At 41.7% G+C, this 143,702-nt stretch overlaps 2 protein-coding genes and 3 pseudogenes across 2 annotated transcripts; 4 read left to right on the forward strand and 1 right to left on the reverse strand.

Annotated features, from left to right (window-relative positions):
- Nucleotides 1–46: 46 nt before the first annotated feature.
- Nucleotides 47–716, forward strand: LOC118722996 (annotated as a pseudogene).
- Nucleotides 717–20,711: 19,995 nt separating this feature from the next.
- Nucleotides 20,712–22,186, forward strand: LOC118722997 (annotated as a pseudogene).
- Nucleotides 22,187–27,531: 5,345 nt separating this feature from the next.
- CLRN1 (clarin 1) lies at nt 27,532–60,037 on the forward strand. The gene is made up of 3 exons (XM_036445793.2): nt 27,532–27,852; nt 47,710–47,889; nt 59,718–60,037. The coding sequence occupies exons 1-3, from the start codon at nt 27,600–27,602 to the stop codon at nt 59,981–59,983; spliced, it is 699 nt and encodes a 232-aa protein (XP_036301686.1). The 5' UTR covers nt 27,532–27,599; the 3' UTR covers nt 59,984–60,037.
- A 28,374-nt stretch (nt 60,038–88,411) lies between these two features.
- On the forward strand, nt 88,412–123,978 carry MINDY4B (MINDY family member 4B). Its single transcript, XM_036445127.2, has 12 exons — nt 88,412–88,518; nt 88,760–88,787; nt 90,621–90,788; nt 95,894–96,013; nt 96,729–96,820; nt 102,511–102,676; nt 103,237–103,302; nt 106,904–106,974; nt 108,538–108,610; nt 109,377–109,535; nt 121,323–121,503; nt 123,209–123,978. Exons 1-12 carry the CDS (start codon nt 88,412–88,414, stop codon nt 123,349–123,351), a joined length of 1,374 nt encoding a protein of 457 aa, XP_036301020.1. The 3' UTR covers nt 123,352–123,978.
- Nucleotides 123,979–136,971: 12,993 nt separating this feature from the next.
- LOC118722999 lies at nt 136,972–137,735 on the reverse strand (annotated as a pseudogene).
- Between the last annotated feature and the right edge of the window lie 5,967 nt (nt 137,736–143,702).

Below are 143,702 nucleotides of genomic sequence, written 5' to 3' on the forward strand. Positions count from 1 at the left end.
CATGAGAAGAGATGAGCTAGTACAAGAAGAGTATGTAAAGAGCTTTCTGCTGGTGAACGCTGTGGAGTAAGCATCATTGGAATTCCCCCTGTTGCAGTCATCATGTCTAAGTCTGAGTCTCCCAAAGAGCCGGAGCAGTTGTGGAAGCTCTTTATTGGAGGTTTGAGCTTTGAAACAACCGATGAGAGTATGAAGAGCCATTTTGAGCAATGGGGAACGCTCACGGACTGTGTGGTGATGAGAGATCCAAACACCGAGCACTCCAGAGGCTTTGGGTATGTCACCTATGCCACGGTGGAGGAGGTGGATGCAGCCATGAATGCAAGGCCACACAAGGTGGATGGGAGGGTTTTAGAACCAAAGAAGGCTATCTCAAGAGAAGATTCTCAAAGACGTGGTGCCCACTTAACTGTGAAAAAGATTTTTGTTGGTGGTATCAAAGAAGACACTGAAGAACATCACCTAAGAAATTATTTTGAACAGTATGGGAAAATAGAAGTGATTGAAATCATGACTGACCGAGGCAGAGGCAAAAAGAGGGGCTTTGCTTTTGTAACCATGACTCTGTGGACAAAATTGTCATTCAGAAATACCATACTGTGAATGGCCACAACTATGAAGTAAGAAAAGCCCTATTTAAGCAAGAGATGGCTAGTGCTTTGTCCAGCCAAAAAGGTCAAAGTGGTTATGGAAACTTCAGAGGTGTCAAATATTAATTGAGCCTCCTTTGTCAAATATTAATTGAGCATAGTGGTTGGGTTAATATCTGCATTCTCTATTCTACACCATTGTTCTATATGTCTGTTCCTGTGGCAGTACCAGGCTGTTTTGAGAACAGTGGCTTTGTAATACAGCTTGAAATCTGGTATTGAGATCCCTCCTACTTTATTCTTCTTTCTCATGATTGCTGTGATTATTTGGGGTCTTTTTTTATTCCAGATGAATTTTTGGAGAATTCTTTCAAGGTGTGTGAAATATGCTGTTGGTATTTTAATGGGGAGTGTATTGAATCTATAGATTGCTTTGGGTAGTATGGACATTTTAATGATGTTGATTCTACCAATCCATGAACATGGTATGTTCTTCCATCTGTTTATGCCTTCCTTTATCACTTTTTTCAGTGTCTTGTAGTTTTCTGCGTATAGATCTTTTACCTCCTTTGTTAAGTTTATTCCTAAGTATCTTATTTTTTTGGTGTGATGCTAAATTGGATTGCTTTTTTAGTTTCTCATTCTGTAAATTCATTATTGGTGTAAATCAATGCCATATATTTCTTGGCATTAATTTTGTATCCTGTTACATTGCCGAATTCATTTATTAAGTCTAATAGTTTTTTGATGGAGTCTTTTGGTTTTTTTATGTACAATATCATGTCATCTGCAAAAAAGGACAGCTTTACTTCTTCTTTTCCAATTTGGATGCCTTTTATTTTTTCTTCTCATCTGATCGCAATGGCTAATACTTCCAGTACTAAGTCAAACAGATGTGGTGAGAGTGTACATCCCTGTCTTGTTACTGTTCTTTTGGGAAATGGTTTTAGTTTTTGTCCATGTTGGTTGTGAGTTTATCATATATTGCTTTTATTATGTTGAGGTATGATCCTTCTATTCCCACCTTGTTGAGTGTTTTTATCAAGAAAGGATGTTGGATTTTGTCAAATGCTTTGTCTGCATCAACTGATATGACTATGTGGATATTTTTCTTTCAATTTGTTTATGTGACGTACCACATTTATTGATTTGCAGATATTGTACCATCCTTGCATCCCTGGGATAAATCCTATTGGGTCATGGTGTATGATCTTTCTGATGTACTGCTGGAGCCGGTTTGCTAGAATTTTGTTGAGGATTTTGGCATCTATGTTCATGAGGGATATTGGCCTGTAATTCTCTTTCATTGTGTTGTCTTTATCTGGTTTTGGTATTAAGGGTGATGCTGACTTCATAGAAGGATCTTGTAAATGTTCCTTCCTCTTGAATTTTTTGGAATAGTCAAAGAAGGATAGGTTTCAGTTCTTCCTTGAATGTTTGGTACAATTCCCCTGTGAAGTTGTCTGGCCCCGGGCTTTTGTTTGCCATAAGCATTTTGATGACTGCTTCAATTTCTTCCAGTTATTGGCCTATTGAGCGCTTTAGATTCTCTCTGATTGAGTTTTGGAAGGTTATATTTTTCCAGGAATCTGTTCATTTCCTCCAGGTTGTCCAGTTTGTTGAAATAAAGTTGTTCGTAGTATTTTATAACAATCCTTTGTATTTCTGTGGGGTCTGTTTTTATTTCACCTCTTTCATTTCTGATTCTGTTTATTTGGGTCCTCTCTCTTTGCTTCTTGGTCAGCCTGGCTAGAGATTCATCAATCTTGTTTATCATTTCAAAGAACCAGCTCTTGGTTTTGTTGATCTCTTGTATTGTTTCTTTGGTCTCTATGTCGTTTACCTCCCCTCTGATTTTTATTATTTCCTTCCTTCTGCTTACACTGGGTCTTTTTTGTTGCTCTCTTTCTAACTCTTTGAGTTGTAGGGTTAGGTAATTTTATTATTGTTGTTTCTTGTTTTTTTGCAGTAGGCGTGTAAAGTTATGAACTTCCCTCTCAAGACTGCTTTTGCTGTGTCACATAGATTTTGGAATATTATGTTTTCATTGTTATTTCTTTCCATGATGTTTTTTGAGAGAGAGATCCATGATGTTTTTTTTTTTTTTTTTAATTTCTTCCTTGATCTCTCTGGTAACTCAGTCATTGTTTAATAGCATGCTGTTTAGTCTTCATGTGTTTGATTTTTTTGGATTGTTTTTATTGTAGTTGATTTCCAGTTTTATGCCACTGTGATCTGAGAAGATACTTGGTATGATTTCTATCTTCTTAAATTTGAGGAGTCTTTGCCTATATCCAAGCATATGGTCTAACTTTGAAAATGATCCATGTGCACTTGAATGTATATTCTGTGGCTTTGGGGTGAAATGTTCTGAAGATGTCAATTAATTCCATCTGGTCTAATGAGTCATTTAGGATTGATGTTTCTTTGGTGATTTTTTGTTTAGAAGATTTATCCAATGGTGAAGTGATAGTGGGGTATTAAAGTCTCCTACTATGAATGTATCACTGTCAATCTCTCCCTTGATATCCACAGGAGTTTTTTTTGTGTGTGTGTGTTTTTTTTAATGTATTTGGATGCTCCTGTATTGGATGCATATATGTTAATCAGAGCTATTTCTTTTGATGGATTGCTCCCTTTAGTAGTGTGAAGTGTTCTTCTTTATCTCTATTTATGTCCTTCACTTTGAGATCTAATTTATCAGATATAAGTATTGCTATCCCAGCTTTTTTTTTTCTTTTTCCATTTCCATTTGCCTAGAAAACCTTTTTCCATCCTATCACCCTCAATCTGTATATGTCTTTTTTTTCTGAGGTTGGTTTCTTGTAGACAGCAGATATATGGGTCTTGTTTTCTTATCTAATCTGTTACCTTGTGTCTTTTAATTGGGGCATTTAATCCATTTATATTTATAGTTATTATTGATAGCTACTTATTTGTTTCCATTCTTTTTTTTAAAATAAATCTTTATTGTTCATATTATTACAAATGTTCATTTCCCCCCCCTCCATTGCTCCCCTCCACCAGATTCCCACCCCACCCTCTGCCCTTTCCCCACCCCGCATTGTCCTCACCCATAGGTGGACAGTTTATGTTCAGTCTCTTCCTGCACCCCCCCATTCCCCTTTTCCCCAAGAATCGTCAGTTCACTCCCCTTCCATACCTCTGATTCTATTATATTCACTAGTTAATATTGTTCATTAGATTTTTTAATTACCTTGGTTTTTAGATTCACTTGTTCATAGTTACATATTTGTTGTTCATAATTTTTATTTTTATTTTCTTCCTCTTCCTAAGAACCCCATTCAGCAATTCATATAATTCTGGTTTGGAGACAATGAACTCCTTTAGTTTTTTTATTTGTGAAGTTCTTTATCTGGCCTTCAATTCTGAGTGATAGCTTTGCTGGGTAGAGTATTTTTGGCTGTAGATTCTTGCTATTCATCACCTTGAATATTTCTTGCCATTCCCATCTGGCCTGCATGGTTTCTGTTGAGAAATCAGCTGTCAGTCATATGGGTTCTCCTTTATAAGTAACTACCTGCTTTTCTCTTGCTGCTTTTAATATTCTCTCTTTGTCTTTTGCTCTTGGAATTTTAATTATGATGTGTCTTGGTGTGGTCCTCTTTGGATTCTTTTTGATTCTTCTTGTTTGTTTGGATTCTTTCTGTGCGCTTCCTGGACTTATAAGTCTAATTCTTTCACCAGGTGAGGGAAGTTTTCTGTCACTATTTCTTCCAGTATGTTTTCAGTATCTTGTTCTCTCTCTTCTTCTGGGACCCCCATAGTTCTGATGTTGGTTCACTTGAAGTCCCAGAGGTTTCTTACATTATCTTCAACTTTCTGGATTCTCTTGTCTTCTTGCTTCTGTGGAGGAGTGTCCTCTGGCTCTTCATGTTCCAAATCTTTGACTTGATTCTTGCCATCTTCTATTCTGTTTTTAGGACTCTGTATAATATATTTTATTTCAGACAATGTATTCTTTATTTCTAGTTGATCCCTTATTATTTTTAGTTGATCCCTTTTCATATCCTCATATGTCTCATTTATTTTACTGGCCTTTTCTAGGAAATTCTTGAAAAACCTTATAAGCGTGGTTTTGAACTCTATATCCATTTGCTTATTGTCCTCCATTTCTTCGTTTGTGATCTGTTTCCTTGTCTCGGCATTTTTGCTGCTTCCCTGAGTTGGTAGGGTGGTTTTGTGTGCTAAGGTGTACTATATGGTTCACTGGATCAATCTCCCAGTTACCTGAGGTGGACACTCTTGGTGCCCCTTTTGTGGACTGTGTGTACAGCCTTGTTGTAGTTAAGTCTTGATTGTTATTGGTATCACTGGGAGGAACTGACCTCCAGGCCAAATGGCTGTGAGGATCAGCTGTGTTTATGCCAAGAGACAGCCTTATTCGACCAGACTTGGAAAATTTCAAAAGCCTCTGTGCTCAGTTTGGATGGGGTAGAGTTTCAGGGTGGAGCCTACAGCCTTGGCTTCCTGTCAGCCCCGCCCTATGAGGTTCCTGAGTCTCAGTGTACCTCAGTGTCCTTCGGTACTCACTGCAGGTACCTCTGAGAGAAAGGTGCCCTCAAGTTTCGCCTGCTACCAAACAGTCTAGGCTCTCCCCCAATGAGCCTGGTTCAGTTCAGTTGGAAGTGGGGTTGGAAGTAGGGTTTGGAGCAGTCTGGCACTTTTTTCTCCTTCCTGCTAGGGCAATCCAGCATCAACAGTCCATTCTCTGAGCACATTGTGGGTGCCTCCAGGACTTCCTTTCCCCGCTCCCCTGAGTTTCCACCTTACAGCCCAGACTTCCTTCGTATGAGCCTGGATCCCCAGGGTATGGCCTAGAACTGGGGTTCAGTGCAGTCAGAACTGGGGCTCAGCACAGTCTGGAGCTTTTATCTCCTTCCCGCTATGGCAATCTAGCAGCAGAGTCAACAGTCCATCCTCTGCGGGCAATGTGCATGACTCCGGGACTGCCTTTCGTAGCATCCCTGAGTTTCTGTCTTATAGCTCAGACTCCCTCTGTATGAGCCTGGGTCCCCAGGGTCTTGCCCAGAACTGGGGTACAGTGCTGTAGGAACTGGGGTTCAGCACAGTCTGGAGCTTTTATCTCCTTCCCTCTAGGGAACGCCAGCCACGGACTCAGCCTCCCCCTCCTCTCCGGCTCCATCCTCTCCACGTGTGCACCATGTCTCTGTACCTTAGGCTTTTACAGCTCCTCTGATTTTCCTTCTGGTTTTCTCTTTCCTTCTAGTTGTAAAATTTCCAGTCAGTCAACTTTCCTGTAGTTCTGGATAATGTCTATTTTGTATTTTAGTTGTATTTTTTTTAAATTGTTGTGTGAGGCTGCAGTTAGGCACTTACCTATGCTGCCATCTTGGTTTCTTTCCCACCCATACTAGTTTTTGTCGCCATTCTTATTCTTTACCCCTGTGTTCCTTCTTCACTTCCTATATTCTTTTTTACAGCAAACTCTTTAGCATTTCTTACATTGCTGGTTTAGTGGTGATAAATTCTTATAGTCCTTTTTTGTCTTGAAGCTTCTTATTTCACCTTCAATTTTTATTGAAAGCCTTGATGGGTACAGTATTCTTGGATTCAGATCCTTCATTTGCATGGCTTATATATATATTTTTTCATTCCCTTCTGGCTTGATGAGAAATCAGTTACTTGTCTGATGGGGGTTCCTTTGTATGTAACTTTCTGTCTCTCTCTGGCCACTTTTCAGATTCTTACTTTGTCATTCATGTTTGCCAATTTAATTATAATGTGCCTTGTCGCCGTTTTTTTTGTTTGTTTGTTTTTTGTTTTTTTTGGGGGGGGTGTTCATTTTGCTTGGGATTCTGCAAGCTTCTTGGATTTGTGTGGGTTTTTTCTTCATTATTTCTTCAAACAGGTTTCTTTATTCCTTGCTTAGTTTCCTCTTTTTCTGGAACCCCTATTTTGCAGATATTGTTTTGTTTCGTGTTGTTCCAAATTTCCCTTAGGCTTTCCTCCTGCTTTTTAATTTTTTTTTTTTTTGAAGCTCCTCTAATTGGGTATTTTTCCCATCTTGTCTTCTAATTTACTGTTGCCATCCTCTGCTTCTTCTAGTCTACTCTTGATGCTTTCGATTGAGTTTTTTACAGCAGCGATGTCATTTTTCATTTCCTCTTGGTTCTTACTCATATTGTCGAATTTGTCTTCCATTCTTTTCAGACACCTTATGACCATTTCTCTGACTTATTTCTCTGACATGTTGCTAGCCTCTATTTCATTTATTTCCTTTTCTGATGATGCCTGCTTTTCTTTCGTATGCGGGCTGTTTCTTTGTCTCCCCAGGGTCTCTCTTTTCTGATGTCTGGTTATGTAGTTCTCTGTCTCCTTTCCGTGGTGGAGTGTAGGCCTCCTCTGAAACTGTGTGTTTGTGTCAGTTGGGGACTGGTGTTCTGCGGCTTGCAGCTGTTCAATGTTTGCCTCAGTTGTAACTTTTCAAGCTTCCGATAAGATCCACTCTGTCCTTCAAGATGGCCCAGTCTCCGAGTCCTAGCTGGTGGCTCTGAGAGGGAACCCAGCCACAGTGGGGGTGCCCAGTCAGGTGAACCCCATTCAGCAGTCCCCCACCTTCTTCTGGAGTTTAGCTGTCCCTTAACTCATCAACAAATCAGAATAAATATTTTAATATCATTATTTGCCCTTTTTATCTGTAATAGAAGTATCAACCAAATTCACAATAGACAATGACAGATTGAAACACATGCATGCAATTGGTGTCAGTGAGAGCTTTATATGTATTGTGCATGACAACTTAGTTATATATATATATATATATATATATATATATATAGAGAGAGAGAGAGAGAGAGAGAGAGAGAGAGAGAGAGAGAGAGAGTAAACTTGCTTAATCAGACCTGCTTTCTGATTTAGCTAAACTTTTTCTAGCCCAGTTAAGCACCCCAACTTCTCTTTCAGGTAATTGTCAGCAACATAGCAGTAAATATCAACACAAAGCAGATTATTATTGTAAATCACACAGAGAGAACAGAGTGTAAAATATTGAACTGCAGCAGTGTTTGACTATATTCTATGCAGTGAGGAAACCTGAAGCAATTTTCAAGCCACCATTTCTTACTTCTTTTCAGTCAGGTCAAGTTTCTAAGTTTTCTAAATCTCTATCTTCTGGCTAATGAAGAGGAAATAGGATTCCACTGACTCTCCTAACTACCTACACCAGGACTTCATCTCATTTTGGATCAAATGAGATGAAGCATGGGAAAATACTTCAAGACATTTGGTTAAAGTGTAACATGTTTGCACCTGGCTATAAAGCAAGTGGTGTTCCTGAGCAAAAGAAACTTCAAGGAGGCTAGAAGCTAGAGAGAGGAAGCCAGGCATTGCTATGTGATGTCATTACCTAGTGCCACAGCCACTGTTTCTGTGCTGTGCTGGACTGGGCTGGGCTGTAGCCTGCATTTTGAGCCATGGGGTCTCGGCAGTGTTGGCTGTCATTTAGTGGATTGTCATGCTAGGATGGTGGCGGAGCATGTGTCCCACTTGGAGGAAGCCAAGTGTTGATTTTTTGGCATCAGGTCCATGGTGCTGTTTCTCTGTAAATGGCCAGTGCATGTCACAGCAGAGCTTGCTGTCTGAAGAAGAAAACATACAATGCTCAGTATCTGCTTGTTCCTTTCCTCTTCTCTTACTACAGATAAACATGCTGCTAGTGAGTTCTTACTGTGTTCCTCCTGACTCTCAGAAGCATTTTTAATGTCCAGATTAATAATTTTCTAAGGGCAATATTAAAGCAATATTCATTTTGAGAAACCCTAAAGGACTTATGGAAGGGAGGGATCTTGGGACTGAGAATCAGTTTGCACTTTATGTCTTCTCCAGCTATTGCACTGACAGCTGAATGACGTCAGGTTTTCCTCTTATGCAATATGATGGGACAATTCAGCTTATGATAAGTGTAGCAAATTTCCCTAGAGCTGCATAGGAGAGAGCTACCAGTAAGTACATAAACACATATGGAGACTTGGAGACTTCAAAGAGAGCCTAAATACACTGAGGACATGTCATGCCCGGGGAAAATTAGATGGGTCAACATCTGCCTTGGGATACCCTTGCCTGCTGGTAAGGCCCTGGCATTGATCACAGATTTCTTCTCCAGGGATGGTCCAGCTCACCCCACTGTGGGAGAGGAACCCAGATTTCTTCTCCAGGGATGGTCCAGCTCACCCCACTGTGGGAGAGACATATCCATGGTACCAGCCACCATGATGCTTTAACCTCAGTATGAACTGAAAACTCAGGCAACAGCTATGGGCAACTGGACCACGAGAGGGGGGTCCCTTTTGGCCAAAAGGGTGAGAGGGGCCAATGTAGCCTGTTCAGGTGCCTTCCAGGGGGCCCTCTACACAGTGGAAGGAATTAAATTCTTTCATGTAGTTTTTAAATTGCTGCCAGACATTCAGAGAATTGGTTTGTAAGTTTGTTGGGGATAATTGTACATTATTCTGTTGTAATTCTAAAATATCAGAAGATGTGTTTCCTTTGTCTCTGAGCACCAAAGAAATGATTTTTTATTGATCCCCAAGGGTGTGAGGTATTATTATACTTCATGGGGTAACACAAATCTGGGGGAAATTATAATGACATTGTAAAATAATATCATGTAAGGATATTATTTGCTCTAGGCCATGGCACTTCCATTTCAAATTGGTTGTCAATTTCTTTAGTTACATTTTCTGCACCACTCCCAGGAGCAAGTAGTGATAGTCCCTTCCTTTGGTGTCCACACAAGCCAGAAACCTCTATTTAATTTTATACACAAAGGAGCAGTGGTTTGATTTTTGTGTTATAAAGAAGGGAAGCTGGGTGGTGACCCCTGTGTAATTATACTTCTTTGCCCCACCCGTGGTCCTCCTGGATGACCAAGGTGTTTGGTATCATTGGTGACTGCATTAATCAGGGGGATCAGCCCATGTAAGGGTTCCCATCCATGTAGGGTTAGAATCATAAGTCCAAAATACTTCTCCATTAGCCCCAGGTAATATTACCATACAGCTGATATCTGCTATCATGGCAGGAAAGATGTTCTCAAGTGTTCTTGGGGTTCTGGTTACCTCACACTTTTGTTTTTTGTTTTTTATTTTATTTTATTATTGTTATTATTATTATTTTAAATATGTGTCCTTATCTCCCCCCCCCCCCCATTACCTCCTATTCTTCATTCATGTCCCACGCCCCTGTGATCTGTGTCCATTGCTTAGGCTCATATGTATGCACTCGAGTCCATTGGTTGCTCTCTCCCCCTTACTCTCACCAACCCCCTCCGTCCCTGGGATTTGACGTTACTCGGTCTCTGGGCCTATTCTTGTTTATCAGTCTATGCCGTTCATTATATTCCACAGATGAGTGAGATCATGTGATGTTTATCTTTCTCTGCCTGGCTTATTTCACTTAGCATAATGCTCTCCATCTTCATCCATGTTGTTGCAAATGGTAGGAACTCCTTTTTTATTGCAGCGTAGTATTTCATTGTGTAGCTATACCACAATTTCTTAAAAATATTTTTTTATTGATTTTTTACAGAGAGGAAGGGAGAGGGATAGAGAGTTAGAAACATCAATGAGAGAGAAACATCCATCAGCTGCCTCCTGCACACCCCCCACCAGGGATGTGCCCGCAACCAAGGTACATGCCCTTGATCAGAATCTAACCTGGGACCCTTGAGTCCACAGGCCGACGCTCTATCCACTGAGTCAAACCAGCTAGGGCTATACCACAATTCTTTAATCTACTAATCTGCTGATGGGCATTTAGGCTGTTTCCAAATCTTAGCTATGGTGAATTGTGCTGCTATGAACATAGGGGTACATATATCCTTTTTGATTGTTATTTCTAGTTTCTTAGGATATATTCCTGGGAGTGGGATTACTGGGTCAAATGGGAGTTCCATTTTTAGTTTTTTAAGGAAACTCCATACTGTTCTCCACAGTGGTTGCACCAGTCTGCATTCACACCAGCAGGGTAAAAGAGTTCCTTTTTCTCTGCATCCTCGCCAACATTTGCCATTTGCTGATTTATTGATGATAGCCATTCTGACCAGTGTAAGATGAAACTGCATTGTGGTTTTGATTTGCATCTCTCTGATGATTAGTGAATTTGAGCAGGTTTTCATATGTCTCTTGGCCTTCCTTCTGTCTTCTTTCAAAAAGTGTCTATTTAGATCAGTTGCCCATTTTTTGATTGGGTTGTTTATCTTCTTTTTGTTAAGTTGCATGAGTTCTCTGTAAATGTTGGAGATTAAACCTTTATTGTTGATATTGTTGGCAAATATGTTTTCCCATGCTATGGGCTTTCTTGTTGTTTTATTGATGGTTTCCTTTTCTGTGAAAAAGCTTTTAATTTTGATGTAGTCCCATTTGTTTATTTTCTTTTCTTTCTTTTTTTAAAATATATTTTATTGATTTTCACAGAGAGGAAGGGAGAGAGACAGAGAGCTAGAAATGTCGATAAGAGAGAAACATCGACCAGCCGTCTCCTGCACACCCCCCACCGGGGATGTGCCCGCAACCAATGTACATGCCCCTGACCAGAATCGAACCCGGGACCCCTCAGTCCGCAGACCGACACTCCACCACTAAGCCAAACTGGTTTCGGCCCATTTGTTTATTTTCTATTTAGCTTCCATTGCCCTAGAAGCAGTATCAATGAAGAAGTTATTTTGGCATATGTATGAGATTTTTCTGCCTGTGAATTCCTCTAGTATTTTTATGTTTTCCTATCTTATGTTTAAGTCCTATATCCATTTTGAGTTTATTTTTGTGTAAGGTGTAAGTTGGTGGTCTAATTTCATTTTTTTGTTTTTGCATGTATCTGTCCAATTTAAGCAACATCTTTTATCTCAGCATATCAGAAGAAAGAAAAGGTATACAGACATATATGACAGGGCAGAGTATTTGGGGTCAGAACAATGAATCAGTTGTGAATCCAGCAGGAAATAACCCATTCAAAAGGATTGACTGAAAAGCTTTAATGGAGGGACTAGTGACAAAGGTGTGGACAGGTTAATGGAACTAACAAGAGATAGTGGGCACCCAGGGACTAACAACAGAAGGAGGCTTGTACTACTTTAGGCTTAATGAGAACAAAGTATAGAGGTGGTGCTGTTGGAATAGCAAGCTCAGTAGTCCTGGAAGAGGAGCCACCCATCAGGAGCTGGAACTTCTTGCAGTCTGGGTCAGAACCATCAGCAAACTGTGGGGAGGTAAGTGTCTCACCCTCTCTTTCCTTCTACTCTCCAGTCTCCTGCAGGTACCTCCCATGGACCAAAGGCAACAGGAAGCCAGGAGCAGGGGAGTGTGTGTAAGAACATAAAGGAAGGCTTCCTGCAACACAGAGCAAGCCAAAGGAGGGATGGGTGAGCTGGACAGGGCATGTGGACAAAAGCTAGCACACTTGGTACCCTCACTGCCACTCAGCTGCAGCAAAGGCTGACACTATATTCCTTCTGAAAAATAACCATCTGTGCAGCTTGGAGAAACACTAAAGGACTCACAGAGGGGAAAGGATCTCAGGACTGAGACTCAGTTCATACTTAATGTCTTCTCTAGCTATTGCACTGGCAGCTGAATGAGGTCAGGTTTCTTCTTATGCAATATGATGGGACAATTCAGCTTATGATGAGTGTAGCAAATTTCCCCAGAGCTCCATAGGACAGAGCTAGACACAGTCCTAGGTCCTTTACATGAACAATCCCACTTCATACTTGTGAAGTGATTTACCACAAAACTAACCAAATTGAAGCTTCAGGGCCATCTGCTTGTATTACATCTTTCAAGGTCCTTAGAAGAACCCAAAAATGACTTCACACAGTTACATTAAAAAAACATATATATTTTATTGATTTTTAACAGAGAGAAAGGGAGAGAGATAGAGAGCTAGAAACGCCAATGAGACAGAAATATCGACCAGTTGGCTCTTGCACACTCTCTACCGGGGATATGCCTACAATCAAGGTACATGCCCTTGACTGGAATCGAACCTGGGACCTTTCAGTCCGCAGACCAACTCTCTACCACTGAGCCAAACCGGCTTCAGCCCACAGTTACATTTTTGATGACATGTTAAATGTAAGATATGTTTACTGGTTAAGATGCTGTCTCTTTCCATTCAGGTTTCTCTACTGTCCTGTTTCCCTTTTGTCAGGTGCTACCCAGTATCTGTGGGAATTGTGGAGATCTGGCTAATGATAAGTTGTATTGGGATTATACATCCTTTGTTCTCCAGAATAGTGTTAGGTGTTTTACACTGGATGGCTTCCAGGAATGCTTCTCTGCCCGCTCTGCTGATTCATCGTGAAACAACACTCCAGAGCCGGCGACCACATCAGATGAAAGGATCTATAACACATTGGACTGGGTATGTGGCAGCGGATGAGAAACAAGACCTAAAAAAAAAAACAGAGTTAGAAGCCAATCTCTAAAAAATTTTCAAGTCACCAGATGTGTAAAATTGTAAGAGGAGGATTGAATTCTCACTGATGCTTAGAGAAAATGGAAGTTCTCCCTTAGCAAGAATATACTGTATAATTCAGAACATATCATTGTAATAGCATTATACATGACACCCCCCACACTTTTTAAATGAGATTTATGTGAAATAAAATAGTAGTATTCCTGTGAAAGTTGGGCATAACCTATTATCAGCCCAGCTTAAATGTAAGTTATTACAAATTCCTTATCTTATTATGTGTATTGTAAGTTACACAAGTAAAACAAGAAAAATGTACATTATTCTAAAATAAGGTAACAATAGACATGTACAGAGCCTGTCTCATGTGTTTGGCACTATGCTAAGCACTTTATAGATGATTCATTTAATCTTCACAACAACCTTTTGAGGTGGGTATTATTGTTATTATCTTCCTGCTTTAATTTTTAAAGTCTAAACCCATTTTGAGACCAAAATTTGAGCTGAGAGATGAGAACTTTTCTGAGAAGCATGGCCAAAAACAGACTTTTGTCAGAATAAAGCTCCAAGGGTTGGAGCAGCCCTCAGTGGCTGGGTCCCAGGCAGCAGCCACGATGTGCTGTCAGCTAGGCCAAAGCATGGTGTGGAAAGAGCTGAATGCAGACCTGAAGGAAGCATGTGGGCTGGGATAGTGAGCAAACATTTCAACAGGAATTAGGAAAATATTTATAAGGGTAGAGGCCCTCAGTTATGATTATGTTAATTTATACAAATTAAAGAAATAAATTTTTGGACCTCTGAACTTGAGGACTAATACAGGATGGGCAAAAGTAAATTTAGATTTGTAGGTATGTGATACACAGAATTTATTCCTGTATTAATTAATGGTATTTTTCATATGAGTAACTGTAAACCTACTTTTGTCCCACCCTTTATTTATATCATTTTTCTAGGTTTATCTCTGTGAAAATAAAATCAAAGGAATTATACTTCTTAGCTTCACTTCCTTCAAAATCTGGGTTAACTAACAAAAAGAACATTGATTTTAGAGCCAAAATTAACTATAATAGTTTCAAATCCCAGTTCTGCTATTTATTAGCTAAGTAACCTTGAAAATTTTATTAAAATCTCTCAGTTTCTTCAACTGTAAAATGGGTGTCATTGAGGGAATTTCTTTAGGCAGTACATTTAAAACTACTTAGTTGCTACAATATAGCAGGCACCTAAATATTGATTCAATTTTTAAATAAAAATAAAATATAAACACATTTGAAAGTGTTGCAGAAGCACAAATTACAGAGTTCCAAAATCATCTAGCTAACAGTACTGTTAAAAAATTTAGAATTCACCCAACACCCCCCCCCCCTGCTTTATAAACCTGGAAATAAGAAGGTAAGGGGTATCCATTGGCCACAGCCCTCTGAATATTAATTGACATGAAAGCCATAACTGTCTGTTTGCACAGGCCTACTTGGCTCTGAGCCAGGTAAATCTGCTTCAGTTAGAACCTAATCTTGCTCACCTTATATTCACAATGTTCTCCCTAAAACCAGAGAGAAAGAAAAACAATAGTCCATTTAAGTAAATGATGCTAAAGCCTGATTTCAACCATCCATGTATTAAGAAGTAAGATTTCAAATACTGATCACTGTCCCCTGTATAAACACTGTTGGGAGTACTACCTGCTCCCTGCTCTCTTCCTAATAAATGGTAATATATTCCCCCTACCACCTACTGGCAGTTCATATTTTATTTAAGATAAATTAAATAAGTCTAGGTCTAGATTATATATATATATATATATATAGTCCCCTTCCCCTTCTCTCAATTCTCTGTTTCTGGGATTTTCTGTCTTACCCCAACCATCCATCCAAAGTGATCACTTTTCTCCTGCTGCCCACTGTGATTTTCCATTCTTGGGCAGCATGCTGGGCTAGTAGTGTCTCTTTCCTCTCTGCCTTGTCTTCTATCTTCTGCTAACTAACCCTAAAGGTGTGCCTTTGCCTGAGTCCTCACCCTGGGCTACCCAAGCATTTTCTATTTTTGCCTGCCTATAAATTACACAAAAGGTTGTATATGGAAACCTGAGTTAACTGTTTGGTGGTCCATATAGAGTCTGAATCCCAGCTCAGCTCTGAATGAAGGGCTCAATAAACTTCTGACCCCATACTGCTCTGTGTGAAACGGTAAGGGCCTGCCTCTTGCAGTAACCCATTAAGGAGGAGCAATGGGTAGACAGATTTGATTCAGGATTAGAGATTAGAGCAATTACTTGTAAATCTGATTATTCCATAAAATAATCCATGGAGCTTTTAAATAATATTGAAGTCCTATCTCTAGCTGGTTTCGCTTGGTGGATAGAGTGTTGGCCTACAGACTAAAGAGTCCCAAATTCAATTCCAACTCAAGACAGACTCAGCCTCTGGGCTAAGGAGTCCTCGATAATTAGACAGCTGCCACAACAACATTGGGGTTGAACCTCACTGGCAGCAAGTCATAGGGGAGATCTCTTACACAAATGGGACATCAGTAATCAAGTCCCAATTACAACAGGAGAATCCAAACAATGCACATAAGGATCACTCTTAGAGCATCCAGCTCAGGTGAACAAAAAGACTACACTACTGGACCCCTCAAGATACCTTCAACATAAGGCCATCCCATAAATACTGGGATTCATAGAGGTTCTACCTGATACATAGAAGCAAATACAAAGAGACAGCTAAAATGGAGAGACAAAGAAGCAATCCCCAAACAAGAGAAATGAAGGAATCTCCAGAAAAAGAATTAAATGAGATGGAGGCAAGGAACATATCCGAAATAGAGTACAAAGCAATGGTAATAAAGGTGCTTAAGAAACTTAGTGCAAATTACAACAGAATGAGAAGGGAAATAGAAGCCATAAACAAGAGCAAAACAGAAATGAAGAATGACATATCTGACATGTAGAACACACTGGAAATGATTAAAAGTAGATTGGATGAAGCAGAGGACTGAATCAGCAATTTGGAAGACAAGATAGAAATAAATACAGTTAGATCAGGAAATAGAAAAAAAAAAGAATAAAAAGCAGAAAGATAGCTTAAGGGAATTATCTTCCCTTAAGATAGGGACAACAGAAAATGTAACAACTACATTACAAGAATACCGGAAGTGGAAGGGGAAGAGCAAGGAACAGAGAAGCTATTTAAAGAAATAATGACAGAAAACTTTCCCAATCTGGTAAAGGAAAACACCACACATATTCAGGAGGCACAGAAAGTCTTAATCAAGATGAACCAAAAGAGATCCACACCTAGAAACATCATAATTAAAATGGCAAATGTTAAAGGCAGCAAGAGAGAAAATTACTTACAAAGGAGTTCCCATTAGAATGTCAACTGACTTCTCAAGAAAAACGCTTGATGTCAGAAGGGAGTGGCATGAAGTACTTGAACTGACAGTGAAATAAAAAGCTTTCCAGAAAAAAAAGAGCTTAAAGGAATAAATTACCACCAAACCAGCAATGCAAAACATGTTAAAGGGATTGCTTTAAGAAGAAGAAAAGGAGGGAGAGAGGATAATGGACATAAAGAAAATAAAAATAAAAATAAATACCTATCAACAATAACCTTAAATTTAAATGGAATAAATACTCCAGTCAAAAGATATAGGGTGACTGCATGGATAAGAAAACATGACCCATATATATGTTGTCTACAAAAGACCCACCTCAGAACAAAAGATACAAAGATTGAAAGTGAAGAGTTGAAAAAATATATTCCATGCAAATGAAAGGAAAAAAAAGCTAGAATGTGGGAAGCCATGTTCCATGGGGCCCGAGGGCAAGGATGGAGCATAGGGTAGGGATGCCTACCTGCTCTCCCCTAAGCCTTCAGGGTCAACCAAGGACAGGGCAGACCATAGCCCCATTGTTAGAGAGTGCGCGTGTTGCACGACTTATCTGGATGTTCTCAGCTAGGCTGTTCTCAATGATATCTAATCAGACGCTTGCTCTATGTATCTTTTCCAAGAATGTCTTGAGGGGCTGACGGGAGGCCTTGTCCTGGGAAAGGGGCACTTGGAGAAATGCCCAGAAAAGCCTCATAAATGTACGCTTGCAACTAATAAAGACCTAATACATCATGATCAAATGGGATAAATGGGATTCATCCCAGCAACACCAGGTAGATACAATATTCACAAATCAATAAATGTGATAAACAAATTGAAAGATAAAAACCACATGATCATATCAGTAAATGCAGAAAAAGCATTGGACAAAATACAACCCCTTTTTTTGCCAGCCAGGGAGGGACCGCAAGAGGGCTCCAGAATATGTCCAGTCTGTCTCGTTCAGTCCTGATTGGCCAGACCCCAGCCACAAGCTAACCTACTCATTGGAGCATCTACCCCCTGGTGATCAGTACACATAATAATGACTGGTCCACCAGTCAACTGTCTGCCCCCTGGTAGTCAGTGCACATCATTGTGAACAGTTGAGCAGCCTTAGCATATCATTAGCATATTATACTTTGATTGGTTGAATGGATGAACAGACACATGGACACTTAGCTTATTAGGCTTTTGTTATATTGGGTTAAGAGAGCCTTGCTTCTCCATTTGGTCTTCTATTATTTTTAGCTGTCTGTTCATAGTGCTCAAATAAAGGTTTGATATGAAGCTAAAATTTTGGATGATATATAGTCTATGTTTATAAGCAAATAAAAATGATAAAAATGTATGGGGAATTAGTCTAAAGATCTCTGTAGCTTGCATTTCTCCATAAGTCAACACTTTTTGTTTCTGGAGATTTGACAAGCTATAAACCCACCTATTTAGACTACTATCCTGTTCTTGGCCATAAGATTATTTTAGGAGGCTTTGAGATTTGTCTGACTGAAAACTAAGCTATTCTACAACCTAGCACATCTTAAGAGAGGAGGGGTAGTATCTCCAGAAAGGGGCCAGGGCCCAAAGTGAGCCTGCTTGGATCAGCTTGTAGTATGTGAGTTCCTGAAGTCATGCAGGAAGATTTCACAACATGAATCCAGGTGATTGAAAGTAGGTTTATTAAAGCTGGACAGTGAAACAAGGAAGGGCTCAGGACAGAAGAAGCAATTTGAGAGAGCCTAGGCAGGACTGTTTTGGCTTTCTAGAAATCTTATAGGAAAGAAATAGAACCACACTGGGCTGTGTGAACTCACTGAAAGGTCAGAGAAAAGGGGGTCTTGGTAACAGGTTCAGGGGATTTGCCAGGGACCAACTGCCACTTCCCATTGCTCCTCTTGTTGCAAGTCTCATGGGGTCCCTTAGAGTTTAGGAGATGCATGCCTACGGGGAAAGAAGAGGGGAAATGGAAAGGTACAAGCACACATTGGGTTCTTTATCTTGAAGGTTTTAAAGGCTGGGTGTTTAGCAAGGTCTTAGGGAAGGATCTCAACAGAATTATTCATCAAATTTTCCAGGTGTGTCTTTTAAAGGCTGAGGTCTCCACTAATTGGTCAGTGCCAGGGCAGGGAATTATTAGTCATTGAAGCTGGTCCTGACTCCACCCACATGGTTTTGCTGCTTTTTTGGACCTGCAGCTGAAATTCAGCTGAGGCCTAGATATTATCTCTAGGGAGGAAAGGCTATCCTGGGGTGAGGTCCAGTACCAGTTTTGCCCATTGCTAGGCACCTGGGGCTTTCCACCCTGGTGACCTGTAACTGGCTGCAAATTGCTCAGCCCATTTGTTCAGTTATTTGCCTTAGTTTCCCCATCCCACCACAAGGACTTTTCCTAGTTTCTTATTAACCTTCCTCAGTAGGAAATCTAATAATTGCCCAGTCTGTCTGGAAAAAAAAAAAAGTGATACACAGGAAATGTTTAGAATAGAGCTGAGTCCCTGTATGTGTTACATTTTTGTTAATACTGCTACTATTATTTTGACACAAGTCATCAAGGAAATTATCAGTATTTTACGTGCCACACACCCACACAAAGGAAGACATATACACAACAATAACTGATAATGACAGAATCAAACTACTTCAAAGTTTGCAGTCTCAACACATCTATCACAGGTCATGACAATGAGGAAAATCATTATCTATTTCCTTGCACTAGGATAGGACTCTAGTCCATCTGTTATTGTTGATGTAGTTGTCTCAAATTATGCCTTCCCTCTTCACTTCTGTAGGTTAAGGAATTTTTTTTAATTTAATAGCTCAGACCTTCCTGTAATAGCTCAGACATTCTGATGTGTTGAGATTTAACTATCAGCATAGCCTTGGTATAAGATACCAACAAGAATACCAGATAAATTGGAGGGTGCCACACTTCTTATTTGATGGATCCACCAGCAGCCATTTTTCTCCAGTTCTGGCTCTCACTCTATAGCTGCTCTGTAAAAGAAGTCCAACTCCTGAATTAACTCTAAATATCCCAGTACTGTCACCTTCCCTGAAAACCCCTGCACTAAATTCTCCTCCCAGTCTAAATCTGCTATGGGCTCATCTGTATTCTAAGAAAACTTTGTTTTCTTTTCCCCCCTTCCCTCAACCCTTTTAATCCTCTAGTTTAAGCAATTAGCTCTACAAATAATAGCTGCAATCAAGGTCTAGCATACGTGATAATTTTACCCTAATAAATCAATCAATTCTTTCTGTAGAGTGTGTTTTTCCCCCTTAGAATCATTAGAGAATTACAATGCTACTTGAGTATCACCAGCAACTTGAATTAGTTAAGAAATGTCGATCAAATTTACCAGATTTTGCTTTAAAGATAAGAAAAATGGGTTATACTCACAAAAGCTTCTTGTCTTAGGATAGGAAGCTCGATGAACCCTTGTTGAATCTATCTTAGAGAGGCCTTAGTATAATGATCCATTTGGAAGAAAATCAAGGTCAGTATTACCAATAACAAATCAGACAAAACCCAGAAACTCCCACTAAGTAATCTAAAATTAATAATTGGGCCCAACCAGTGTTATTCAGTGGTTGAGCATTTACCTATGAATCAGGAAGTCACAGTTTGATTCCCAGTCATGGCACATAGGTGGGTTGTGGGCTCAATCCTTAGTAGGGAGCATGCAGGAGGCAGCCAATCAATGATTCTCTCTTACCATTGGTGTTTCTATCTCTCTCTCCCTCTTCCTTCCTCTCTGAAATCAACAAAAATATATTTCTTAAAAAATTAAAAAAATTAATAATTGAACTAATCAAGCGCCTAGTATCTCTAGGTAATATAATCTATATTATCTCTATAATAAAGAGATAATAGGTAGTAATGTAACACCATTACTACCATCCACCTGACTGGAAGTCAATGCTGAGTTGCTATTTGGACCTGGGGGCTGACTGCTTCCAAGGCAGGTGCATTGCTACAGCACTGATTGCTGAGGGGGCTTCTAATCAGGGCCAGAGAGAGGTCTGAAGAGAGAAGCAAGGACTGGTCCATTGCCTCTGTGGCAGCTTTTGATCAGCACTTGCATCTCTCTTTCTTTCCCAGTCTGGCAAGCAGCTGTGCCTCCATTTTTCTCCAGGACCCCACCAGGGCTTCTGATTAGCCCTGCCTTTCTGATAAGTCCCTGTTGAAAGGCCCAGAGATGCTGACTGGCATAGAAACTGACCAATCAGAACCAAATCTGGGGGTTTAGAGGTATTTCTGTTCAGAGAGAGCAGCCCATCCCAAGGCTGGCTCCAGCAATGGCCTTCACAAATCTATAGAAAGTGTTCATCAGTGACAGCCTTGATCCTTGCTGCTGGAAGATCCTGCAAGATGGAGGGCTGCAGGTAGTGGAGAAGCAGAACCTGAGCAAAGAGGAGCTGATAGCCGAGCTGCAGGACTGCGAAGGGCTTATCCTCCGCTTGGCCACCAAGGTGACTACGATGTCATCAGCGCAGCAGAGAAGCTCCAGATGGTGAGCAGGGCCAGCCCTGGCATGGACAACGTGGATCTGAAGGCCCCACGAGGAAGGGCATCCTGGTCATGAACACTCCCAGTGGGAACAGTATTAGTGCTGCGGAGCTCACCTATGGAATGATCACGTGTCTGACCAGGCAGATTCCCCAGGTGACGGCTTCTATGAAGAATGGCAAATGGGACCAAAAGAAGTTCATGGGAACCGAGTTGAATGAAAAGACCCTGGGAATTTTTGGCCTGGGGAGGATCGGGAGAGAGATGGCCATCTAGATGCAGTCCTTCGGGAAGAAGACAGAAGGGTACGACCCCATCATCTCACCAGAGGTATCAGCCTCCTTCAGCATTCAGGAGCTGCCCCTGGAGGAGATCTGGCCCTTCTGTGATTTCATCACTGTGTACACCCCTCTCCTGCCCTCTACGACAGGCCTGCTGAACGACAGCACCTTCACCCTGTGCAAGAAGGGAGTGCACATGGTGAACTGCACCCGAGGAGGGATCCTGGACGAGGGCACCCTGCTCTGGGCCCTGCAGTCAGGGCAGTGCACAGGCGCAACGCTGGACGTGTTCATGTAGGAGCTGCCTTGGGACCAAGTCTTGGTAGACCATGAGAACATCATCAGCTGCCAGCACCAAGGAGGTCCAGAGCCCTGTGGGGAGGAGATTGCTGTCCAGTTCGTGGACATGGTGAAGGGGAGAGTCCTCTTGGGAGTCATGAATGCTCAAGCCCTTACCAGCGCCTTCTCTCTGCACACCAAACCTTGGATGGTCTGGCAGAAGCTCTGATGAGAGCCTGGGCAGGGTCCCCTAAAGGAACCATCCAGGTGGTAACACAGGCTTATCCTTGAAGAATGCCAAGAACTGCCTGAGTTCCCCAGTCATTGTCGGCCTCCTCAAAGATGCTTCTAATCATGCGGATGTGAACTTGGTGAAGGCCAAGCTGCTGGTAAAGGCCTGTCTCAATATAACCACCTCCCATAACCCCACCGTGCAGGAGAGCAAGGATGTGAGGAAGGCCTCCTGAGCATGGCCTTGGCCGATGCCCCCTACCAGACTGTGGGCTTTGTCCAGGGCACCACACCTGTGCTGCAGGCACTCAACAAAGCTGCCTTCAGAGCAGAAGTGCCTCTCTGCAGGGGTCTACCCCTGCTCCTATCCCGGGCTCAGTCTTCCAACCCTGCCATGCTGCCTACCATGAAAAGGGCTCCTTGTAGAGGCAGGCATGCAGCTACCATCCTATCTAGACCTCAGTTGTATCTAATGGGGATGCCTGGATGCCTGGAAGCAGCATGTGACCAAGGCCTTTCAGTTTCATTTCTGACCTTGGGGCTCACCAGGACCAGCCTTGGGGGCTTTGTGATCAACATTGACAGTCACATTCCCGGGGCTGACACCACTTATGTGGTCTGACCCCTGTAATAACCACTTAATAAACAGCCCACCTTCCCCTCCCCTTAAAAAACAAAACAAAACAAACAAAAAACAAAAAACAACCAAAAAACAAAGAACCAAATCTGGGTCAACTGTGAAGAGCCAGTGGCTGTCTAGGAGGCAGAGCTTTTGATGCTGACTGGTGTAGAAACCAACCAATCAGAACCAAATTGGCTGGCAGGGAAGGGCCATTGGGGGTGAGATCAGGCCAGCAGGGGAGGGCCATTAGGGTGAGATCAGGCTGGCAGGGAAGGGCATTTAGGGGGCAGGACCAGGCCAGCAGGGGAGGGCAGTTAGGGGCAATCAGGCAGGCAGGCATGCAGAGGGGTTAAGGAATCAGGCAGGCAGGCAGAGGCAGTTAGGGGTGATCAGGCAGGCAGGTATGTGGGCAATTAGGAGCCAGCGGTCCCAGGTTGTGAGAGGGATGTTTCCCTAGGGGTCCCCAATTGGAGAGGGTGCAGGCTGGGCTGAGGGAACCCCCCTTCTGTGCATGAGTTTCGTGCCCCAGGCCACTAATCTATATTATAAAAGGCCAGTGGCTATAACACTGTAACACCATAATGACCAAACAACCGGTCACCAGAAGATGCATGGAGCACCTCTCAGTTCCTTCCCTGTGGCCCACAGGCTCTGATTGCAGCAAGGCTGGTGGCCGGTGGGCAGGGCATGCACAGAAGGGCCCGGGAAGGCGGTGTGGCAAGGCAGGTGCGGCAAGGCTGGTGCAGCAAGGCGAGTGTGGTGAGGCACACATGGGTGGGCGGGGCAAGAGCTCAGCGGGGTGACGGACTGGAGGGCAGAATACAAGTGGGTGGGCAGGGCCATGTGATTTCACATGCTGGGCCTCTAGTATCCTATAATATCTAACAGGTTAGAATAGCAAAGAAGAAAGGAAGATAAATAATTCAGCAAAAGCACAAATTTTAATTTTGTAACTTGCAAAGAAATTTTTAGTTAGAGGAGAACTAAAGGATCATCTGGCCTATGCTCATCATGGTGCTTCTCAGAGCTGACTTCAGGGTTGGAAGTGAGGGGTTCGGTGGCAGAACTCCTTGATCCCATTCCTTCCAGCATAGAAGCTCAATTTTTATCTCTTAATCCACCCAAGAGTTCAGTGGAGAAAATGGTTTCTCTGGTTAAAAGTAATTTGAAAATCACCTACGCAGCCAGAACCACTCTTTTCTTAAATGAGAAAAATAAATGCCTGAAAAATGAAGGAATTCTCAATTTAGTGATGGTCTTGGACCCATACCCTGGGTCACATCTTTCTCCCAGTGCTCTCCCCACACCACACCATGCTGTCTCTTGCACAGAGGGAGCAACTCAGGTGAGAATTTCCATGCCTTTGTAGTTGAGCATTTTTTTGGAAAGGTATCCAATGATGCTAACTCAGTGTGAGAAGAGGCATAAAGACACAGTCCTCAATTATATTCTTGTCCTGTATTCTTCCTAGGCACACTAAGGATTATGTCATCATCCAGAACCTGAAAGGGTCATTGGGGAGGATGGAAAGGCCTAGTTCCATTTTCTTATGTCACTAAATGTATTGTTATTAAGATTGTGAGAAGATTTCATGCTTGCTGAAAACTTGCTGACATTAATGACTCAAATTCTCAGAGCAACTGCAAGGAAAATGGTGTCATCACTGTCATTCAATACATTTAAGATGAAGTTTCACGGGAAGGCTGTCAGGCACAATGACTGCCAGGCTCTGTTATATCACTCCCAGGGGGTGGATCACACACTCTACTCTGCAGCTTGTGGGTGGGTGATATGGAATTTTGAAAAGGAGCTGCACAGAGGGGAGAAGAGGTGGGCGTAGGACCCAAGGGGGCCACCTCACAGTCAGAAGGCACTGCCGGTGACACTCATATGATGACTGAAAGAAAATCTATGATGCAGGGCTCGGTCTTGAATTTTGAATATGCTGGAACCTACCCCTCTCAAGACATTTCAGCAAAATCATATTCTTGGTGCTGAACAAAATTTTGAGCTACAAAGGATAGTGTAAATTTACTAATTTGCAATGAGAATATTGTTCCCTAATGATTAGACATTCATGTCTCCTTAGACCCCAACACCAAGATTGCTGCCAAGCCCAGTTAAGAGTCACAAGGCAGCCTGTGAGGAGGGGAAGTACTCCGGTTCTCAGCCCTGGCTGTACACTGCAAACTCCTGAGGCCACACTCTGAAATCAAACAAATCTAAGTCTCAGGGACTAGGACCCAGACATCAATAGTTTAAAATATCAAGTGACTTCAATGAACAGCCAGGTTAGAGCTGAGATGTCCTCAGGCCTCATCCTTTTCACACAGGGATCCATGCGCTTGTATGTTAAAGACCAATGAGGTTTTGTTTTGTATTTTTAAGTTGGGAACAGATGTTGGTTTGCCTTTTTTTTTTTTTTTTTTTTTTTTTTTAACTTGCAAAGCAAGGCAAATATTTTATTTTATTTTATTTTTTTAAATATTTTATATTGATTTTTTACAGAGAGGAAAAGAGAGGGATAGAGAGCTAGAAACATCGATGAGAGAGAAACATTGATGTGCCCGCAAGCAATGTACATGCCCTTGACTGGAATCGAACCTGAGACCTTTCAGTCCGCAGTCCGACGCTCTATCCACTGAGCCAACCGGTTTTGGCAAGGCAAGTATTTTAATTAAAAATTAAATTACCATTATTTTATGAAAGAAAAAAGTCTTAACAGAAAATACTAGGAAGGACACGATTTCACGATAAAAGAGTAACTCACTATGCTGTGTGTCTTTTTCTCACTTTAAACTGATGCAAACCTAATGGGTGTGATCTAATTGCTCTCTGCAGTCACAGGCAAGGCTTCTCTTCCTGCACAGCCTAGAGACGTTTGGCAAGGTTTTGATTCATTAAACCACTGCCCTGTGCTAACTACCCAACATCCCCCTTACCACTCTCGTTTTTGTAAAGGTGTTAATATTATTGATTAAGTTGTAGGTTATTTCTGCTTCCAGGCTTGGAAGTGTTATCTCTTCCCATTACAAAATATGTCGATTTAAATAGAACTCTCCTTGGATATTTTAAACTAAGATTACTGGACTGAATGTGGCATACACACCTCCAGATATCTGCTGGTGCTCCCTTGGTTTCAGTGTACAATGATGATAATTAGTCTAAATAAAGTGGATAATTAATTCGGAGGCAAAATAACCTGTGGTGAGTTGTTTATTCTGTATCAAGTTACATGCAATAAAGACTTACTTATATCCTAACCCTAATTTTGAGTTACCCTTTTGAATCTTGTGTATGCCACATTCTTTTGAGGCCATAGTTTGTGTTGTCCCCTCCTTCTCTGAAGGGACCTTGGCATTCTTGAATCAGTTCTACACTTAATTGTATATCTTTAACAAGACAGCTTGTAGCAAAAGAGGATTGCTGTGTCCCAAAGTCCAAGACTATATCTTTAAGTTCCCCTATAAGCACACACAACCTAGAGACCCATCTATGCTGCCAATGTGTGAAATAAATTTTCATGTATTGACTTCTTCTAAGCTGCGATGCTTCACAATGGATTAACCATGTGAAGCTAGCATAACCATGTTCTTTTGAGCAATTGGGAAAATTTTATTTGCAAACATTTCTGTTCTTCAAGCACCCAAGATGTATAACTAAGAGTGGGCTACTCTGTCTTTGTTAACTCCTAGTTCAACCCAACCCCAACTGAAGAGTTTGCATCTCCTCAAGGTCATGGGCTGCTTAGAATAGCACATACAATTCAGAATTAGATCTGAATTTGAATTTAGCTCCTTTACTCTCTTGGACAAGTTGCTTTATCTCTCTGAGCATCAATTTCTTTATCTTTAAAATGATATATCATCATCTTGACTACCACCACCATCATCTTCATTATTGCTTATATGGTAACTATGAGCATTAAAATTAGATAATTTAGGTAAAATAGTTAGCAAGGTGCCAAACATATGAAGTTTTACCAAAAGTTATGAACTTTCATCCTAAGAGTTAAGAACTCTTTGTAGGTCAGAGCCTAGCACAACAGTTATTCAGTAAACACCCCTCCCCACCCTCACATCTGTGCACAAAGACAGGAATTTTATTGGAAATGCAGAATTTAAAAGCTATCACTGAATTCTGAATTTTAGTCTTCAGATCTTGACAATTTAATTAAACTCACTTGCTACTTAATCTCACTCATGACTTTGTCTTTTTACTCCCTAGCGAATTACCTCTCCTAGGATCCTTGTTATTCTGTGGCAAATTTTTAGAACCTCCCATCTGACCAGAGTCTTTTCTTCTCATGACCATGCCCTTATCTTCTTTACAGATTCTGGTACTTCTCAGGCTCATAATAATATCCCCTTACTATTGTCCTGAAGCAGCCAAATATTTGAAAGAAAAGCATTTAGAAACCTAGGTATTTGTAACATCTCCATATTTTTAATTTTTTTAGTTTTTTGCTGGGAAAAACTTGAGTCAAATTCTCCATTGATACACTGGTTCTAGATCATAGATCTTGGAGGGAAAAAGCTAGGAGGACAAGCCCTGGTGGTTGGTGTAGGGCACTTCAAATCCATGCAGGACCCAATTCAAGCCTATATTTTGTCCTGCTACAGTTATCTTTTTTCAAAATCAGTTAACACCCACCAATAAATAGACACATGTCCTTTCCACCTCTGCAAAAATTCTCTTCAGTCACACACACATACAAACACACAAACAAACACACACACACACACACATACACACACAAAAAAACCCACGCAAACTCACAAAAATAAAAACACATCAATACACGAACTTCTCAAGTTGCTGAAAATTTACCTAGGAACTAAGACTGTTTCTTAAAGTTTCAACTCACCCAATCAGACAAAAGGCTGAAGAAAGGGAGGCATTTATCAAGTTACTCGGAGGACTCCCATCTGTTATCTTATACCTTTGTTACCAAGGGACACAGGAGGAGATACTCAAGGCAGTTTGAAAGAGTTTTATTTTACAGATTCTTAGTCCAAAGATTTTAAATTAGAGAGAATTAGAAGCAAAAAGGGAGAAAGGACAAGTGTGTGCTGATGAAGCCTTCTATGGCATTCTGCAGACATTTCACCTGGCCGCAGCCCCCTGCCACAAAGCTGCTCTTCGGCTGCGCTCCGACTGTTCAGTTTCTACAATCAATGCAGTCAGAAGGACAGGCCAGTAGCTTCTCATCACTCAAAAGGTCTTATTTTTGAACTTCACCCTCACAAAATCCACTTCTCATTATGCCAAGCCAACAGAAGAAAGTCATTTTTTGCATGGCGGGAGTATTAAGCTTCATGTGTGCCCTTGGAGTTGTGACAGCCCTGGGGACACCGCTGTGGATCAAAGCCACCTTCCTCTGCAAAACAGGGGCTCTGCTAGTCAATGCCTCAGGGCAGGAGCTGGACAAGTTCATGGGGGAGATGCAGTACGGGCTCTTCCACGGAGAGGGCACGAGGCAGTGTGGACTAGGAACACGGCCCTTCCGGTTCTCATGTGAGTAGCAAATGCATTTGTGTTTTTAACATCTTAGGCCCGCTCCTCCAAGGATTGCAGGAAATTACTTTTAAGAGCCTTGTCCTGTCTATTGCAGGACTTTTTATACAGGTATGAGCCACTTGAAATACCTAAGACTCTTCTGAGCAATCTCTTCTCCCTCGTTTTTATTTTGTGTTAATTTTATTGAGTATTTCACCCTTGCAATTTTTATTATGACAACATATAGTTAATGAGTGGCTATGGAGTTAAACTTTTTTGAAAAGAAAATTTTTTATTGAATATTAATATTTACATAAGAAATTATGGGGTCTTGTTAAAAAGGGAGGGACTTAGAAATGTTTTTCATTTTGTTGTTTAAAAAAGGGTCAGCCAGTGCTATGGGCTCCTTAACCAAGCCTCGCTGCTTTCTACCCCACTCATGACTTTGTTTCCTGTCCACTCACCTTTATCCTCCAAGTCCTCTCCTACTCATGAATACTTTTTTAAATCAACTTAGAACCACTTGGCTATAGAAATTTAAATCAATCAGTTGTACTAACTGGGAGAGAAATAGTTTCCTATTTAGTACATTATATAAAATTTTCACGTGATTGACTTTCAAATCACGTAGAGAAATATGAGAGATTTTCTGTCACGATTTTTGTGAAGTGGAAGTGTTATCCTCAATATTTATAACCTGTTTATCTTAAGAAGAGAACTTCTTAAAAATTACCATGTGAATAGGCAACTCATTAAATGAAAATTAATAAGAAATCATTAGTTATATCTTTCACAACACGCATGTAGAAATTATTATTTCAAAAGGGCTGGTTTGGAACAATCTTATGAAGACACAACCAGTAAATTAGTGCATAAATCACTCCTCAGGAAAGGAGGTTGCCAATGAGGCATTGAAAGTGAATTATTATTTTGTCTGGGTATTTTTTTTTCACTAGCATAGTTAGAAGGCTAAATTAATTGAATTTATTATTAACATATGCAGTATCTAATTAAATTTCAGAGCTGGTCTATTTATATTTCTGCAACACTGCTTATATCTTTTTAGCAGTCATTGGCTAACAACCTTCATCTCAAATAGTGAGTTCATAAGTGATAAGAATTTTCATAGGGTGCCAGTGATTCTCCAAGGATTAGTCATCAGCTTTTCAAGAAATGATTATACACTAGATTTTATGAAGTGGATACCAACTCTTTTTACTGAATGGCTTCAGCTTATTAAGGTAATGGAGCTGTTAGAGTTGCTTAGCTTTCATGGGGGAAGGAGGAAGGGCAGAGAACAAAGCAGAATGCCACATGATTTGCAACATATTACAAAATAAAAAGGGGAGGGGGAATGAGCGAGGTGATTAACCATGAGTCACTGGCAGCTTAAAGCAGGAGTAAAGCTTCTCACAGACAACTTTAGACAAAAGCAGGGAACATACAGTGAGGTTCCTTGAGTTCGCATTTTCTATAGAGAATTGTTTCAAAAACAATGTTTCCTGAATGCTTACTAGACACTAAGCATTATGCAGTTTGTCCCACTTAACCCTCACTCAGCCACATTTCTGTGAGGTTCAGTGGCAGGGTGTTTGTTATGGCTGTGTTCTGTGCTGATCTTGTCTCGGATGAAGTTAGTCCAATCAGGCTTTCCTCCCTTTGCTTTCTGTGAGGACTCAGAGCTGGTGGGCTTAAACAATACCCTCCCCTATCTCACAGAGTTGCATTAATCCCTTATTTTCCCCCAGTCTAGTGAAGTAATTTTTATATTTGCTTGTTTTTTTTATGGTGACAATCCTTTCCATATACTATCCCAGGCACATTAACATTCCATTATTTCTGAGGCCAAGGGAAGTGTACTTACAGTATGACATTTTCTATCTAAGCAGAAAAGTACCCTTTTCTTTTTTCTTTTTTTTTAATATATATTTTTTATTGATTTTTTACAGAGAGGAAGGGAGAGGGATAGAGAGCATAAGAGAGATACATCGACCAGCTGCCTCCTGCACACTCCCCACCGGGGATGTGCCCTCAACCAATGTACATGCCCTTGACCGGATCGAACCTGGGACCTTTCAGTCCCCAGACCGACGCTCTCTCCACTGAGCCCAAACCGGTTTCAGCAAAAGTACCCTTTTCAATGGAACATGAGATAAAGTTGGAAAAACTGTAGAATAAATAGATCCAATAGACTCCCTAAAAGGCATAAGGCTCATTTAAATAAACACTCCCTTTTAGTGTTAAAAATTTCCTAATCCATGTGCCTCAGGACACACCCAGCTGACACTCTCAATGCAATAGAGCTTCTTGGTCCCCAGCTTCCCATTCAAAATGCCAACACCCTGACTAGGCTGTTCCATTAACATTCCCTTGAAGGGACAGAGCTCTCTGACATTCTTCCTGATAGGAAAACATAGCCCTGTTCACAAAAAAGAACCAGAGCCCAGCTCTGTGTTCTTAATAATAGTTTCCTTTGAGCAAAATCCAGGGCCCCCAAAAAGTTAAGAGTGGATGATTCTTTTGTTTCTTCTAGTTGAACTTAAAATTAGAGTACACCTCATTTCCCAGAATTTTCCTCTTTCTCCTTTTCCCTTTAGAAAGTTATTAGGCAAACATCTGGATTTGCAGAAACTTTCCAGTGTGGGCAGAGTGGAAAAGATAACTCATCAAAGTATCAGTAACTTTATGGCTAAGTTTCTTCGTGATCATGTTATCACCAGTTAATATGCATGCATATTTCAGTTTTTGTTTTTGTTTTGGATTGCTAAATGCTACCTTGTTTATCAAACTTTTCATTTAGATCAGCATTGGCCAACAGAAATGTACTACAAGCCATAAATATAAGCCACATATGTAATTTCAAATGTTCTAGTAGCCATATTAGAAAAAGCAGTAAAAGGAAGCAAGTGAAATAAATTTTAATTACATATTTTCTGTAACACAAAATGTCCAGGATACTGTCAATTTAACTGTCAAAAGAGTAGTGAGCTATTTTTACTTTTGTTTGGAGATAAGTCTTAGAAGTGTGGTGTGCATGTTGTACTTAAACACATCTCAACTCAGACCAGCCATGGTTCAAGTGTTCACTAGTCATTTTGATGTGGCTAATAGCTGTCACGCTGGAGAATACAAATCTAGATGGAGATTTGCTGTCAATAAATTGGGCATTGATGGTGTCCATATTCTAAATTAATTTTTGCTTGTTTCTCTACAAGGTTATGTGTGTTATTTTTATGTGCAATGTATGTGTAACTTTTAAAACTGAGATATATGGTATAACATGAGGATGAAGACTAGGCCAGAAAAATAGTTAGGCAATGTTGTCATTTTTGTTTTTATTAAATGGTCCTATTGACTACTCTATCTCTTTTAATTATAACAAGAGTCTTCCCTGTCAGCATGCACAGCTATGCTGGGAAAACTTCTGCCTCATTTACTCTGGCCAGTTCTCATCCATTTAAGGGTCAGTGGTTCATTTTCTAGAGGTCACCAGCAGTCATGACTAACATGCAATTTCATTCATTATAATGAAGAACTGTTTTTCGTCCAAGGCAACACATTGTGGTGGGCTTAATTTTTCCTGATATGTCACCTGTAAACTTTTGGTGATGATTTTAAACTCTAAATATGCCATCAAGACAAAAACTGCCAGTTTTGTGTTCAGCGTGTATGGGGAGGTTTCTGCTTTGGTGATTTGAAACACTACAGAGCATCATCAAAATATGATACCCAAAAATCACATGGTATCAATCATTCCTAGATTTGCCAATCTGTTCATTGCCAAGAAAGTTCAATGAGCTGGTAAAACATATGGAATTTTTTTTTCCTTAATGTGAAAAATAAAATTTAACCAATCATATATCACAGCTTGCTATTTCAGTCATACAAAGTATTTTAATTTAATGATTGAAATTTTGTAGAAAGCTTAACAGAGGCTTCGATTTTGATATTTTAAGCAGTTTCTTTACCAAATAAGCATATGTTCCAGACTGCAGAGGGAATGTTGAGACTCCTATGAGCAAGCAGGTGGCTTCTCAAACATATCTGGGGTAGAAGAGTTGGGATTCTGGATCTCTGTCACCTGTGCCATTCTGTCGCCATGGTCTCCACAGTATAATGCTGTCTCCTGATAACCCACCTGCCTGCCCAGGTGATTGATTTCCTGGTCACCATCTTCACAACCTGCATCCTATCCTCCCCATTACCTTGCCAAACCACCCAGAGTTGCAAAGGTCTTTAATGCACCTGTCTCTCCTCCCTTCCTTAGTGCATGGCCTGTGCAGAAGCAGGCTGGTGTGCGTGGAATAAAAGCCTATGGAGTTCACGTGGTAAGACTACCTGGTGGGATGAATGGGGAAAGGAAGTGACTTGTATCATTTCACCTAGCCTGCATGGGCCCTCCTGCCTTTTACCTTCAGGCACTAATGTTTAGTTTTACTCACCCATCAAAACCGTCCAGCAGCCTCACAGCATGACTCAGTGGTTGAGAGTCTACCTAGGACCCAGGAGGTCACAGATCAATTCCTCAACAGGGGGCACATGCCCAGGTTGCAGGCTCAGTCCCCAGTGTGTGATGCCCAGGAGGCAGCTAATCAATGATTCTCTCTCATCATGGATGTTTCTATCTCTCTTTCCCTCTTCCTTCCTCTCTGAAATCAATAAAAATATATTTTAAAACACACACACACACAAAAAAAAATAAAACGAAACAAACAACAGTCCAGCAAATAGAGATTTTGTTTTTTTCCATTGGAAAAGAAGTGATTAGTGGAATAGAAGAGAGTAATATTTAAGAACACTAGTGTAAAGGAAAACCCTACAATTTCTCTCAGCCAAATAACTTTTTCCTCCTCTGTCCTTTCCAGATCTTGCTGTTTACTCTACTATTTCAAATCACTCTGTTTTATAAGCATTTGAGAACGTGTATTTCTCTGCACAGAGGTCCTGAGCCCCAGGAAGGCAGAGTTCATGCTGGTGCTCCCTCAAACAGGACCTGGCACAGTTCATGTCACAAAGAGATACTTAGTAAATACAGTGGAACCTGGGTTCTTGAACTTAATTAATTCTAGAAAGCTGTTTGAGAAGTGATTTGTTCAAAAAATAAATCATATTTCCTATTATAAATAATGTAAATTAAATTAATTCATTCCAGACCACACAAATGATTCCATTTTAAACTTTCTTATATACAGTACATATTAGAATCTAATCTATATATATAAAAGCCATAACACCCAATGACCAAACTCACCAGGAGGTGGGTCCTGAGGTGGGGCTGGTGGCACTGGTGGCCAGAGATCTGGGTTCTGTGGCACCAGCAGATCAGGCTCTGCTCTGGGTCCTGGGGCTCATGCAGTGCAGAAGGGCTCACGGCCGTGGGCTACTCACACATGATTTTGTGCATGCTGGGCCTCTAGTGTACTATAAACAAACATTTCTTTTCTTTAAATTTCAAACCACCCTTAAATGAATTGTTTTCAGCACTTAGCTCAGGGGTATCTTTTAGGAGGTCAATATATAGCATCTTAGCTTTTTCACATATCATTACCTTTGAAATGCTCTCATCAGCTAACTGTTTTTTGTCTTTCCAAATCAACACATTTTTCAATTGCCTGTGATCATTGTTTCTTTCCCACCCTTAATATCATTTGCACTTTTGATAGTCTCTATTTGTAATGCATTTTAAAACTGTTTTTCTTTTTATTTTATTTTCAGTAGGACTATTTATTTATTGGACAAAAGTATTGGATATAATTCAATTTAGAAATAGAAAGCAAATCAGTTAGTTCAATAAAGAGGACTTATTCATTAGGTATTTAAAAAACTGGAAACATGGAGGTAGCAACAGCAGAAAGCACCTGCCTCCCCTAGGCTGATTTGGTCCTCTGCTTCTTCTAGTCTACTGTTGAAACCTTACATGGTATTTTTTATTGTAGCTATATCACTTTTGATTACTTCCTAATTTTTGCATAGGTTGTTGATTTTCTTGTCCATCTAGTGGATAAACTGTACAACCATTACTCTGAATTCTTTTTCTGTCATATTGCATGCTTCCTTTTCACTTATTTCCTTTCTTGACAATTCCTCATTTTTTTCTCTGGGGATTGTTTTGTTGCCTCCCCAGTTTGACTATCACCAGAAGGTTCAAATGTTGAGTTTCAGGGGCCTGGGCAGTGTGCAGTGGGAGCTTCGCACCCCCCGAATGTCACTGAAGAGCTCCAACACCAAGATGTGTGGCTGCTGTGGGTTGGTGAGAGCCACGCTCTCCCAGGATCAGAGTCATAGTTGCTTAGTGTGGCCTCGTGGGTGCACCTAGAATCAGGGACCCCACCTGCACCACACTGAAACAAAGACCCCACTGGTGTGTGCTGAAAATCAGAGTCACCTCAGAGACCCTGTGTCCGTGCCGAGAATTGAGTGTTGCTTGGGGCAGTTTCGTGTTGAGAATCAGAGTTACTGATTCGTGTGTGCACATGCACCAAGAATCAGAGTTACTGATTCTAAGTTAAGGTGACATTGGTAAAGCGGGACACCATTGACGGGGATGGGGGAGGAGCAGAAAGGGTTCTTGATTAAAAATTAGTATTGTAATATATTTTTTTAAATTTCAACATAAATACAATTTACAAATATATAAATAAATAAAAATTATGTATAGTAGTGTCAAATTATGTATAGTCGTGTCACTTTCAAGACCGGCGCTAGACTTTTTGTTGCCACTTTAAAATATAAATAATACGAGTACTGTCTGATAAATTCAAGAAAGTTTATGTATTTATGAAATAAATAAATAAATTACTTACCTAAATTATCTGAATAGCTGATTTGTAATGACATTACTTGTTTAACTAGCTTAGTAGCATGCAGTACGATGTGTTTCGTCTGAGACAGTTACAAAATGTTTTCGTCGTTGTCAATCCCAAAAAATGCCATTGTTCATTAAGTCCAAACAATGGTGGTCGAATTCTAACAACTGATCAACAATGCGAACTTTGATAAGCAGTTCTCGATAATCAGTTCTCAACAATTATTTGTTATTATTAAAGTTTAACATTATAAAATTAACAAAAATAATATAAAACTCATATCCTGGCTAAATAGCCACATGGCTGCTGAAAACCTTATATTCCCTTCCCATTCTCCCGCTGTTCCCTAGCTTGTCGTGCATTCTTTGCAAAAATCAAGACTTTTTTTTAAAATGCCCTAGGACACAGGACAAAATGTTAAAAATTGGACTGTCCCACCAAAAGCGGGACGTCTGGTCACCTTATCTTTGGTCTTAAAGTATTCTAAATACCTATCACTTGTCAGGACCTAAATGGATTTCAGTGCCAGTGAATGTTTTTTCCCTTCTCCCCCCATCATAACCTTTTACTGTTTGTGTAGAAAACTGCAGATTAAAAAAGGAGAAAAGGGATGAGATGCTTTGGAAAACTAGGGAGATATGCTAGTTGGTTACAGAGAGCAGTAGCTCAGTTTAGATGGTGCTATTGAGAAAGCAAAAAAGGAAGGTAAAAAAACAGTGAAAGGCTGATCTCTTACTACCTCCATTTTTTTCTTCCTCCATTTTTTTCTAGAAATTCCCCTTCCATCCTCACTGAAAAACCTCTCTTTCCAGAATCTGATATGTTAAGCTGATAATGGCAAGACGTTAAGAATGACCATCTATAATAATAAAAGCTTAACAGGTTAATTAGACCAGACATCCTTCCAGACGAAGCCCGAGCTGCAAAGGAAGTCTGGGTCCAGGGTGCCAGAGAGAAGTTGGTGCTGGCAGCCAGGGGGAAGGAAGGCCTACTCTTGCACAAATTTCATTCATCGGGCCTCCAGTTGTGTATAATATTTCAAGAGTATTCTTTCCCCAAAGGAGGAATTAGAGCAGTAATTATCCTTGAATTGGTGAGGAATATGGATAAAGTGCTTTTGAGGAAAGAAACTTCTGGTCCTCCTTGTATAGTTCAAGAAGAGAACATTTGTTTTTTCCCTCCTCCCTAACAACTACCTCCAATATCCTTACCAGGAAAAAATTCAACAGAATTAGCCTTGAGCCGAAATCGGTTTGGCTCAATGGATAGAGCGTCAGCCTGTGGACTGAAGGGTCCCAGGTTCGATTCCAGTCAAGGGCATGTAACGTGGTTGTGGGCACATCCCCAGTAGGGGGTGTGCAAGAGGCAGCTGATCGATGATTCTCTCTCATCGATGTTTCTAACTCTCTATCCCTCTCTCTTCCTCTCTGTAAAAAATCAATAAAATATATTAAAAAATAATAATAAATAAATGAATGCTTAAAGGTAAAAAAAAGAATTAGCCTTGAGAATTATATGTGTGCATGTATGTGCACACACCTTCCTTCCTTTTAAATTATCCTCCATTTCAAAACATCAGATGGCAGAGAAAAAGATGGCAATAGAATGTCCTTGTGTATCAATAATCACTCTAAATATAAATGATTGAAGTCACCAATCAAAGGGCACAGAATGGCTGGATGGTTCGATTACCCTTCATCCTGACCGCTAGTAAAGTTGTGGGCCTGTGCTCACCTGAGAGATGAAGTAGAGGCTGAGGGAGCTGCCTCTGGAACTGCATAGCAGGTCCTAAGTGGGACCTCTGGGACTTGGCCCTGGGTGTGAACCTTACCTGTTGGAGGATGATTCCAAAATTCTTCTTACAATTTGCTGCTCTGCTTTCTCCTCTAATCTCTGAGGGTGACTCCTCTTTCCCAAGGACTTGCAGACAACCCCCCTTCCCCCCCCCCCCCAAAAAAAAAACAATCTTATTTCAGCTGTCCATTTATTGGGTACCTCACAGGTGCCAAGCATCTTGCATATATCATCTCTAGCCCTTGCATGGAGGTATTGTGATTTTACTCCTCTTAAACAAATGCAGACACTGGAAACTCAGAGAGATCACAAGAATTTCCCAGTCACAGAGCTATAGTAGGAGCAGACCTGGGACTGAAATTAGATGCATAGGATAGACTGTGCTAGTCTTCTGTCACATTGGCCTCCTTACAATGTGCAAAAGGGACACAGAGATGAAGAAAATGTAAGAATAGCCTTCGATCTCACCATCCTTTAAAAGATGCTGCTGCGACTTCACAAGCACTAGTTCTTATACAGCCACATGATGGCCCCTGGCCTTCAGATCTGGGTTCAGTCATCGCCTCTTCTACTCATATTTCCATGGCTCTGATGTCTAAGCTCCATCTCTGAACTTTCTTTGGGAGGTAAAATAGCCAAGCCAAGCCTGTTTAATAATCTAGGTTGAGCAGGTCACACTCTTATTCTTAATCTTTGGGTTTTATAAGCATATTACCATGATGTTGAATGTTAATGTTGATGGCAGAGGTATCTGACTACCTATGTGGTGAGCTGATTTAGAATCACTGTCAACCAAAATTTTCATGGTACGAATTTCAAACTGTTCTTTGACTACAGCAATTATTTCATCATAGCAATCCCAAGTGGTATAGTCTTTCCTGGGATGATAGAAACAGTTTTAAAACAAAGGCAGGGACAAAAAGAAAAGCAGACACATTGTATTCACTTTCAAAATTTCCAAAAACATTCATTAAGACCTACTGGAGAATTAGAGCATAAATTAAAATCTCATTTAAAAAACACACACCAAAAACTCATTATTACTCTCACATATATCAGGAATTTATAAAGTTGAAGGAACATATTTAAAAACAAAACTAATTTATATTAAACAATGACAAACTTGCCTTTCGTTTACTCATGCAGCTGAACACCCAGACTGGTTGTGATATGACACACCTTTATTGCTGGTGTGATAGACCTAACAGTGAACTGTGTCTGCAGACTAATTCATGCAGGATTCAGATTTTGCTCGTGCCCAGCAGTTATAACTACAGCAAAGCCATTCTTGGGTGTTATTTCCTCGACATAATCATACCCTGTGGATTAGGAGCAGTTAAATGGGTTCTGTTATCAGAGGTACCTATGTGCCAAAGCAGCCGCGTCCCAAAGCCACCATTGGTGATTAAGACTCACTGATGGGGCTGCCTCTGAAGAGGCTTGAGTCAGGTATTTGCCTTTCAGCTGAGAAGAATTCAGGGGAGGTACTGAGAAAATTGTATTTTAAATGCCACCAGGTCTCCCCCTTTTAAGTGCTGGGGTCATGAGTTTCATTCTCCCTGACCATGCAGACATCAGAAGCCTGGCTCCATACCTGGATGTAAAATTAAGGTGATAGTAAAGGAGATAAATGCATTGAGAGGGTGGCAGAGAATGGCTTTCACTGGATTTTCATAATGACTAGCTGCAGATGGACTGAGGGGAAAGTCACAATAAGAAGGAAGATTTCTTTCTGTAAAGAAGAAAGAAATCTTCCTTCTTATCTCATTTCAAGAAAATGAATAGCAGAGCACTAAGGGGCAAATGTGACTTCATTTTTATACGCCTTTTATGTGTAGAAGGGCAAGTTGAGAAAGAAAATGGTCTCAGAAGCTATATTATGGCTTTAATCTAGGAAGAGGCTGCTGCTCCATTGCTGACATTCTTATCAGAGATTGCCTTCATTCTGAGATGGCGCTACCTGCATTTTACATCTGACCAGATGGTGAAAAGGGTTCATGAGACCTAATGGTTAAATCAGTGGTCCACATCCTTGGCTGCACTTTGCAATCATCCACAGAGGTCAGGTGGTAGCAAGGTGAACCCTAAGGCCAGGCTTGATTATGTGCGTGGGCATGTGTGTGTGTGTGGGGTGTGTGTGTGTGTGTGTGTGTGTGTGTGTGTGTGTGTGTGTGTTTACAGTGGGGGACTTGAGCCTTGAGCATGATTCTATGCTGAGGGGATAGAGTGCTAGAGAAAAAGGCTGAAGATAGATAGGAGAGGTAGATAATAAGTCTAGAAAGCACCCTGTGAGTGTGGAAAAGAGTGGGTCTGAGAGTACAGGTAGAGGTCACACCTTGGACAGGAGGAAAAAAAATTCACTAAGAGTAGAGGAAAGGTTGGACATGGACCAAAGAGAAGGTGTGAGTGGATGGCAATGGGAACTGAAAGTTGAGGGAATTTCCCTGATAGCTTGTATTTGTTTTGTGAAATGGAAAAAAATATACATATTTTATTGATTTTTTAGGGAGAGGGATAGAGTTAGAAACATCAATGAGAAAGAAACATCAACCAGCTGCCTCCTGCACACCCACACTGGGGATGTGCCTACACACCAAGGTATATGCCTTTGACCCTTCATTCTGCAGGCTGATGCTCTACCCACTGAGCCAAACCAATTAGGGACACTAGAGATTTTTAAGCTTTGCATATGCCAGGCATATAAGACTAAGGGAAATGGAGATGGGGATGGGATATGTACTTAAGAGTGGGGGAAGTTTGGAATATTTGACAAGAGACAGAAAATGAAGACTGGAAAAGGCTTTTCAGAATTGGGGAACCATAGGTCAGAGGCTTGAGGAGGCACCCTCTGACCAGGAGAGGTGCAGAGGCGGGGAACCCTGCTCAAAAAATACAGCCCCCAGTAAAGGACTGTGAAGGGTAAACTATAGGGAGCATTCTGGGAACCAGGTTTTCACTCCATGCCATTAACTTATGACTTAGTTCAGTTTCATAATAGCACACTAGAGTGATGAGGGCATGACAGCCTTTCTCTGCATGCTGAGCACCTATACAATGTGAATTTCCTTTTCCCTCTCCTGCCTGTGACTTGGGCACCCTTGCTATTAGGAGAGTGAAGCTAATGATTAATTTCTTCCAGCTCTCTGTTTCTGTTGAGATATATTATCACAAATTTCTGCTTTCCAAATTTCACAGAGGACAAACTGAGCTATGAACCAAGGTTGAAACAATGGAGTTTAATGTGTATGTTACAAAATATAATTAATATTCTTTAAGTTAATATATACATATAATTTTAGAAAGCACTCTGACCCAAGGAATTCCTTTCCTGGGAATTCATCTATAAAGGTTATCCCCATTCATAATTCACCCCTCCAATAAAAAATAAAAAGTTATGTGCTTGAAGGTGTCATGGAAACATTAGCTATAATTCTGAAACTGTAAAAGACAACAGTTTGTCTAATACCAGTTTGATAGAAGGTTCATAAAGTTACTTAATGATAGTTTTGAAGACAATATTCATAATGTAACAAATGCTTATATTCTTAGTAAAAATAACAGAATGTGACCCCAAAACTGCATTTTGATTATAGTAAATAGGATATAAATATTAAGATGGACAAAGATATGAAAGGAACAAAAATAAAAGAAAATCTTACTTTTATGTTGGTAAGATTGTGGGTGAAACTTCTGTCTTAATATCTATTTCATTGTTATACTGTTTGCATTAAGAAGGAAAGTTTTTTTGTAAACAGTTTGAGCTTTGGACAAACTAATGGAAACAAGGTGAGGAGCAAATCCTTTCCGGCCCTGCTAACAAAAGAGCTGGGTCACGTTCAGATTTGACATGAATTATTTCCCCAAATTCCAAACTTTAAACCTGTTATTAAACAGCAGTCAGTTTCCATAGAACATGTTGACAATCACCCAAGTATGTTGGATTAAAGTTTTTATTTAAATAAAGAGATTTGAAATTCCATTCCAATTGTCTTTCAACTGCTAAAAACAAAAGAAAAGAAAACAAAAACAAAAACAAAATCCTTCTGGGTTCTATCACCTCCTCTGGCAACTACTTTATTTTACCTCCATTGCCCCAGATTCTTTCTGAAAATTTTTTCAATCCAGCTATTACCACCAGCCCCCAGAACAGCTTAGAGGTGGACAAATTCTGTTTCTTCTTCTTTTTTTTCCTTTTTTTTTTTTAATATATTTTATTGATTTTTTTTTTGCCCCCTCCCTCTCTCCCACACATCCCCTTCCTCCCCAGAGTTTTGTGTCCATTGGTCAAATTCTGTTTCTTAACCACAACTTCCCATCACACTTAACACTGCCAATCCCCTCTACTTCTCTTCTGGCCCATGTAGCTAACTAGACTATTGGCTCCTTTTCTTCCTTCCTTCCTCTCCAGTGTGACACTAACTTCCTTCAGTCTGAACCAGTGGCTCCCATCAAGAAACCAAGACCTGCTAACCAACCACCTCGGACTCCATTCCTGCATCCAACTCCAAGCTAAATGATCCATCCCACCTATGAGTGTCCAACAGCTACTCCATGCTTTTTCAAAAAATTATCACCCCCCAAATTTTTTTTCATCGCTTTTTTATTTTATTTTATTTTTTTAGAGAGAATAAAAGGGAAGAAAGGAGGGGAGAGAGAGGAAGAGAAACATCAATGTGAGAAAGACATATAGATCAGTTGCCTTCCACACACACCCCAACCAGGCTGGGATCTAGCATGCAACTCAGGTACATGCTCCTGATTGGGATTTGAACCCCTGATCCTTTGGTGCACCGGCCAATGCTCTAATCACTGAGCCACATCAGGGTTGTTAAGCATTCTTAACAGCAGTAAGTATCCCCAAAAGGGGTGAAAATTGGTTCTTGTAGGAAAAAATATACCTGACTCTTTAAAAATTGTATATGTATTTAAAACAGATATAAATAGAATACAGAAACTATACACAATATATCTGTGGTGTTAAAAATGTCATTGGGAGGGGGGAGTAATCAGGAGAAGTGTCTAAAAAACTCCCGGGGTGGGGAGCAACAATAAAAACGATGTTGAGAAATATGGATCACACTGTGCCAGCTTCACTAGGAACTAGGAATACAGCAGTGAATAAAACAGCCAACACAATTGCCTCATACCAGGGGGGAACAAAAATAAACAAATAAATAAAAATATAGAATCTGTCAGTGGTAATAGTTGCTGTGTAGAAAAATAAAAGTGAGGAAAGGGTTTTGGGAGGTAATTGGACGTGGCAGGAAGGGGGTTACAACTTTACATAAGGTGGTTAGAGGTTTCCCCGAGGAAGTGACATTTAAATAGGTGACAGCAAGCCAGAAGGATATCCAGGGCAATATCCAGGTGCAGGAATGCAGAGGCCCTCAGGCAGGAGTATTCCTGGCATGTCTTAAGTACAGTCTGGACCACAGCGGTTGGAGCACACTGAGCAAGGAAGCAAGTAGCAGAGGAAGTTAGGGTCTGCAAGGATTCCAATCATGTATCCTTTCTTGGCCATTGTAATAATTTCCCTTATCCTCTGGGTGATATTAAAGTCCATTGCAAGGATTGATATAAACCAAGTCTTTTGTTGCTGTTAATCCTCACCCAAGGATATTTTTTCATTGCTTTTTATTATTTTTTAATCCTTACCTGAGGTTATTTTTCTATTGATTTTTAGGGAGAGTAGAAGAGAGAGAGAGAAAGGTGCAGAGAAATATCGATGTGAAAGAAACACATAGTTGGTTGCCTCCTGCACCAGGGCCGAGGCGGGATAGAAGCCTGTAACTGAATGAGGTATATGCCCTTGACCTGGAATCAAACCTGGGACCCTTTGACTGAGCCAAACTGGCTAGGGCTCCATTGCTTTTTATTTACTTTATTATTATTTTTAAACATGTTTATTTATTTAGAAACATCAATGATAATAAAGAATGATTGATAGACTGCCTCCTGCATGCCCCCTACTGGGGTTCCAGCTGCAACCCTGACCAGGAATGGATTCATGACCTCCTGGTTCACAGATTGATGCTCAACCACTGAGCTATACTGGCTGGGCTTTGCTTTTGTTTTCTCTACATTTCCTCCTCTGGGACTCACTCGTAGGTCTGGGTCCAATATCAGGCCCGTGGACCCTGAAGTGTCTCTGATTTGGGTAGGGGCAGCTGAAAACATTGTTGGTCGTGGACTCTGACTACTGAGTGCCAGGCAACACAACCAGTGCTCACAGATGAAACAGCATGAACACTCCATTACTTTTTAGAGAGAATGGAAGGGAGGAGGGGGAAGAATATAAATGTGAGACATTGTCCGGTTGCCTTCCGCATGCGCCTCGATAAGGCCAGGGATCAAACCTGCAAATCAAGTACATGCCTACACAAAACTAATACGTTTTTAAAAATCCCTCTCACTGCTGGGTTAACAGCCAGTTGTAGGTGCGAGGGGTAGAATCAGGGAGATCAGTTAGGACCTCGTGCAGTCACCCAAGTGAGACATGAGGGTGGCTCAGACGAGGGTGGACCAGCGAGATTGTGAGAAGTGACCAAACTCTGAATGCAGGGCCAACAGGTTTCCCTGATGGGTTGCACATGAAATGTGAGAGTGAGAGAAGAATCAAAGATGATGACAGGAAGAATGGAACTGTTAGCAACTGAGGTAGAGAAAGCCAAAGGAAGAATATGGGTTCAGTTTGGGACACACTGAGATGCCTATTCAATATGCCAGTCAAGATGTTCCATAAGGAATTGGACAACAGGCAGATGTGGGATTGAGGGGGAAAGTCTGGGCTGGAAATAATCCATTTGAGAGTGCTTCTAGGAAAAGCTATCATACCGGATAAAGCACCAAGTGAACGAGTGAAGAGGCAGAAGAGAAAACATATGACAACTGAGTCAGCCCCTAAATGACTCAGATGAGGACTAACCAACAAGTAGATTGAGACAGCTGATGAGGTGGCAGCAAAACCGGGCGAGTGTAGTGTCTGGAACCAGGAGAAGAAAGCGTTTCCAGGGAGGAGGCTTGAGCTGCTGTGTCAAACATAGACCAGGCACGATGAGGATGAAAAATGGACCTTTGGGCTGGGCAGCTGGAAGCTCACTATTGCCTGGGAATGTCAGATCAGTGTGGTGGGTTCAAAAGCTGGAGGAGGACTTCAGTGAGATATATGTTTAAGATGAGGAAATAACGTGCTGATGGGATGGATCCAGTAGAGTGGGGGAAACTGATGATGCTGAGGAGAGGAGGGCATTCCTCAGCAGTGTCTTGGAGGAGGTGAGATCATCAACAGTATTGGAATGGGACATACTGAACCTCGGCTGGACACTTACTATGTGGTAGGAACTTCCTACATTAATGTCACCGAGTCCTCACAAATCTGGAATTAATCTTTTTTTTAGATAAGGTTTCAAATCAAGGTTTAGGGAATTCATGGAGTTAGAAGAGAAACATAATATGAATCTCCTCATAGTTCAAATACTTGGTACTTTCCCAATTTGTCCTTTGGGACCCTCTCACTTTACAGGGCGGGAAATAGACCCATCAGCCCGCTGAAGGTCCCGCAGGAGACAGAACCCTGGGTGTTTGGCTCTTGGCCTCGTGGTCATTTCTTTTCCTCACCTCTGTCCTCACCATTTGCTTCTTCCAGAATGTCACATTATAGCATCATACAATATGCAGTCTTTTGAGTTTCTTTCACCCCACAAAACGCAGTTCCAAGCACTCCATATTGTGTCACCAACAGTCTGGTCCTTTTTATTACTGAGTGGTATTTTACCATATGGATGGGTCACAACTCAGATTGTTTCCAGTTTTTGGTGAGTATGAATAAAGCCACTTTACACACCTGCATTCAGAGTTTTGTGTAGGCATGTGTTCTTAATTCCTTTAGGGAATACCTAGAAATGCCATTGTGGGTCTTATGTTAAGTCTATATTCAGCTAAGTACTAAAACAATTTTAAAAACATACTCAAATGGATCATAGACTTAAATGTAAATTTAAAACTAAAAAACCTATAGAAAAAATACAGAGGAGAAAATATTTGTGGCCTTGCATTAGGCAAAGACTACTGATATTTGACATGAAAAACATGACACATAAAAGAAAAAATTGATAAGTATGAATTCATAAAAATAAGAACTGTTCTTCAAAAGATACTGATAAGAGAATGAACAGACCAACCAAGACTTGGATAAAATATTGTGAGTTCCTTATCTGATAGAGGGCCAAGAATGCATAAAGAATGCTCAAAACTCAATAATAATAGTAATACAGTCCCATAAAAATACACAAAAGATATGAACAGACACTTCAAAGAAAGGTATATAGAAGGCAAAGAAACTCACAAAAAAGATGCTCAACAATATTAGCCAAATGCAAATAAAATACAATGTGACAGTCTACTCATCCATTAAATGGCTACTTTTTTTGAAAAAGTGCCAGTAAGAATGAGGAACAACTGGGGACTCTTTTATTTTTGGTGGGAAGGTGAAGTGACTCAGCCACTTTAGAAAACACTAGGCAGTTATTATTATTTTTTTTCAAAGGATGGGCTTTACTGGATAGGTGTTTTTTGTGTGTGTGTTTGTGTGTGTGTGTGTGTGTGTGTATGTGTGTGTGTGTATTTCTTAACCAAGGATTTTTTCCCATTGGTTTTTGTTTGTTTGTTTTTAATTTCTTTATTGATTATGGTGTCACATAATTGTCCTCATCCTCCCATTCCCATCCCAAACCCCTCCCCATGTATGCCCACCCCCTGTTGTCCATGACCTCTGGTTAGGTTTATATGCATGCACACAAGTCCTTTGGTTGATATCTCCCCTTTCCCCCCTCCCCTCCCCTACTTTCCCTCTGAGGCCCGACAGTCTGATCGCTGCTTCTCTGTCTCCAGGTCTGTTTCTGTTAATCAATTTACGTTGTTCATTATTTCCCCTAGATGTGTTAGATCATGTGATACAAGGAATTCCCTTATAAGGACCGAAACTGAGACAAGCCATAATGGTTATGCTCAGAGGCAAATGAATCAGTCTGTAGTGAGTTCCTTTCTGGGTCAACAGTCCATTGATTTTTAGAGAGAGTGGAAGAGAGAGGGAAAGACAGAGAGACATTGATGTGAGAGAAACGCATTGATTGGTTGCCAGGGGAGGAGCTGCAACAAATGTATGTGCCCTTGACAGGAATCAAACCTGGGACCCTTTGGTCTGCAGGCTGACACTCTATCCACTTAGCCAAACTAATCGGCCAGGGAGGCAATTTCTTATAGTGTCACCCTTGTGCTCCTTTTCTCTGGAATGTTCTTTCCAAGATCTCTGCATAGTCACTTCCTTTCAACACTCAGGTGTCAGCTCAGGTGTTACTTTCCTGACCACCCTCATCACTCACTCAATTACTGCCAATCCCATTACCCTGTTATTTTCCCCCATAATATTATCACCAATGGAAAGAGTCTTATTGTTATCACTGCAAAATAAATCCCTAGCACTATTTGGAAAAAATGTATATCAATCTATCATTTAAGATCAGGGGCTTAAAACGAGTTTATTAGTTCAGTTGGACAGTTCTTAATTGAGTCTCTCCTACTGTTGCAGTTACATAGCAGCTAGGGTTGACGTCATCTGGAGATTTTGCTGTGGTGGATGTCCAACACTCTTTCCTCCTAAGCCTGCTGCTCCTCCAGGGGCCTCTCTATCTAGCAAAGTAGCCTGGACCTCCTGCACGGCGGGCAGTGCAAGCCTCCAAAAGGCAAGCAGTGGGAACTGCTGGTCCTCTCATAGGCTAGGTGGGCAACTGGCAGAGGTGTCCTGCTGTCATGTCCAGTCACAAGCCAGCCCAGGTTCAAGGGAATTGAGGAATAAATTCTACCTCTTGAAGGGGAAGTTACGTGTGTTTAAAAGAAGGAAGGGGATTGATGGTGGCCATCTTTGGCAATAAGGTATCATATTTGTTTACTTGTTAATTGTCTATTTACTCCCATCTATAATAATAAAAGCAAAATATGCTAATTAGACCAAAGGTCCTTCCAGATGAAGCTGGGGCTGTGAAGGAAGTCTGGGACCTGGGTGCCAGAGGGAAGCCATTGCCAGCATCTGGGAAAAGGAAGGCTTACTCTTGCATGAATTTCATGCATCGGGCCTCTAGTTATGTCATAAGTTGCACAACAGGCACGTGTCTGTCTTGTTTGATAGTTATATTTTCAGCACCTAGAAGAATGCCTGGCACATAGTAATAGCTCAGTAAATAAATTAAACACTTGATAAATGTTCATTAAACTAACATGGACTGAAATAGACTTCCCCAAATTGGTTTTGTCAGGTTTGCTGATGTTAAAGCATGCTGATGTCTCACCAGATAAGAGAAATATTTCTAGTACATTTATAAAGCATTTCGTTTCTTTTGAAAACAAGAAAAACTTACCCTGAACATAAAATCTAGAAATAGACTTGGCCTGTTTTTCAAATGGAAAATATTTCTTGTACCACCAGAAATTATTTTCCCACAGCTTGTGCTACATCAAAATATTGAAGTTGATTGCAAATATTCTATTCTTTAAAGCTGGTAAAGGAAATATACAGCCCTCCTGCTATTTGAACTCTCCCAGAGATTCCCAAATTGAAAATGTTATTATATCAATAAATTAAGATATATTTAAAAAATATATATGATGACTGAGAAATGTCATTAAAAGTTCTGGTCATCACCCTGGCCAATGTGGCTCAGTAGGTTGGAGCGTCATACTGTGCATCAAAACTTTGTGAGTTTGATCCTCAGTTGGGGGCGTGTGTGGGAGATAGCTGATTGATCTCTCTCTTCTTTCATCTCTCTAAAAATTAATTTAAAAAACTTTGTGTATCAAACTTATGTACAGTTTTTGGTTATAAAGCCAGCACTTGTTGCATGTAAGCGTAACCAATGGACAGAGACACCAGAGGGGTGAGAGTATGAGCCCGGGAAGGGGTCAATGGGAGGATAAGGACACATAGGTAATACCTTAATCAACAACAGAAAAAAGCCATCACTTGTTTACTGAAGTAATTATATATGACCAAAGCAGAAAATAAATTCCCTCAAACCTCTCCTTTGCTAGTTTTCACTGGTGAGTTCTATGACATAATCCCATGTTTAAATATTTTTATAAATCCATTGTAAATTAGTGAAAATGTATTCACCTGAAATATTTTAGTAATTTTTGAAGTTAAAAATATAGGGATTTAATTTTTGAAATTAAACTTGCAGAAAACTATTAATTAAATTCCTTCTAATCTTGGTTTTACCTTCAGTTTTCCCAGATTTGCTCAAAGCAATCCCAGTGAGCATCCACATCAATGTCATTCTCTTCTCCATGATCCTGATTGTCTTAACCATGGTGGGGACAGCCTTCTTCATGTACAACGCTTTTGGCAAGCCCTTTGAAACTATGCATGGCCCTCTAGGTTTGTACCTTCTGAGCTTCATTTCAGGTAAGAACAAAATTCTACTCCTAAAGACAAATGTGCTTTTCAATCTCAAAAAATAGGTCTACTCAAATACAGTGTTACTGTATATATACATAAATGTTCATAGTAGCATTACATATGATAGCAAAAAGTGGAGAAAAATATAATTATCCAACATTGGGATTTCAATAAATATATATGGTAGTCTAGTGAATAATTATTATGCTGACATTAATTATATTTTTGAATAAGACATAATCAAACATATAAATGCTTATAACAAAAAGTTAAGTATAAAAAACAGTATATAAAATTTTATAAATATGGAACTAATTTTTTATATAGAGAGAGAATATATATAAATACATATAAATATATACTCTTTAAATATAGCCTCCATTACATAAATACAAATATAGTTAAAGATATATAGAGAGACCATTCTGTTGGTAGTAGTTACTTTTGAACAATGAAATATAGGTGATTTTCATTTTCTCTCACACTTTTTATTATTTAAAAATGTTCAATAATGTGCATTTATTTACATATAATCAAAAAAATAAATAAAAATCATCCAAAAAGCAAACGATGAGTGGTTCACCCACATGAGTTATATTCAGGCCTGTTGGCACTTTCTGTGGCCTAATGGTAGGTGTGTCTGGGCAAGGATAAATTCTAAACCTGGAAATTAATTCATCAATAAACATGTGCTACTCGTAACCAGGACTGATGGAAAAGAATACGAAATCCACTAAGTGCCACAGGGTGCTTAGCATATATTTACAAGGAAGAGGAAAAAAACAAGAAAATAAAATATATAACTCCTATGTATCCATTTTCCTGTAGGATGTCTTTGATTTCATCCCACTCCAAAGTTGCAAAAAGACTCAACACTTTGTCATAGTCCCAGGAAGCAAGTAGCTTTACTAATGATTTCATGGAGAGATGTGTAAGATTACAACACACCAGCAAGTAGTATTGAAAATCCCCATTCTCTTCCATTTCATTCTCCTCTGATTTGTCCTGTGACTGTCATCAGGCCCCAAACTTCTTCTTTCTCTTGACATCACTCCCTTTCCTCCACATAATTTCACTCTAGCTACACACTTGCCATAGTTCCCTCTCTGTGAAACAAAGCCTGCTTATCAGCAGGCATTCAAACCTCTAGCCATTATTGCTTAAGTTCATTTTTTCTGGTCTTATCCCACCCTATCTTGATAATCAAATGATACATGTTACCAAAGTAGTTCTCTCTTCTCTAGTGAGGGTTCTACTGATATTTTTTCCAGATCTTTCATAAGCAAATAATACCATTTTTCAATTGTGCAGTGTTGATTCCCTTGTGAGGGCTGAGTCTAAGTCTCATCTTTTATCTCTAGCAAGAGCATCCTGTGTGAGGCTCTGCACACAGTAAACAGTTCAGTGTATTGAAAAACAAGCCCCAAAGAAGATGTTAACTTAGTCACTTAGTACAGTACAGCATAGAGAAATCAGAATTCAAGTGGTTTGGAATTAGCAGAGCAGGCCCATAGAGAAGGTGGGACATGAGCCAGGGAGAGATGAAATGGAAGATGATAAAGGAAAGCCAAGAGATTTGTAATCAGGGCAGAGGAGCAAGAGCACAGGTACAGACTGTGGATGGACAGGCTTATATAGCTATTGGATCTCATGGGAAGGCCTAGGTCAGAAGTGGATGTTGCCACTACTTCCCCCACCCAGCATACCAAACCTAACAGGTGGTGTGCTGTCTCAGTGAAGCCACCGAATCAGTTGGGTCAGCAAGAAAACAGAATACATGCTATTTTAACAGAGGGAGTGAATGTTCAGCAGCATCTGCATCACTGAGAAGTTAACAGAAAAGCAGATTCTAGGCCCCACCCCAGACCTACTGAATCAAAAACTCTGGGGGTGGAGACCGACATGCTGAGCTTTAACAAGCCCTTCTTTCAGGGGATTCTGAAGCAAGCTCAAGCTTGAGAACCAGAGTAATAGGGAATTCATTAAATAGGTGTTGGAAGAAATGGAAAAACACAAAGGAGACCCAAAGTAACTCAGAAACCATAGTTTCAGAAAGCAGCTACCATCCCTAGGGCTCTGAGAACTAAGGGGAGGGTCTGGAGTTATCAGAACCAAGAGACTTAAGGAAAGGCCCAGGGTGCTGGTCTCAGACCATTGGGAAGAAGGCACTGAACCTTGCAGAGTTGGCACTGTCACGGGACACCAAGAGGCAGCTGTGGGAGTGTGGAACCATTTGGGGAACTCCCAGCTGCAGAAGAAGCAGACCCTTCTGCTTCCTTGTCCTCTCCACCCTGCCATGCTCTCTGTGCGGGAAGCAGCTGACAGGCAGAACTAGAGTCTTGACCCAGCATCACAAAGCAGATAAAAAGGTGTTGGCTTGAAGCCGAGACACAGCAGTTTATAACTGGCATAGCCATCTCACAATAGCTACTGAATAAAATTCAAGACAGCCCATTTGGAAGAAAAATTATTGTACAGTACTAATGGGCAACCAAACTAATAGTATTTGAAAAACATGACTCAAAGGATGCAGAATTTAATCCAAGTCCAGATCTTATCGTGGCCTTTGGCCAAGTCTAATGCAAAGAAAACGTGAGCACAAAATATATGTGGGAGCACACGGACCATGTGCTTACACTATACCTTAGCTTTGAACTTGTGGCAAAAGCAAGGTGCTCAATAAAGATTTGTAGGTGAGGGGAGGGAGACAGTGGGAGAAAGAAAATAAGGAGCCAGTTCCAGATATGTGTCTTGCAGAGGAGAAAGGCCTAGGGTGTCCAGATCATCTATGTTCTTTTAAGCCCCAAATCCTTATTTTTAAATATCAAAATTTTCAATAAGTTTAAAAACATGTGTGAGGGTCAGATGGACTCCCAGCTGATCTTTGGTGATAAAAGAGTTACTTGTAAATCACAGACTCCCCGTCCATCTACAAACAGTCCCCAGAGGTCCCGGGAGTGTGGGAAGATTTACCTGAAGCTGTAATATTCATGGAGACCCCAGTATAAACTCTGAATGTGGAGACTGGGAGTTTCACAGCCCTTATCTCAAACACTGAATTGCTCCATGAAACCCATGCAAGCCAATAAATTACGCGCTCCGAGGCCATAGCCTGGACTGGAAGATCCTTTAGTTCTAGTGTGAGTTACATTTTATCAGAGACCCTTCAGGGACCATCTCTCTTCCACATTCTGCCCAGGTGGCCTCCCTCACAGTCAGCAGAGAAAACTTCTCAATCTTCCCTTCTTCTCCTACTTACCCCCAGGTTTTCCTTTTCCTTGTGGTAACGTCATTGCAGTTATTTCTTTAGCTGCCTGGACCTGAAGCATGAAGACTGAGAAGGGGGGAAGGGAGTTCTCTTACTGACCTTCCGCACTGCCCTAGGAACAGTGCTACAAGGCACTCCGAACGTTTCCTAGTGTGGTGCAGGCCTGGCCGTGGATGTAGAAAAGAAAGGGAACAGCAGTTGGGATTAGGCCACCACTGGTTTCAGTCCCCACAGCTTGCAGTCACACTGTGGCCCTTCTGGACCAGACATTCCTTCCACTTCTCACGGCTTCCAGTTTGGCTCATCATATTCCTCAGCCTTCTTTGTGCAACATTTCTGACCACTCTTATTGTTCCATGAAACCCATTCAAGTCAGCTCACTCTCTCTTCTCCTATCAATTAAAAACAGGTCTGAGAAACTGTTCCCCTAGTTAAGATGTTAGCCATATCTTAATGGTCCCCCACAGTTCATTGTGGGCAGTGAATCTCTTCCTGGACTGTACATTAGAATCACGAAAGAGCTTTCAAAAACACTAACACCAGGGCCCAAGGTCTCTCTCTCTTCCTCTCTCTTTCTCTGGCTCCCTCTCTTCACCTCCTTAATTTGTGTACATCTCTCTCTTTCCCCTACTGTATTTTAAACCTCAAGGGAACCTATTTCCTTCATTCTGCCTCTCTCTGCCACTGTCCCTCCCCTCTTATTTACTCTCCTTTTGACTCTTTCACAAAGCTCAGTGTTGACCAGTACTCTTGAAACTTCCCTCTTACCGCCTCTGGGACACAGAGGTCTCCTGGTTTCCTTCCTTCAACTTGGCACACACCTAGTCAGTGTCCTCTGCTGGTTCCTCCTCCACCACTCACAATAACTGATGGTATTCTCAGGGACTGGTCCCAGGACAGTTCTTATCTTACTACATTCTCTCCTTAGATGATCTTAACTATTATCATTGCTTTAAATAATATCTATATCCTGACAACTCCTAAATTTATATTTTTCATCTGGACCTCTTCTCTGAGTTCTATACTCACATATCCAACTATCTACTTGACATTTCCCCTTGCACATTTCACACCATCTTAAACTTGACATGCCCCAAGTAGAACACCTGATTTTTAGTGCTGAGATCCTCTCCCTGCTTCTTTATTGCCCTAAACTCTAAGCCTTTTCCTCTCCTATTTTATTTATCTTGGTTAATGCCACCACTGTCTACTAATTGCCTAAGCTACCGCCAAAATGTTTTGGATCTACTTTTGAAATGTCTTTAGAATCCATTCATCTCTCTCCATCTCCAATGTAGTAGCCTAGTCTTTCACCAGAAATTTCTTAGAAAGTAAATCAGCTATTCAATATCTTAAAGACTTGCACAAACTTCTTATTGTAATTAGAATCAATCCCAAAAGACTTTCCATGGCTTTGGATATCCTACATTAATTGACATTAACTGATCTCTCCAATCTAATTTCTTTTCCATTTCCCACTCCTGCCTGCCCCCTGACTACAAGGGCCTACTCTCAGTTCCTTCAGCAAGAAGACTTCTTTCCCTCGAATCCTCACATGTGCTTCCTCCTCTCCCCCAGACGTTTTCTGAGGGTCCTCAGCCCCTTTATATCTTTAGAACTCAGCTATTGGGCATAGTCCTTGCTGACCACCACATTGAAGCCCCATCTCCTCTCTGCCTCCATTTTCTATCATAGCACCCCAATTATAATTGTTGTGATCTTTAATTATTTGTGTCCACTTTTGTGTGACTCTCTCACTATATTGTAGGCTCCACGAAGGCAGAACTGTGCACCTGATCCATTGTGGTATCACAGTGCCCCTTATAAAAGCTGGCACTTAGTGAGCCCTCACTCAGGGTTTGTTGAGTAAATCTGTATCATTGTGATACACCTGTATCATTGTGCCTGTATCAACACTCATCACAAAAAAGAATTACCTATGAAAGCTTTAAAAAATCCCACTGCTCAAGCTCAACCTCAAGAGACTCCAATTAAATTCAAGAGAAGGAGAGGGAGAGAGGGAGGGAGGGAGGGAGAGAGAGAGAGAGAGAGAGAGAGAGAGAGAGAGAGAGAGAGAGAGAGAGAGAGAGAGAGAGAGAGAGAGAGAGAGGAGTATAGAAGCAAATGAACCCACAGTTTCACACTGGAGCATTGATATGTAAGCATATGCCTTGATATGTTCCATGCTAGAAGTTTCTTAGTTAATCGCAGAATCAACTGCATGTAAAAGAGAGCAGTCTGAGTGGAATGTCCTAAATAGTTCAGGGAACAGTCCTCTTAGGATAATTCGATATATATTAGCTCAAACAAGCCTCCGAAATGTGGACTTACTGCAAATTACATTTACTATGTCTTCTTTTATGTAGAGCATCATGTAATGAGTTATACCAAGCAAAGCAAACAAATGACTGCCTTTCTTTAAAAGGGGGATGCTACTAATATGGACTTAATTGATTATGATAATCACAACAGTGGCAGGGCACATAAATAAGCACAAGTCATATATGAAACATGAAGAGCAGAAAATAAAGAGCAGGACAAAAATAGAAAATGCTTTCATTGTATATCAGTTTTAGTGTCAATAACATCCTGGCCTCTTTAATATGTCTAGAACTCATTATTCTGCAACTATCTGCATATCGTTTCATTTCAGTCCTTATGGAGGAGCTGCTGTTCAGAGTCAGAGAAAAAGGAACAGGATATCTCAGCACCAAAGACACAGATCCTGAGGAAGGTTAAGGATTGGGTAGAAAAGTCAGCAACAGAAATATTCTATCAGTTTCTCAGCATAGCCTTCAGAAAGGAGGCTGCAGAAGGAGAAAGATAAGTTTGCCAGCTCATGGTGGCAACGAGCATAGAACTGCTTTGAGATGCAGCAGCAGCCTAAGAAGCAAAACTGTTGTGAGAGGATTGTACTCTGGGTCACTCCTGTGGAGGAAGCAGGACAAGGATGATCTAACTCACTCAGCAAAGGGCCCAGCAATGACCTGTGCAAGGAGATGCTCAATCTTGTTCTATCACAATTGCAAGGAGGCTCCTTCCTACTCAGAATGTGCATGTATGTCTTCCCTTCTGCTTCTCTTAGGATCAAATCCCAGGTCCTGCTATGACCTCCAAAGCACCACTTGATGTGCTTCCCCCGCAACCTCCCCAACCTTCCCCTACCCCCTACACACACACACACACACACACACACACACACCCACACACACACACACGGCTCACCTCCTTCACCTCTGCCTTCCTTTCTAGGTCCTCACCACCTGGTTCCCTTTCACTTGCCGTCGTCCCACACCCCTCCTTCCCCCACGTATGAAATACTCTTCTCCTCAAATAGCCACTTTTTTACTCTCTGACATCCTTCAAGAGACATTAAAATGTAATCTCTCTGAGGCCTCCCTGAGGGAGTCCCCTTCTCTGCTTTATTTTATTTTCCTTGGTGTGTATCACATTCCAATAAACTAAATCTATCTTGTTATTTCCTCTCTCTGCACTGTCTCTACCACCAAGAGCTGCATGAAGATAAAGAATTCTGTCTGCTTTGTTAGCTGCTGTGTCCCCGGTGCCCAGACAGTGTGTAAGCACCCAATAAATACTTGTTGAGTAAATGAGTAAAATAGGAGCAGTCCTGCATATTTCCTGGTAAAAAATGACATTCTCCTTTTCTGAAAATCAATTCAAATTGGAAAAAGACTGTGCTTTTAGACTGTTTTATCTCGGAACAAATCACCCTTCTCACTAACATGACATTTGTGAAGCTCCAGTTAGAGGCAGGCTCTTCAACGCTCTGTTACGGAGGAGGAAGAGGAAGCGCTGAGCCCAGCTGCTGTTAACCCTTCATCCGCAGCTGCTCTTTGGAATCACATGACCAACTTGTTCTTCATTATGACCTCAGAATCTACCCTTAGATATTAGTTTGCTTTACTTGACATCTAGACAATGGCTCTCTGCCCATTGTCTAGATGGTAGCCATTGGTCTCTAAAAGCCATGGAAGCAAGAACCACTTCCTTGGGAGAAGAAATTGCTGCTGGGGATCTCAGCTCCAATACCTGCTTTCTAGTGAGATTGCACAACTTCACAGAAAATTAGCACCTGCACCTGCAAAGCTGTGGCTCTCCTACCCCCACTTATCATTTCTCAAGACTCCTTAAAGAAGGAAATTATTGATTTATCATTCTGTAGAGAAAATGGAGTGCTCTGACATTTGTCATCTATAAAAGGGTTTAAAGATGATGTGTTAGCTTTCTGGAAGTTTTAGCCCTTACTGAAACTGAACTGAAATTCTAATTTATTATTTCCCAAAATACAATCTCAGTGATAATGAGAGAAAGTTTCATAGATTTTCACCTTGAAGGACACTTCTCTACCAAAACTCCTGCTGCCCTGGACTCACCTAGATCCTGGCAGGATGTTCCCTCTCAGGGGCCAGCCAGCAATGAAGAAGCAGTTTTCTCCTTGCTGTGACCTTTGTCCCCTTTATTGTAAGGTCAGGAGAGAGGTGCCCAATTTTCAACAGCTGTCAGAGAGTCTCGAGTGTGCAGTGTTTAGGACATTACAATTGCCTGATAATTGACTGATAATTCGTGGTGTGACAGCCTTGTAACTCATCAATCCTATTCAGCCAGAAATTAACTCAGTAATCACAGTCATTAAAGGAAAAAAACCCAACACACTACAGAATCAGCCAGATGGTGGGGAAATCAAATACATGCAGGGAAAAATGGCTGGTCTTTGAGTAAGACCCTGGGCAGTAAAACCTGGGCCCTATGCCTGGTTATACTTCAAATTCTGGCTTGAGCAAGGTGTGGCAAGTTTCCGAAGTCTAGTTGCTCTTACCTTTCCTATGAGCCGAAGCAGTGCTGGTCAGAGGGACAGACTTGGGGAATCTGCCCAAATGGCCCTACTGAATTTGGGCTCTTGGTATACATGGAAAATGGGGAAAGGAGGAGAGAAGCAAGCAGACCTGATTCTAACATTTGTAAGCCCTTGGGCAAGAGTATGAATGACAGCTCACATACCGCGTGTCTAGACATTTAAAAGTTAAACATTAATAAGCTATTCACTGAGGCATGTTCTCGGCTCCTGCCTGAACCAACATCTCTCCATAGGACCTGGGATGCCAGATTCACATTTAGAATCCTTGAGCCTTGGCAATTCTACACTTGAATGTGGCAATGGGAAGAGAGCTGGCTGTTGTCTGTCCTCTTTCCTTCCGTGCCTGGTTCCATCCACATTGTAAAGGACTTCCAGGGGCTCTGACCATGCCCAAAGCAGCTGCATCTTGGACACCTTCAGGCTTCAGGGCTGTGTACTAGACATAGAGTCTGCTCTTGGGAAGATGCAGGGAAGATATCCACATAGTCCTAGAAAGCGTCAGGTGTTTGGGAAAGGAATTCCCAGGTCCCAGAACTGTGTCTTCAAGGTGAGTCAGGGACTCCAGCTGGGCTGGCCCATTGACCTCAAAGATCCCTTGCCGCATGGAGGAGGGCTTTCCAGAAGAGAGAGGTAGCAGGACCTCTGGGTGTGGGACCCTCTTGCTGGAGCCTGAGAGTCACACTGGAAATGTGCTAAACCCTGTTCTCACCATCATTCACATCCCTTACACGCCTCCTCTGTGTCCCTGGCAGTCAGCCACCAACAGAACCGTTCCATGTACCTTTTGGTCCATAAGTCATAAACAGTTACACTTTCTCTCGCATATTGTTTAGAGTCCTCGACAGAGAAAAGCAAAAATATTCTCAGTCCACACTGAGTTGTTTCCTTTCACATCTCTTAGCAGTGCTGGCTGAGGCTCAGGCTGGGTTCTATGCTCTGACTCTGAAATGGCAAAGTTGACCACATGGCCAAGCCCAGAATCCAGAGCAGAACCTCAGGCCATCCATCATCTCAACTACTGTACCACATGTTCTGATTCGAGCGCTTGTGTGCTTAAAGTATTAGCTATGGCAAAAGGCTGAGTTTACAGCTGTAAAAAAGAAGAAAATTTCACCTTTTGCGACATCATGGATGGACCTGGAGAGCATTATGTTAACTGAAATAAGCCAGTCAGAGAAAGACAAGTATCATATGATTTCATTCATAAGTGGAATTTAATGAACAAACTGAATTACCAAGTAAAAAAGAAAGATTCATAGATAGAGAGCGGGCTGATAGCTCTGGTGGGGGTGGGGTGTTGGCTGGAATGGAGGGATTGAGCAAAAATATTTTAAAAAAGAAAGAACTCTTGGACACAGATAACAGTCTGGTGATTGCGGGGGGGCAGGGGAGGTGAAAGTGGAAAAGGGTATGGGGGCGGGGAATAAATAGGGATGGAAAAATAAATAAATAAAATAAAGGGGGAGTGAGAAGAGCTGTGAGTTTAAGATACCTCAAGCAACTTTTACTTTAGGAATTTAAAATGCAGTCTCACTAGGATGCTGTCTCCTTAAAGTAATACCTTTAAAATATTTAACAACTTGAAAAGGTAACAGTGCTTGAATTTTCCCTTCAAGCACTAAGATAATGCTGTATTTCTCTTCTGTCTGAAATTCACCATCTTCTCAGACAAAGAAGACTCTTGTAAAAGAAATGGCATTTTCTCCACCATTTTCAAATAAAGCGAAAACAGCATTGCAGCCTTCTTGTTGAATCTAACAATGAAGGAGTAATACAGTTTTGCCAGGGGAAAGCGAGGCTGACAAAATTTTACATGGGGATATTTTCAATTACTGCTCTGAGGCTAGTGGGAAGTGAAGTTTCAAGAAAATTATATCATTTGATCATTTGGGGGGTGTATTATATTGATTGTCAAGGGCTAGTTCTAAGCTAAATTCTAATAAAGAAATGTGATTTCCCTTTTCCTGCTCCCCCCCATTCCCCACCCCTCATGGTCCAGTCTGTACCTCCACCCCAACCCAAACCTGGCCTCTGGAAGTAATGGGGACCATCTCTTGCCTTGCAGCTCCCCACATCTGGATGCTCTCCCCACACAGGCCAGCTTCCCTTTCCTTAGCTAAATTCTCCTATAGCTTCTTCTAAGGAACCTTCCATGCTGTTGCCCACCCTCTCCGTGATGGCCACCTGTACCTCCCTTACTATTATATCACTGTGCTAGATTTAATCATTGTTGTATCTACGTTCTCTGCCTGATTACACACTCTGTTAGAGCAGAAAACATGTGCTTGTTTTGATGTTTAAATCTCCACTATCCCCATGCGTGGCATATAATAGATCTAGTTGAATAAATGAAGGGGTGAATTAATGGATGGGAACTTAAGCCACTTGTAGCTGCTCCCAGAGTTCTTGATGAACGGTAATGGAAGAACCAAAAGATCACCCCTCCTAAAGGAGTCACAAGCCTAGCGGGAGGGAGAGTATTTGAGGAGCAAGGCACTGTAAAACATTCTTTTGGGTTACCTTCCTGAGGTGTAGTGAGGGGAAGAACTTTTGAGAAGAAAGTAATACATGAGAACCATAAGAATAGCTATCAATTAATAAACACTTATGCATATCAATTCTAATGCCAAATGCTAATCATGTGTCATCTCTATTATCCACATTTTATAGATAAGGAAATTGAGATTTGGTGATTAAAACTGCTTAATTTCACAAGTTAGGAACCCAAATTGGTTTGACTTGGCACCCCTTTGTGGTGGCCTGGAATCCAACACAGGCTCTGGAAGCCCTGGGAGTCCCAGCCACCCACTGTGCTCCTCAGCCTGCCCTCCTGCCACCCGTTCTGCCCCTGTGCTATCCACCCATCCGTGGTCCCCCATCTTCCAGGGGAGAGGTCCTGTCAGAGTTTTTAGGCACCCGTCGTTATCGATGCCCCTGTGCTGCAGAGGTCTCTTCTGGGTGGCAGCGGCACCAGTAAAGATTAGATTAGGCTACCAATGAGAATAAACCAGAAAAAAATAATGAGAGTGGAAGACCCTAATACATGCATAATTCAAGGAGACCTTGTTTTCCATCTCAGCCAAACAATGTAGTCTTTATTCAAGGCAGCCATATGCCCAGGTGAAAATCCTGAGTTATTAACCAGGAGAACAGGTACCCTCAACACCTCATCCCGGCTCCCTTTGCTCAGGGACTTCTCTAGGCAGCTGCGGCAGGTGGAGCTGGAGGAGGACGAGGCGCATAACCCTCTGAAGGAAGCCCAGGTTTTCCACAGGAGATACAGATGGCCCCCAGAGCTGCCTGAATGGCATTTCTCCTGCAATGCCTGTGAAGTATTTTGAGAAATTTGTTGATAGAATTTTGTTCTCTTGAAGCACATAATAGCAGTGGCGGCTCTGTGCCTGATTCCATCGTTGTGCCTAAAGTACCCAACCACCCAGCCTTTTCACCTCGCAGCTTGACCCGACTTCAAAATGTCCTCTCACTCAAAGCCATCACCCACGCACTAGCACCCACTGTGTGGAGAATCAGGCTCATGATTACTAATTTGAAATAATACATTTTTTACAGAAAAATGCAAATGAGGATACCTGTAAAAGGCTTTCTTTAGTTTCCACCTGCACCCTCTTCCTTGTCCCTTTTCATCAGGAAATATTTGTTCCAACATGGTGTTTGTTGCTTCTGTTTCAGGATCCTGCGGTTGTCTTGTCATGATTTTGTTTGCTTCTGAAGTGAAAATTCACCACCTCTCAGAAAAAATTGCAAATTATAAAGAAGGAATTTATGCCTACAAAACACAAAGTGAAAAATATACCACCTCATTCTGGGTCGTTTTCATTTGCTTTTTTGTTCATTTTTTGAATGGGCTCCTAATACGACTTGCTGGATTTCAGTTCCCCTTTGCAAAATCTAAAGACACAGAGACAACGAATGTAGCTGTGGATCTAATGTACTGAACAGCAAATATTTCTGTGGTTTTTCAAGGTAGTGAGCAGACTTGCTGCATCTGCTTGGATATGGTTAATTCCAGATGCCTCAGTCAGACCACCCAACCTTGATAATGTTTACAAATGATGCACTAGAGGCAACAGGCCGGAAGGAGGGGAGCAGAAGGAAAGCTTCAGAAGGAAAGCTTCGGAAGGTGTGCTGCCTGGGGGGAAATCACTTCACCAGGCTGTCAAGGCAATCAGCTGGAATGGACAAACCTTTTACATAGCAACGTGCAAAATGCCTACTCCATCATGGGGCATCAGAAGGCATGGGGATCTATTTTAATAGAAACATTTTTGACATAACCATACATTTGTTGCCACAGACACCAGAAAACAGAGCAGGGATAAACTTCTTATAAGGATAGTGCATTAAGTGAGCTTTGTAAAAAGTTCATATAAAGTACAGTCTTATTATCATGTCTGTTGATTTACATTTGCAAACTTAATAAAATAACCAGGAGGAAAAACCATAGCTAAGGGTATTTCTCTCATGCTTAGGACCCCACTACATTCACACAGTATTTACAAGGGAGACAACTTCCAGGGCCTCATGAAAAATTATTTTCCTGGTAAACTTCATACAAAATGACTCATTGGGGCTGTTGTTTCTAACCTCAGTGTCTTAAACTCTAATTTCCAATTATAAAATTGTGCTACATTCTGGGATTATGATGGTAACACTGTACCGTTGTGGATTTTGGTCTGGTTGTCACAAAGCATGGCCCAGATCAACTTCCCCCACTGAATTACCCATGAAATTCGTCTGCAGATGACCAAAGGCCACAGCTGAGCCTGGAGCTAGCCCCTTTCTCCTCCACCTGCTATCCTCAAGAGCACACACAGGAAGAAGCAGAGAATGACAGAGAACACATCACCAGGCCACCCGGCAGAACTGCTTGGTACCTAGCTCCCTTTAAGGGTTTTGAAAGTGCTTATTTTTCACAAAAATGCTTTTTTTTTTCCCTTTTGGAAAAACCTACAAGAAACAAATGACTGTATCCCTGAGAACGAACTTGCTCTGCTGGTAGTTTACAGCCACAGGCAGACATTAGACCACACCTTCCAGATGTAGTTCCTCTTCCTCCATTCAGGAAACTCACCTGGAGAATTTCTATATCACAACTCAGTCTAGTGCTAGAGGGAATATTTGGTTTAGTAATGAGCTAGAGCCCACTTATGGGAGTCTTTAGCCAAATTGGTTAGATACACAGGCATTGTAGCTAGGAGTGGGCAGCAAGTGCAGAGCAGCCATCCTGTGGGAAAGCGGCCTAAGATCCCTGAGGCCAGGTTCCCCATGTTCTCATTAGACGAATCTCTTTCTCTACCTCCCTCCCTACTTCCCTCCTTAGAGGTTTGAAAAACTTCTAACACCAAGCTTTTCTTCTTTAAAAAACAAGTCTCTGGTTTTTCTCTGTTCTGTAAACAGAAAAAACTTTGAGCAGCAGCTAAAAATTCAATGAGAACCTACCAGGCAAACTAACACTATTCCCTCAGTGGGAAGTAGAGGCTGGGCCGTGGTTTCTGCAAATTGTGTTTCTGACAAAAATAAATACAACCTGATCCTCAGAGTCTATTAAGTTCTCTCTCTCTTCTCTGGAGTGAAATGTGTGGTCACCCGGTTCTAAGAGTAGCCCTCAGAAGAGGGCTCTGGCCAGGATGTCTTTTTGTGGCTCTCTGTATGGGGATCAAAGACCTGTCCAACCTCCGTGTGGCAGCCAGCATTAGCACATTCTCACGAGGACACAAGGCCTCCTACTGGCTCTGGGGCCACAAACACAAGGCCGTGGTTGGGCACGCAGTTCCAGGTATATCAGCAGACACCCTCAGCACTGAGAATATCAGAGCTTATTATGGGGTGAGAAAGAATGGCAAGAAGCTGTGAAAGTCATCTGAAGCTCTTCTGTGAAGACCTTGTAGTGAACTTGGCAAGACACATTCACCAGAATGGGAGGAGGCTCCTGAACTAACCTGTGGTGTAGAGGGTCCCTTGGGAATGCACATGGATGACATTTAATTATTATCAGCTGAACTCAAGGCTAGGCAGAGCCACGCCCTGGGAACATGTTTCCCCAAAATGTGGGAGACCGTTATCAGTACTGATTTCTTATCTTATCCATGTGCTTTGAATGAGAAACGAATAGGATCTTGACTTACCCAGGTCTTGTTATGCTAAATCCCAGGAATGAAGGAATGAATGGGACCTGGGCACACCCAAAACTTCTTTGACCTTAAACCCCCCTTTGGAAATAAATAAATGCACTGTGTTGTCTGTGGTGGGTGTTGACTGTCTCTCCAACAGGATGGCAGCCCCCCACCTGGATCCCAGCTTGAATCTATTTCTATGTCTTGGTCTTTTTTTTCTTTAATTTCTTAATCCCCAGCTCCTGCACTCAACTGTGCGGGTTGTGGAAAACAGAGAAACATCCCTCCACACTGAGGGACAGGGCAGGCCCAGTGAGGAGGAGGAGGAGGGCGCTTTGCAGGTTGAGAAGCTCCTGTGCTCTGGTGGTCCCCTATGCCCCTCCAGAGCAGCCCCTCTCAGTCACTTCACAAACTTTCAGTGTGGATGAGTTTGCTGGTGGCTCACACATTACACAACCCTAGGGCAGCAGGTGGAGGGAGGAGGGGTTCCCACGTCTGCATTGGTCCCAACCATTTACTCAAACAAGAGTCAAGGAGGAGACTGGGAAGAAGGCTGAGGACCGCAGAGAGGTTTACCCTCTCAATCTTCCTCAACCCCTCCCCTTTCAGTAAGATCCAATATAGGTAAAAATAGTGTCGTTGTTATAGAAATGCTGCTTCAAGCCCAGGCTCAGGCAACTCACCCTGGTTTTCTAGCTGCCTGGCTGGCCCTAGTCACCTCTGTTTAGATATTCTATTTGGGTGCTTCGGTTTGAGTCTTCCTTTCTCAGCCACCTTCACTGTGGCTTAGGGCAGATAAGCCCTCTCCTCCAAGAGACAAGAGACAGAGAGTCATGCTGATTGGTTCAGAGAAAAGGGATCTGGTCCTTGAAGGTATAAAGCAGAGAGAAGTCCAGACAGGCCTGGGGCTCTGGATTCTGGGATGAAATTCCTCCTTGGGGAAAAGCCCTCTTGCTTATCAAAGTGCTAATGTAAACTTGATAAACTTGTGCTTTGATTTAGAGACTTTGTGACTCCCACTACCCCCATCCAGAGACATTCCTGGGCTGTCACAATCCAGGGCTCCCTGGACTATTTGGAAAATCCAAAGGAGCCTGAGGCTGACTGGATGATTTAAGTCCAAAATCTCCAATCTCCATAGAATGTCTCCTGCAGGGGCCTAAAGGACCGTACAGATAGTATCAGACCTGGGAGCAGTGGGGGGCAGAGGGATAGAGAAAGGGGGATGGTGTTAGACAAGCCACCCAATAATTAAAGGCAAATGTCTAAAAGATTGCTTCTTTGCTAGAATCTTGGTCTGAAGGATTTTTACCTGCCCATATAAACAGAAGGAGCAGCAAAGCAGTTGTGTCCCTCACTAGGCCAAAGTCCACCCCTGCCTCTTTGGGCCATGATTAATTCAGGAGGAAGATGAGAAACTCAGGTGCTCCTGAAAGTCTTCCTTCCACTCTCCTCCAGAGAGGGTGGCCTGGGCCCTCAAGTGATTTAAGCCCATGCCCTACCAGAAGCATGTCATCTCAGTGCACACAAGCAGCTCACCCTGTCCTTGCAATTTCTTCAACTTCCTATTTGTCATGACCTTAACATGGGCAAAAAAGTGTGTCATATCTAACCCGGAGGTATGGATTCCAGGAAGCCACAGCTCACAGATTTTCACTTAAATTCCCAACCTTCCATTTAGCCACGTATAACCAAGAGTATCTCTTAACTTAGGAAAGAAGAGTGCCTGTCCTACATCCCAGGCCTAGAGAAGCTGGTGTATCCCTTTCATTTGCTGCAATTAGGTACTCCGTTCGTACTCCTTTGCAGTCACCCTTTCCCCTCTGGCTCTCTGTGGCTGAGAGTGTGTGTTCCCTAGCACATTCTCCTTAGGCACACAGCTAAACTACATTTCCCAGCCTCCTTTGTAAGTGGGTCTGAGTAAGTCTGGAGGCTCACATGACCTGTGCCACTTCCCAGGCTGGCCCTGAAGAACATTCCACTCAATCCTTCAGTTCTATCTTCCCAGGGACTGCTGCTTGGAAGGTTGTGGGATCCAAATGGTGAAGCTACAAAACTGGCAGGCTTTGAGACCTGCACTGGAGTGTGACAAGAGTGATAAATGAACTTTCTGTAAAGCCACTAAGTTTGGGTGGTTATTTGTTACTGCAGCTTAGCCTCTCATAGCCTTGCCAACAGGTCCTCTTCTCCAGGGTAGCTCTTCTGTTTTGTGCCAGTGAGACACTGCTTTGGTAGCTCAAGGTGTAGCCTGAGGCCAGGTGCACCCCCATCACCAACTCTAAGCTGCTATTTGTACTGCTGTCCTGGAAGCTGTGCCCTCTGGCTACATTGTCCATCACTTGCTGAAGTGAAGACCAGACAGTGAATTTTCTGAATGACAGAAGGTTTCTGTCCTTTCCCTGGTCTTCCCTCACCCACATCACAGCATACCTATGGCCAAACCCTTGGGAGTTCTGATCACGTTTACAGATACACATGTCAATGCAAGACACTGACATAAGCCTTCTTACCACCCCCTGTCTTGCTTCCAACTATCATGTGAATCACATTAAGTTCTTTTTTTTTAATTGTTGACACTAGTACAGATGTCTCTCATTTCCCCCCTTCTCCCACCTCTGGCTATCATTACACTGTTGTCTGAGTCCATGGGATATGCATATAAGTTTTTTGGCTAATCTTTTCATCTTCTTTCATCCAGTTCCCACCACCTACCCTCTGACCTCTGCCAGTCTGTTTCATATATCTAGGCCTTGAAATTCTATTTTGTTCACCAGTTTATTTTGTTCATTAGACTCACATATAAGTGAGATCATATGGTACTTGTCTTTCTCTGATTGGCTAATTTTGTTTAGCATAATACTCTCCAGGTCCATTTGTGCTGTCTCAAATGGCAAAAGATCCTTCTTTTTTACAGTGGCATAATACTTCATTGTGTAAATGTACCACAGCTTTTTTATCCACTCATCTACCGATGGGCACTTGGGCTGTTTCCAGATCTTAGCTACTGTAAATAATGCTCCTGTGAACATAAATGTGTGTGTTTTCTTTCTGATTGGTGTTTTGGGATTCTTGGAATATATTCCTAGAAGTGGGATCACTGGGTAAAAAGGCAGTTCTGCTTTTAATTTTTTGAGGAGACTCCCTACTGTTTCCACAGAGGTTGTACCAGTCTGCATTCCCACCAGCAGTGCATAAGGGCTCCCTTTTCTTCACATCCTTGCCATCACTTGTTGATTTATTGATGGTAGTCATTCTGACAGGTGTGATGTGGTACCAACAGCATATTTTACAAACCTAGAAGGAATTCTCCAAAATTCATCTGGAATAAAAAAAGACCCTGAATAGCTGCAGCAATCCTGAGAAAGAAGACCAAAGTAAGTGGGATCTCAAAACCAGATATCAAGATGTATTACAAAGCTACTGTTCTCAAACCAGCCTGGTACTGGCACAAGAATAGACATATAAAATAATAGAATAGAGTAGAGAACCCAGAAATCAACCCAAACCACTATGCTAGATTAATATTTGATAAAGGAGGCATGAACATACAATGGAGTTAAGACAGTCTCTTTAATAAATGGTATTGGGAAAATTGGACAGATACATGAAAAAAAAAAAAAAGAAAAGAAACTAGACCACCAACTTATACCATGCATAAAAATAAACTCAAAATGGATAAAGAACTTAAACATAAGATAGGATACTATAAAAATATTAGAGGCATCCACAGGCAGCAAAATCTCAGACACATGCCAAAGTAATCTCTTCACCAATACTGCTCCTAGGGCAATGGAAACTAAAGAGAAAATAAACAAATGGAAACATATCAAAATAAAACGCTTCTGCACAGCAAAATAAACCATCCACGAAACATCAAGAAAACCCACTGCATGAGAGAACATATTTGCCATTGTTATCTCAAATAAGGGTTTAGTCCCCAACATTTACAGAGAACTCATATAACTTAACAAAAGAAAGATACACAACCCAATTTAAAAATGGGCAATGAATCTAAATAGATACTTTTTGAAAGAAGACAGAAGTAAGGCCAAGAAACATGAAAACATGCTTAAAGTCACTAATCTTCCGAAGATGCAAATGAAAACGACAATGCGGTACCATCTCACACCTGTCAAAATGGCTACCATCAACAAATCAACAAATCAACAAAGGACAAGTGCTGGAAAGGATGCCGAGAAAACGGAACCCTTGTGCACTGCTGGTGAGAATGCAGACTGGTGCAGCCACTGTGGAAAACAGTATGGAGTTCACTCAAAAAACTAAAAATGGAACTCCCATTTGACTCAGTGATCCCACTTCTAGGAATATATCTTAAGAAACTAGAAACACCAATCTGAAAGGATACACTCCTATGTTCATAGTGGCACAATTTACCATAGCTAAGATTTGGAAACAGCCTAAGTGCCCATTAACAGATAAATGAATTAAAAAAACTGTGGTACATCTACACTGCTGTAAAAAAGAAGGAATTCTTACCATTTGCAATAGCATGGATGGGACTGGAGAGCATTATTTATGGAATATAATGAACAGCATAAACTGATGGACAAAAATAGATCCAGTGACAGAGAAGCATCAATCAGATGGTCAAACATCAGAGGGAAGATAAGGGAGGGTGGGGTAAGAGGGAGAGATCAACCAAAGGACTTGTATGCATGCATATAAACCTAACTAATGGACACAGACAAGAGGGGAGTGAGGGCATGAGTGGGGTGGTTGGAGGGATTATGGGGGATAAGGACACATATGTAATACCTTTATCAAGAAAGACATCTAAAAAATTAAAAAAAAAACACAAAGTCAAGGCAGGTCTAAAGGCCAGCTTTGTTAACTTCTGGTCTAGTCAGTGGTGTTTCTATCACATCATACTGGATGAAGGTATATGTACCTCAACCTTTATCTTTGATTATGTTTGAAAGGCTTTGCATCCTATTAAAGGAACTTCTATTATCATGCTGCTTGTATGAAATGTATTTTGGGTGAAGTGGGCCTTTTTGCCCTTGAAGTAGCACATTGTAAGCTCTGGTATGATATGCCTGGAGATAAGATGTCAGGTAAGTAAAAAAAAAATAATTGCAGGTGATTCAGAATGCCAACCTATATCCTGTATGACAACCTGCCTTCTCTCCACACCCCACCCCTCACTGAGAATCATCCATTTACAGGAAGGCCACTCACTGAACAGATATAATATCTATTCATCTATTCACTAAACACCTTTTTCTTAAGCTCTAATGATGTACCCTGCCCTGAGCTAGCCCCAATCATAAAATTATTTTCATTGCTACTTCATAACTGTAATTTTGCTACTGTTATGAATCATAATGTAAATATCTGTATTTTCCAATGGTCGTAGGCTCTATAGCAGCAATTTTCAACCTGTGGGTCACAATCCACAGATTGAAAACTGCTAGCAGGGTCACCTAAGACCATCGGAAAGACTTCTATGTTAGACTCAAAATCATAAAAATCCTAGAAGAAAACACAGGCAGTAAAATTTCAAACATTCTTGTAGAAATATTTTATTGATATATCTCCTTGGGCCAGGGGAAAAAGAAAAAATAAATAAATGGGACTACATCAAAATAAAAGTTTTTGCACAGTAAAGGAAACCATCAACAAAATGTAAAGACAACCCTTTCAATGCAAGAACATATTTGTCAATGATAAAATGTGATAAGGGGTTAATATCCAAAATTTATATAGAACTTACACAACTCTACACAAAAAAAAACAATAACAACAAGCAATCCAGTTAAAAAATGGGCAAATGGCTTGAATAGACTCTTCTCCAAAAAATACATACAGATGGCCAATAGACATATGAAAAGATGCTCAATGTCACTAATCATCAGAGAATGCAAATTACACTACAATGAGATATCATCTCACACCTGCCAGAATGTCTACCATCAATAAATCAATAAACAACAAGTGTTGTTGAGGATATGGAGGAAATGGAACCCTCATTCAGTGTTGGTGGGGATACAGACTGGTACAACCACTGTTGAAAATAGCATGAAATTACCTCAAAAAATTAAAAATAGAATTGTCCATGACCCAGTGATTCTACTTCTGGAAATATATCCAAAGAAACCCAAAGCACTAATTAGAAAGAATATATGCTTCTCTACATTCATAGCAGAATTATTTACAATAGCCAAGATCTGGAAATAGCCCAAGTACCTATTCGTAGATGAGTGGATCAAAAAGTTGTGATATGCTTACACATGGAATGCTACTGCACCATAAAAAAGAAGGTAATCTTATCTTTGCAACGGCAAGGATGGACCTGGAGAGTATTATGCCTAGTGAAACAAGCCAATCAGAGAAAGAAAAGTACCTTATTATTTCACTTACATGTGGAATCTAATAAACAAAATAGAAACATACTCATAGATATAAAAAATACACTGACAGCCATCAGAGGAGAGGGATTAATGGGCTGGGTGAAAAAGGTGAATGGATTAGGCAAAAACACAGTCACAAAAATTCATAGACACAGACAATAGTATGGTGATTACCAGAGGAATAGGGGATATAAGAAGGTGAAGGGCAGAATAAATGGTGATGGAAGACAACTTAACTTGGAGTGGTGAACATGCAATACAATATATAGATGATGTATTATAGAATTGTATACCTGAAACCTATATAATTTTATTAACCAACTAGAGGCCCAGTGCATGAAAATTCATTAAATATTTTAAACTTTTTATTATGAAAATTTTCAAATATACATAAGATGAGAGAAAATAATACAATGAAGACCTACATATCATCTTTACCAATTTCTAACCAATTTTGCTTTTCCTATATGGCCTCATGCACTTCCACTCCTCCCCAAGTGGATTATTTTGAGGCATATCTCAGAGATCTCATTTCATCTGTAAATATTCTGTACTCATGTAAGGACTCTTAAAAACATGATTGTAGGAGGAGGTAAGATGGCAGAAGAATAGATGGGCGGATTCTGAACCCTGTCCGGAAGCAGAAAGAGAGAGCAGCTGAAAGTCTTCTGCTGTGAGTGTTTATTAGCAAGCTGGGAGACAGCAAACACCAGAAGAAACTGCTGGGGGGCCACTGACAGAGGTACCCCTCACAGGTAAGCATCCACGTGGGCTATGTCCCTGCCCAGAGCTACCTACCGGCTTGGACAGGGAAACCTCGCCATCTTGAGAGGAAGATAGAGGCCTGAATATCCACAGCCGCAGTGACCACCAAGCATCTGTGACCCCCAGAAAGCGGATCCCAGGTGGCACGAACACCTGGCCTCACAGGAGTGCCCCATTGCTCGGCGAAAAGGTCGATTTCACGGGAGAGGGTGGAGAGTGCTCCCGGCGAAAACAAAAAGCCTGCACGCACAGAACGCGCGCGGAAGCTGGAGGACAAGGGCGGTGATTACAAGTAGAAGCCCCCCGCTGCTGGGTGGGTGTCACCAGTGAAAGTGAACGGGGCTCCTAACAGGGTAGATATCTAAAGAGCAACACATTTGGATCTGGCTCAGAGGGATATCGGAGAGTTGCGGGAGATTGCAGTCGCTGGGACCTGCCCCTTCCCCCCCCTCCGTAGTTCCTGCTTCAGAGAGGACGAAGAAAAAAGAAGAAAAAAAAGCTGGAGAGGCTCTAGACCACATGTGTCAAACACAAGGCCCGCGGGCCAAATCCGTCCCGCCAGGCCTTGCAATGTGGCCCGCACCGCGCTGTCATCACTGCACTCCGCTGCATTTCCATCACCCTCTAGAGTAGGGGTGTAGAACTCAATCAGAGAAGGGGCCAAAATCTAAAATCCAGCCTAAATCGCGGGCCGAATGGTTTACTGAACAGTCATAAACTGTCATTGTGATGGAAACGCAGCGGAGTGCAGTGATGACAGCGCGGTGCGGGCCACATTGCAAGGCCTGGCGGGACGGATTTGGCCCGCGGGCCTTGTGTTTGACACATGTGCTCTAGAGTCTGGGAAGTCAACCTAGAAACACTGCCCCCGGAGGCTAATTCACAAATTGACTCTAGTGTAATAAAAACAAAGCAAAACCTGCCTAAAAATCAGGACTGGATCATAACAATAGAGGAAGTAAATGACCTTCATTACTGCAAATTCTATTTAAATTTTTAAAATTTTATTATTTTTTTCTAATTGTTAAATTTTTGTTTTTTATTTTTGTTTTTATTATTTGCAACGTTTTCCCAAGAAACTATTTTTTTTCTTTTTCCTCACTTGATTTTATCTTTATAATTATTACATTGTATACGTAATCAACATTATTACTACTACTAATTTACCTTTTTCATCTTATTTTCTTTTGTTTATTTTTATTATTTTTATTTCATTTTATTATATATATATATATATATATATATATATATATATATATATATTTATTTCAGGATTACTGATCTATAGTCTTTATCTATCTTTCCTTCTCCAACGCTTTATTCTATCTCAACCCTACATTTATGCCTTCACCCTCTTTCCAATCTTTTCCTTTGGTACCCCGTTTATCTTAACCCTTTTCTGCTCTAGATTTTCCCCATTCCTTCTGTCTCCCCCCTCCTAAAATTTCACCCTACTTGTATATATCTAATTTCCAACTACCTGCTCCAAGCCCACTCACACCTCCCTCGCAGTTGTCCTAAAAACAAAACAAAACAAAAAAAAACAGTCTTTCTCTCTAACCCTTTGAAGTTGTATGTTGAATGTTAACTATACTGAAGTTGTATGCTTTTTTTTTTTTATAAGATTGATTTGCCTATGCTTCTTGTTTGATTGTATGTTTTTGTTAGCTGGGTTCTAGTCACCTTTATTGGTGGTTATTAATATTGCAAACACATTTCTATTCAGTGCCTTGTGTGTTGTACCTGGTTGTGTTGTATTTTGTGCCTTTAAATCAAAGCAGGAGAGAGAGAACTACACAACCAGACATCCTAGATCATGGGGAGACCAAAAAAACAGCCCACATATGAAAGAAAAGCAGGCTTCACCAGAAAAGAAAGTAAACGAGATAGAAGCAAGCAACCTACCAGAGCAAGAATTCAGAGTAATGATCATAAGATGGCTAAAAAGAATGGAAGACAAATTTGACAATATGAGTAAGAACCAAGAGGAAATGAAGAAGAACCAAGAAGAAATGAAAAATGACATCGCTACTGTAAAGAACTCAATAGAAAGCATCAAGAGTAGATTACAAGAAGCAGAGGACCGCATCAGCAAGCTAAAAGACAAGATGGAAAAAAATACCCAATTAGAACAGCTTCTGGAAAAAAAAATTCAAAAACAGGAGGAAAGTCTAAGGGAACTTTGGGACAATACAAAACAAAAGAATATTAGAATAATATTAGAATAATAGGGGTTCCAGAAGGAAAGGGAATTGAGGAAGACATGGAAAATGTATTTCAAGAAATAATGACAGAAAACTTTCCTGAGATAGAGAAGAAAAAAACCCACACAAATCCAAGATGCTCGCAGAGTCCCAAGCAGAATGAACCCCAGAAAACCGACTCCTAGGCACATTATAATTAAGCTGGCAAACACCAACGACAAAAAAAGAATTTTAAAAGCAGCCAGAGAGAGACAGAAAGTTACATATAAAGGAACCCCTATCAGACTAGCAACTGATTTCTCCACAGAAACTTATCAGGCCAGAAGGGAATGGGATGAAATATACAAAGTCATGCAAAGGAAGGGTCTGAATCCAAGAATACTATACGCAGCAAGGCTATCAATCAAAACTGAAGGTGAAATCAGGAGCTTCACAGACAAAAACAGACTAAGGGAATTTATCTCCACCAAACCAGCAATGCAAGAAATGCTAAAGGGTCTACTGTAAAATTAAAGAAATAGAAAGCAAAGAAGGAACACAGGGGTATAGAATAAAAATGGCGTCTAATAAGTATCTATAAATAATAACTTTAAATGTAAATGGACTAAATGCTCCAATCAAAAGACATAGGGTAACGGATTGGATAAGAAAACAAGACCCATATATCTGTTGTCTACAAGAAACCCATCTCAGAAAAAAAGATGCACACAGACTGAGGGTGAAGGGATGGAAAAAGGTTTTCCAGGCAAATGGAAATGAAAAAAAAAAAGCTGGGGTAGCAATACTTATATCTGACAAATTACTGTATTTTTCGGACCATAAGACGCACTTTTTTCCCCCAGAAGTGGGGGGGGGGGGGGGGAAATCCCTGCGTCTTATGGTCCAAATATAGCCTACACATATACTTTAAAAAAAAAGTTTTTTTACTTGCCCGGCTCTGTGTGGTCTCTGTGTGCTTGCCCGGCTCTAAAATGGTTCTAAATGCTGCTGTTTACTTTACAGGGTTGATTACATGTGTTTATGACTGTGATGTTGGGTTTTAATGCACAGAAAATATTTTAGGACACTATTTGTTTCAGAATCTTTTTTTCTTCATTTCCCTTCTCTAAAAACTGGTGCGTCTTATGGTCCGGTGCGTCTTATGGTCCAAAAAATACGGTAGATCTCAGAGTGAAGGACATAACAAGAGATAATGAAGGCCACTTCATAATACTAAAGGGAGCAATCCAACAAGAAGAAATAACCCTGGTAAACATATATGCACCCAATACGGGAGCACCCCAATATATAAAAAACTGCTGGAGGACATTAAGGGAGAGATTAATAGCAATACAATCATAGTAGGAGACTTTAATACCCCACTATCACCCTTTGACAAATCATCTAAACAAAAAATCAGCAAAGAAATATCAATCCTAAATGACTCGCTAGACCAGATGGAATTAATCGATATCTTCAGAACATTCCACCCCAAAGCCACAGAATATACATTCTTCTCAAGTGCACATGGGACATTCTCAAAGATAGACCACATTTTGGGACATAGGCAAAGTCTCTTCAAATTCAAGAAGATAGAAATCATATCAAGCATCTTCTCAGATCATAGTGGCATAAAACTGGAAATTAACTACAATGAAAAAAATCCAAAGAAATCAAACACATGGAGACTAAACAGCATGCTATTAAACAAGGACTGGGTTACCAGAGAAATCAAGGAAGAAATTAAAAACATCCTGGAAACAAATGACAATGAAAACACAACTATCCAAAATCTATGGGACACAGCAAAAGCAGTTTTGAGACAGAAGTTCATATCCCTACAAGCCTATTGCAAAAAAAACTAGAAAAAATGGTAACAAATGATCTAACTCTACAACTCAAAGAGTTAGAAAAAGAGCAACAAGAAAAACCCCGTGTAAGCAGAAGGAAGGAAATAACAAAAATCAGAGCGGAGATAAATGATATAGAGAATAAAGAAACAATACATAAGATCAACAAAACCAAGAGCTGGTTCTTTGAAAGAATAAACAAGATAGATGAACCTCTAGCCAGGCTAACCAAGAAACAAAGAGAGAGGACCCAAATAAACAAAATCAGAAACGAAAGAGGTGAAATAACAACAGACCCCGCCGAAATATTACAAAGGATTGTTACAAAATATTATGAACAACTCTATTCCAACAAACTGAACAACCTGGAGGAAATGGACATATTCCTAGAAAAATACAACCTTCCAACACTCAATCAGGAAGAATCTAAAAATCTCAGTAGAGCAGTGACTTGGGAAGAAATTGAAACAGTCATCAAAAAGCTTCCAGCAAACAAAAGCCCAGGGCCAGATGGCTTCACAGGAGAGTTTTACCAAACATTCAAGGAAGAACAAAAACCTATCCTTCTCAGACTTTTCAAAAAAATTCAAGAGGAAGGAACATTTCCAAACTCCTTCTATGAAGCCAGCATCACCCTAATACCAAAACCAGATAAAGACAACTCAATGAAAGAGAATTACATGCCAATATCCCTCATGAACATAGATGCCAAAATCCTCAACAAAATTCTAGCAAATCGGCTCCAGCAGAGCATCACAAAGATCATACACCATGACCAAGTAGGATTTATTCCAGGAATGCAAGGTTGGTATTAATATCTGCAAATCAATAAACGTGATACATCACATAAACAAATTGAAAGATAAAAATCATATAGTCATATCAATTGATGCAGAAAAAGCATTTGATAAAATCCAACACCCTTTCCTGATAAAAACTCTCAACAAGGTGGGAGTACAAGGATCATACCTCAACATAATAAAAGCTATATAGGATAAACCCACAGCCAACATCATACTCAATGGGTAAAAATTAAAACCATTCCCTCTAAGAACAGGAACAAGACAGGGATGCCCACTATCGCCACTCCTCTTTGACATAGTACTGGAGTACTAGCCATTGCAATTATACAAGAGGAGGAAATAAAAGGCATCCAAATTGGAAAAGAAGAAGTAAAGTTATCCTTATTTGCAGATGACATGATATTGTATATAAAAAAACCAAAAGACTCCATTAAAAACTAATTGGCTTAATAAATGAATTTGGCAATGTAGCAGGATACAAAATTAATGCCAAGAAATCCATGGCATTTCTATACACCAACAGTGAACATACAGAAACAGAGACTAAAAAAGCAATTCCATTTACCATCGCACCAAAAAAATTAAGATACCTAGGAATAAACTTAACTAATGAAGTAAAGGACCTATACGCGGGAAATCTACATGACACTGAAAAAGAGATAGAGGAAGATGTAAACAGATGGAAGAACATACCATGCTCATGGATTGGTAGAATCAACATCATCAAAATGTCCATACTTCCTAAAGCAATCAATAGGTTCAATGCACTCCCCATTAAAATACCAATGGCATATTTCACTGACCTAGAAAGAACTCTCCAAAAGTTCATTTGGAACAATAAAAGACCCCGAATAGCCACAGCAATCCTGAGAAAGAAGAGTAAAGTAGGAGGGATCTCAATACCAGACTTCAAACTGTATTACAAAGCCACTGTTCTCAAAACAGCCTGGTACTGACACAAGAACAGACATATAGATCAATGGAATCAAATCGAGAACCCAGATATCAACCCAAATCACTATGCTCAATTAATATTTGACAAAGGAGGCACGAATATACAATGGAGTCAAGACAGTCTCTTCAATAAATGGTGTTGGGAAAATTGGACAGATACATGCAAAAGAATGAAACTAATCACCAACTTACACCATACACAAAAATAAACTCAAAATGGATACAGGACTTAAACATCAGACGGGAAACCATAAAAATACTAGAAGCATCCATAGGCAACAAAATCTCAGACGTATGCCAAAAGAACTTCTTCACTGATACTGCCCGTAGGGCAATGGAAGCTAAAGAGAAAATAAACATATGGTACTACATCAAAATAAAAAGCTTTTTTACAGCAAAAGAAACCATCAGCAAAACAACAAGAAAGTCCACTGTGTGGGAGAACATATTTGCAAATGTTACCACTGATAAAGGTTTAATCTCCAACATCTATAATACGAACAGCTTATACAACTAAATAAAGGGAAGATGAATGATCCAATTAAAAAATGGGCAATGGACCTAAATAGAATATTTTCAAAAGAAGACAGAAGGAAGGCCGAAAGGCACATGAAAACATGCTCAAAGTCACTAATTATCCGAGAGATGCAAATCAAAACAACAATGTGGTACCATCTCACGCCTGTCAGAATGGCCAACATCAACAAATCAACAAATGACAAGTGTTAGCGAAGTTGTGGAGAAAAAGGAACCCTCGTGCACTGCTGGTGGGAATGCAGACTGGTGCAACCACTGTGGAGAACAGTGTGGAGTTTCCTCAAAAAACTGAAAATGGAACTCCCATTTGACCCAGTAATCCCACTCCTAGGAATATATCCCAAGAAACTAGAAACACCAATCAGAAAGGATATATGCACCCCTATGTTCATAGCAGCACAATCTACAATACAATAGCTAGAATCTGGAAACAGCCTAGGTGCCCGTCAGCAGATGATTGGATCAAAAAACCATGGTACATCTACACAATGGAATACTATGCTGCCATAAAAAAGAAGGAATTCTCATCATTTGCAGCAACCTGGATAGAACTAGAGAACATCATGCTGAGTGAAATAAGCCAGTCAATGAAAGAGAAATACCACATGGCCTCACTCATTTATGGATATTAAAGAACATTATAAACTGACAAACCAAAAGTCAGATATAAAGACAGTAAAGCAATAAGCAGACTGTAAAATTACAGCGGGGAGAGTAGGGAGATCTGGGGGAGATAAGAGATCAACCGAAGGACTTGTATACATGTATATAAGTACAACCAATGGACACAAAACTCTTGGGAGGGAGGGTATGTATGGGAGGGGGGGGGCAATGTTAAAATATGTACACAGATAATAATTTAATAAAAAAAATATTATGAAGCTAAATAAATAAATAAATAAATAATAAATAAAAAACATGATTGTAATATTATTAGTGTTACAGAATTTACCAGGTGACAGAAGAACACACAGGAATACTTGGAGACACAGCAAAGACCCATTTATTGGGTATTTTCAGATGTTTCATATGTACCAGTATAGTGACTCAGGAGAGACTTTTTCTCCCAAATCCTGAGACCCCCAATATGGAGGAAGCTTTCCCTTTATACTCTTCAGTTTTTTTGTCCCCCAAATATGGGATGAGACGTCTGGACCTTTTGCAAACTTTGCAAAAAGACCCGTGTATTGGGGAGGGAGCCATGAGACCACACCTAAACGCCTGGCCTGGCTCCAGTGCTGATAACTTCATCTGGGGGTTGTGTATTACTCATGGTTTATGGCCTCTCTAAAATGGGAGTAATACTTAAATAAAAGGTCTTGCAAGAAGGGGCAGTGACTAGACTACCCTATCTAATAAAAGAGTAATATATAAATTAACAATCACTCTGCTACACCCATAAGCCATGCCCACAAGCCAATCAGAGCAAATATGCAAATTAACCCCAACCAAGATGGCTACAGCCACAGAGAGCATGAGGAAGGCTTAGGTTTCCCTGACAATAGAGGAAGTCAAGCTTTCCACCTGCCCTTGCAGGCCTAAGCCTCCACTCAAGGCTATAAAGTTGCAATTATAGAAGGTAAACAAATCCAAACAGAAATAGCGGCAGCCACTGAGCAAGCAGAAGGCTTGGCTTTGCTTCAGGCTACAAAGTTTCAATTGTAGAAGGTAAATAAATCCCAGGTACCAGGGCCTCTGCTTGGGTACCGGGGGGCATGGCCAGCCTGAAAACCACCACAGGCCCCTTGCCCAGGCCACCACAAGTCCAAGGGAACCCCCGCCCTGATCTAGGACACCTTTCAGGGCAAACCAGCCAGCCCCCACCCATGAACCAGACCTCTATCTGGTCCCAGATTGGAAAGGGTGCAGGCTGGGCACCCTCCCTCCCCCGCCCCGTGCACAAATTTTGTGCACCGGGCTTCTACCAGACTAGTAAGAATATGCATTAGGTTACTGGAACAGATTCAGATGGCTAGCCCCCCATAATATCTCATTTTTCCCATCATTATCACATCTAAAAATCAATAGATCTTTATTATTATCAGACATACAATGTTTAAATGTCCTCGATTTTCTCATCCTTTTGTTTTGTTTGTTTGTTTTGATTTTGTGGTATCCAAATAAATTCCATAGATTGCAATCATGTAATATGTCTCTTTTAATTATGGGTTACCTGGACTTTTATAAGAAAGTCCAATGAGCTGCTAGCTTGTTTAAACCACTGTTGCTTGGAGTGTCGTGACATCCTAACACCTTGCCTCTCCAGGAGACTGCAGGTGTCTCAGCCCAGAACCACTGCAGGCTCCAGCTCTCAGGACAAGCCTATGGCTCATTAGAGGCCTGGGCCACCTAGAGCAAGGGCAGGGCTAATGTTCAGAGCCCAATTCAGTCTTGTGCCAAAACATTATCAGTCTGTTTAAGGCCATCTATTAACCAGGACAGCTAACAGGACTCACTGAGAGTACCTGATTTTCCCTCAGAGTAGCTCAGGCCTGGTTCACCTAAGCCTGAAATTTCTTTCCCATGTTGAGGAGCATGCTGAGATTTAGTGAATTTGTAAAATGGTGTTTCACAGATCAAACCTAGGATAGCGGTCAGGAAACTTTTTCTATAAGGGGGCAGATAATAATTACTTTAGTTTCATGTGGTCATACTGTTGCAACTATTCAATTCTGCTATTCACTACAAAAGCAATCATAGAGAATATGTAAACAAAAAAGTGTGTCCTAATAAAACTTTATTTATAGATATAAATTAAATTTAATATAGTTTTCATGAAATATAATATACAGTATATTAGTATCAATTATACTTTATAATTATACAATGTTATACTATGAAATAGTATGGTATTTAGTGTCATAAGACATTATTTTTCTTTAATTTGCTTTCTACCATTTAAAAATAAAAAATAAAAAATATTTTTAGCTTCGTGGCCCTACATATTATAAATAGATGGCAGACCAGATTTATTAGCCTGTAGGCCAAAATTTGCCAATCCCTGATCTAGACCAATCTTTTCATTACACTTACTGAGAATTAAACTGAAAACCAGAAAGGTGAATTAATTCATCCAAAATCACACAGCAAGTTGATGACACAGGTCAAAGAGGAGAATATGCAAAAACAGGAAATGCAAGAACTATTTGAAAGGCCAAAGACACAAAACAACAGCTTTTACTCCATCCCACGTGGATACACAATGACAACAGAAAGCTCAACTGCAGTGCCTGTCTCCTAGTAACCACAGCATCTCTGATGAAAGATTGCTCCAACTTCTTATTTATAACTTACTTCCCAATAGGGAGAGTGAGCGATTTGTTTATATTTAGTTACAAGAGCCTGAGAAATCCTGATCTACTGTCTTAGGATAGACACAACCTTATGGCCACAGCTGCCAGGAAATGGAAGAAAGCAAAAAGCTGCAATGCACAGAGTTGTCCCTGACACCAACAACAAGGGTCACATATAGCAGTCACTGACTGTGTACCATAAATAACAGATGGCGTGAGGGAGACAGGAGGGAAGGGAAGCATTCCTATTTAAACCCTACGGAGGTGGTCATTAGGCAAACCTTTCTGAACCTTGTTCATTACTGGGAGCTTTTGTTAATTTGCCTGCTTTTGACTTAGCATTACTTTGTTTCTGGTTCCTAGAATTATGTTCCTGAAGATGGACTCTGCTCTCTCTAAAGGGCTTCCTTGGGTCCATAGAAAATTGGTGATCTGAGGTCTATGGAGAGAGCACAAAGATCTTGCACCCCCCTGGGTTTTGTAATAACTATAAAAGTGCAACAGTCCATAAGTAGACGAGGGTTCATGGGCCTGAGTCAGAGATTTCATGTGGAGTTAGGTAGAGTTGACAAATGAGGCCAAAATCAGAGAAGGTGGACACTGAAGGGGTTATCTGAAGTGTATCTAACGTGGTTCAATCAGCCTCCCCCTCTTTTTTTTTTTTTTTTTTTTTGTTTTGTTTTGTTTTGTTTTACCTCTGCAGGCTCAGAGAGGATAAGTGACTTCCATAAGATTATACAGCAGATTCTGAGTCCATAGTTCATTGATTACTGCTCCATGACCTTTCTGTTGCCTAAACAGCCTCTAAACTGAGGCAGAAAATACCTCAAAGCACCAACATGATAAATAGATGCAGAGCCTACGCTTCCTTCCTTCCTTCCTTCCTTCCTTCCTTCCTTCCTTCCTTCCTTCCTTCCTTCCTTCCTTCCTTCCTTCCACAAATGCAAACAGACAACTATGTGTCATTGCCCCATCATAGGACAGTAGTTGAAAAGTGACATTTTTTAAAAGAATGAGGGAGACAAGCTCTAAAATGGTAACCACTCCATTTGTGTGGTGCTTTTCAATTAATAGAGATCTTGCACCCCCCTGGGTTTTGTAATAACTATAAAAGTGCAACCAGGCAGGATTCGTTATCTCTGTTTTGAAGAGAAACAGCTAAAAGTCATAAATACCAGCTATGTGCCACTGTCTAAAAGCTTCAGAGGTATTAATTAATGAATCCTCATAGTGACCCAATAAGATAGTTAAAATTATCATCCTCATTTTACAAGAGTAGAAACTGATGCACAGAGAGGTGATATGTTTGGCCCAAGATCACTGCCAGTATGTAGATGTGGTAGACACACCCCGACTCCCAACAAATCATGCTTCGGTGTAATACTCTCACCTAGCATGTTGGTGGGATATGTACTTGACTTGTTTATTATCAGCAGAACATGGGATAAGGAAGGGCATTACCTTAATGATAAAGGGGTCAATTCTCCAAGAAGATATAACAATCCTTAATGTGTATGCCCCTAACAACAGAGCATCAGAGTTTGTGAGGCAACCCTGGCTGTGTGGCTCAGTTCACTGGTGCGTCATTCTGAACACCAGAAGGTAACGGGTTTGATTCCCAGTCATGGCACATACCCAAGCTGTGGGTTCGATCCCTGGTAGGGGCACATACAGAAGGCAACCAATCGATGTTTCTCTCTCACCATCTCTCTCTCTCTCTCTCTCTCTCTCTCTCTCTCTCTCTCTCTCTCTCTCTCTCTCTCAAATAAAAGGAAAAAAAGTGAGCAAAAACTGATAGAATTTCAAGAAAAAATAGATGAATCCACAACCTTGTTGGAGACTTCATAGTTGAATTCAACAACATCATCAATGAACTAAATATAATTGACCTCTATAGACTGTTTCATCCAACAACAGCAGAGTACACATTTTTCTCAAGCTCACATGGGATGTTCACCAAGACAGATATTCTGGGCCATAAAACTCACTTATCATACTATAAGATGTTACGTTAGGGCCCACAATTTTGGATATAAAACATATCTATCTGGTTAAATTGTTGATCTCTTAGAGTTGTTACAAAACTTAAAAAAATAGAAGTCATACAACTTCTGCTTTTAGACTACAATAAAATTAAACTAGAAATCAATAACAGAAAGATAATGGGAAAATTCCAAAATATGTGGAGATTAAACAACACACTTCTAAATAAAACATGGATCCAAAAAAAAAACACAAATAAAACCTTGAGATAAATTTAAAAATACGTTGAACTAAATGAAAATAAAACATGATTTGTCAAAGTTAGTGGAATGTAACAAAATCAGTGCTTAGAGAAAAATTTATAGCATAGAATAAACATATTATAGAGAAGAAAGATATAAAAGTAACAATCCAAGTTCCCATCTTAGGCAACTAACAAAAATAAGAGTAATTAAACCCAACTAAGATGAAGGCAATAAGTAATAAAAATTAGAGCAGAAATTAATGAAATTAAAAAGAGAAAATCAATAGAGAAAATAAATGAAACCAAAAGGTGGTTCTTTGAAAAGATAATCAGTAAGCCTCTAGCCAGCCTAACTAAGAAAAAAACTGAAAGAGAATACAAATGACTAATATCAGAAATGAAAGGATAATAAAGAAATACTATGAATAACTCTATGCTCACAAATTTGATAATCTGAATGAAATTGACCAATGCCTTGAAAGACCAAAACACACAAGAAAGGCCATTTGAATATAGCCAACAAAAACAGGCAAAGGTGATGGGACATCACTCCCATGAAAATGTTATATGGAAAAGTGAAGAATTTTGCAAATGTAATTAAGACCCCTAATCAGTTTGACTTTCAGTTAATCAAAAGGGAGATTATCCCAGGTGGGCCTGACCTAATCAAGTGAGCTCTTTATAGGAGATCTTGGGCTTCCCCCAAGATCAGACTTGAAGCATCAGAGACCCCATTTTTCCTGCTCATCTTGAAGAAACAAGTTCTGTACTCACAAGAAAATGAATTCTGCCAACAGCTATGTGAGTTTGCCAGCAGACCCTGAGCCTAGATAAGAACTCAAGACCTGACCAACACTTTGATTGAAGCTTTGTGAGGCCCTGAGCAGAGGACCAGCTAAACCATGCCTAGATTCCTGACTCATGGAAACCATGAAATAGTAAATATGTTGTTTTAAGCTGCTAAATCTGGAGTACTTTTTTTATACAGCAACAAATAGCTAATACTGAGCAGTCAAGGAGCAAAGATTCCCAACCAAACAATCTGACTCCAGGACATGTGCTTTAAATGTTGGTTCTCAAGTTTTTTCTGATTCCCAAATTAGAGGGTTGTTTTTCACCCCCAGACCAGTCAGTTTTCTAATTCTTCAACACCAACTAGATGTCCTAAAATTGAATTCCTTTCTTAACTACCTGGAGTTAGTCTCCACAAGACTGCCGTCACTTCAGTAGCAAGTATCAAGTCATCTGTAGTTCTGACCAAGCATCCATAAGTTGGGGGTTCCCACAACCCCCTCCTCAAGTACACTAATTTGCTAGAATGGTTTACAGGTCTCAGGAAGCCACTTTGCTTATGAATAACATTTTATGATAAAGGATACACATAAATAGCCTGATGAAGAAGGATACAGGGAGCGTGAGGTCCAGAGGGTCCTTAGCATACAACCCTGGACCCAGTGGAGTTGGGCTATGCCTCTTAGCACATGGATGTGTTCACAAACTTGGAAGCTCCTCAAATCCCATTGTTTAGGGTTTTATATAGGTTTCATTACATAGTCGTGATTGATTAAGTCATCGGCCATTAGAGATGAACTCAACCTCTAACCTGTCTCTCCTCCCTAGAGATTGGGGTCTGGGGCTGAAAATGTCAGACTTCTCATGAAGGCATGGTCTTTCTGATGACCACCTCTCATTCTGAAGTCATCGAAAGCCCATCCAAGCTGAATTAGAACAAAAGACAGTCCTATCATCCTTGCAACTCAGGACATTCTAAGAATTTTTGAAGTTCTATGCCAGGCACTGGAGACAATGATCAAATATATATTTTACATCATACCACACTGGTCTTTAGGCCTTTTAGATGAGCACCGGGACTCACACCAGTGGCTAAATGATCAACAGAAAGCTAAATATTGAGTTAGGGCCAATGCCCCAGTATTATCACTTTAGGACTTTTTACTTTTAGCTCTATCCCTGGCCCAAGCTGCAACCCCTAACATACATAAAGGCAGGGAAAATAAAACTTTTAAAAGAGCATTTTTAACATACAAGAGGTAAGAAAACATTGGTTATAAGTTAGTAATTTTCACATAAATCATATTCATTTTGATTCTCTGAGTTAAGTAAAAGAAGATGCGGAAAGTGAAGCTCCAAGGTTACTCAGTCAGGAAGAGGCCCTGGGACTTAATCCTGGACCTGACACCCTCTTTCTCCCCTGCATCAAAGAACAAAAGGAGACTTTATCAGCCATCTTCCAGTTTCCAGTGGATTGGCAGACATCTTTTAGGAAGGAATATAATCAGGAAATTTTCATCTCCACAGAAAGTAGAAATAAAGAAAATGAATGATAATTAAAGCATAAAGGATTTAACTTAATCCTACGGAAAAGTTTTTCAGGGGTAAGGTTAATTAAACACTAATGAGATTTTGTTTTTTGTTTTTTTAAATCAACAGCTCTAAAATTCTGCTTCTGATTTCTGTTTATGAAGCATCATATGAAAACATCAAGGAAAAATGTTGGGGATAATTTTGCAAGCTCAAAAATGCTTGCAAGCCCAAAGTTTTTCAAATCTCAGTTTAAGACTAAATTGAGTAAATGACTAAAAGATCAGTCATAACTTTCCAGGAAACTATAGAAAATGTTAATAACATTAAATTTTTACACACCAATTTCCAAGTTTGGAATAAATACTAGCTTTTCTCATGAAATCAGTGCTATTGTTTTTTCAAAATGTAAGCAAAGAAAGCAAATGGATTAAGGCACAGATTGCTGCACTTACTCAGTGCATTTCCTTTATAGGGGAACAATCTCTACTATCCCCTTCTACCCCCAACCCACCGCCTGGCTGCAAAACTCTCCTCCTCCCTATGGCCCCAGCTTTGTCCTTGCTCTTTCACTTTGTCGCTTGCTACCCCAAGCCTTTGATGTGTCAGGGGCAATCTTAGGGCAGAAGTTTTAGGTGATTTCATGTCATGTTGAGGAGGCAAGGCATTAAGAATATTGAAGGGACAATTCCAGAGTCTACATATTTCTGTATCCCTCCCTGCCCTATTTATTCCTCCAGACCTGGATCAGTACCCCCAATGCTATCTTTTCTTTTCACCGCACTTCTTACAGCCAGGCCTCCTACTCTTAACTCTTTAGACAAAATGCCCAAGAAAATGGTGGTTTCCTCTGATGTAGGAGAATCAGGTGCTTAACTCTTGGTATATTGCAGAGACCAGCCCTTCCATATGTAGAGCCTTTATCAACATCTAACTGAGAAGAGAGAAAAAGACAGGGAAATAAAATCAGCATTTTCTTTATTGAGAAAGGTGGGACCATGAATTCTAAGACAGAGATAAGGAATAAGAGGGGCTAGGTAAGGAATACTCAAGAACAATGATGAAATTTGACAATATGTAGCAAAATCTTTAAAATTGCTATATTTGATTCAGGGAATTAAATAATGGGAAGATGAAAAAGGTCTAAATAAGTGATATGCCATTTACATAGATTATCAGAAATCTCAGTATAGTAAAGGTATGAAATTATGCCCATTTCACAGATGAATAAACTGAGGCATAGAGAGATTAAATAATTTGTCCAAGGTCATAAAGCTAGTGGGAGGTGAAACCATGATTCAAAATTAAGAGTTTGGACCCAGAAGCCATGCTCTGTTCTCTCTCTCTCTCTCTCTCTCTCTCTCTCTCTCTCTCTCTCTCTCTCTCTCTCTCTCTCTCTTTCTTTCTCTCTCTCTTTCTCTTCCTGTCCCCTGAGCTCTCACGGTCTTTGAGCCACTGTCCGTGTAGCACTTTCTCTTTTGTATGTGTCTGTTTCTTCCACTAGAAAAGCATGAACCACATCTTATTTACCTCGGCATCTCCAAGTGTCTGGTGCACAGGAAATACTCAAAATATGTTTATTAAACCCAAAATCTATTTTTGAAACAATAGAATGATTTATTGGTAAGCATCCTAATCATTACAATTTATATTTCTGCCATCACAGAATTCTGTAAATTAGACACAGATGTAGCCCAAAATACACATATTTAATAATGACTCTTAAGGAAAATAATTTTCTAAGTTTTGGGGTGTTAAATAATTTAAACAGCAGGCCCAGAATTTATTTTTTAATATGATTTTCTAAATGGAAAATTCATAGACATTTCTGACCATGATATTATTTGAGAGCAAAAATTAAGTAAGTTCTTATATTTTTTTTATACTGGGGGGAGCAATAAGTATTAAATACTGATACTACCATCAAAATTATAAAATTATAAAGAGGAAAACAATAAAACTTTTTTAAAAAAAGGAGGAAACTTAGAAAGAATTTTTATGCCCTTTATATTTACAATAAAAATACTAAATCTGGTGGAAATTTATGGGACGTATGAAGTGGTTAAACAACCACCAAAAATTAGCTCAAGAAACTAGAGGTGTAAAAAACTGGAAACCAAGGCAAAACTATGGACATTTAAATTCATCTCTGGTTCTTTTAGTGACTTGCTGTGTTTCAAGGTCTTTACAATCCTATCTAATAAAAGGGTAATATGCAAATTAACTGTCACTCCATCACAAAAATGACAGTGCCCATAGCCAAAAGATGGCAGCACCCAGTCCTCTCAGCCCCACCAGAGTTCCCCGGCCCTGCGGGAGGAAGGCGGCTGCTGAGAGTGGGCAGCTTGAGCAGACTGGTGGAATGCTTGTGAGGCAACCATTCTGCACCCAGCTGCAGTTGGGCCTCTGAGACAGAGAGCCTCTGGGCAGCAGGCACAGAGTGACCAGGCCCCACAGAGTGGTACTGCTGCATGGATTCTACAGGGATTCCTGCAGCCCCTTGAGGGTCCCAGCATCTGCTTCCTGCAGCTTCTGCCAGGGTTTCTGTGGCCCCTCTTGCCCAGAGTCAGGGCATTGGGGTGGCACTCCAGGCCTTGGGGTCATCCTGCAGCATGCAGGCCATGCCGGGCAGGACTCCAGGACTCAGACTGGAGGGGCAGAGCCTGGAACCATGGGAAGGACTTTAGGCTCTGGCCTTGTGGGTAGGGGCATGGCCATGGCCATGGGAGGGGAAACTCAGGCACAGGACTCACTAGAGTTCAAAGAAGGACCATGGGTCAAGAAACAGACGTGGAGTCAGCAGAATGAGGGTGAACACCAATAGAGAGGAGGGGCCACGGAGCAGTGTATGCAAAGATGTACCCTGAATGTGAGGGCGCACCCGTTCCGTAGGGCATATGTAGCTCTGCTGCCCTGAGAGGTGTCATGAAGATAGTCTTGCTAGAAGGTGGTTTGAACCTAGGCAGAGGGCAAGGACACGGCCAAATTACCACGCAGATGCTCAAGACCCTGGAAGAGGCTCTGAGCAAAGCTGAGGTGCTCTTAGAGGGCGTGGCTTAAGGCGTTGTTGGCAGATCGGGCTTAACGTGAATAAGCATAACCGGACCAGTGTGAGGGGTGTAGTGAGGTGTAAGGGGCCATAGCCAAAATGGCTGCCCACATGAACCTCATACCAGCATGAAGTGCAGGGGTTTGTGCTCAGAGCATTCAGGTAAGGTCCCATGGCCCAGGGGCGAAGGGCGTGGGGGAAGAGTCCCATGTCTTGGGAGTTTTCGCACTGAGTCACTAGTGTTATATATAAGCAGTCCCCTCCGTGCTGACCACTTGAGTCATAATAAATCCAAAGGACTTCTTTTTCTTGACTTCTTAGCATTCCCAGGATTTTACAAAACTCATGATCAGAAATGTTTATAGAGAAAATAGAGGCCTGATGCACGAAATTTGTGCAAGGGACTTGGCCCTCGCAGCCCTGGCCAGCCCTCACAACCCAGGTTTTGTCCAGAGGACTTCCACTGTTCTTTCTAATTAGCATATTAGCTCTTTATTATATAGTGTGACCTCCATCTGAAGAGGTTCAATTGAAGTATTCAACCAAGACAGAAAAGATAAGAACACTTACTGGTAACCAGTTTTGTTTTGTTTTTTCTTTGTTTTGTTTTTAATATATTTTCATATATTTTTATTGATTTCAGAGAGGAATGGAGAGGGAGAGAGAGAAAAACATCAATGATGAGAGGGAACTATTGATTGGCTTCCTCACACATACTCCATCCTGGAGGTTGAGTTTGCAACCCAGGCATGTTCCCTTGACCAGAATCAAACCCAGAACCCTTCAATCCACAGGCCAATACTCTATCCACTGAGCAAAACCAGGTAGGGCACCAGTTTGTTTTTATGAACACCACTGCATTACTTAAGGTGCTATATAGAAACAGATCCAGTAAGATAGTGGAGAGAGAGAGAGATTTATTTTAAGAAATTGGCTCACATGATTTCCAGGCTGGCAATTCTGAAATATACACCCAGGGCCAGCTGGCAGGTGGAGACCCAAGGAAGAGGTGATGCTGTGGCTCAGATAGGAAGGTTGTTTGGAGGAAGACTTCCTTCTTCCTTCGGGGACCCCCAGTCTTTCCTTTTAAGGCCTTCAACTGATTGGATGAGGCTCACCCACACAATGCAGAATAATCCTCTTTACTCAAAATCTATTTAAATGTTAATAACATGTAAAAAATACCTTTGCAGCAACACCTCTACTGGTGTTTGACCAAAAACTGGTTACCATATCCCAGCAAGTTAACACATAAAATTAACAATCACAACCATCAATATTCCTTATTATCTCAGTTATTAAAACTACAATTTATTTCTCCCTTAAACAAATCAAGCTAGTTCTTTTACAAACTGTGCAAGATTTCTGTGTACTAAAAATCTACAGCAAATTGACCTGTGTTTTCCTTGGCCTACATATTACTCAACTGTAGTTCATAGAGTTCTTTGATATAACAGGGTGGCTTTTACCATCTTTGGCTGCGTATTTTCTGTTCACTAATATTTCCTAGAGGCACTTCAGCACTGGGTAGTATCATGTTCCACCAGCATGCATCTCTCATCAATTCAAGTATCCCAGTTGCTTTGATACAGATAAGTAATTGCAATCCTTTTGTTTATAAATCTGTGTCTTGGATTAAACATTCATGGCATCTATATAGTGAACAAAAATACACAAAGTATTCCAGCTCTAATGAAAGTTTAATCAGGATCTGATAACAGGGGCTCACAGAGAGACCAGGGCAGCAGCTGGGCTGTGATCTTGCTGTTCAAAGGTAGGGGTAGCAGTCCTCACCTGGCCACCTGTGACAGCCACCACACCTCTCCACTGCCAGACCTCTCGTCCATTTTAACTACTTCCTCCTTCCATTTCTGTACATTATATAGCTAAACAGCTATGGCATTCCTGGACCAGAAACAAAGCTCCAAAGAGCTGGATTTGGAGGAGATAACTAGGAAAATTTCTTTTCTTGACAAATGGAGGGAAATCTTTAGTTATCACAGGTAAGATGCTCTCGTTTTCTCATTTTTCTATTTCTAGAAATAGAACCAGAGGGATTTTAAGTATTTAAGTAATCATCTTTTACACTTGCTCCATGAAAAGCTTCCATTATCAATTTACATTTAAAACACTTCAGGCATAACTATTTGCAGAAAAAGACTTTCCCAGTAAGGCTGAGGAGGTTTGCATGTGAGGGTAGAAAAGAGTAAGTAATTTTCTTGATGTTTTCTCTTTCATCTTTAGGTTGGGAACCAATAATACAACTTCTCAGGTAATTACTTTTCTCAAAGCCAATGTGTTTTCTTCTAGTTGTTTCTTCAAACAACCACGTTAACAGCAAAATCCACTTATTGTATGCACATAACGTCACTCAGGCACAGCATTTAACATGTGAAAACATACAGCTAGAAAGCCTGTTGAATATCTTTTCTTATGCTTTCTTTTTTCATACAAATCTCTTTCTATTTTCCTACTTTTAAGAGCTATTTTTTTCATCATTAAAGCACCATATGGTTATTATTTTAGAAAAAAAGTAATATTAGAATCTAGGGTTCCCACTCTTGTGAAATGACACTGTATTCTGAGAATGAAGAGCTCAGTGTCCCTGAGGAAAAGCAGTTTTGAAAACACTTACCTTTATTCAACTTCTGAGAAATTGTTTTCCTTCACCATTTTCAAAGGAGAGAAAGATGACGGAATTCTGGTGTTAAGAAAGTATTTTAAAATCTGTTATACAATGTTAAAATAAAAAATGTTTGTATTTCATGTCACCTGAAAAACTTAGAAGGTAATAGACTTTATATTTAGATACTAATTCAATCATTGAATAAACACAGCACAAAATATTAATGTGATTTTCAGTAGTATATGATATGATCAAACAATGGAATTATTAATACTTTAACCACAACACTAAAGCATCTTGCCCCAACTAATCTGTGATCAAAAGACTTATTTGTGCTACTCTCTTAACCATAGTCTAAATGAGAATCAGGGAGATTGTGATTTTACTTTAGTTCTGGAAATACTAAATGGAGATAGCTGACATTTGGGGAAATAGAATGCTCAAATGATAAAACAATCTTTGAAAGAAAATAAATAAATAAATAAATGCCAAGTAATAGTTTATGCAGGTGGTGAAAACCCCTGGCACAAAAGTAAAGATTTTCCATTTGATTTACAAAAATGCATCTTATCCCATCAGTAGCCTGTGACTGGATGCTATATTTCTGAGATAAGAAAACATCTTCACCTCTAGGAACCCAGAAAAACTAAGAAAGCAGTTTCTTTCATGCTTCAGCACCAATAGGGCAGATTTGTTTCATAACATTAGTGTAGAAGTTAAGTAAATTGGAAGAAGAGTTAATGCTAACATATTTAAATGCCATAAAATCAGTCACACAAAAATAAAAATAGATTTTTTTACCTTAATGATGGGGCATGAATTTTTTTTTTTAAGAAGAAAATTAGCCCTAGCTGGTTTGGCTCAGTGGATAGAGAATCAGCTTGTGGACTGAAGGGTCCCAGGTTGTTTTTAAGTCAAGGGCATATGCCCAGGTTGCAGGCTTGATCCCCAGTAGGGAACTTGCAGGAAGCAGCTGATCAATAATTCTCTTTCATCATTCTATCTCTCTCTCCTTCTCTGAAATCAATAAAAATGTATTTTTTAAAAGGAAGAAGAAAATTATACTAACATATTGGGGCATAGGAATCTGAGAAAAGTAAAAAGAGGTAACAACTCATTTATTGGCCAGTTAACAATATAATAAAAATACCTTGTATAGACTTGAAAAAGTTACCTGTTATTTATAAGATGCTGTCCCCTCGAAACAAGACACATGACATTTATATTCTTCTCTAAACATTAATTATGTTTCCATAGTTGCACTTAACCTCCTTGAGTCACATAAATCTTAGGAGAAGCCCCTTTGATGCAGACACTGGGGTTTTTCTGCCTCTTTTATTGCTGTGTATCACAATTTTGAGACATCTTGAAAAGGGAGACAACATTTTCTGATAAAAAGTATTTCAGAGAGAAAGAAAGAAAAAGGGAGAGGTCATACAGCACTGTTTGCTTTGTTTTTGGCTGTGGCATGTGACACAGAATCATGGAGGCAGCCATGTGTCTGCTGATAAGAGTGAAGATGGACCAGGAACCCCTCAGCCCAAAAGACAAGGACTCTTGCCATCAAGTGGCCCTTGTTCTGCTCCCAAGCCCTCCATCATCTCTTCAAAGTGGAACAGCTTTCCTGTCTCCCTAGCAATGGCCGCAGTGAGTACAGCTTGTCAATTAAACATGAAATGAAACGTAATCTTCCCCAAGCTGGAGAATCTTATCTGCTGTCATGTGAGAGCATTACGAAGATAAGACTACTGACAGTTGTTATTGGTGGAAGGAGGATATAATTAAAATGACTTATTTATAGTATTTTTCAAGGGCACTGCTGATGTTACAGTCTTTTTCTCCCAAACACGGAGTCTCTCTTTGTTCACTTCCTGGACCTGATAGTTAAATTTGAGGGAGTAAAGTCAGATGAGTCACCATATAAGGTAGGGTAGGGTAGGTTGGCTGGGGAGTGCTACAAACATGTAAGACAATGTCGAGGGGTGAGACAGGACCCTGTCCGAGTGTGGGCAGGAGGGAGGGAGGTGGGGAGATGTGCCAGACCCAGTCCTGGGCAAGAGTTGATCTCAGGAAAAAAAGATGTTCTTGGACTGTGAACTAATATGCAGATTTGAAAAAGAACATGATATTTGAGGATCCAAGTAGATCTGAAAGTTTTGGGTCCTAAGGACCATTTGCTTATTTCAAAATTTGGCCAGGGTGGGTGCCAAAGGCAATGGAGACCCAGCTAGGAGGCTTGACCAACAGCAACTCATTGGACTAAACAGGCCAGGGCTGGAGGCAGGGCTTTGGCAAATGTCCCAAAGAACCAGCTGTCATGGTCAAAGAGTCACAATGGAAACAGGAAGCTCAGCCAAGGATGGAGTCAGGAAAACAGTACCTGCTAGGTGAGAGATCCCTCCAATTTCACGACCCTCCAATGTAGCCCCCACATTCACCTCATCCCCCAACTTCACACTGTATTCTAGAGCCTTGGGCAGAGACCTTTCCCAGGACCCTAAAAGCAAGAGGAGGAAGAAGCACCTCCTTCCTGACCCAGGCTGTCCTACACCTGGGCATGGGTGCAGAAACCTCTGGGCTGAGCTTGGCCATCTGAGCACACAGCAGCAACAGGTGTCTGTGCTACAGCTCCATGGCCCGGCACCGTCCTCAGCCCCTGCTGAGGGGTTACTGAGGGGGCCTGGAAGCCTCCACCTGTTTTTTTAATCCTCACACAGCATATGTTTACTGATTTGAGAGAGAGAGAGAGAGAGAGAGAGAGAGAGAGAGAGAGAGAGAGAGAAAACCTTCTATATATATGAGAGAAACATGGATTGGTTGCCTCCCCTACATGGCCCAAGCATCATCCCCATCCCATAACCTTTTGGTGTATGGGGTGATGTTTCCACCAACTGAGCCACCCAGCCAGGGCTGTAACTGCTTTTCGAGCACAGGTGGAGCTGGCCAGAGCACAGTGTTTCCTACTCTAAATATGGCCTTTCCTTAAGCTCCCCAGATTTAGGAACTCCAACCCCTCCCCCACCTCCCTCACTCCATTGCTTTTTATCATGCATATTCTCACAGGCCCCACTGTCACATGTGCAGCACAAGTGTCCTGGACACTTATTTGCTCCTTCTCATCAAAAGTCTTTCCTCCTCAATACACCTTCCCTCCTCTAGTCAACGCCAGAGGTCACAGAAGGCAGGTCAGCAGGGCTCTCATAAGATGCTACACTTTGCTTGCTGGCATCCCAGCCCTGGGTGGTGCCTTCACTTGTGTCTTAGGTATCTATCTAGTGAATCCTCCCCTTTGGGTAATGAAGACAGTTGATGCGTCATCCTGTGAGTGTTACCAGCCTCCGTGGTCACAGGGCCACACTATGCTGGAGGAATAAAAGTTAGAGCAACTAGCTGTATTTTACTGGCCAAGATAATGCTTCTAATGAATACCCTCTAATAAAAATGAAGTATTGAAATAAATGCCAATGAGAATATTACTTTAAAATTTATATATATGGAAGTAGGCTACTTTTTGTGTGAAAGAAAGAGAAACTATAATTCTCTATTGGTATTTGCCTGTGTATGCTGCAGAAATTCCAGACGAGTGCATAGCGTGGAGCCCTGGGAGCATGGGGACCAGAGGCTCGGGTGTGAGGGAGTCTTTCTCAGCGGCCTTCTTCTATTCTGGATTTTGAACCATGTGAATACACAATCTATTTTTAAAAACACACATACAAACTTTAAAAATAGAAAAATGCATTCACAGATGCTTCCAGAGTCTTCCAGTCTCCCTCTGTTCTGTGGAGGCAGGAGAGTCTGGATCCGAATTTTCTCCTTTCTCCACAAACATAAACACAATGCAATTAACACCTCCCCACTGACTTTTCCATCGCAATTCTCTACCTTTGGAAAAGACTGGGATACAAAGGAATCGAACCACTATAGCCTGAAATGGATTGATGGAGTATTAAAGAAGTCCCAGAAATAGAGATGATTGATTTTTCTTTAAAAAAAAAAAAAAAAAAAAAAAAAAGATTTGGGCTTATTCCCATTATATGGGCCAGATGATAGGGTGTCCTTTAAATAGTGGTCCCATTGACTAAACAATTCCTGGGACTTGAAGACGACACCTTGGGGTTCTCAATATGTTGTGTCCCAGGAGGTCATTTAGAAGCTTTGCCAATTCTACACGTTTTGGCAGTACAGCTGCCTGGCCAATTGAATCCTAACACCCACTGAATTATGCATTTTTGTCACCATTCTGCTGTCTTCTTCCCCCTCTGTTTGAAGTAGGCATGTGTGGGATTTCCTGCCATTAGCACACTCGCTTTGTTGGGAATCTGCTCAGGAAGTAGGGTTAGGTGAAGGGACCTAGTACCCTTGCTTTTCCCAGCTCTCCTATTTCTCACCTTTTGTGGCCCTATTTCCAATATCATAGCCTTCCTCCTCCCCCAATCTAACATCTTAGGTGGATGTGCTGCAGTGAACTCTGGTCAGGACTGCTGGCCCAGGTGAGCTCATGGAGCTCTGCACCTGCCTCTGGCTCTTCCACCGGCTTCACGCCATGCCTTCCTTCCCTCCAGTGGCAATTTCCCATCCTCCTCCACAACCAGAGCCCCCCAGAACCCAACCCAGAACACACTCCTGTAGCCTCTTTTATTGGCAACCAATAAGCAAACCTTGGTGTATTTGCAACTCTACCCAGCAGGATCACACTACACTGGCTGGACTGCATGTAATGCTGGGAGAGCAGGTATTCTGGGCAGACTGTAATCGATGAAGCTGTAATAGAGAATAGAGGGCAGCAGGCGAAGAGATGGCTTTTGGGGAGCAGGAAGCACAGCCTGGTGGCCCCAGCATAAGGTCTGGCCGATAGATGGGCCCCAGGTTATGTTTACTTCATTCATTAATTCACTGCTCTGGGTGATCCCCTGGAGAGGCATTTCAGCAGGTGTCATTCATGTGCCACTTCAGATGCACCCTCTAGCCTGAGACTGACTGTAGTGCTCCCTCCTCCTTTGGCTTTCTGTCCAGTTTATCCAATGGGAACTCAGAAGGGAGCCTGGAGGGAGGGAAGGGAATGAAGTCATGTGCAAAGCTGGCTGGACCCACTCCTCCGATGCAGTCCCCTCCCTAGGACTCTCCTTCTTGGTTCAGATAACCACTCCTCTCCCCTGCATTAGTCATTGTGGTTTCCCTTTAAGTAGCCCACATCGTTGTAAATAGTTCCTTTATTAAACTTTCCTCAAGTTAATCATCCTGACTTGAGAGAGCCACTGTTTTCTGCTGGGACCCTGACTGGTATATGTTGAAAGGCTTGCATTTGGGTTCTGGCACTGCCATTTACTAATTATGTAACCTTGGGCATCCCAATTAATTGCTCTGGGCCTCAAGATCTTTACATGTAAAGTGAAAGGTTTTTTAAAAATTATTAAACAAATGCTTATTGTGAGCTACTCTGTACCAGGCACTACTCCAGATGTGGACAAATCCATGGCAGGGCTCCAATCTCCTGGAGCTGGGTGGGGGCCGGGCCAGGGCAGAGCCAGGCAGGCTAGGAAGGTGGGTTTAGCTGTGTCCCCAATGAGATTCAGCCTGCTTCCACTGCAGAGATGGCACTGCTGCTATGGGGGCTGGGGGAGGAGGAAGGGTCTGACCCTGGGGGGCTGCTCAGGCCTGCCTCCACCCGGGTCTGGAGTTGTAGGGAGGAGAGGCATGCCCAACCCTAGTGAAGGAGGCCCAGCAGCAGAGGGCCACAGGCCCCAGGTGCCTTGGGGGTGCTGATGGGTGGTTGCTGGTGTGTTATTGTTGTGGGCCACCCTGGTGGGGATGGCGGGGGAGGGGCGGGGGGCGGGGGAAGAGAAAGGGGAGGATGAGGAGGGGAGAGATCAGGAATCAGAGGTGCAGGCTGCAGCTACCCTGACGCTGGGTCTTCTCTCAGTCCTGTCAGCTTCCCCGTCACCCCGGGGGTTTGGGCCTGAGGAAGGGTGTCTGAGCAGGATTGGAAGAACTACCCATGGCTGCTTTCTCTTCCTTTTTGCAGTCCAAGCTCCTGTCAAGCACTCTCCAGACCCCCAGGAACTTGGCTCCAGCTGCCTGCCCCCTGCTGCACACCCAGCCTCCAGTTGGTCTGTCAATATGCAAATTGGTCATTACTGGGACACAGTAACAGACAATTAGCATATTACCTCTTTATATGTATAGATGGATTTCAGAGACAGGAAGGGAGAGGGAAAGAGAGATAGAAACATAAATGATGAGAGAGATTCATTGATGGCTGTCTCCTGCACACCTCCTACTGGGGATGGAGCCCAGAAACCAGCATGTGACCTCATCTGGAATTGAACTTTGACCTCCTGGTTCATAGGTTGATGCTCAACCACTGAGCAATACCGGCTAGGCTATTCCTTTTTTTCTGGAGCAAGTCATGAATATAGGGGCAGCAGCACAAGGACAGAGCCACAGCCTGGCATGTACTATGTGGAGTAAAAGGAGAGATGGCTAGCAATGAAAGAGGATACAAGGATTACATCAAATAGGGATTATATAGGTTTAGGGTTGACATACTGAGCTTTCAGGATCAAATGTCCTCAGTGAACCTGACATGAATCTTCTGCACGGTACTTTACAATTAAAATAGAGAAGTGTAGCTCTAAATGTAGGAAGGGGCAGGCCACCTCTGTGGTTTCACTGCCTTAGTTAAGGTTGATGAGGAAAGTGCCTCAGAAGAATTCTCTTCCTTTGAACTCACCATTTGAATTCCCTCCTCTCAGAAGCTGCAGCAGAGCCTCTTTGGAAATACGGTCTATGTCTTCAGCTGTGATTGGAAAAAGGCCTGTTTCAGGTTCCATGATCCTTTTTCTGACCTGGCTTTTGCTTTGGAAGTGGGAAAGGTAATAGCAGATGACAATTTTTAAAAACCCCAATTCTATATTCCTTATTTATGTTTCCTTTTATTCTCATTCATGTAACACATGTTTTCATTGTAATAACTTGTAGAAACATATCAATAATTTAAAATTTGAGATTAAGTGATAAAACTATTTAAAATTATAACTTACTGTCTGAGTTGTAACAAAGGCTCAGACTTCTTTCTCTTCTCTCTCCCTCCTTGTAACTTCCAATTTTCCTGGATTTTTACCCAAGTCCTAAGCATCTCTGAGGATTTAGAGGCAGGAGATCTAGCAACTTCTCTCTGGCTTATTCAAACCCTTAATAATTCATGTCAGTGATCAGCAGTCACACACAAGTTCAAGAGCTAGGCATCTATTTCCTTATCTCCTACAAATATGCACGTTGATCTGAAGCAGGGGCACCAGGGAGTCAGGGTGGAAGAGAGCACATATCCCCAGTGCCAGTGCTCCACAAGGAAGTTGATCACTGCAGATTCCAGTTTGGCAGCAGCCCATGGAGAAGGGTGGGTCAGTGTAGTGCAATGTCCCTTGCTCAGTCTAGGTGTTGCTGTACACCAGAAGGGATGGGCTGCATGGAAGAACAGAGCATGATATCCATCTGCATGAGTTCTCCCTTGGAACATCAGCCCTGAGAGGCTCCATTACTACTGTAAAGCTCTGCTCCTAGCCTTACCATTCATCTTCCCCTTTGCAGGGAGGTGCCCAAAGTGTTCAGATGGCCGTACAAGGATTGATCATCAAGTACTTGCTGTTTACAAGGGAGGAGAAAGACGGTAACTTCCACAGGTAAGAGGAAGTACTTGGAAGAGTCACTCATTTCATGAGAACCTTTATTTGCTAAATAATCACAGCAGAAATCCCTGGGTCCCCTCAGGAAGACTTACTCACAAACAAAAATGGGGCTGGTTCTTCCCTCGGAGCTGGGCTCTGTGATGGGGACGGCTCTCCTGGGGTTACTCTCAAAGTGCAGCTACAGAATAATGCTGACAGTTTTATGCTCTGCTGCAGATCACCCTGTCAAATAAAATAAAACACCAGGTCTTGGGTGGGCTTCCTTGATAATATTCGACAGGAAGTTTCAAACTAGCAATTCCAGGGAGGAACAAAATGGCAATGGAAACCCCTGATAAATGAAGGACTAATTATTTCTCTCTAATCAGGCTGCCAAAGTACAGAGTTTGGTATTTGCCATTAGTTCAAATTACTTTATTCTTAGAAGTTAACAAACCCTATTGTTTGCAAAACATTATGCTTGCTATTAGAGAAAATATAAATAAGAAAAAGGCATCTACTTTCCTTTAAGCAAGATAAGTCATCACCAAAACTGGAACTAAGTGTACAATATATTCTAAGTTAGTGAATTTCCAGGTTCCTTAGAAACAGAGTAAACTGAAATTCCTTATACGAGGGGTTAATGAAGGGAATGCCCTCAGTTGAAACCTGGAAAAAAAGAGTGGGAAGCAGGATGAGGAAGGAGAGGCTGAGAAGGAATAGGATTCTGAACAGTGACTCTAAATGACACACTAGGTCAGATGGATTTAGTTGACATTTACAGAATAATTCACAGAATATACATTCATTTCAAGTGCATGTGGGTCTAAAGATAGACCACATGTTAGGACACAAAACAAGTCTACAAGTTCAAGAAGACTGAAATCATATCAAGCATCTTCTCAAATCACAATGGCATGAAATTAGAAATCAACTACAATAAAAATACCCAAAAACATTCAAACACATGGAGGCTAAATAGAATATCATTAAACAATAAATGGGTTACCAGTGAAATCAAGAAAGACATAAAAAAAAACTTCCTGGAAACAAATCAAAATGAACAGGCAGCTACCCAAAATCTCTGGGACACAATAAAAGCAGTCCTGAGAGGCAAGTTCATAGTACTACAGGCCTACTTTAAAAAAACAAGAAAAACTTAAAATAAATTATTTAACCCTACAACTTAAAGAATTAGAAAGAGAACAAGAAAAACCTAAAGTGATAGAAGGAAGGAAATAATAAAGATCAGAGCAAAAATAAATGGCATAAAGACTGAAAAAACAAAAACAAAAAATCAATGAAACCAAGAACTGGTTCTTTGAAAAGATAAACAAGATTGATAAACCTTTAGACATATTTCATCAAAAACAAAGAGAGATAGCCTAAGTAAATAAAATCAGGAACAAAAGCAGTGAAGTAACAACTGACAATACAAAAATACAAAGGATTATAAGGAAATACTATGAACAACTCTATGCCAATAAACTAGACAATGTGGATGAAATGGAAAAATTCCTAAAAAAATACAATCTTCCAAAACTGAATCAGGAAGAGCCAGGAAACCCAAATAGACCAATAACAACAGATAAAATTGATTTTAAAAAAAATCCCACAACTCCTGGCAAACAAAAGCAGTGGTATGGATGGCTTCACAGGTGAGTTTTACCAAACATTAAAAGAAGAACTAACACCTATCTTCCTCAAACTATTCTAAAAAATTCAAGAGGAAGGAACACTTCTGAGCTCTTTCTATGAGGCAAACAGTATCCTAGATAATGACACTACAAAGAAAGAAGATTATAGGTTAATAACCTTGATGAACAAGATGCTAAAATCCTCAACAAAATATTAGAAAATTGGATCCAGCAATATATTAAAAAGATTATATACCATGACCTAGTAGGATTTATTTCAGGGATGGGAAGCTGTTACAATATTCACAAATCAATAAGTGTGATACATTACATAAAGAAACTGAAAGGAAAAAAAATCACATGATCATATCAATAGATGCAGAAAAAGCATTTGACAAAAGACAGCACCCATTTTTGATAAAAACTCAGCAAAGTGGGAAGAGAGGGATCATACCTCAATATAATAAAGACCATAGCCAATAGACAAACCTATAGCCAATGTCATACTCAAATGGCAAAAACTAAAACCATTTCTCCTAAGAATAAGAACAAGACAGGAATGTTCACTTTCATTTCTCTTATTCAACTGGAAGTCTTAACTACAGCAATCAGATAAGAAGAAAATATAAAAGACATACAATTTGGAAATGGGGAAGTAAAACTCTCATTATTCAAAGATGATATGACATTGTACATAGAAGACCCTAAAGACTCCACCAAAAAACTACTAGCTTTAATAAATGAATTCGGCATTGTAGCAGGATACAAAATTAAAACCCAGAAATCAATGGCATTTTTATATACCAATAATGAATTTTCAGAGAGAAACTAAACAAACAATCCCATTTATCACTGCAACAACAACAAAAATTAAGATATTTAAAAATAAACTTAACCAAGGAGGTAAAAGACTTATATTCAGAAAACTACAGGATATTGAAAAAAAGAAATAGAGGAAGATATAAACAACTGAAGAATATATTGTGTTCATGGATTGGTAAAATTAACATCATTAAAATGTCCATACTACCCAAAGCAATCTATAGATTCAATGTAATCTCTATTAAATTAGCAACAGCATATTTCACAGATCTAGAAAAAATACTCCAAAAATGTATCTGGAACCTGAATAGCCACAGCAGTCTTGAGAAAGAAAAACAAAGATGAAGGAAACACAAAACCAGATATCAAGTTATACTACAAATCCACCATAATAAAAATGCTGGTATTGGCACAAGAACAGACATATAGATCAATGGAACAGAATAGAGACACAGAAATCAACCCAAGTCATTACACTCAGTTAATACTGGACAAAAGGAGGCAACAGCATACAATGGAGTCAAGACAGTCTCTTAAATAAATAGTGTTGGAAAATTGAACAGATACATGCAAAAAAAGAAAAGGAAAAAAAAGGGGGAAAAAAAGAAACTAGTTCATTTTTACACCATACACAAAAATACTAGTAAGCTCAAATGGATAAAAGATGTAAATGTAAGTCATGAAACTTAGAAATGGATAAAAGATGTAAATGTAAGTCATGAAACCTAGAGAAAAAAAACTATAGGCAGCAAAATCTCAGACATCTCTCATAGCAATATGTTTGTGGATATATCTAGGGCAAAGGAAACTAAGGAGAAAATTAACAAATGGGACTACATCAAAATTTTAAAAAGGCTGCATAGCAAAAGAAACCATCAACAAAATGAAAAGGTGCTGGAAAAAAAATTTCATTGTATGGGAGAACATATTGATAAAAGGTTACTATCCAAAATATATAAGGAATTCATGCAACTTAGCAAAAGGAAGACAAACAATCTAATTAAAAAATAAGCAAATGATCTAAATGAACACTCATCCAAAGTGGCAAATAGATATCCAAGAGACATATGAAAAAATGCTCAGTCACTAATCATCAGAAAGATGCAAATTAAAAAAATAATGAGGAATTACCTTACACCTGCCAAAATGGCTACCATCAACAAATCAACAAATGAGAAGGGCTGTAGAGGATATAGAGAAAAAAGAATCCTAGTACACTATTGGTGGGAATGCAAACTGGGACAGCCATTATAGAAAACATCATGGAGTTTTCTCAAAAAATTAAATATGGAACTGCCATTTGACTCAGTAATCCTTAGGAATATGTCATAAGAAACTCAAAACACCAATCAGAAAGAACATATGCATGCCTAGGTTCATAGCAGTGCAATTTACAATACTAAGATCTGGAAACAGCCAAAGTGTCCATCAGTAGATGAGTGGATAAAAAAGCTGTGGTACATTTATACCAAGAAATACTATGCAGCAGTAAAAAAAGGAGAATCTCTTACCCTTTGATACAGTATGGAGGGACCTTTTAGAGTATTATGCTAAGTGAAATGAGCCAAAGAAAGACAAGTATCACATGATCTTACTCATAAGTAGAATCTAATGAACAAAATAAACTGATGAACAATATTGAACCAGAGACATAGAAGCGTGGGATAGAGTGGGTGGGTATAAAGAGATTAACCAAAGAATTTGTATGCATATATGCATAACCCATGGACACAGACAATAGTGTGGTGAAGGCCAGGGGCAGGCGGTGGGGAGGGAGGGTAGGCTAGAAGCAGTTGAGTAGGGAGGAAGGGGACATATGTAATACTTTCAACAATTACAATTTATTTTTTTTTAAAAAAGAATAGGATTCTTGTGAAGTCTAGCCTCAACCTGATCCCCGGAGCTCATTGCCCATCCACAGCTGAGGGAGCAGGGCTTTGGTACCTCCACTCCATCAGGCATCGGCCTTGGCCATCCTGCAGGACAGGCATAACTCCTCATCCCCTCTGGGCCAGGTGTCTCCAGTACTTCAGAGAAAGTTGAAAAGTAGGAACCAGTAGCAGCAGTACTGGAAGCAGCTGGGTGATATGTCCACCATCTAAGTAAAAGAGATCCCAGGGAATCTAGATGGAGCGCACACAATTTGCTGCATGAATGTAAAGCATTTAGCACAGTCCTGGCTTGTGGCAAATATGAAATACATGGTGGTGAGTAACTGCTGTGATAGTTCAGCTCCATGAAGCCTCCCGTACCTTTCCAGCCATGCGTTCTCTCTCCTGTACTCTCACAGCACTCTCTTTTGTTCTCATTCACCTCCTACTAGAATGTTGGAGTATGAGGCTCCTTGTGACTCATTTCTGTATTGCCACAGAACTAGGTGGATTCTATAAGTTATTACTGAATTAATTAATGAAACCTAGTGTGTTTCTTCATTGGGAGAACAGTTGTCAATGTAAAACAGGCAGAGTTAAGTACATGACTAAAGGTGGGTTTCTACAATATTTCCTGGGAGGTTGGGCAGCCTGAGATTATTACTCAGTGGAGTGTAATGGTTAGGACTAGGGAATCAGGAGCCAGACTGCCCACATTCAAATCACTGCTCTACCACTTTAAAGATGAATGACCAGGGGCAAATTACTCAACATGTCTGTCTTAACTTCACCTCTAAAATGGGACTAGTAATAGTATCTATCTCACAGGTTGTTGTGAGGACTAAATGAGTTGATATGTGTGAAGTGCTCAGAACAACACTGGGCACAGTGAGTGCCAGTGAATGTCAGCTCCGGGTTAAGGCAGGCAACCTGAAGTAGACTTCCAGTGATGCCACGCCGTGGTCAGGCAGTCAGGACATACATGGCATGCATATTAAAGGCAGACAAGTGCATGAGCAAATGTGGGAAATATGTTCAGGGACTGGTCCATCTGGGGCAGAGGGTTTGCAAAATGGAAATCTGGGAGATAAAACTGGGAGAATTGTTTGGGGCTGAGTCTCTGCTAGAGTTCTGGAGAGAGGACAGAAGTGGGACTCAGAGATGGCAGTACTAACACCCCTGCCCCATATCACTAAGAGCAATATGCTGCTGCAAGGATGCCAGTTCCAGTGACAGCAAAGAGGAAAAGCCCTCATGATATCCTCACAGTGTAGGTTGATGAAGGAACCAACCCTGCATTCAAAGTTCATAAGAGTGGAGGCCCCTGCACATGTCCAGATGACAGTTCATTCTGACCTCACCTCCTGCCTTGCAGTCTATGTGCAATAAGCAAGCAAGAGCAGAAGCAGGCCCTGGCTGCGGCACTCGCTGGTATCCTGTGGGTGGCAGGAGAAGCTCAGAAGGCCACTGTCTGTCTTGTCACTGAGGACATTCAAGTCACCTCAACTCTTGACTATGCTGAGGACAATTTCACTGAGAGGGTGAGTGCAATCCTGCCCGTTCTGACAGAGAAGGGTGGACAAAGCCTGGGTATTGGTTCACCATTGAAATGGAGGTGGGGCCCCATCAATGATTCTACAATATGTGTGTCTGCTAGGGCCAGTGGCACCATTCAAAGAGGTGAGGGGCAAGGGTTGTAGGTGATTCAAGCAGCCAAAACAGAGAATCCTGCTATGGATTTCTCCTTCCATCATGATCAAGAATATCCCATACCTGAAATCATCATAAAGTGCATGTCCATGCCACTGTCTTAAACATAGCTAAACTACCTATTGGAATGGGGTGTATGTCTGTGTATGGTTTTACTGCTCAAGATATCATATTGATTTAAAACTGAGGGATGTAAACATGAGGCCAGTAGCTACCCAATTTTACCATGTTTTATATGGCCTTATGTAAGAGAATAAGTCAGTTTTTAGCAATGTGATTTTATTATACAATGAAGCAAAAATCTCCCTTGAGGTAATAACAGTGAATTGACATCTTATAGGTGTAGCTTTCATCTTCCTTCTCATTTTAATCTTCTCTTCCTGATTTATAGCTCCAGCTGTTTGAAGTTTCGGAGAAAGAGGCCACTGAGAAATTCATCTATGATCATTTACAATGTGTAAGTGTTTAAGGACTGAGATAATTACTTTATGTTGAACTGATCTTACAGGAACATTCTCTCTTTTACAAAGTGTCTTTTTAATGATGCTTGTTAAGAAAACCAGGTCGTCTTGAGGGCTCAGCAAAGGCAGAACAAGAGAAAGGAAGCCCGCCTCTCCCTTCCCACAATCTAGAAAGAGGCAGATCACACACCGGCCACTCCTTGGCTAATCAAGCCCAGAAAGTAACATGATAGAGGGCATATGCCAAGATTTCTTTTGTGGAGAGAAAATGTTAAAGCAGTCTTGCCTCATCTAGTGAATAAAAGACAAAAGTGGTAGATAACGAAGGTTCTAGTCTGAATTGCCAAAATGACCATTCACATCTGTGCCAAAGAAATAGCTTCTGTCCTGAAAAAGGTGGCCCTGTTTCACCTCTCCCATCAGCACTTCCCACACAGTGTTCTCCTCCACAATGGTTCTCACCCAGCTCCTGGAAAGTAGCGGAAGGTTTTATTTTAAAAGATTCTTCTGCGGAGAAACAAAGGAAGCTAATTTCCTGAGGAACTGAGATTACGGTGTGAAAGCAGAGAACCTGAGCAGGTGACGGCAAAGCCACACAGCTTTGGGCTGTGTAGAAGGGGACTGTGATCCATGGAACTCACTGCTCCGCTCCCTTTCAAAGGTTGTAGAGGCAGAAACCCGGGGGTTGCGTTCTCAACCACACTAACTGTATAAAACCTTCTTTAGACTGGTTCCCCTGGGTCCATCTCACCCACCATCTCATAGGTCTGTGTTCGGCAAAAGAATGGTCTCCCAGAGATGTCCATGCCCTAGTCCCTGGAACCTATGACTGCTACAGCACCTGGCAAAGGAGAAGTAAGGTCTCTACTCAGCTGACTTTACAACAGGGAGAGAATCTGGGCTACCCAGTTGGGCCCGATGTACTCACAGGCTCCTTGAATGTGGAGGATGCAGAAGAGAGGGGAAGAGTGATGTGGGATGAGAGGTGTCACCACTGTTGCAGCTTTGAAGATGGAAGGTGGGACTGTGAACCAAGGAATGTGGGCAGGGCCACTAAAGCTGGAAAGGAAAGGAAAGGGATTCTGCCCTCAGCCCCCAGAAAGAATGTGGCCCTGCTGGCATCTTGATTTTAGCCCAGTGAGGTAGCCATTTCAGACTTCTGACCACCAGAACTATAAGATAATACGCTTATATTATATTATTCAAGCTTCTAAACTTATAGTAATTTGTTATAGCAGCAATATGAAACAAATAAAACCTGTATGATAGATTTTCAATGGCTGACGTGAAATGTTAAGCTAGAAGCCTGCTTTGAGACTATCTTGCAAGCAGGAGATGTTTAATGGGGTTACACAGAGAGAGAGGAGCCATGTAAGAAGTAAATGATCCTCCCAGCTAAAAGAGGCATACGCTTCCCTCTGTCTTCCATCTCTTCAACTCAGACCTGGGAGAGTCTGATTTATTAGGAAGGACCCCCCACATGTAAAGGTCTTCTCAGGAGTTGAGAATCAGAGGGCCAGCATGGAGCTTCACACAGGCTTTCCCCATCAAAGGCTAGGAAAAGCTAACAAAGGCCCTAAGCAGAAGCAGGCTGTGCATCACAGGTGGGCTCCGCACAGAGCTGCCTGCATCAAGCCGACCCAAGCTGACCCTTTCCATAGCCGCACTGAGGATGGGTTGGCCCCATTTCCCAAGGGGGAACTTGATGCACATATTCTGAAGGGTGCTTCCTGACCAGAGGCCGCTCGTTGTGATAAACCCCCATTCAGACGTTTACCAAACCCCATTCACTCTGAAAATGCACCAGTCCTGTGTCCTAGTTTAAGGCACAGATCTCAAGTGAGGAGTCTGAAGGCTACATGTGAGCAGCAGACTTGAAGTGCATCCCTCCAAAATGATATGTTCAAGTCCTAACTCCCAGGACCGATAAATGTGCTCTGATTTGGAAACAGGGTCTTTGCAGATGCAGTCAAGTTGAGATGAGTCCTGCTGGATTGGAGCAGCCCTAATGCAATGACTGGTATTTTTATAAGAAGGAAATTAGGGCACAGACCCGGACATGCAGGGAGAGCACCCTGTGATGATGGAGACAGAAATGGGGGCAATACATCTCCCAGATCAAGGGACACCAGGGATTGCCAGCAGCCACCAGAAGCTGGGAAGATCAAGGAGGGATCTTGGAGAGAGAGCACAGCCTTGCTCTGACACCTTCAGTTAAGACTTCTGACCTCCAGAATCAGGAGAGAATAGTGTCCTATTGTTGTAAGTAATTTAGATTTTTAGTACTTTGTTATTGCAGAGCTAGGAAAGCAATACTGTATCTGCAGCATTAACCCACACGGTTAGATTTTTTTTTTAAATTTTGAGTCAGCAATTGTCAAAACCAATCAGGAAATCCCACATAAAAACCTGAACTTTAGCTGCCCCCCCCCAAAAAAAAAATCAGAAAACTTGTCTGCTCTAGACCTATAGCTTGGCATGTCATTAGTTAGCTGAGTGTGATTCCCATTAGACAAGTTGTGATGGAGTGAATGATGTTACCTAACAGGTATGAAGGGTTCTGATGAAGCTCAAGATTCTGAGAACAGGAGGGTATCCTAGCTTATCCTGGTGGGCTCAGTTAGACATGGGTTTCGTAAGGAAAATGGGTGGTGGGAGAAAAAGAGGAAGAAGTGCGGTGCCAAAGCACTGGTATCTCAAAAACCAGCCAAGGAGCTTCTTTGCAGCAGGTAGAGTGTTGACCAAAAACTACGATAAGGCCAGTGAAGAAAGGCCCTGAATGTTAGCTGGTCAATTTGGATTTGATCCTGGAGATCTCAGGGCACCTTCAGAAGGTTCTGAGCAGAAAAGCAACCTGCTAAGGGAAGAGACAGGAGAAGTGCCTCAGAAAAGAACAGGTACTGGGATCTAGCACATTTCCTTCTGAGAATCAAGGCAGGTATTTGTATTATGTCATTTCACTTTTGCAACAAACCTGGCAGAATAGGTTTTTTTATATGCAATTTTAGATGAGGAGATTGAGTTCAAAGAAGTTAGACAACTCTAAGTTAGTAAGTAGTAGAACTGGTTCTGAACCTAGGTCTGTATAACTCCAGGTTTGTATTTCTATAAGCCTCTCATCTTCATCCCACCACACTCCCCCTTCCTCCCCCCCCACACACACACTTCCCCTGAGTTTAATTGGTCAATCAAGAGGGATTCACTAACTAAGGAGAGGCTGGGCAGGGGCCAGCCAAGAGCAGCCCTGGGAGGTGGGCTAGGATGGACCCAAAAAAATGGAGAGGAAAATACGCTGCATCTTAGCCATAGTTTGAAGAAAATCATAAGACAGAAGTGGAGGAAAGAAAGAGAGGTTGAAAATGGAGAGAATGATGTTATCATTGGCAGGCTGGAAGCAGGAAGGAGAATGCATTTGAGAGTGGAGATAGATCCAGGCGGGGGCAAAGAGAGCACCAGCTACCTTTTAAATGGCTAGAAAAGAAATCTCTCAGGCAGCAAATCCATGAATTAAATAAATAAATAAATAAATAAATAAATAAATAAATAAATAAATCTTTGCTTGGAGGCAAATGTGCTTTTCCCTTGCTTTCCAAATAGTTCAGTGGGGAAGGAAGCCACGGTGTCATCCTGTTTCTTTACAGCCTGATCTTCTCCAGAACATTTGAAAGGTAAGTTCTACAAATATTTACCCAGCATTTCCTTTGGCTCTGGGGTCACATAAACCATGTACTCTGGTGCTGGAGAATACTTTCTTGCCTACTAGAAACATGAGGGCAATTTTTTTCTAGTGGATGTTCTTGCTATTGATAAGTCCTTTTCTATAATCAGTTTGGCCATAGTAATGGGTAAATGACTGTCAGGAAACTGAATCTGCTTTTGTGGTACAGTCCTAGGGTTCTTTTTGTGGTTATAAATATAGGCAGACAACAAAGCTTATTTGTACAATTTTCATATAAAATGTTTTATTACTTATATGCACAGAAAATAGATTTTCAAGTATTTATTTTGCCTCTGTGATATGCAAAGGCCTGTTATTCACACTGTGGGAAATCCAAATAAAAGAAGATAGGACTCTGGCATCCTGCAGGTGCCAGTCTGGGAAAGAGGAGAGGTCCACATAGAGCCTGGGCAGTCCCAGCTGGTACTTGATGGGCCAAATGAGGAGTGAAGACAATTAATCCAGTGGATTCCAGAGGAGGAAGGGTGCCCAGCAGTTATGAGAGTCTAGGAAGACTTCTTAGAAGTAGACTGAAAGAGATGTAAGCTTTGTGAGAGCTAGAGAGCCCCCAGAAGGGAAGAATTACAAGTCCTGAAGCAGTATTCCTGAAACCTGTCTTTTGTATATCTCCATCCCATTTTTATGGTCTATATTATTGTTATTTGCTTAAGCTTGCTGTAAATCAACACACATTTAAATATTAACTTCTTTCTAAGCATTAATATCCTTTAAAATGCGTATTTGGTTTGCTGAAGAAAATAAGTGTTAAAAACATCACTATAAAAATTTTTAAATGCTCATCTCTATATCATCCAAAATTGTGCCATACTTTGGAAAGCACTGCCCTGAATTGTACCTGATGCCATCAAGGCATTTGCCATGCTTGAGCTAGTCTCTGCGTCTTATTCACAAAAAGGAGTGACCTCTAGTCCTGGGAATAGGTTCTGTCAAAGACACATACAGCTCTCGTACCAGCACCTTCCTCTCAGTAACAGGAGCCACGCTGCACCTTGACTTTAACATTGTCCAGGGTAGAAACCCAACCCTGGTCTCTAATGAAACAGTAGAGGCTGCCCTTCTATAGCCAAGAAAAGAGCTCAACCCCCAAGCTGTTGTTTTCCACTTAAACAGTCTGTTCAATTCTGCCTTAGCCAGTTCTCTCTGGAGTGGTCACCTGTCACCACCCTCAGCCAAGCATCTCTTGTCCCAGAGCAATTTCTCTACTGAGCCCAGCAATGGAGCATATACAGGGATTCTAACGCATGTGGTCTGTAGCTTCTCCCTCACCACATCACTGGCTTTTCCCACCTGCACCCATAGCTGTCCCTATGCAGCCCCAGACCTAGAAGCTTTCCTGTGAGAGAAGGAGACAGGGAAGGCACATGGGAGGGACAGTGACCAGGCAAGCCCATGTGACCGCTGCTTTGTGTTGTGCTGGAGGGAGGAGAGGCTGCAGGGCCTCGGCACAGTCATCCTCACTGACCAAATGCTGATGGCATCTCCCATTCTGCAGGCTTCAGAAGGACCTGGATGTCTCCACCATTCATCTGCTACAACCAAATGCTGGAGGCTTCCTATGCAGGCAGGTAGGGTGGAAGACTGGCTTCTGTTGTAGAGTGTGAATTAGGCATTTTTAAAAATGAACATATTCTCTTAAATGAAGAGACATCAACTTACCCTTGAAAGACTAAGATGCTACCCTGAGTCTGTTATTAGATTTGACCTTCCAGTTCCCATTACAGTCCCTTCTAGTTTACCTCTGAGCAGCCTCTATCCCTGAAATTCTAGAAACATTCGAAAATGTTCTTTTTCCCCCCCCCTTTTTTTTTAATTTATTGGGGTGACACTGTTAACAAAATTATAGAGATTTCAAGTGCACAGTTCTACAGCACATCATCTGTACACTGTATTGTGTGTTCACCCCCCCCTCCAAGTCAAGTCTCCTTCCATCACCATTTATCCCCTAATACAGTACCTCCTTCACCTCCCAAAAATATTTTGTCAAAACCCACCAGGAATCCCTAATAACTTAAAGAAAAGTGCTATAACAACATATTAGTCTTGGGCTTCTTACATCTTAACCATGGAAACCAAAGTTTAAAAGGAATGTAAAGGGAGGGTGAGCAACAGGTTCCAAGTGGGGCACACGGGAAGTTATGGACTCTGGCTCAAGAAAAACAGTTGTTTTAACCCTAAAATGTTAATGACATACATTTTCTCAGGATTATGTATTGTGTGATTTCATTATTTTCAATAAAAATGGTAACTTAAAAATGATTATTTAAAGGAAAAAGAATTAAGTCCTTGTGCCATTACTACCTAAAATGTAGTATTTATAAACTGTGTCACTAGGCAGTTTTGAACATGGTTTTAACTGGAAGAGCAAGTCCACATGTTTTTAATGGCTGTCAAAATGGGAAGTCTCAAGAAATGCTACATGGAGTCCCAGCACGAAGTGACATTGGCTATTTGCAGTGGAGGAAGTGCACCTCAGAGGATGGGCTTTCCCAGGTGAGTGCTCCTGATTCTCAACTGCATGATCAAGTGCCAATATTTTGACATGTTTAAGTCTCTATGTTAAGGTAGTTCAAGTATGATCTTACTTTTACCCTTTCCTGCATACTTCCCACCCACCACACACACACACACACACACACACACACACACACACACACACACTTTCAGGCCTAAACAGAAATAGCCAACTCTACTTACTTAATATTTTATTTTATGCATTTTATAGAGTCCCGATGCACAAAAATCTGTCCAAGAGTAAGTCTTCCTTCCCCCAGCTGCCAGCATGACCTTCCCTCTGGCACCCAGGACCCAGGTTTTCCTCCTCCAGCCGCCCGCAGGCACTGGGGACCCAAGCTGGCTTCCCTCCAGCCCCAGCTTTGTCAGGAAGAACATCTGGTATCACATCACAAGACATCTAATCTAGTTAGCACATTACCCTTTTATTAATATAGATATAGACAGAGTATAAATAATACAATTAATATGCAATATTAAAAAAAAATAAACCTGAAATAGCCCTAGCTGGTTTGGCTCAGTGGATAGAGTGTTGGCCTGCGGATTGAAGGGTCCCAGGTTTGATTCTGGTCTAGGGCACATATCTTGGTTGCAGGCTCCTCCCCATACCAGAACTTGGTTGGGGCTCGTGCAAGAGGCAACCAGCCAATGTGTTTCTCTCACATAGATATTACTGTGTTTTTCCCTCTCTCTTCCACTCTCTCTAAAAATCAATGGAAAAATAACTTTGGGTGAGGATTAAAAAAAAAAAAACACAAACCCTGAAATATACAGATAAAAAGAAAGTCCTCTGGCATCCCACCCAGCTATAGAGCCCCTTCTCAGAAATCAGTATGGTCAATAGCTGGTGGATATCTTCTCAATCCTTTATTTATGAAAATGAACAAAAACATTTTATCTATTGCTCAAAGCCTTTAAAAAAATATATATATATCACTGGGGGATAAAGGGAAACCCTTGGGTTTTTTAAATTTTATTTTCAACTAGAGGCCTAGTGCATGAAATTTGTGCATGGGTGTGGTCTCTCGGATTGGCCGGTGATCAGAACCTATTGGGGCCAGGCCAATTGGGGCTTGCTGGCCAGGTGGAGGGGTGGAGGGGAGGGACCATGGATGTTGGCTGCCAGCCCTGAGGAGGAGGAAGTCAGCCTTTGGACCCCTGGGAAAGAGGCTGCATCTGCCATTACCCATTTCCAGTTCCCTGTCCCAGCCCAGAGCCCAAAGGCCCCAGTGGGGTCAGGAGAGGAGGCAATGGTTGCCAGGCCAGGTGCGGAAGAAACGGATGCTGGATAACAATGCCTACCATCAGCACTCCGCCACTGCATGGTTCCCTGCCTCCCCCCTCCTTCTTCCCTCACTGCTGTGCTACCACCAGGGCTTGCCGGCCGGGGGGAGGAGGGACAGGTCCTGCTGGCCAAGGAGAGGGACAGGGGAAGGGACTGTGGGAGGTTTACTGGTCGGGGGGAGGGACCATAGGAGGTTGGCCACTAGCCCCAAGGAGGAAGCCAGCCCTTGTTCCTTTTGGGAAAGGGGTCACATCCACTGCCACCCACCCCCAGTTTCCTGTCCCAGACTGGGGCCTGGCCCCAACCAGGAGATCAGGGTCTGCTGGTGGGAGGGACTGCAGGAGATTCACTCGTTGAGGGAGGTGCTCCTGCATTTAACACCTGCCCCCTGGTGGTCAGTGTGCATCATAGCAACCAGTCATTCTGATCATTCAGTCTTAATGGTCGCTTAAGCTTTTATATATATATATATATATATATATATATATACTAGAGCAGTGTTTTTCAACCTTTTTTGGGCAAAGGCACACTTGTTTCATGAAAAAAATCACGAGGCACACCACCATTAGAAAATGTTAAAAAATTTAACTCTGTGCCTATATTGACTATATATAAAGTAATTCTCTTGAATAGGAATCAAATAAACACAAAGAAAGTATTTTATAATTACTTTATTATGAAATATTAAGTAAACAAAATAGTGAAAAATTATAAAATTCTTGTCTTGTCTGCACCTACGGCACACCAGGCAACATCTCGTGTGCCGCGGAACAGCGGTTGAAAAACGCTGTACTAGAGGACCAGTGCACGATTCGTGCATGGGTGGGGTCCACTGTCCCGTCTCGATGGAGGCTGATGGGGGCCAGGCCGGTGGGGGGTGAGGGGACGCAGGAGGTTGGCCAGACAGCCTCACCCCCAATTGGCCGGTTGTCTGCCACAGTGAGTGTCAGAGTGACAGGTCATTCCACTCATTTCAGTTGTTCCAGCATTCCCGTTGCTGGCTTTTTATATACATAGATATATATAGATTACAGTTGACAGTCAATGTTATTTTATATTAGTTTCAGGTGCACAAAACAGTGAAGAGTGCCCACTTCTGAAACTCCCCTCACAAGCTTTCCCACTCAGGGGCTTTACAGCCTGTGGCAACTAGAAAGAATAACATGCTATTGAAAGGCACAACGAGCAAGTTCAGCAAGATGACATTCCACAAAACAAACAGGAGAGAGTAAGAAAACAGATAGACTCACCCAGACCACAAATCAAAGGTGCTTTTATTCTATTTTCACAAAAATTTTTATTCTGAAACCCAGGAAGGCAATGTGAAAAGCAACTAATTCTCTGGAGTGGCCTTGAACTTGTTGTGATGTAATGCAATATGATAGTGACAGAAATCCCCAGGCCTCGCCATCCCCAATGTCTCCTGACCAGCAGCACCAAGAGGCCTGTGGCTCAGTGCCGTCCCGCCCTCCCTCATGCTCCCTGTCCCAGTTCGCAATCCCTCCATGTGCACAGGGCCATGCACCTGACAAGTCCTGTACCCACAGCGCCATGCACCTTCCCGCCCACTGAGGGCTCCAGCTGTGTGAAGTCAGCATTTTACAACACATATAAACCCGGCATCCAATGGTGTCAGGACAGTCATGTGTGTTTTGTGTACAAATGTTATTCCTCGAGTTTGAAATCTAAATTCATCACAGAAAAATGAGGAGAGACAGAAAATCTAAAAGTAAAAAAGATGAATCCAATCCTATCACTTGGGTCAATCCTTTCACAAATAGGTCCTTCTCTTCTTCTTTCTAATATAAATATGTTCCATCTTTTCTTTTTTTTCTCACCTATTTTTCTGTTTTATTTCCACCCATTTTTCTTTTTTCTTTTTTATTGTTTAAAGTATTACACATGTCTCCTTTCCCCCCGATTAACCACACACAACCACTCCCACTGCCCAAAACAAGCCCCCACCACCTCAGTGTCCATATCTATTGCTATGCTAATATGCATGCATACAAGTCTTTTGGTTGATCTCTTATCCCCACTCCTCCACTGCCTTCTCTCTGAAGTTGGACCATCTATTCAGTGTTTCTTTAGTTCTGGATCTATTTTTATTCATCAGTTTATGTTTTTCATTATATCCTACATCTGAGTGAGATCATGTAATATAAATATGTTCCATTCTACTCTCTTGAAACCTGCTTTTCTCATTTAACACAAATATCTTTACATATCAGCAGTAATTGTCCTTCATTATATTTAATGGATGCAAAGGGTCCCACTGTACAAACAAGGACTGTACTTTGAATACCCCCTGGATAGAAACTGGATTTGCTATTATTATAAAGTTCATAGTCACTTGTCCCAGATATTTAGAAATTCATCTTAGAATTTGTGATATATATAAAATGTCCATGGTCAAGCACTCTATCAATCAGAGCCCAGTAATATGCTGAGACTCTGTTTGGAGGAAAATGGCATGACACGTTTCAAGGAGTGGTGGCACAAAACCCACAACAACAATTTAATGCTTAGTCTACTTTACAAAGCTCTTTTACAATATTAGTTCACTCTATCCTCACTATCAACTAAAAAGATTTAAAACAGTGTCTCATAATTCAGTCATTTGAGTAGATAATTCACAAGTTTGTTGTCTCTCCACACCATCTCTGCTATTATTGACTTAATATTTTTATTTAAACCAACTCACTTTTAAAATTTAAATCTAAAAAAAAATTGAATCTAACTTTTTCTGCAGCAATAATACAAACCACAGATTTGACGTGCTGTTTTCTTTCCTAATGCATATTTAAATATATAAACATGTTTTGTTTTCAAAGTTTCCCTTTTTACCTCTGACTTCATGCCACACGCCACCAGTAGGCACTTGTTCCACACAGTGGAAACTTGGTGTAAAAGCGAGAAGATCCTGTAGCATGTCAGAAACAGCCCTTGCCTATGTTCATAGCAGCACAATTCACCATAGCTAAGACTCGGAAACAGCCTAAGTCCCCATCAGCAGATGAGTGGATTAGAAAACAGTGGTACATTTATGCAATGGAACACTATGCTGCTGTAAAAAGAAGAAACTCTTACCATTTGCAATAGCATGGATGGACCTGGAGAGCATTATGCTAAGTGAAATGAGCCAGTAGGAGAAAGAAAATATAACATGATATCACTCATTTGTGGAATATAATGAACAACATAAACTGATGAACAAAAATAGATCCAGAGACATAGAAGCATTGAACAGACTGTTGAACCTCAGAGGAAAGGCAGGGGTGGGTGGGTGGGTGGGTGGCAAGAGGTCAACCAAAGAACTTGTATGCAATATGCAAAACCCATGGTCACTGACAACAGTGTTATGAAGGCCGGGGGTCGGGGAGGGAGAGGCAGGCTAGAAGGGAATCAATGAGGGGGAGGGAAGGGGACATATGTAATACTTATAACAATAAAGATTTTCTTCAAATTTTAAAAAAGAAAGAAATAATGGAAGAAGATCATCCAATAAAAATTAAAAAACATTAGGCAGAACCTAAAGCCAGTGAAGAGGCTGAGGCATAAGAAATAAGAGCTTTCCTGCAGGGAAGAAGGCAAAAGGTATGGACCGCAGGGCTGCCATCGCGATGCTTGCCCACAGATGAATGTAGGCAAAGGACGGGAATGCTCAGGTTAGCTCTATGTCTACATAGAAATCAAACCTATGCTGCTTTCATCTTTTCAAAAGTGGCTAATGTGGTTTCCCATCCTTCCTTTTGGACTTGGTGTTCTGTCCCCAAGGAGACTCCTGTGAATCCTGGCCACAGTGAAAACTGACTGAAATTGTGCATTAATGGCCCACAACCCTGAGGATGTTTATTAACTTATCTCTGTCATGCTCTTGAAGTTGTGTTTCAGAACAAATATATTAAAGAGCAAACACAGCTGGCAGCTAGTTTTATTCCTTAAACTGCTGGGATATATGAATGTGTTAGACATATACTTGTACACATACAAAATTTATTTTATCCAAAGGTGTTTTTTATTCTTTCTATAGCAGCTTATTATTTTAGGATAAAAGTAATACATAACTCATCTATATTATTAAAATAATTATAGCCCAGCCAGCATGGCTCAGTGGTTGAGCATAGACCTATGAACCACCAGGTTCAATTCCTGGTCAGGGCACATGCTGGGGTTGTGAGTTCGATCCCCAGTGGGGGGCAGGCAGGAGACTTGCCAATCAATGATTCTCTCTCATCATTGATGTCTCTCTCTCTCTCTCTCTCTCTCTCTCTCTCTCTCTCTCTCTCTCTTCCTTCCTCTCTAAAATCAATAAAAATATATTTTTAAAATAAAAAGGGAAAAGAAAATGGTAATTAAAGAAAGTACTGCAGATCCTTAAATAACCAAATAACACCATTTTGTTCAATGTTGTTTAAGTTACACTCATAAGATGCCATAGAAGTTTAACTCTTGTTTATATCAACTAGACTAGGCTAAAACTGATTTCGTTATTTGTCTTTTTACTTCAAGTTTCAGAACCTATTGATGGCATTTAATGAGGACTACTATATATATGAAGCTTATTTATTCACTGTTGTGAATGTGTCCTATATGCTGGGCTCTCTCTGAGCCACTTGCAATGACACCTTATTTTATTTAATTCTCACTTCCACTTAAAGTTACAATCAGTGTAAGTTTAAGTCCAGTGTCTGTTGTTCGGTCATTCGTTTAGAGATGAGAAACCCCAGGCTGAGAAAGGGATAGAGACTTGCCCAAGGCTATCAGCTAGGTCAGTGACAGAACCAGACTTGTGATCCCAGTTCTATGTACAGTCAAAGCCCACCTTCCACCCACAGTGCCATGCTGCCTGGCATTATCATCCTTACTCATTTTCTGAAAAGTGGTAAATACAAAATGCCCACTCTTGGAATTATAATCTAAGTGCTTTTTTTATAGTCTATCATATATATATATATATCACCTGCCTGTCTGCCTGATTGCCCCTAACCATTCTGCCTGCCAGCCTGCTAACCCCCAAATGCCCCTCTGCCAGCCTGATCACCCCAACTGTCCCTCATGCCAGTGTGCTCACCCCCAACTGACCCCTGCTGGCCTGCTCACCCCCAACTGACCCCTGCTGGCCTGCTTGCCCCTAACTAACCCCTGCTTACTCCAAACTACCCCCCCCCCGCCAGCCTGATCACCCACAATTGCCCTCCCCTCTTGGCCTCTAACCTCCTCTACCTTGGCCCCACCACCATGGCTTTGTCCAGAAGAATGTCTGGAAGGTCTTCTGGAAAGTCTTCCAGTCTAATTAGCATATTACCATTTTATTAGTATAGAGGCCTGATGCATGGGTGAGGGCAGGCTGGTTTGCCCTGAAGGGTGTCCTGGATCAGGATGGGAGTTCCTTTGGGGCATGGGGCAGCCTGGGTGAGGGGGCTGTGGAGGTCTGCAGGCTAGCCATGCCTCCAGGGGTAAGGGTCCTTGCTGGGGGTCGTGGCCAGCCTGGGTGAGGGGCTGAGGGCTGTTTTTAAGCTAGCCATACCCCCTTCAGGGTGGGGGTCCCCACTGGGGTGCCTGGCCAGCCTGGGTAAGGAGCTGAGGGCCATTTTCAGGTTGGCCACGCTCCCCAACAACCCACACTCCCAGCCCCTCTTTTTATTTATTTATTTTTCCTCCGGCCACTCCTTGAGCAGCCAAGGCAGGAAAGAAGCTTGGTTTCCTCCATCACCGGGGCCAACCAAGTCTCCTGCTTGTTCCAGCTCCATGGCCACCGCCATCTTTGTTGGGTTAATTTGCATACTCGCTCCAGATTGGCTGGTGGGCATAGCAGAGAAATGGTCAATTTGCATGTTTCTCTTTTATTAGTGTAGAGATAGATAGATAGATAGATAGATAGAAAGATAGATAGATTTATATGTAGATGCAGACTCATATTCCCTAATCTTTCATATCTATAGTGAATCTATAATACAAAAAAATCTATAATATATCAAGTGAATAACTCCTTTGTCTGTGACAAAATTGCAGAGGCTGCAAAAACACATGACTTTCAGACCAATGTCACAGCCCAGTGGGTGAGATTTTTTTAATGGAGCTCTCATTAGATGACATAGCAAGTCCCAGAACCACCAGACTGGCAATGTCCACGGAACACAGCCAGGACAGAAACCTCCCATCATTTTTCTATTTGAAGGGCCTGGTTTGAGTGTGAGGTTTCAATAGTTGAGTGAGAACATAAAGCAGTTTGAATCTAACACCATCTGGAAAGCCTTAGGAGGTTCACATTATCTTAGCACCTGCCACTGAGAAGAAAAACCAACGCTGATTTCAGAAGGGATTGAAGCCAGTCAGGTCTGCTGGAATGACTCCCCAGAAGAGCACAGCCCCTCCCAGCTGTAGCTGTTCCCTCGTTACATTTTCCTTTAAAGAGAATGATTAAACGCCAACCATAAAAGTACCAAATGGAGCTGCCCCTGTGCATTCTGCCCCTGAGTTGCTGAGAAAGTGTCTTATACACACAACAGCACAGTACATGCACTCACGGAGGGTACATCAACTCTGTTCCTGGTGGCAGAGACAAAAGCCAGGCCTTTAACAGTTATGCATGTGTGTCATCCCCAGGAATCAGCAAAGAAAGCACAAGGTTTCCAACCCCTTTCTTCTGTTCAGATTACCAGACTGGGGCCTTGGGACTGACGATATCAAGTTCATTATGCAAAGGCACATTCTATGTGCCATTGTTCTAGAGGGCATGAAAACAGAATTTCAGGGACTCAGTTCTTGCCCTCTAATGTTACAATCTGTCCATCCTTTCTCTTGTCCTTGTGATTTGACATTGTCTTAAACAATACATGTTATGAAAGGCTCGGTTGCTGCATGTAATGTTGAACCTACTGGGCTTATTACACAATGAGTAAACTTAAGAAGGAAGGTATTTTATTTATAGCACCACTGTATCACAATTTAATTTCCTCTTTACCATGGCAACAAGGCAGCATGCACCAATTCTGCACTGGTAGAATCTCGCCAGTAAAACATATTTAGAATCCTGCTTTGGGGGAGGGGTAGCTAATAAACTACCTACCGTATTTTTTGGACCATAAGACGCACTTTTTTCCCCCCAGAAGTGGGGGTGAAAAGTCCCTGCGTCTTATGGTCCAAATATAGCCTACACATATACTTTAAAAAAAAAGTTTTTTTACTTTCCCGGCTCTGTGTGGTCTCTGTGTGCTTGCCCGGCTCTAAAATGGTTCTAAATGCTGCTGTTTACTTTACAGGGTTGATTACATGTGTTTATGACTGTGATGTTGGGTTTTAATGCACATAAAATATTTTAGGACACTATTTGTTTCAGAATCTTTTCTTCATTTCCCTTCTCTAAAAACTGGTGCGTCTTATGGTCCGGAGCGTCTTATGGTCCGGAAAATACGGTAAAAGCAATGCAAACTCTTGACTAAAAATTCCAGTCAGATAGATTATGTGGTCTGCCGAGAAAAGAAGGGGGTGGAGTATGTGGCTGGATTCAGCTGGAGGGAGGGTGCTTTGCTGTGTTTTTGAAGACCGAACTGTAAGCCAGGAGTTTCTCAGTGTAATGGGGAGGCCCACCTCTTTGAGTTCATATCCAAAGTACCATGACAGCCACACATGGCATTTTCCTTCTCAGCAGCATCTCCCAAGGCAAGCAAGGCTCTGTCTGCTCAGTGTGGGGTCCCTGTCTGATCACTTTGGGGTTAGAGATTATTGTATTTATAACTATACAGCTGACCCTTGAACAACATGAGTTTGAACTCCACCATCCACTTATGCGTGGATATTTTTCAACAAATATCTGCTTTTGATCAGCAGTTGGGAGTCTGGATGTGGAGGGCCAATCATATGCACTGATCTACACCATTTTATATAGGGGGCTCAGCATTCAGCTAGGGGGAGCTGAAACCATCTCCATCCCCCGCTGATACTGAAAGACAACTTCAGTTTTGAGGGAGTTAAAAGTTATACACAGGTTTTCCAAGGGTCAAGGGTCAGCGCTACTATCCCCTCACTGCATTGTTCAAGGGTCAACCATCCTTCTTTTTTGTCCTGCTCTAATTAAATCTTGAATAGCTTTGAGTCCAGGAAAGAAAACTGCCTACTGCATAAAGTGACACTAGTGTGCTATCAGGTCCTTGCAGAGCATGTTATCAGAGTGCCAGCTGAATTTTCCTACCTCACAAAGGTTCTGTGAAGCAATATAATATGTGTCTATAATCTATTACATCAACCAGACATACTTTACAGGAGCACTCACTTGCTTAAAATCAGCCAGAATGTCCATCTGAAGTTCCCCCTGAGTAGCATTTTATTATGAGGAGTCCTCGATTCCTAATTAGTTTACCCAAATTTTCTAATCCTAAGAATTCCATGTCCTCTGGATCCTGGATTATATGTAACCTTAGTATAAAAGGTGCCATTACAAGAAGGCTTAAGAAATAAAGTGATTAAGTTATAACTAAAGAATGGCTACAATGTTACTCAGAACTTTGGGGTTGATCTGGAAGGTTACCTTACGTGGCTGCTTTAATGACACATCCTTGTTGTTTTATTTCCATCCAGTGAGCAACTTGCCCCATGTTTGATATGGAAGATGCTCCTGTTATATGCAGCCCCAAGGGGCCAACTGAAGTGTGAAGAGATGAGCAAACCCTGTACCCACTATGAGTAGATCCAGATTGGGTGCTAGGCTTGCACCCCCTTTTTTACTATCAATTAAAACTGTGGTCATTTCTTTCAAGTATCGTTATGTAATTTTTCTGTGGTAGTGTCAAGTGAAAAGCTTAAAGACAAAAGCATCTCTGATTCACCCACACTGAAGAATTTAAAGAAAAACAAAGAGATTGGAATAGAACTATTGAGAAATCAAAATATCAAGTCATTAGCCTTTAATGCTTGTGTTTATAAAACACGTGATAATTTTTCAAAGCTAGATTTTCCATAAGACAGAATATGTTCCTGAACATTCAGTACAACTCTGAGGACTGAGGAGGAAAGAGACAGAATCAGATTTTACTGTCATGGGAAGACATGCCAGGGCAGAGGGTCCCGTTGGGCTGTCTGGCATCACCTGGACATGATAGAGGTTTAGCCATGTAGCTCATGTTTCTCTAAGTAGGAAAGAATTGTTTTTATGTTAATGAAGTTTGATGGCAATCTTTTAAAAAACATTTGCTTCCCTGCCTCTTTAAACAAAAGAGTAGCTATCATTAATAGAAATGTGCTACAATAGCATGATACCTTCAGGGACTACTGAAATGTGCTGGCTCCTTTTACTCTGGGCCCCAGAGTGATGCTTTTGTGAATCTGATCCACTATATTTCTATATCCTAAATATCCTATATTTCTATATCCTAAATAAAGTTTTCCTCATATTCTAAACAGTTAGTGTTGCAAGAAGTCTGACCACCTGCCGAATGCAATCTGTCCCATCTTGGGAACAGGAGTCATTGCACTCGTCAGTAAACACAAGTGGGAGTTCTCTTGTTCCACCTCCATCTATATTTCAGTTTATCTTTGTGCTCTCTACCTCACTTCAAAACCAAACTAAGATGTTTTCACCTCCTCCGTGAGGCCATCCTCAAACATCTATATATATAAAATCCTAATATGCAAATAGACTGAACGGCAGAACAACCAGTTGCTATGGCATGCGCTGACCACCAGGGGTTCACGTGGAACATGGTGGGCGTCAGCAGCAGGCAGCAGAGCATAGAACATGGCAGGCATCGGCTACAGCAGTATGGTGAAACAGATGAACAGAGGCACCAGACCAAGGTAGGGCACCAATCACTGTCATGAGGAAAGCCTCTAGTGGTTATTGAAAATTTTTTGCTCCCAGGCACCATGGTCCCCCCCTGCCAGTGCCAGAGCCACTACTTGCACCTGCTGCTGGCTCCCAGCACTAGTCCTGATCACTTGGCACCATCAGCAGGTGCGAACAGCAGCTGCCACCCAATCACCCCTGAGGTGAGGGCTCCTCCACCTCCCCATGCTCCTGAGGGGCAATCAGCATGCTAGTCCCAATCGTTCTGCATAGTCAGCAGGTGCTAGCAGGGCTGCCACTGTCAGCACGTGGGAGCAGCGGTGTCAGGAGCAGTGGTGGTGGGAGCCGGGCTGTGGGCAGACAGGGGACCAGGTGTGGAGGATGCACCAAGTCCCACCCCTGTGCCCATCCAGCCTCGAGGCCCACAGTTCCTTTAAAAGTGCAGGAATTCCTGCACTGGGCCCCTAATTTTAAAATAAAATTCATTGAGAGAAAAACCAGCATGACTGGCAGAATGCACCATCATCAATGTAAATTCATTCACGAAGCTTCCTTTCCAGCCTCCCTTCCGCAGAGCCCCTCTCCGCTACAGGTGCAGCGAGGTGTCTAAGCTGCTTTTTGATCGCGAGGCTGTGTCAGCATCGGCCGCAAAGTCGGCAAAAGCTATTTATTCACCTGCCTGTGCTTCCTCTCCCAGGTGGGTAGCATGCTGAAGACTCCCAAATTGCCCATTTGGCTGTGCAACATCAATGGAAGCTACAGTGTCCTTTTTAGCACAAACAGGCAGCTCCTAGCAGACTGGAAAGTGGAGCGGCGGTTTGATCTGCACTGGTACTGTGGGCAGCCCTTCCAGAAAAAGCCTGCCCGTCTTACAGTGGGTGAGCATTTCTGACTCCATAGACCGTGTGCTTTAACGGGCTCAAAGAGACATTTAGCAGCGGTGTGGATATTCATGCTAGGTCTGCAGCGAATGCTTAGGCTTGCTATCTGAAAGGAAACCCTGCATGAGCTCCATGGGCCTGAACCCCGCACTGTAACCTGGGTATTCTAAGCCAGCTATAAATAGAGCAGGGGCTTAGAAGCACAGGGGAACAAATAACTTATAGGTTAGAGGAAAAACAAAAGATGGAGTCATATTTCCAAAAAGCCTTCTCCAGGGCCATTTGTCTTTGAGCATGTGGCATTTCATGCCTGAGGAAAGAACCGCTAAAACAATTGGGAGGAGAGGGTTCCCTCTGGCCAATGCTATTCCTGACCCAAGTCAGATGAGCAACCAGTGACATAAGTAACCAATCTGATGGTGCATTTCTGTTCAGATTAGTTCACAAAGCCTTTATGAAGGCCTACTAAGTGTCAGGCACTGTGCTGAACACCAAGAAAGCAACAAGACTAAGTCCTGCAAACATCAGGAGGTCCAGGGGTCCTCAAACTTTTTAAAGTGGGGGCCAGATCACGGTCCCTCAGAGAGCTGGAGGGCCGGACTATATGAACTACTAATTCCTACTGTAACACCTCGGCTGCGCTCACTGCCCAAAAAACCTGGCGGGCCGGATCAGACTCCTCTGCGGGCCGCATGTGGCCCGCGGGCCGTAGTTTGAAGACGCCTGTATGGGACAAGCAACCGCATGGTCATCTCACTGCAGTTTCAACCATCTTCTTTTTTTAGCTCATGCGGGAAAAGACTAACCTTAAGATGGCTTTAAACACTGACCCTTTGGACAAGGGAATAAAAGTGGTGAGAACAGCGTCTGTAGATTTCAATTCTGACTCTTTGTATGGGCATCACAGGCCTGTTATTATTAAGTCTAAATCTGGAGAAGTATCTTAGTGACTGGCTTATCTGTGCAGCTACTGATTCTTTTTCTTTAATTCTTAAAAATATAACCTATTTAATTTAGTGGAATATGGACAATATGTTCCTTAAAATATATTATCATTTCTACTTTACTGTCTTCTTTGAGGAAAGCATCATTTTTTATTAGCTTACATGCATGGCAAGCATTCTGTTGTGGGCACTGAGTTGAAAGCTTTGCATACATTATCCCATCAAATTCTCCCAACAGTCATATGAGGTAGGTACTAGTTTCTATTTTTACATGGAGGAAACAGAGGTGGCCAATAGTTACCAATTGACTAAAGGAAGCTGAGAGATGTTCAGTGCCTTCTCAACTGTTGCATGCAACAAATCTGAGTCTTGAACACAGTTCTTGGTTACCTTACCAGAATACCTTGCTCTTCACCCAAAATTTCACAGAAGCATTGAAGAGGTCATAGCATTCCACTTTACCTGTTTTTGTTTGTTTGTTTGTTTTTTGTATTTTTTATGTGTTTTTTTTTTTCTGACAACATCCAGTGACCTACACCTTGCTCTAGGTTAAATCATAGTATTGTCACGTTCATTAAATGACTTATCAATATTCATGTTCCAAAATACAAAACAACCCAATTTTTCTACATACCATCCCCTTCTGCTTATGGTTCTAGGAACACATGCTGCCCACCCTCCTGTTTGCTTTCCTTCCTGGCTTCCTCTGGAACAGTGTGCATAGGTTGGGGTCTAAGTGTCAGCTGTTTCTCCCCCAGATACTCACTCCCATCACTGGGAAAGAGACCAACGTGAGGAGGAACATGGACCAGGAAGACGGTGTTCTCCAGTGGAGATGGCAATCAGAACCAAGTGGAGAGAAGCCACCATTAACTGGAATGAAAATGTTCTCTTTTTCTAAAGAGAAAGCCAGGATGTGCAATGAAGTGTCAGAATGATGGGATACAAGATTAATTTGGAGGAAGATCATTTCACATCTACATTGCCCACAGAAAAAAACCATTATAATTTGGGGCACTGTGTGTTAAGCCCTCCGCAGTTGTAGGAGAAACATGGGCCCTTACTGCAGGGTCTGGGAGCTGCATTCTCTATGTACATGTAGACTACTTCTTTTATTTTATTTTATTCAAAAGAGAAAATGAAGTCTCTTTCCTGCGTGCTATTTCCAATTGTCCTTTCTTGGTGTGATTCTGCCCAAGGCTCACCGAGTGGGAGGCTAGCTTTCACTTGGGATGAAGTCATTGGTAATGCATCAAACTTTTAGTTCTGGCAAGAACTCAAGTTTCCCGAAGACCTCCTGGTGTGGAGAGCATGCCTTTCCAAGGTTACATTTCATGTGCCCACATTAGCAAGTTCTTGTCATTAAAATGATAAATGGGCTTCGTCAGGCTTGATGTGGGTGCTATTCCTGGTGGGCTGGCATCCTTAGCAGTGAACTTGTGGATTCAAACAGTCATGGCAAGCACACAGAAGGAGACAACCTTTCAGTGCTGTTTGTTTCTCTTCTTTATAAGCTGTTCAGAGATACATAGACAGACAAACAGAAAGAAGTCTGGTTCCTAGATAAAATTAAATTATATATAAAAATAAAATCTCTCCTTATGTCATTTTTTGTCTCTGTTAAGCCCTCTGCAGTTGCTTTCAGTGTTTAGAGGAAACAATTCTTTTAAGAATCTGATCTTTCCCTGTTCTGTTGAATGCCTACATTTTTCCTGAAGAAATACACAGAGTAAGACATATTCCCTTAGAAAAGGGAACACATAGAAACTGCCTACACCTTTTCCTACCCACCCCCCGGTCTGCCAACTCACACACAAGCCAAAGGTTAGTTTGTAAATAACAACTTTCTGCGCATATTTTCCAAGGTAATTTGTTAATGCATTTTCTTTTGGTTAAAAGAAAAATGTTTTAACTTAGGGAGCATGCAGAAAATGAAACTTCAAGGCAAGTAATAAATTACATCAAAAGAGAAAGCCAATTTGGCATGGGTTGCTGATTACAACATCTGTATCATGGGTATTTTCATTCAGGATTTTAACTACATTGGGCAAACAGATGAATCCCTACAGACCCTGTGTCTCATTTGGTCTTAATATAGCAATTTTGTGTTTTCTCTGTGCAGCCTGTTTTTGTTTTAGGGTCATGGAGTTATCTCTAGCAAAATGTCCCTTTGGAGTGGACTGCTGGAAAGCTATTGCCAAAAGAATCCTAGCAAGAGCCCAGCCACAAATACGAGATCTCACTACAAGCGTCTCACACAACCAGGGCATTCATTTATAACAAGAATGGTCCAGCAAGAGGTCCATGACTCTTACACCCGTCACAGCTCACCCTCTAGCACTGCGCACAGGACCCTCGGTGCCTGCAGAAGGAAGGGCAGGTGGCGGTTGTGTAGACCGCACCCTAGCGGTGTTCTTTCTTACAAAAGCATTTGTAATTGACCTAGTTTCTGAACTTATTTTCTGTCCCTATTATATTTTGCTTTTAAATTTTAATTTATTTATAATATATATTATTTTGACATATTTTATAGGTTGTACTTAAATTATTCTTGGAACAAATCTTTAAATGAGTAAAATAATACTGCAAAGGTTAAGTATGTTTTATACATAAAGGTATAATAATTTTTATATATAAAGGTATTAATAACTTTATATGTCAATGTTCAGTAAAAATAGTTTTTATTTTACCTTATAAACAGGGCACCCAGTAATAATTGAAATGTTTTTAAGGTAAAAAGTTATTTAAAAGTAGCTAGAAATTTCCTGGGACCATCAATTTACCTTTGAACTTTCTGTGTTTTGAGAAAACTGACTAATTGTCCTTTCAGATTCTCAAATATGGAGCACGCAAAAGCCATTTGCTTGAAGACAAGGATCATGATTTTCCTGAATAGTTACCTAAACTGACTGTTTTTAGTGGGACTGAACCCTGAAGGAGATAGCAAAAGCTTTTCTTTTTCTCAAATACTAACTTGGAATGGAATGTCCCTCAAAATTATTGTTTGTTCTTAAAGAAGATTCATATAACATTTTTTCAAATGTGTACTCACCAATGTTAAAAGACCAGGTGGGATCAGGCCAGGGGGCAGGCAGGCCTGCGATCCCCTTTACCTAGCACTGGCTGGGTTGGCTTTGTCCTGTACAGGTAACATGCAAACTTCAGTCACACCTGGACCTGATTTTATTTTTAAGTGAGTAACAAAGTATGGACATTGTTGACTGTTTCAAATGCCTTGTCAGGGCCCTAGAGACACAACTGTTTCTTCATTGGGGAAGCTTTTTAAACCTGCCCTGGGTGCCAGGTGGAGGCAGGAGAAACAGTGAGCAAAGCCAGCTGTGGCCCCTCCTCTCTCACAGAGCTTTGGCTCTTCTGAGGCCATGACAATGGGAATAATAAAAACACTTCAATGTATATAAACCTGAAAAGTGAGACGAGGCCAAAACCATTTTGGCTCAGTGGTAGAGCGTCGGTCTGTGGACTGAAAGGTCCCAGGTTCGATTCCGGTCAAGGGCATGTACATTGGTTGCAGGCACATCCCCGGTAGGGGGTATGCAAGAGGCAGCTGGTCGATGTTTCACCCTCATCAATATTTCTAGCTCTCTTTCTCTCTCCCTTCCTCTCTGTAAGAAAATCAATAAAATATATTTTTTGTAAAAAGTGAGACAAGGGTTTGGAGGGCAGGGGTTTCTGATGAGTAATATCTTCTAATAAAGGCCTGGAAGTTTATGAAGCAGCATCTCTGAGGTTAAGCTGCATTTGGAAGGCTGAGTAGAGATACTAGGAGAGGGGAAGAGAATGAAGGTACAAATCCCTGTGGTGAATGGGCCTGAGGAACAGAGAAGCTCCAGTGGCTGCCATGCAGAGAACAGGTGGAGATGGTGGAGAGGCAGTGGGAGGGGCAGGTAAGCACCACCACAGGCAGGGTAGATGAGAGGCAAGGGCAATCTTGGAAGATTTTAAGTGGCCTGGTAAATTTTGCATTTTGAAAAAAAATGGTTCAGTGTGGAGAATGGGTTGGAGGGGAACCCAGAGTCAATGCAGAGACTAGTTAGAAAGCTATAGCAACGACTAGGCAAGACAGGACCAGAGTAGAGGGGCAGCAATAAATGTAGAGCAAATAACACTTGGGGGTAAAATAGACAAGGGCAAGAGATTGATTGCAGGGGGATGGAAATGAAGGAGAAGAAGGGCTCAGGAATGACATTCATATGGAGAGATAGAAAAGTACATTAGAGAAAAACAAAGTTGGAGGGATTGCAATACCAGCTATCAAGCTATACTACAAAGCCACTGTTCTCAAAACAGCTTGTTACTGGCACAAGAACAGACATATAGACCAATGGAACAGAACAGAGAACCCAGAAATCGACCCAAGCCATTATATTAAATTAATATTTGACAAAGGAGGCAAGTGTATACAATGGAGTCAAGACAATCTCTTCAATAAATGGTATTGGGAAAATGAAACAGATACATGCAAAAAAATTAAGCTAGACCACCAACTTGCACCATACACAAAAATAAACTCAAAATGGTTAAAAAACTTAAATGTAAGATGGGAAACCATAAAAATCTTAGAAGAATCAATAGGCAGCAAAATATCAGAACATATGTTGTAGCAATATATTTGCCGAGCTTCTAGGGCAATGGAAACTAAGGAGAAAATAAACAAATGGGATTACATCAAAATAAAAAGCTTCTTCACAGAAATCATCAACACAATAAGAGAGCCCACTGCATGGGAGAATATATTTGTCAATGTTATATCCAATAAGGGTTTAATCTCCCAAATTTCTAGGGAATTCATACAACTTAACAAAAGGAAGATAAATAATCTGATTAAAACATGGGCAAAGGACTTAAATAGACACTTTTCAAAAGAGGACTTACAGAAGGCCAAGAGCCATATGAAAATATGCTCAAAATCACTAATCATCTGAGACAAGCAAATCAAAACGACAATGAGGTATAACCTCACACCTGTCAGAATGGCTATCATCAACAAATCAGCCAACAAGTGCTGGTGAGGATATGGAGAAAAAAGAACCCTTATGCACTGCTGGTGGGAATGCAGTGTGGTGCAGCCACTGTGAAATTCATGTATGGCATTTCCTTAAAAAATTAAAAATGGAACTTCCTCAAAATTTCCTCAAAAAATTAAAAATGGAACTTCCATTTGACCCAGTAATATCACTTCTAGGACTATATCCCAAGAAAACAAAAACACCAGTCAGAAAGGATATATGCACCCCTATGTTCATAGCAGCATAGTTAAGATTTGGAAACAATCTAAGTGCCCATCAGTGAAGAATATGGTGGTATATAGCATACACAATGGAATAATATGCTGTTGTAAAAAAGAAGGAACTTTTATCATTTGCAACAGCATGGATGGACCTGGAGAGCATTATACTAAGCGAAATAAGCCTGTCAGAGAAAGATAAATATGAATTGATCACTCATTTGTGAAATATAATGAACAACATAAACTGATGAACAAAAGCAGATCCAGAGACATAGAAGCATTGACAGGCCATCCAACCTCAGGTAAGCAGTTGGTGGGGAGAGGGAGGAGAGTAAAAGAGCAACCAAAGGACTTGTATGCATGCATATAAGCATATCCCATGGACACAGACAGTTGGGGGGTGAGGGCATGTGATGGGGGTGGGAGTGGCCAGGGAGAGGTTAATGGAGGAAAAAGGAGACATATGTAATACTTTAACCAGCGGTCGCCAACCTTTTGAACCTCTTTGACTACTAGTGGTCCATGGACCACCGGTTGGTGACCACTAGAAGTTTAAACAAGAAAGAATTTTATTTTTAAAGAGTGCATTAGAGCCTAGCTGGATTGACTCAGGAACCAAGAGATCACTGGTTCAATTCTCAGTCAGGGCACATGCCCAGGTTTCAAGCTCAATCCTCAGTGAGCCTACAGGAGGCCAATGATGTTTCTCTCTCATCAGTGTTTCTATTTCTCTATCCCTTTCCCTTCCTCTCTCTCTAAAAATCATTTTTTAAAATATTGCATTAAATTAAGGACCTGGGATGCAAGAGAAGAAGTTTGGACCAGAGGAATACATGTGGAAGTCACTGATAATAACATGGTGGTCTGAAATAAAATTGCCTAAGGAAGCTATGAAGCAAGAAGGGAGCTGGACCTACAACTGAGCCCTGAGGAATTCCAGTGTCAATAGTCAAATGAAGTTCTTGACTAGTAACAGCCTAGAAAGGAGGCAGAGAACACACAGCCAGATAGAGGAGGTGGCCATCAGTGATACCCAACTAAAAGGTATTTTCAAGCTTCTGTTTTGATTATGTGAGCCCAAAGCTTCTGCAAGTTGTGGAACTCTCTTTATAATGGATGAATGAATTAATTAATGATTTTCAGTCAATGACTCTTTGTGTTAAAATCAACCAGAGGATTAAGTTTATTATTTAATCCAGTCAGTTATTTTCATGATATCCAGTTTAACTTCAACTCTGTTGAATACATGCATATCCCCTCTCCTTCCAGAAGGACTCAGGGTGGCTGATAACTGGTAAGCCCTCTGGAGAACTTTGTATGTCTTCAGTTTTTGTTATTGAACCCAATTTAAAAAATAAATTAACAAATAAATAGGAGGATCCAAGATGGCTGCACAGGTAAACACCTAACCGCAGACGCACACAACAATTTCAATGGAATACAACTAAAATATGAAATGGACATTGCCCAGAGCTACACGTAGTCAACTGACTGAAAATTCTACAACAAGAAGGAAAGAGAAAACTAGAAGGAAAATCAGAGGAGCTGAAAAAGCCTAAGGTATGGAGACATGCTGCTCGCACACACACGCACGCAGAGAGGACAGAGCTGGAGAGGAGGAGAAGGCTGGGTGCCTGCCTGGCATTCCCTAGCAGGAAGGAAATAAAAGCCCCAGACTGGGATGAACCCCAGAACCGCAGCGCTGAGCCCCAGTTCTGGGCCAGACCCTGGGGACCCAGGCTCAGGCAGGGGGAGACAGGGCTGTGAGGCGGAATCCCAGGGGAGCGGTGAAAAGTGGAGCCCCAGGAGTCGCACACATTGCGCGCAAAGGAAGGAATGTTGGCTCTGATGCTGGATTGCCCTGTCAGGAAGGAAACAAAACCTCCGGCTGTGCTGAGCCCCAGTTCTGACTGCTCTGAACCCAAGTTCTAGGCCAATCCCTGGGGACCCAGGCTCAAGCAGAGGGAGACGGGGCTGTGAGGCGGAGTCCCAGGGGAGCAGCGAAAAACAGTCTGTTGACTCTGATGCTAGACCCCCCTAGCGGAAGGAGAAAAAAGCTCCAGACTGGGAGGAACAAGATGAGGAGCAGGAGCCGCTGCCAGACACAGGCCGGGCACAGGTAAGGAGCCGAGCAACGGGGCCTCTGTGGGGGGGAGGGGGGAGTGCCAGGCAACAGGGCCCCCTGGGGGGGGGTGCAGCTGGGCCCTCGACCGCTGATCAAGCCATGGAGCCGAGGCCGGGGGCTGCTTCCTGGGAGGCGCCAACCCCGGCAACAGGCTGAAGCCATGCAGGAGGCCGGGGAGAACAAAGGGGTGCTGCAGACCAGCCTGCTGAGCTTCCAGGACAAGGAGGAAGAAACCGAAGAAATTTTCTATGTGAAGAAATAAAGTTATAGCAAAAGATAGTAAAATTACTTAAGAAAGAATACAAAGAAGATCTTGAAAAATCGAAGACTAAGACAGAACTCAACTCAGCAGCCAACATTGCAACATAAATGCGTTTAAAAAAAAAAAAAAAAAAAGGGACAGAATGTTGGAACGGCAGCTGCCAGGCCCAGAGTGTCCAGGCACAAGGCAGTGGCAGTTGGGCCCAGAGCAGCAGCAGCCAGGTCCCAGAGCAGCAGCAGCCAGAACCAGAGTAGCAGCAGCCAGGCCTGGAGCAGCCAGGCCTGGGGAGGAGGCAGCCAAGCCCAGAGTGGCCAGGCCAGGAGCACCCAGGCCCAGAGCAGCCAGGCCCAAAGCAGCCGGGTCGGGAGCAGCCAGGCTCAGAGCAGCAGCATCCAGGCCGGGAGCGACCAGGCCCGTAACGGCCGGGCCCAGAGCAGCTGGACCCAGAGCAGCCGGGTCCGGAGCAGCCAGGCCCAGAGCAGCCGGGTCGGGAGCAGCCAGGCCCGGAGCAGCCGGGCCCAGAGCAGCAGCAGCCAGGCCGGGAGCGGCAGTGGCCAGACCCGGAGCAGCTGGTTGTGGAGCAGACCAGAGCAAACAGAGGCCAGGCCCGGAGCAGCCAGGCCCGAAACAGCTAGCTCCTCGCCTGTCCATGCCCCAGGGCTGCCTCTCAGACATGGCTAGAAATTGTGGGGGGAACTTGAGGGTCTGCTGAATCAAGTGATGAAGGCTTAGATCTGGATGTGTTGAGTTAGTATAGCGCTGGGGTGTCGATCTGTGAGTGCCTTGTGTGGGGTCTGGATGAGGTTGGTTGATCTATTTGGAAATGTCTTTTGTGTGAAGTGTATCCTTGGGCATGTTGAGGTATTATTGATTTGAGAAAATGCTAAGTAGCTGATTTACTATCTGAAAAATTTAAAGTTCTGAAAATTTAAGGTCTCTTGCCAAATAGAGGTTTTAAAGCTAACACCTTAATTTTAATGGAGAAAGGGGAGGACAAGCCCTTCCCACCCAAAACAGGTAATCCAATTCCAACCAGCAGCTATCTTTAAACAATGTGTTCATTTACATTTGAATGGCTACACCTTTTGATAGCCTAAGGGCAAGTTTACATGTAAACAAGTTTGCTTCTCAATTCCCAGAGCAGAAAAAAACAAGGTTTAAAATTATTAGATCTTAAAATTTATCCTTAGAAGTGTAAAAGTTTATTAATTTAAAAAAAAGGAGTTTGAAAAACCTGATGAACAATATTAGCTGTTGATTGTAGTAGAGTCGGTGATATGGGAGGGGAGTGGACTGACAGTTCTCAGGGAAAGGGGGAGTGGTGGATGCGGGAAGAGACTGAACATAAACTGTGCACCTATGGATGAGGACAGTGGGGGGTGGGGAAGGGGTGGAGGGTGGGGTAGGAATTTGGTGGAGGGGGGAAGAAATGAGGAACATTTTTAATAATATGAACAATAAAGATTGATTTAAAATAAATAAATAAATAAATAAAACAGAAAACTTTTCATTACTGTCCACAAGATGGTGCTATTAGAGTGTTTTGTTTTGTTTTTTCCCAATCGTGTTATCCAACGTAATTACCAAAGTAAATATGGACATTTAGTCACAATACACACACATAAAGTAAATAATTATAAAATTGATGTAATAGATATGTAATCTTTGTGATACTTAGAATTGGTGTCACTAAGCATGGTGAGTAGGAGTCTTCTCTCCAATGAGGACAGCAAGAACTATATTAAACAAAGTAGCTCCCTGTGCACAATCTCTTCCCAGTACAGATGCCACTGTCTCTCCTGGACCTTTAAAATGGCATCCAAGTGCTCTCCTCATCTTTTCTCTTGTCCCCTTCCAATCCTTTTCCAACAAATACCTGTTATCTTTTAAAATTTGAATGATCATAGTATAGTAATTCATATTATAGTCATTTTTATGTACTTCAGACAAAATCCCAAAATCTTAACATGATTTACAAGAGCTTATAAGTATACTAGAGGCCCAGTGCACAAATTTGTGCATGGGTGGGGTTTGTCAGCATGGTCTGCAGGAATTGGGCTGAAACCGGCAGTTCAATGCTTCCTGCTGCTTCTGCCTGCAGCTCCCATTCATCCTGGCCACACTGCCGTGCCTGCCACAGGCTCACACCCAGTCAGTCCTGATTAGGAGAGGCTCACACTGCAGCAGCAGTTTAAAATAACAAAAATAAAACCTATTACATATTAACCTAAGATAGTATTTTTTAAAAGAGTCAATATATTTTTTTAAATAGTGAAAAGAGTGGCATTATTTTACATTTCTGTAAATTTGTTTAAAGGCCAACTTAATATGAGACAGCTATAGTCTCATTTCTGCCTCTGCTTTCAATATATTGTTATATGTTTTTAGGTTGAAATATATGAAAAAAAGTCAAACCTCACATAGATATTTAGCTAGTAAGGCAGGAGAAATTTAATAGCTTTGTGGATGTTCTTCTTGGATGCTACCTCAAAACTCTATAAGTAGATATTTCTTACAGTTTAGTTGCAATGTGGAATCTGAAACCATGCCAATAAACTGTTCAAACTCTGTTACATTAAATGGCACTTTCAATGTATACATGGGGGGGGGGGGGGCTGTATGCTAAAGAGCATTTAAATAGGTAAACTTTATAGAATGTAAGTATAAGGTTCAAGGAGCAGGAAACGGGAGTCGGAGACCAAGACATGTTAAAGAGGAGGTTTATTCCGCAATAACAAGTGAGAATTATTACAGAGGAGGTAGAGAAACCAGGATTAGAGGAGGGGAGGAGAAGAAGGAGGACCACAGCTGGACTGCCTCCTGCAGACTGGAAGAGACAGTAACATGTGCATGGGTGGAGACTCTTTTTGAAGAGAGGAATAGGGGTTGGGCTCACGGCAGAATGAGAAGGGGTGGGCCCCAGGGCACTCAGCACGCATGTCTCAGGGATGTCTCAGCAGCAGATGCCAATAACATCATAACTCTACCCACCAGTTGGAGAGAGAGAGGATCTGTCAGTAAGTTATCCTATCTAATAAAAGAGTAATATGGCAAATTAACATCACTCCACTACACCCACAAGCCATGCCCACCACCCAATCAGAAGCAAATATGCAAATAAACCCAACCAAGATGGCTACAGCCACAGAGAGCAGAAGGGAGGCTTGGGTTTCCCCAGCAATGAAGGAAACCAAGCTTTCCACTTGCCCTTGCTGCCCAAGGCCTCCACTCAAGGCTCAAGGCTACAAAGTTTCAATTATAGAAGGTACATACCATGTTTCCCCGAAAATAACACATCCTCCGAAAATAAGACCTAGTGCATGGAAAGATAAGACATCCCCTGAAAATAAGATCTAGCGCAACTTTGGGAGAAAAAAATTAATATAAGACACTGTCTTATTTTCGGGGCAACAGGGTAAATCTAAACAGGAATGGCAGCAGCCAAGGAGCTTGAAAGAGCAGGAGGCTAGGATTGCCCCTTGCAATGGAGTAAGCCAAGCTTTTCTCACACCCTGGCTGGCTCAGGCCTCCACTTAAGGCTACAGAGTTTCAATTATGGAAGATACATAAGTTCCAATAGAAATGGCTGCTGGCCACAGAGCAAACAGGAGGCTTTGCTTTGCTCCAGGCTACAAAGTTTCAATTGTAGAAGATAAATAAACCCCAGATACCAGGGTCTCCACTTGGGTTGCCAGGGGGCATGGCTGGCCTGCAAACCACCACAGGCCCCTCGCCAGGCTGCCCCACACCCCAAGGGAACCCCCACCCTGATCTGGGACACCCTTCAGGACAAACCAGCTGGCCCCCACCTGTGCACCAGGCCTCTATCTTATCTAATAAAAGAGTAATATGCAGACTGACCATCACTCCAACACACAAGATGGCTGCCCCGACGGAGACACAAGATGGCCAGCAGGGGAGGGCAGTTGGGAGGTACCAGGCCTGCAAGGGAGGGCAGTTGGGGGCAGTCAAGCTGGCAGAGGAGGGAAGTTGGGGTTGACCAGGCTTGCAAGGAAGGGCAGTTGGGAAGGACTCAGGCCGGCAGGGGAGAGCAGTTGGGGGGGAGCAGGCCTGCAGTTGAAATCAGTTAGGGGCAATCAGGCTGGCAAGGGAGTGGTTAGGGGGTGATCAGGCTGGCAGGCAGAAGCAGTTAGGGGCAATCAGGAAGGCAGGCAGGCAAGCAGTTGGGAGCCAGCAGACCTAGATTGTGAGATAGATGGCCAACTGCCCGTTTAGGCCTGACCCCATGGGTGGGATAGGGCCTAACTGGGCAGTTGGACATCCCTCAAGGGGTCCCTGATTGGAGAGGGTGCAAGTTGGGCTGAGGGACACCACACACCCCTGCCCCCCATGTATAAATTTCGTGCACCGAACCTCTAGTATCTCAATAAGCTGTTTATAAAGATACCGGTAGCTACTTGTAAGGAGTACGGATACCATTCATTTGAAAGGGGTCATAGTAAAATTATAAAAACCTGACAGATTTGTGGGGACAACAGTCTCTTTCTCTAACTAGAATGTTTTGAAAGGAATAAGTGTCTCTGGGAGAGAGGTGATGAAAATTTCATCACCACACCCTCCCTAGCATAACCAACACAGTTCCTAAGAAACTAAAATGTGGACTGTTTCACACCCTGAAGCAGACCCTTCCCTACTTCACTTCTAATAGCTTTTGTTTTGCTATAACCCCACAGAAAGGCTGCAACTAGCCCCTTCCTCTGCCAAGGACACTGGAGTTCACAGCACTCTTTTCCCTGCCTCCCTGCGGTGCCTGCACGGCTGAGCGCCATCCGCACGTGTGCACAGGGAGCACAGGTTACCTCCGCAGCAGCCCAAGAAGCCACATTATGCAAGAGTTAGCAGACTGTCAACTTACAGCGGGAGGCTGGGCAGTGTTGGGTGAGGAGCGGGGGAGGATAAGAGATCAACCGGAAGACTTGTATGCATGCACATAAGCATAATCAATGGACACAGACACTGGGGGAGAGGGAGAGGGGGAGAGACATATGTACTACTATTTGTAATACTTTAAACAATAAAATTAAATTTTTAAAAAAGGAGTTAATCAGACTTGACCACACAGAAAGATGGGGAGCCTGGCGAGCAAAACGAAAGTGGCAGGTGCTACCGTGTTTCCCCGAAAATAACACATCCTCCGAAAATAAGACCTAGCGCATGGAAAGATAAGACATCCCCTGAAAATAAGACCTAGCGCAACTGTGGGAGAAAAAATTAATATAAGACACTGTCTTATTTCCGGGGAAACAGGGTATTTAACATTAAGCTAGATGAACTAACTAAGCAATGTAAAACCCCGGGGGCGGGGCACTGAGCTGGCTAAGCTAGGAACTAAACTGTCCTGTTTGTAGAAATAAAATTGCCCCTTGCTATTGGCTGGTTCTCAGGCCTCAGCCCAGAAAGTGCAGGCGCGGGTGAGGTGTGTGGGAGTGCACATCTCTGAATGTGAAGCCAGTTCAGAATAACAGCGGAGAGAGGCCAGCCCCTGAATTTCTAGGCAATAAAAAGGCAGAAAGTTATGTGCACATGGCTGTAATCACTGCTTAAAGTTGTTTGCAGCTGCCCCGGCAATTGGCATGTAAAATCAAAAGCCAATTTGGAATCTTTTCCAGAAAATGATATTTCCCTTTTCGAAAAAGGAATGGTGGGAAACACTTTGCTCCTGCAGCAACCTGGGTCATTTTGCCTGCACTCTCAGGCTGAGCTTGCTAGCTGTGGGAAAGAGTGAACTAAGGATGTAAGACGCCAGGACTCTTTGTTCTGTCTCAACATTAAAAAATTGTGTGAACAGCTGCCATGCCAAACTGCAGGCAACATCTGGGCTGCTCTTTATATATATATATATATATATATATATATATATATATATATATATATATATATATATATATATATATATATTTTTTTTTTTTTTTTTTTTTTTTTTTTTTTTACAGAGAGGAAGAGAAAGAGATAGAGTTAGAAATATCAGTGAGAGAGAATCACCGATCAGCTACCTCTTGCATACCCCCTACTGGGGATGTGGCCGCAACCAAGGTATGTACCCTTGACAGGAATCGATCCCGGGACCTTTCAGTCCACAGGCTGAGGCTCTATCCACTGAAACCGCTTTCAGCTGGGCTCCTCTTTTCTGGCTTTTTCTCCCTGGAAATCCTGAGGGTTTTGATAGTTTTATTTACATGGAATCTGCTACTGAATAATTCAAAACCAGTCTGTCCCTTCCATTTTTTCTTTGCTTCTGTCTTGTGAGTCATCTTTTGGCCTGAGAAATAAATATAATTGATCCTTTGATTGAATGGTATCTTTAGGGAGGGAGGAAGGAGGATGGGAAGAGAGGAGAGGAGAGGAGAGGAGAGGAGAGGAGAGGAGAGGAGAGGAGAGGAGAGGAGAGGAGAGGAGAGGAGAGGAGAGGAGAGGAGAGAGAGAGAGAGAGAGAGAGAGAGAGAGAGAGAGAACACTTTCAGAGTGTTTAAGACAGACTGGTAAGGGGCAAGCTGCCCAGAGAGCTGGAGTGGGAGAAAGAGAACAGTGCACCCTGGTAATTGTGCATGTTTTGTAAAAAGCCATAACAGACACCTGCTTAGTCAAAAATGCTGACTTTTTGTAATGTCTGGCTTATTTTGCACCAGAAGAAAATAGTATTCCCTCAGCGAGTTTGTTTTCTCATTTTAAAATAACTACAGCCCACAATCTATTTCTAAAAGTATTAGGACTACAACAATACATTAGTGCTTTAGGCTCCTTCTGACAATAGTGAAACAATCATCTTGGGGGGGAAATGATTCAACCTTTAGTTGCAGTTTAATAGTTAAACATTCAGCATATGTTTTTAAACCCAATGTGTGTGCCCTTTTATTTTTTCTTATACAAACTCTTTATTTTCCACCAACCTTATTTCCATCCTGTTAAGAATTTGTGGAAGAACAGCTTAGGACCACTCAGTGGTTGTTGCTACCCATTCAGTAGCCTGAGCAGTGGGGGCTGCAGGCCAGTCTCCAGTGGCAGGCTGAGCACTCCAGTCTTCAGCAGGAAACTGCTGAATGGGCACAGAGAGCACCTGCACGCCTTCAGACCAGTCTGCAACCTCAGGCTGCGCAGCAGTGACCTCAGGAGCAGGAGCAGTTCCTTCACCCTGAAATTCCTCCTTGGTCACAGCCTTTTCAGCAGCGGCCTGCTCTTCCTTCTCAATCTCTTCAAGATCTCTGTAGACGTAAAGATCAGGCATGACTTCCCACAGAGGTTCACGGGAGATGGTGCCACGCATGCGTAGTACGTCCGGGGCCAGCATCCACCCCATCAGACCCACTGACTGAGCCCCTTTGTTGTTGCAAGGGATGGCAATGTCCACATAGCGCAGAGGAGAATCTGTGTTACACAGAGCAATGGAGGGCAGGTTAACATAAGAGGCCTCTGTGAGAGGCTAAAGGTCAGCGCTGGGGTCAGTAACTTGGCTCCCGAAAGGCTGCCTGGATCTGGTTGGTGAAGGTTCCAGGAGTGAAGCAGTGGCAATAAGAGTGGCTCCAGTGGTAGCAGCAAACTTCAGTGCAGCTCGCTGGCCAGGATTCCTGGACAATATGACACTGATGTCAGCTGGGGTTTCCATGGCAACAATGGCCCGAGCTGCCAGCAGAAGCTTCTCTTCAGATTGGTGATGTAGATGCAGGCCTTCCCTGTGCTTGCCAGTCTGCATGTGGCCCCTTTTGTCCACACTTTTTGGGAGTGAAAATTATCACTCAAGTTAAATATAATTCCAACAAAAACATGATTTGATTCTATTAAAGAGAACTGTATTGATTTGTAACTTAGTGAAGGTGTTATCTTCCTTGGATTTGTATGCTAAGAGTCAGGAAGGCAGAAAGAGAAGGGAGAAGGAAGGTGGGGGAGGGGCAAAAAAGGCACAGATAACGGAGTTGGTTAGGAAGGGGGTGCTTTACATGATTGCGCACATTTTTTTTAAGCTAATAGTTAAACACAACAAAATAACCCTGGTTTTGTAAGGTGTTTGATAATTACAAAAACAAAACAACAACAACAAAAACACCCGGGATTTTAGAAGCTTCATTTCAATAATGTTTGAAGAATATATTGTTTGGTATGATCCCAGAGTTTAACCATAACATGAGGTATACTTTATTTACATATTTAGAAAATGCTTCTAGCAGCTCTCTGGTAGACAAAGGCAAAAGGTCCCCTCAAGCCTGGTCACTTGAGGCAGCAGGGTCCTGGACATGGCTGGACTCCCAAGGGCACAGTGTACCCAGGCATGCATCAGGTCCCAACTCCTAGCCTAGTGGCATCATCTTGGTAGGTTGAACTGGCCATGGTAAGAGTATTTACATCACAGAAATTGGCAAACAATCAGAACTTTTAATTTTTCCAGAGATCTGTGCTTAAACATTTGCCAATGTGCCACTGATTGAGAGGTCCTTTTAATAATACAGGTATAAGGTGGTGGCCACCTGTGGTCCTGAAGAAAAGGGTGTAATTGGACCCCATCTGTTGTGGTAAGTTGGACTAGAGGATTGTGGGGATGAGTAGATTTATTAGCATAAAGTGCCAAAGCTCTTTCGGGGTAAGAAAGTGCTATCTGCTCCACCCCCGCTTACTGAAATTCACGTTAGAGAGATCTGTTAGGACAGTGGTTCTCAACCTTCCTAAAGATGCGACCCTTTAATACAGTTCCTCATGTTGTGCTGATCCCCAACCATAAAACTATTTTCATTGCTACTTCATAACTATAATTTTGCTACTATTATGAATCGTAATGTAAATTTCTGTGTTTTCCCATGGTCTTAGGCGACCCTGCTAGCAGTTCTCAATCTGTGGGTCACAACTGCTGCTGTAGAGCCTAAGACCATCAGAAAACACAGATATTTACATTACAAAAATAATTTTATGGTTGGGGGTCATCCTCAAGAGGAGGAACTGAATTAAAGGGTCGCAGTATTAGGAAGGTTGAGAACCACTGGGATAGGAGAATCATTTGATCCCAAGCAAAACCCAGCTTAGCAAAGGGCAAAAAGGTCATGATATAAAATTACCCTGAGGTAAGGGGATACTTTACTAGTAGACTGGTCCAGACTTAATTCAAAGGATTTGAGGATTCGGGAGGGGCTATAGGTTCCCCAGCTGTGTCATTCCTCAGGGGTTTCATGCCTTGGGTACCCATGGCTATGAACTTGAGGCTGTGAATGTGAAGCACCTTTGCAATGTTTCAGAGAGTATGGAAGTCATTGGTTCAATAGCACAGTATAGCCTTCAAGAGCAATACATACTAGGAAATAATGAGTGGTGGAGGAATGACCGCTTTCTGGTGTTACCCATTCCTGACATCTGAAAGCAGGACTAAACCGCTATCCCAAGTAAACTCCTGCAGTTTTTCAACAAATAAGGGGAAGGAGACATCCCTTCAGAATTCATGAAGGAAACAGAGCTTCATGCTAATGAGGTAGTATGGGTGCTCAAGCCATCACAGGATAAGCATTTTATGTGTAGATATAGAAAAAATATATATTCCAGTGGTAATAATAATTATAAGATGTTGGTATTGTAGATGACTTTTTTTACACTCTGTTTTCTATAGTTATTTAAGAAAGTTAACACTTAAGCCTTTATTATGCTTTATTACTGGATCAAAAACATCCAAGTTCCTCCCAATGGCAGGAAGTTGCTTCCAGACCCAAAGAGTTGGCACTTTCAGGCTAATGAGGGAACCAGTTGGACTGTACCCTGTAGTCCCAACCACTCTAGGGTTTGTCTCGTGCGAGGCCGCAGGACTCTATCATGGGACAAGTATGGGGGTCTGGGGGTGATGGACTGTCAGCCTCAGCAGGACTGGAAAGAGAAACAATCACAGCCTGAATCACAGATTCCTGGAACCCACCACACCATGAAGGTCACCGACCTCAGCTGCTCCCAACCAGGCTCTGGCACTATATTGAGTGGGACTGTGGATGATCTGTTATCTTTTTCTTAAATGTTTTTAATGCCATGTTCTTATAATTTAAAGGGGAAAAAAGAGGCAAAAACAAGATTGGCCAATAGGTAGTAGATAAAATCTCCTCTTTATTTAAAGTAGGGACTCCACAGTCAAGGAGAGACTGTGCAATTTTCCTTGCTGAGTGTCTGAGGGGGAATTTTTTTGTAGGTATGAGGTGAGGTGAGGGAGGACTTTTCTTCTAACATTAACTTGACTCCAACTCCTTGATGCCCCAGCCCCACCTGCCTGACTGTCCACCCTCATGTGGATGACAAGCTCCTCTGTGGCAAGGGCAAGGGCAAGAACCACTCAAGAGCAGACTTAATAACTCCCTCTCCACCTGCTAACATGGAATCAATGTGATCCAAATTGAAATATGTGGTTGAATGGCTTTCCCAAAAAGTCCTGTGCCTGTAAGTCTTTACAAAAGTTAATATCCTCCAGGGAAAGGGAGGGTAGGGAAGCAGAGAACTCCTGTGGACGGGTATTGTGCCTCTCACTCATTTCACAGAGCTGACAGAGAAGAGAATGAATTTTGTTGCTGATGGAATAGGAAGTAGTATTTGAGGAAACAAGGTAATCTCTGGAAAGCAGTCTGAAAGGTGAAGGCCTGGGCATTTGTCCTTTACTAAGGACAGCAACTCCACGGGCGGAAGTGAAGGACAGGCAGTGAAACAGAGAAAAAGGTCGACACATGAGGGTGCAGCACATGGCGTGTGCTTGACTGCTGGACGTCAGACCACTCCTCTGAGAAACCACTGAAAACACGCCTTACGGTCATCCAGCCTGGAGAGAAAGGGCTATAAACAAATCCATCAGCTTTTATCTCAGGCATAGGGTGTATTTGTGTGCACCAAATGGTGCCCCACAACCTCTCATGCTCACCGTCACCAGGGAAGCCCCAGAACTGAATGCAAGAGTTCTGAGCACAGGTGTGTAGCTAGTGGAGTTGATGGTGGCCCATGTGTATCCGGTCACCATGCCAACCTCCGAACCTGGAGCCATGGGCTCACCTTCACCTGGTTAACTTCTACTGATACTTCAGAAATTAGATCAGACCCTCCTCCCTCACGAAACCTTCTCTGACAAGCCACTCCTCCATCCTTCCACTAAACCGATTCACTTAATAATGCAAACACTGACAAATTATTCCAGACAAAATGTTCTTAGAGTCTATCAAGTAAATTACTTTCAACATGTCAATTTAACACAGCACAAACATATACCCAAGATAGACACAATAGTGATTTTTAAATTCTTGTTCACTGTGGCAAAAATTGATAGTTATACCCAAATATTCATTTTTCTTCTCATATAGAGGCCCAGTGCACAAAATCCATGCTCGGGACAGGGGGGGTTGTCCCCCCTTCAGTCCAGCCTGCACCATCTCCAATCCAAGACCCCTTGGGGGATGTCTGTCCTGGGGATCGAGGCTAAACAGGCAGATGGACATCCTCTCACAATCCGGGACCACTGGCTCCTAACTGCTCACCTGCCTTCCTGCCTGATTGCCCCTAACTGCCCCTCCACCCCCCACTGGCCTGGTCACTCCCATCTGCTCCCCCTGCCAGCCTGGTCACCCCTTACTGCCCCCCCCCCTGATGGCCTGGTTGTTTCTCACTACCTCCCCCCACCCTCCTGCCAACCTGGTCACAACCAACTGCCTCCCTTTCTGGCCTGGTCGTCCTTTACTGCCCCCCACCCCTGCCTTGCTGGCCTTGTTGCCCCCAACTGCCCCTTTTCTGGCCTGGTTGCCCCACACAGCCTGCTGTTTAATCATTTGGTTGCCTCTCAGTAAACCCCCTGCCAGCCTGGTCACCCCACACAGCCTGTTTGGTGGTCCATTCAGTTGTTTCAGTTGTGACAGTCACTTAGGCTTTTATATATAGAGTAATACTAATAGTTTTTATCTGGGCACATAGCCTCCCAGAATGCATTTCCCAGGCTCTCCTATAACAAGGTGTAGCCACATCACTCAGTTCTGACCAACAGTATGTGAGCAGAGGTGAGTAGTACAAATAGCAAGATGGGTCCTTAAAGGGAAAGAGTGAGTGCTCCACTTACTCCTTTCTCCCTTCCTCTGGTTTGAATATGGGTGGACAAGAGCGGCACTTCCAGGATGGAGGAATAAAAAGATAGAATGAGCCTGGGCCCTCCCCCCTGTTGTTGTCTCCCAGCCCTGAATGCTGGATCCAGACTGTCAGGTGAGGAAAAGGTACACATCACACATTCATTGTCTTCTTTCTAAATGAAAAAACTGTATTGACTATCTTATATACTTGGGACTTCCTATGTTCTAGGAGCTCAGAGTAAGGAATATGGAGATAAAATATGTAGCTAAAAAAAAGCTGTTAGCCTGGTAAGAAGGGAGATAATAAAAAATTACACACACATACACACACACACACGTATGACAACTGCTGACAGAATTAACTACAGGTACAATGTGAGTGAGTACATGTGAGAGGAGGGGATGTCCATTGTGACTTCTAAACAAGGCAAAGGAGTTACAGAGGTATGAAGGGCAAAAGGAACAACATAAACAAAGATGGAAAGCCAAGACAGAGTGTGGTACTTCCAGGGGAGAGGCAAGGCAAAGCATTGGCTCCGTGGTCAGACTGCGTGGGTTCAAATCTTAGTCTAGCACTTACTAGTACCGGCTATAGGAAGTTACCTAGGCAAGTTACTTACACCCTCTGGGTCTACCTCCTGGAGTTGTTATTAGGGCTTAATGAGGTAACCCATATACAATGCTTAGCACTGGTCTTGACTTGTAGTACAAAGCAGGTTCAGTGAATATTAGCTTTAAAAAATGAGAAAAGTCGGTAGGTATGATTGGAACCTCGAGGGCAAAGTGAAGTTACCAGAGGTGAGACTAGAGGACAGTCTATAACCATTCGTCAGAGAGATGAATTTCATCCTGGAGCCTAAGGGATTTTAAGCAGGAAACCGACATATTCAGATAGGTTTCTGCCTCAAGAGCTCAATTTGACAGCAGAGTGACATGGTCAGAGGCGCTTGGCCTTCTTCCTAAATTAATCCTGGCTTTTCACAAAGAAGCATTATTCCACACATTGCACACCCTGGACAAATAGATTTTGTAAATTGTAATGGTGAAACTGGGTGAACTGAGTAATATAAACAGGTTACCTACCTGGTAATGACAATTCACAACTGCCTTGTCTTTGTCTAAAAGGAAAGCTTATTACAGCAAAACCTTGATATAACAACTAATTTAATGGGGGTGTCCATTAAAACCAAAAGTTTGTTATATAATAAAGCAGGTTTTTTAAAATTTGTATGCTAAAAATTAACAAATAAATCAGTTTACCTGTTTTTACTTATATAGACACTGGTTTGGCTCAATGGATAGAGCGTCAGCCTATGGACTGAAAAGTCCCAGGTTCGATTCAGGTCAAGGGCATGTACCTTGGGTGCAGGCACATCCCCAGTAGGAGGTGTGCAGGAGGCAGCTGATTGATGTTTCTCTCTCATTGATGTTTCTAACTCTCTATCCCTTTCCCTTCCTCTCTGTAAAAAATCAATAAAATAAATATTTTTATAAAAATAAAATTAAGTACACATGAAAAGTTTAATTTCACAGAAAAGTTTTCTATGTG

This window comes from Pipistrellus kuhlii, unplaced genomic scaffold (assembly GCF_014108245.1).
Source record: "Pipistrellus kuhlii isolate mPipKuh1 unplaced genomic scaffold, mPipKuh1.p scaffold_m20_p_2, whole genome shotgun sequence".
Taxonomy (NCBI): Eukaryota; Metazoa; Chordata; class Mammalia; order Chiroptera; family Vespertilionidae; genus Pipistrellus; species Pipistrellus kuhlii.

Excerpts from the sequence above, each read along its gene's own strand:
- CLRN1 (XM_036445793.2), top strand. The coding sequence starts at position 27,600 with ATGCCAAGCCAACAGAAGAAAGTCATTTTTTGCATGGCGGGAGTATTA. Across the intron at positions 27,853-47,709 it reads ACGGCCCTTCCGGTTCTCAT|TTTTCCCAGATTTGCTCAAA; the intron begins GTGAGTAGCAAA and ends TTTTACCTTCAG. Across the intron at positions 47,890-59,717 it reads CCTTCTGAGCTTCATTTCAG|GATCCTGCGGTTGTCTTGTC; the intron begins GTAAGAACAAAA and ends CTTCTGTTTCAG.
- MINDY4B (XM_036445127.2), top strand. The coding sequence starts at position 88,412 with ATGGCATTCCTGGACCAGAAACAAAGCTCCAAAGAGCTGGATTTGGAG. Across the intron at positions 90,789-95,893 it reads TCTCCCTAGCAATGGCCGCA|AAGCTGCAGCAGAGCCTCTT; the intron begins GTGAGTACAGCT and ends CCCTCCTCTCAG. Across the intron at positions 96,821-102,510 it reads AAAGACGGTAACTTCCACAG|TCTATGTGCAATAAGCAAGC; the intron begins GTAAGAGGAAGT and ends CCTGCCTTGCAG.